The following is a 144,179-nucleotide window of genomic DNA, read 5'->3' as shown; positions in this document are numbered from 1 at the left end:
GAAGGGCATGACAACCCACTCCAGTATTCTGGCCTGGAAAATCCCATGGACAGAGGACCCTGGTGGGCCAGAGTCCAGGGGGTCGCAAAGAGTCAGACATGACTGAGTGACTAACACTTCACTTCTTCACTCTCTGATATGTATGTTTCCCATTTAGCTCACATAAAAACTGTGGACTAGAGAAAATATTACCCTCATGCAGACCTAACTCATGACATTGTTCCGGGGAGCCCTCCAGCTTGCGCATAAGTGCCCCATTCATCCATTAACAGGTCTTGGTAGGGACCTTGGTCAACTGGCTAATATACTAAGAGACCAGCAGGGGCAGCAACATCAAACATCTCTGCCAGCACCTTCCAAAAGGTGGGTCCCAATCTCTAGGCCCACCTGCCCATTTGCTTTTAGGCTGTCATTGAAAAGAAAGGTCAGAACAAAAGGCAGAGCTTATTGCTGGTGGTGGTTTAGTCACTAAGTCATGTCCGACTCTTATGACCCCATGGACTGTAGCCCACCAGGCTCCTCTGTCCATGGGATTTCATCCCTGGTGGCTCAGTCAGTAAAGAATCTGCCTGTAATGCAGGAGACTGCCTGCAATACTGGAGATGGGGGTTCAATCGCTGGGTCGGGAAGATCCATTGGAGAAGGAAATGACAACCCACTCCAGTATTCTTGCCTAGGAAATCCCATGGACAGAGTTTATTGCTGGTCATCTTTCAAATTCTACTGTATTATAGAGCATGCAGATGCTCCATTAGACAGGACATTGAGGCAACAGGCATAAATCATAGCTGAACTAGTAAAACTAGGACATTTGGACCCCACTTCCAGGTCTTGTCACCAAGTGGATGACCATCAGGTCTGAAGCTAAAACTTCTATTCTGATTCAGGTTCCATTCAGCTGCTTCCCTCAGACACAGCCTTCAGACTGTCCAGCCTAGTTATCTTTCCAGACCTGGCATGACCCTCTGTCCTCAAGGACTTCCTTACAGCTATGTCCTACCAGGGCTAGAAGCCAACATGAGCTCTCCATCCCCCCACATTGGTGGGGTCTGGGCACCCCACCTGCCCCCAGCCCTGACTGACTGAATCCACGTAGTGCTCAGCCATAAACAGAGTGGATCACGTTGCCTCTGGGGGAAAAGAAATTACAGAAAAGCAAATTATGCCACTCCTCTGATAAAGTACAGGAAATACTGGACAAGCAGCAGTTTAGATAAAGATTTGTAGAGAAAGGAAATTAAATAGAAATATGTACAAATAAAGTGAGACAGCCCTATATAATGAAGATAAAGGCAAGATCCTTCCCTATACAAGCTCATAACTTTGGGTGAGTCATGTACACATTGTCAGACCTCAGGGCTGTTCAGATTCAGAAAGAAGGAGGCCTAGAAAACAGTGACCCCCAGCAAGTGATGGATGAATAAGTGAGTAAGTGAATGAATGATTGAGTGTAGGATGGGCTGAGATTCAGAGCAAAAAGAGTTTTTAAAAATAGGTAAACTTTTATTTAATTGCTTCCCATGTGGTTTAGTGGTGGAAAAAAAAAAAAAATCCACCTGCCAATGCAGGAGATGCAGGTTTGATCTCTGGGTCAGGAAGATCCCCTGGAGAAGGAAATGGCAACCCACTACAGTATTCTTGCCTGGGAAATCCCATGGACAGAGGAGCCTGGCAGGCTAACATCTGTTACTGCTGCTGCTAAGTTACTTCAGTCGTGTCTGACTCTGTGCGACCCCATAGACGGAAGCCCACCAGGCTCCCCCGTCCCTGGGATTCTCCAGGCAAGAACACTGGAGTGGGTTGCCATTTCCTTCTCCAATGCAGGAAAGTGAAAAGTGAAAAGGAAGTTGTTCAGTCGTGTCCAACTCTTAGCGACCCCATGGACTACAGCCTACCAGGCTCCTCCATCCATGGATTTTCCAGGCAAGAGTACTGGAGTGGGGTGCCATTGCCTTCTCTGAGGCTAACATCTATGGGATCACAAAAGAGTCGGACACAGTTGAATAACTAAACATAACAAAATTTTGTTTAAATCTTTTATTGCTAACAAAAATCATGTGAAGATTGGCCACGGTCTGTAGTTGTCACTGTTTAGTAACTCAATCATGTCCGGCTCTTTGCAATCCCATGGACTGCAGCATACCAGGCTTCCCTTGTCCTTCACTGTCTCCTGGAGTTTGCTCAAACTCATGTCCATTGAGCCATTGATGCTATCCAACCATCTCAACCTCTGTCACCCCCTTATCCTCCTGCCGTCAATCTTTCCCAGCATCAGGGTCTTTTCCAATGAGTCAGTTCTTTGCATCAGGTGGCCAAAGTATGGGAGCTTCAGCTTTAGCATCAGTCCTTCCAATGAATAATCAGGGTTGATTTCCAAGTGTTAGACAAGAGCCCAGTTTCAGGCCCTGGAAGGGGTCCACCTTCCTGAAACAAATGGCGACTCTGGCGGGGACTCTTCTTCACTGAGACTGACATCCTGACCACTTGGGGTACTCAGGGGCCAGCTTGCCTGCCAATGGACCAGACCCAGCAGCCACAACTGGGACCCTTTTGTCCCTGATCTCCTCCTGACATGGACAACTGGCCAGAGTGCCCCGACCGGGTAAGGAACAAGAGACTTTATTGACCTCTCTCCCCTTCCCTCTCTCTTTCCTCTCCTTAACCCTTCCTATCCTTCCCCATTTTTCTAGTCCCCCAGTCCTGATGCAGGAATCTGGTCGAAGGGCCTCAGCCTGAGCTGAGGATTGGAGACTGATCACCTCCTCTTAGCAGAGAACTCAAATTCTGATTCTGGTTTGGTCTGATTTCTGGTAGGGCCGAGTTCCAGTCTTCCCTTCTCTGGAGGCCCAGGGTAAAGTCCCATAACGCCTGGGTATCTGCAGGTGGCAGGAGACGTCTGTCAGGCCACCCCTTTTGCCCCCCTTTCCCGCCTCCTCCCCATTCTTCTTTCAACCTGGCTTCCTTTCCTCCCTTTGAAATCTTTGAAGCTGTTAGTACTTGGATCTGAAGTTCTGTGTCTCTATAAGAGGTTTTCTGAGAGACTGTATTCTTGTATTTAAGGGAGTGTTTGATGAGGACTGCCAGGTTTATATGTGTGTGTTTTAACTCCATGTTCTGTGTTGTGGTTTTCGATGGCCATTTTGCTTTGTCTGGCCACAATTTGGTTTAGACCTGCTGCCATTTTGTTAGAACTTGATTTTCTTTCCCTGTGCCTTGAGACCAGGGCTCTCAGGAACACTTATCTAGACCATCTCTAACTCCTGAGACTGAGGGAAAAGGGGGAAAAGACTTTAAATTTTTTATTTATTTCAATTGTTTTTTTATAAACTAGTAAATTTTATATTGTAATATCTAATTCATGACTAAACTTAGAAAATGAAGCTAGATCTTACACTGTGTCTGTCTAAATATGTCCTGGTATGTCTTTGTCTCTGGATAATATTTTTGAGGTTAATTTGTAAATTAGCTCTATTTATTTGGCTTAAAAAAAGATATGCACTTACAAATCAAATAATTCTAAATTAAACAATAAATTCCACGTTCATGTGAACTGGGAAATATTCAGTATTAAATACCTGATATTAATGTTTGTTTGCTGACCTATCTAATATAGACATGTCTTAGAGTAATTAACATTAAGTAGAATATTTTTATTGTACCTAGGTTTAATATAAGTTAAATATTATATCTGTTACAAGTTTATCAACAAGGAAATTACCTCAAGTGAAGAAACTTCTTAAAAAATGTAAATGAGATATGAGCTTTTATATAAACTCTATTAAGAATAATTATTCTTTAGAAATATCTGTCTAAAATAGTCTCTCCAGATTGGTGTAACTTAAGTTTCTAAGGGTTGTGCCAAGTGTGCTAAGTGTTGAAAGTCTATTGAATAGTTAGGTCATTTCCAAATAAAATAAGATTTTGAAACATTTACTACTAAACACTAATTTCCTTTTACAGAGAAACTAAAGAGATTTGGGACTATAAATGAATAATGTTTGATGCCATCCTAAAATGTTCTAAGAAAGCAAGTGTTTTAGAAATTATCACTGTTATTTATGCTCACCAATCTATAAAATGCTAATATAATAGTTAGTTCTTGGTTGCTAAAGGAAAGTAGGAAATGTGTTTTCAGTAAAAAAAAAAAAAAAAAGAAAACAGTATGAAAAAATACTAAAAAGAGTTATGCATGATCAGGATTTTCTAAAATTGGATTACAATTAATTAGATAAATGGATTTTCTTAGAAATGACACAGCCATAAGAAAACTGGTTAGAGTCAACTAGGTCCAAGATGACGGAGCTGACTTTCACTAGACCTTGAGCCTGGGTATTTAGGCCTATTGTGACATATCAACAAGCTAAATGATACACCCATCAACATTGACTAAATCTGACCAAATGTTCTAACCCCTTTTAATTGATCTTTTCAATAAAACTTCCTAAATAGAATTCTTCTGAAGTTCTTTTGACCTCTAGCTAATGTTGGGGTGTTTCAGAGGGCCCCTAAAACATCCCAAAGACAGATATTAAACTGTGTTTATTTGGTTGGTTAAATTACATGAAAAAGATTATCAAATGAGTAATAAATCCACTCATGTTATAATGTATGGTAAAATTACTAATACAGATATCCTAGAAATTATATGGAGTTCTTGACATTATGATATGTCCTGGTATTCTAATGGAAAACCTGATGACTTCACAAAGTTAACAAAAGGACGGAATGAACCAGCGAATATGCTTATAACTTTTATGGTTTCTGTCTGAAAAATTACAGGTTTGAATCTTAGGTTTTCAGGGAGTAGGGAAAATCTTCCTCTCAAACTAATTATGACAATACTTTGGGAAAATTAAATGTTATAAACAAAACAATTATATTTTCTGACTCCTCAAAAAATTGGGAATTCTTAGGTTTCCAGTAAGTTTATCAAATGAGTTAGTAAGATTATCTCACAGGTACAAAAATCTCAAGAAATTGTTGAGACCTTAAAAAGGGAAGAATTCACCTAGATTTGTTAGGCAAAATCTGTGATAAGCCTTTGGTGTGAGTTTCCCAACCCTGTTTTATTTTAAAAGTTCAGTCTGAGACTCTACAAATGTTTCAGCAAAATAAAAAGTCTATATAAATTATGGTTATATAAATCATCAGACCAAAATTAGTGAGAACAGACCTATTTTGCAAACAAACTAGCCTTAATTTGGTTATATTTGATAAAAATGAGGGTAACTTTAGGGAGAAAAAGATATTTCAAAAAAATGTTAAATCCCAGTTTGTTAATGGGGGTCTGCATCTAGTAAGACTCATCTCTTAGATAGTTCTTTGCTGTTATGTGATATTAATGTAAAATTTAATTGAATTCATAAAGAACACCCTAAGTTTGTTTCTGAATCTTATCTCAGTAATCTGTCTTTGGATGAAGATCAGATGCCTCATGACCTGCAACCAGGACTGGAAAAAGACATAATTTAAGGGACTTTCTCCAACCTAAAAAGACATAATTTAAGGGACTTTCTCCAACCTGGATGGAAGGACTTTTTTATCAGGTACTCTTAACTAGCTCATACACAATGAAACTGAAGGGAAATTAACTCTTAGATTAATTCCCACCTCCAAAGGCCCCTACAATGGATTGGTCTATAGAGAAGACAGCTGACCTGATCTCACCTTAAAATGATGCTCAAGCAGGAGAAACCACACTACACCAGGATGAGAAGATGACAACATCAGAGGTAGACAGCTTGCCCAAGATGCTGGACCTGATTCATATGATCATTTATGTTTTCTTGACTTCTTAGACCTTTGCATATAAGTCAAATGCTTTTCTATCGTAGGCCTGATTCTATGTTAGTTTTAGAAATCAATCCAATTGTTGGGTTTGTGGCCAATTACCTGCATCTAGTTCTGGGTTACTTTGGCAAATTTCTCCACTATAAGACTCTAACTGGTTGGTCCTGAGAAAATTTACTTAAAAAAAAAATTATAGTCATATTCAGGTCACTGAGATATTACTAGATGGGATCCCCACGCTGGGCCAATTAATAATGCCTGCTCTGACTCTGGCCATAAATTTGAGCTTTTTTTCTATTACTCAAGCTCAATCAGAGCAACAAGAAAAGTTTCAGCAAAGGAGGAAAAAAATCTCCCACAATTATGGGATGGATTTATATAGCTAACACCAGGCTATGGTAATTTAGGCTTAAAGTCTCCTCAGTGTTGGAAACAATTAAATCATACTAAGGACAATCAATCAAGTAACACTAGAAAACTGGGCTATGTGCCTTATAGACGGTGCCAATATATAATTTCCCTGGAAGATAAAGATTCTACAGAGCAGACTAAGTCAGATCACCTGAGATATACTGGGCTACATCTAATGGAAGCTCTTAACTTAAGTCTTACTTGTGACTTTACTAATACTGCTGGCTATGTTATTTGTATTTCACCTATTTTACAAAATTGCTGTTTCTTATACTGTCAAATGTGTGTCTGAGGCCTCTAATAGAATAATATACAGTCCCATATGAGATCGATGATGGTAACAGTGTAACTCTAGATATAGGAAGAAGCAACAAGAGGGAATATTTTCCTGGACCAAGAGGCTAGTAAAACAGGTGGTCCAGAGAATTTTGGATACTGTTTTATGGCCTAGTCCAGTAACAGCACATTGAGTGGCCTGTCAACAAAATCTTTGCCAAACCTGAAAATGGACATTCTCATCACCATGCGGTAAAATGATCATGAAATGCCCCCCTCAAAATCATGGTCAAGTTTATGAGCAAAAAGGGGCTCTGCCAACTGAAGACTAACACTTGCCATCTACATCTACAAAGATTAAGTCATGGCTGCTGCAACTGCTGACTTTCAACGCCCCTGAAAGGAGTTCAGGGTGAAAACCAGGAATGAGGCACTCTGTGCTCTGGGAAAAACTGGCAGAACAGGCCTTCAGATAGTTAGATCTTTTCAGGAGAAGATTTTATGAGTCCCAATTCTTGCATCTTGTCATACCTAGAGAAACACTGACATCATTAATGGTGAAATCTGTTTTGGCTATTAAGGAAAAGTTTACAATTAAAAGTCAAAATAGAGTAGCTATGGTTCCGATATCCTGGGAAATAACGAGGTGATCTATGGGTGTACTTTCAGATTAGACCTTGTATTGCTAAACACTTGAGTTTTCTGAGTCGTGTCAGGCTTGGATGCCACCATTCTCAAAACAATGTCTGCTGAAAGCTAGTAACTGCAACCTTACTTTTTATAAAACTAGGCAACTGGCTACCTGGCTACAAGTCTCCCTGAAGTGCCAGGTCCAGACTGGGTTTCAGGCCTATTCTTCTAAAAAGAAATGAAATTTATTTTGTCTACTAAATTCCAGTTATCACTCCTAATTGGGTCTGTTACACCAAAATGGCAGACCAAGGGATTGAGATTTTACTCATAAAAGACTCAGATCTAGAACTTGGAACTCAGAAATACTTCCAATTCAGTGTCTATACTCCAAGCTGAGGCAATCCTATGCTCCATTTTGACAGGAAGTTATCACAGTCATAGTTGCCTAGTTCCCTAAATTAAAACTGAGTAGAACTCTGTGGGGCTCTGGAGTAGAGATCTGTTCTGTGTTCTCCATTTCTTGTCTGTAGGATATAAGATTCATTCAGCCTCCTTGACCTTCCCTGAGTTCCAAAGTGTGGATTCAAACAATTGCTAACCAGGGAAGGGAGGGGATACAGAAACAGGAGAAATAATCAAAGGTTGGTACAGCCTCCAGACAGAGTCCTGGTTCCTACTCAAAGAAATATGCATAACAATGTCTTTGAGCCCCCACCCAGGTGGAGGATGGTAACTTCAGACTGAACACAAGATTCCTGGAGCACAGCTCTGTTGCCTCACCACCAACCAATCAAAAAGGGTCACAAACCCTGCAGCCCTCACCCCAAATGTTGCCTTCTGTTTCCAGGGACCAGAGATGACCATCCTGTTAGTTCTCCTGTTTGGCCCCTGTCTATTTCATCTCTGAGAGGTGCCAACAGTTTCAAACTAAATTGCTGTTATTATAAGGGTGAATGCTGATTTCAGGCAAAAAATACCTTGACTTAGATCTGGTAGAGAGAGACTTCTGCTCTGCTAGGCAGGCCTACACCCATGCACAACAGGAAGAAGTTACAGAAGAAAGAGACCTCCGCCCCAATTCCCAAGAAGAATCTTGAGTATGAGGTCTCTCAGGGGGGAGTTGTTAGGGGAAGCACACTGATTGAAACCACCCACACTGGCCAGGCACCATAGTAACCATTGCATGAGTTGTTTTATGACAGGAGATCCTGGTAAGTGATGTGGAACTTATAAGCCACCACCAACTGGAAGAGTTCAGGAAAGGTCGAAAGGAGACACCGCATGTCCGTCCACTTCCCCGAATCCCTCTCACTAGCATCCATCTTGGCTGAGCGATGCGTGCGCCACCAGGAAAGACTCTGAATTAGAATGATTGGCCAAAGACCACCCGGAATCTAATCCCATCACTATAAAACCCGAGACTGCGAGCCATGCAGCATAGCAGTTCTCTTGGGTTCCCTTACCCTACTGCTCTCCACCTGGGTGCCCTTTCCCAATAAAATCTCTTGCTTTGTCAGCACATGTGTCTCCTCGGACAATTCATTTCCGAGTGTTAGACAAGAGCCCAGTTTCAGGCCCTGGAAGGGGTCCACCTTCCTGCATCAGATTGACTGGTTTGATCTCCTTGCAGTCCAAGGGACTCTCAAGAGTATTCTCCAGCCCCACAGTTTAAAAGCATCAATTCTTCAGTACTCAGCCTTCTTTATGGTACAACTACAATCACAGAAAATGAACCAAAATGGCCTGCAGAGTTAAACCAGAGGGAGGACATGTTTTTCTAGCAGGAAAGCAATGAAGTCTCCACATCCCTGAGAGCAAGATCAACATGGATGTGGAATGCTCCCATTATGGTGCAGTGTGCTGAGGTCTTGGTACAACTTGCATAGAAAGCTGAGTTCAGAGAGTCTCACATATTTAGTAAGAGAACTGCGTGCTTCTCTTTTTTTTCCTTCTCTTTTCTTTTCCTTCTTGACATAAAAAAAATGATATCCTGTGTTCCACCCTGACTTCTGTTGCAGAAGGTAAACACTGTTGAAAAAGCCTCATAAATTTTCAATGACTTTGTTCCTTCTGTTTCACAAGCGCCTCTACACATATTTGAACAATTGAGAACACACAGGAGCAAAACTCTTTATACCAGCCATGCATGATGCTAAGGGTACACACACAGGCTGAATGCCGCTTTACAAAGCTCTCTGCTCCTCAGGAGTTTAGAAACCCTAATGAAGGTAAAATATCCTGGCCTCTGCATCACAGTGATGTGATTAAAGTTATATTGTTGTTGTTTAGTAGCTCAGTTGTGTCTGATTCTTTGCAACGCCATAGACTGTGGCCCATTAGGCTCCTCTGTCCATGGGATTTCTGGAATACTAGAGTGGGTTGCCATTTAATTCTTCAAGGGAATCTTTCCAATCCAGGGATCAAACCTGAATCACCTGCATTGGCAGGCGGATTCTTTACCACTGAGCCACCTGGGAAGCCCCCTTTAAAATTATATCCTGTCTTAAAAAGCTGTGTGATCATGAGCATGTTACAGAAACTCGATGAGTACCTGGAAATGGGGGATAATACTCATCCCCTTATAGGTGTCCTTTTATAATGAACTCAAACAATGTAACGCAAACAGCTGGCATACAGCAGGCACTCAACAATGGTCTATGTCCTTTCTCTCAACAGGGGAGTCACCTTTAAATTCACATCCAATAATAAAATCCCAAGAGAAGAGGATCTTCTTCTGAATATTTTGTATCAAAGTAGTTATTTGATAAATTGAATTTTTTGTGTATACACTTGGAAGTTATGCTTTCCCTTTCTATTCTTTGGGTGCATGGCTGTCTGTGTGCATCCTAAGTCGCTTCAGTCATGTCCGACTCTGCAACCCTGTAGACTGTAGTCAGGCTCCTCGGTCCATGGGATTCTCCAGGCAAGAATACTAGAGTGGGTTGCCATGCCCTCCTTCAGAGGATCTTCCTGCCCCAGGAATTGAACCTACATCTCTTACATCTCCTGTATTTGGGTTCTTTACCACTTTACTACTGCTGTTGAGAAGATGATGATGTCTCATTTTTGTTATGTTTTTAGGCAACCTGGACTTTGCTCCCTGTTTCCATACAGGATCTTTGTTTTAGGTGTTTTGCAATTTTGTCCCCATGTAGCTAGCTGCTGTTTATTTATTTAGGCCTCACCGAGCTTCCTGAATATAAGAACTCTTTTTCTTCCTTGAGATTGGAAAATTCTCAGCCATTATTTCTTTGAATGTTGCCTCTATCTCTTTCAAGCTCAGTCTTGCACTTGGAAGGATCTTTTTTTATGTCATCCAGTATTCCTAGAGTTTTATTTAATAGTAGTGAATGTGGACCTCCCCATTGACAGAAATAAAAGTCCTAATCTGTGCATTTTTGAAGTTCTCTGAACTTAGCATTAAATTCAAATATAATACCAAAGAACTCTTTAGAGCCCCAAATTACTTATTTAAATCACAAAATTTGTATACGCTTCATACAATGACATTATTCTTATAACAATGTTAATCTGAGCAATGAAAGCAGTTGAATGTTTGAACTTAAATTTCCTGACTGACACTCAAAGGATGCTCTAAAACCTTACTGAGTCAACATCCTTCCTCCCAAAACTTGCCTGCCTGCAGAAACCTCTTACCATGGCCAACAAGTGCAAGTTATACCATGTGTTTCTTTTTTAAAATCACCAAACTGCCCATCATTATTCTCTTGTCTGTGGGCTAAATAAGCATCATGATTTCATTCCATTAAATGTATTAACACTGAATTTGCTGTTGTCATTTAGCTGCTAGGTCAAGTCTGACTCTTTGGGACCCCATGGACTGTAGCCCACCAGGCAGGCTCCTCTGTCCATGGGATTTCCCAGGCAAGATTACTGGAGTGGGTTGCCATTTCCTTCTCAACACTAAGTTATTTATATTTTTTCAGAATACTTGATAGCATTTTATATACTTGCCAGCTTTTTTTTTTTCTTTTTGCCTAAATTCACCCTCAAAATCAAATATCCCTTTTTCTTTTCTGTGTTCTTCAAACACAACAACTGTTTGCAGGGACCCTGCACTCTCACAGGCACATCTGCTAAGTTTTCATTTGTGTGACTGACAACAAAGGCCACCCCAGGGCAGAGACCTCTAGACCATGTCCTCAGTCAACACTATTTGAAGACAGTCCTTCATCAGGGCAGAATCCACCTCCTGGAACCTCAACCCACATTTCCTCATTTCTTTGCCATATCCAAGAACATTTCTATGAGAAACTTCATGAAGTATTTTTAATGAGATGAAAACGTTCAGGCAGTATTCCTAAGTCCACTAATTAAAAACAAGAAGAAATGAAGCTGATTAGTGATGGATTTGTTCATCAGGAACATCAGCTGGCACCCAGTGTTCATATCTCCTCTTGTACATGTTCCCACACCATCTGTTTCATGTGGCATTCCCGAGGCTGCCAGGAACTGATCTGAAGTTCATCAGTCCTGAGTCTTCATTTTTCCCCTTTTTCTGAAAGGAACTCACACAAGTCCAGTGTCTATTGCCCGTCCCCAGGACTCCTCAAAGATGCCTGGCAGGAGCTCTGAGAAATACTCTGGAATGTGACTGGTCTGGAGCTGAAGGGTCCACTTGCCAAATGCTTGACCAGTTTTCTGACTCTCCTTTCACCTCTCCTGAGTCTTCGTTGTTGTTGTTCAATCACTAAGTTGTATCCGACTCTTTGTGACCCCTTGGACTGCAGCACACCATGCTCCTCTGTCCTCCGCTATCTCCTGGAGTTTGCTCAAATTCATGTTCATCAAGCAGGTGAAGTTGAAGGAGGAAACAGAACAGGCTCCATCTTGAAAGCAGGACTCCATCTTGGGCCAGACTGTGGAGTTTGAGTTATATGCCTGGTATCTGTGTAAACAACATACCAACTGGGAAACCAGGTCCCTGGAAGGAAGAGCCCCAGGGCTTGTACCTAGATACTCCATTGCCTAAAAGAATACCCTAATTATCTGTGAAACTGAATAGAATCACAAATTCTACTATGCTTATTGGGGTATGACCACAGGCCTATTAATAGTTGTCCACTGTTAACTACCTAGGCTTAAGGCATACGATCACGGGTTAACTTTGATTGTATCTTTCTTTTCCTTTGTTCAGACTAGTTTCAGAGAATTTGGGGAGGTGGGTTTGAGCACGAACACCTAGGGTATATAAAGTTTTCACAAAAACTGGTCAGGGTCCTTGGCTAAGAGGAGACTCTGCCTTGGGCCTGCCAGTGTAATAAACTGCACTCCACTATCTGTATTGTCCTTCTGAGTGAGTTTGTTTCCTGGAACGCGTGGCTACAATAATGCCATCTAACCTTCTCATCCTTTGTTGTCCCCTTCTCCTGCATCCAATCTTTCCCAGCATCAGGGTCTTTTCCAATGAGTTGGCTCTCCACATCAGGCCCTCAGTCTATCTCTCTTTTTATATAATTTTAATCTTTCAAACCAGAAGATGCTCTTTGGAGGACCATAACGAGTCTGTTGGCTTCCTTCTATCTCAGGCACAAAAGCATGTTCCTCAGGGAAAGGTTCTTACAATTCTCAGTCACCTGATCCTCTTCTTACAGGTCACTACCAAAGAATTTTATTCTGTTTATATAGAGCCCCTCCCTCTCTGTCTTTTTACATTATTTCATAAAGCTGAGCTCAAAGACCTTTTTACGCAGCTTTCCGTCTTCTCTAGATGCCTTTTCCTTTAGTATTATTTGTGAATTTTAAGTCATCTTATTTTTTCAAATCTTCTATTCTCATGGGTAAATATCCCTTTTAAGATTCTGTATCAGATCATTGATACAAAGATCACAGCATCCAGTCCCATCACTTCACGGCAAATAGATGGAGAAACGTGGAAGCAGTGACAGATTTTTATTTTCTTGGGCTCCAAAATCACTGTAGGCAGTGAGCGCAACCATGGGATTAAAAGACGCTTGCTCCTTGGAAGGAAAGCTGTGACAAATCTAGACAGCATATTAAAAATCAAAGACATCATTTTGCCAACAAAGATCTAAATAGGCTTTTCCAGTAGTCATGTACGGATGTGAGAGTTGGATCATACAGAAGGCTGAGCACAGAAGAATTGGTGCTTTTCAATTGTGGTGCTAGCGAAGACTCTTGAGAGTCCCTTGGACAGCATGGAGATCAAACCTGTCAATCCTAAAGGAAATCAACCCTTTAGGGGTTGAATATTCATTGGAAGGACTGATGTTGAAGTTGAAGCTCCAATACTTTGGCCACCTGATACATAAAATCGACTCATCTAAAAAGACCCTGATGCTGGGAAAGATTGAAGGCAAAAGGAGAAGAGAGTGGCAGAGAATGAGATGGTTAGATAGCTAATATCACTGACTCAATGAACAGGAGTTTGAGCAAACCCGAGGAGATAGTGAAGGACAGGGAAACCTGGTGTGCTGCAGTCCATGGGGTTGCAAAAAGTTGAACACGACTTAGCCACTGAACAACAACATCAGACTGCTAAACTTTAACATCTTTTTAAAATAATAAGAATAGAAAAATTCAGGAAGTAGGGGAAGTTGTGTAGAAGCAAGAGATTAAGTACAGAAGATGCCAAGAAAATAGAGAAGTTTGTAGCCAATGAAAAGAGATTACTTTCAAAATTTCTAATACAGGAATGTCAAAAGTAGAAAGGCACCTCCATTATAGAAACATAAAGGGGATACTTGGGAATGGAAGCAAAGAAGCACATGATTTTACCCATACTTACACTACAAACGTCAAGAATACACACACTTGCCGTGGAAGAATCGAAACATTCCAGAGCTTCCCCAAGTTCGCCGAAGGCCACGACCACTGCCCAGAGACAAACCACAGTGAACAATGCTGTAGGTCTCTTCCTAAGGCGTGAGGATTTCTTTGAGACAGGCTTTATTGAATCTGAAGATTCAAATGGAGTTTCATGGCACAAAGATCAGAAGCATCAGACTTGGTCATGCTTGGCAAACAGGATGTTCTAAACCAAACTTGACAGAATCCTTTCTAAGTAAGTCATTCAGCCTTCAGGGCACCCACCCAAGGTGAACTTCTAAAGCAGCCGCTCCTAACATTGCCTTAGAACCCCCGCTCCCTGGAGGACAGAGGCTGGAGCTGAGACCCCAGCCAAATACAGCTACTGAGGGACTTGTGTATTTTACCATTTAAAAGAATGCTCCATTCCTCTTACGTTAGTAAAATGAGACTATATAAATGTTTACATGTATATGTCTGCATATCTATTGCTGTTGTTGTTTAGTCCCTTTCAGTTCAGTTCAGTTCAGCCACTCAGTCGTGTCCGACTCTTTGCAACCCCATGAATTACAGCATGCCAGGCCTCCCTGTCCATCACCAACTCCCGGAGTTCACTCAAACTCACGTCCATCGAGTCAGTGATGCCATCCAGCCATCTCATCCTCTGTCGTCCCCTTCTCCTCCTGCCCCCCAATCCCTCCCAGCATCACAGTCTTTTCCAATGAGTCCACTCTTCGCATCAGGTGGCCAAAGTATTGGAGTTTCAGCTTTAGCATCAGTCCTTCCAAAGAACACCCAGGACTGATCTCCTTTAGAATGGACTGGTTGGATCTCCTTGCAGTCCATGGGACTCTCAAGAGTCTTCTCCAACACCACAGTTCAAAAGCATCAATTTTTCGGCGCTCAGCTTTCTTCACCATCCAACTCTCACATCCATACATGACTACTGGAAAAACCATAGCTTTGACTAGATGGACCTTTGTTGGCAAAGTAATGTCTCTGCTTTTGAATATGCTATCTAGGTTGGTCATAACTTTCCTTCCAAGGAGTAAGCATCTTTTAATTTCATGGCTGCAATCACCATCTTCAGTGATTTTGGAGCCCCCAAAATAAAGTCTGACACTGTTTCCACTCTTTCCCCATCGATTAGACTCTGCCCACCAGGCTCCTTTGTCCATGGAGTTTCCCAGGCAAGAATACCAGAGTGGGCTGTCATTTCTTTCTCCAGGGGATCTTCCCAAACCAGGGATTGCACTCCTGTCTCCTGCATTGTCAGGTAGATTCTTTACGAGTGTGCCACCTCGGAAGTCCCAAGTCTATATACTTGTATCTATTATAGATATGTACATATACATATATATATATATATTATACATATAAATGGGCTTCCCAGGTGGCTCTAGTGGTAAAGAACCTGCCTGCTACTGCAGGAGCCACAGGAGATACGGGTTCAGCCCCTGGGTTGGGAAGATCCCCTGGAGGAGGGCATTACAACCCACTCCAGTATTCTTGCATGAAGAATCCATTGAACACAGGAGTACATATACATACATAAATGAAAGTATGAAAGTGTTAGTCAGGCAAGATTACTGCAGGGGGTTGCCATTCCTTTCTCCCATGGATCTTCCTGATGCAGGGATCAAACCCGGGCTTCCTGCATTTCAAGTGAATTGTTTATGTCTGAGCCAAGATACATACGTACACATCCCTATTTTTTGCCATCATACTTGTTTTGACCACGAGGTTTCCTCACTAGTCCTGAATCTGTCAGTCCCCCTATTTCAATGTTCTTGGGCTGCTGTAACAAGGTACCCCAGACTGGGTGGCTTATCCAACAGAAATGTGTTGCCACATTCCTGGAGATGTGTTTGCTGGCAAGGCTGTTTCCCTCTGAGGGCTGTGAGGAAAAGATCTGTTCCAGGGCCTCTCCTTGGCTTGTCCACAGATCTGTTCATGCTTTCATTGTCCTATCCCCATCTGCAAGTCTGTCTCCAAATTTCCCCCTTTTATAAGGACTCCAGTCATATTGGATTTCAATTCAGTTCAGTTGCTCAGTCGTGTCCAACTCTTTGCGACCCCATGAATCACAGCACACCAGGCCTCCCTGTCCATCACCAATTCCCGGAGTTCACTCAAACTCATGTCCATCAAGTCGGTGATGCCATCCAATCATCTCATCCTCTATCATCCCCTTCTCCTCCTGCCCCCAATCCCTCCCAGCATCAGAGTCTTTTCCAATGAGTCAACTCCTCACATGAGGTGGCCAAAGTACTGGAGTTTCAGCTTTAGCATCAGTCCTTACAAAGAACACCCAGGACTGATCTCCTTTAGAATAGACTGGTTGGATTTCCTTGCAGTCCAAGGGACTCTCAAGAGTCTTCTCCAACACCACAGTTCAAAAGCATCAATTCTTCAGCACTCAGATTTCTTCACAGTCTAACTCTCACAGCCATACATGACCACAGGAAAAACCATAGCCTTGACTAGATGGACCTTTGTTGACAAAGTAATGTCTCTGCTTTTGAATATGCTATCTAGGTTGGTCATAACTTTTCTTCCAAGGAGTAAGCATCTTTTAATTTCATGGATGCAATCACCATCTGCAGTGATTTTAGGGGCCACCATAATAACCCCATTTTAACTTGGTAAAAACTCATCTCCAAAAACAGCCTCTCTGAGGGATTAGGGATCAGGATATTACCATATGACTTGGGGGGTTACATAATTCACCCCATAATGCACCCCCACCTCCAGCCTCTGCCCCATAAGTCACTTTATTCTGAAAGAAGCAGCTCTTTAGCATCAAACAACAAAATCAGCTAAGAACCAAGGCTCCAACGTCTATGTACAGTTCTTGTAGAAATCTGTGTTCCAGCTGGTTGAGTATCAGTGGAAAAACAGCCTTTCCCAGGAGAGTAAGAAACACAGGAAGGGACTTCCCTGGTGGTCCAGTATTTAATAATCTGCCTTGCAATGCAGGGGACAATTCCTGGTCTGGGAACTAAGATCCCACAATCCATAACTACTGAGCCCCATGTACCACAACTAGAGAGTCCCTGCACCACAATGAAAGATCCCACATGATGCAAGGAGGATTCCCCCATATGCCACAACTAAGATTCAATGCAGCCAAATAAATAAATATTTAAAAAGAAAGAAACAAACACAGGAGTTATAAGAAGGAAAAAATAAAAAGAAAGGAAAAGCACAGCAAAGTCCCCTAAGCCAGGTGAAGGTTGCAGAGGGAGCTGTTGAGTGTCTGTTTGTTTAGCCCATCCACACAGTTCCACTCTGGAAAACAAAGTCTGTCATGCCCATGTTTGGAAGCCCAGGGCCCTGACAGCAGACAAGAGGAAGCCTGCATGTGGGCCAGTCAGATTTGTCCAGGCACCCAGGATGTTTAGGTTCCACATTTCACACCTGCAAGGTCACCGATGTAACTTAACTACTAGATGGTTGTGTAGGTCATTCACTGTCACTGAGATCGCTTCTATACTATAGGTGTGGGTGAGGGTGTCCCAGGATATAGGAATGAGGCTACATGGAACCCAAGGTTTTCCCACTGTGTGTCACTATATATTTACTGAGCTCCTACTCTGGGCAGGGCACTGTGCTAAATATTGTACTTCAATGTAGCTGAGATTGTACTTCAATGTAGTGGAGATTGAGTGCATATGGGGTGTAGGACTGTGGTTCCTTCCATTCTACTCAGGCATCCATTTTCATAAGCTTATAGGGGTGAGTGGGGAGTAGCATTGGAGTTAAAGGGGGAAACAGGAGATGGTGCTTGGGGACTGGGGAAGAGGTTTGGAGGGAACCAAGGAAATTTGTAAGAGGATATAGGGGACCCAGTCCCTCCCCAGAGTCTCCTTTGGTTGTAAGGCAAAGGCGAATGGAATGTTTTGATTAAGACTTTCTGACTTTGGGCTCAGGTACAAGTTTTTTCTGATTCCTGTGTGGACCTTGTAGCCTCATCCAGTGGCAGTTTTAGAAGGTCAGAAGATCAGCCCTGCTCTTCCCTTCAGTTCAGTTCATTTCAGCCACTCAGCCATGTCTGACTCTTTGTGACTCCATGAATCGCAGCATACCAGGCCTCCCTGTCTATCACCAACTCCTGGAGTTTACCCAAACTCATGTCCATCGAGTCGGTGATGCCATCCAGCCATCTCATCCTCTGTCGTCCCCTTCTCCTCCTGCCTCCAATCCCTCCCAGCATCAGAGTCTTTTCCAATGAGTCAACTCTTCACATGAGGTGGCCAGAGTACTGGAGTTTCAGCTTCAGCATCAGTGCTTCCAATGAACACTCAGGACTGATCTCCTTTAGAATGGACTGGTTGGATCTCCTTGCAGTCCAAGGGACTCTCAAGAGTCTTCTCCAACACCACAGTTCAAAAGCATCAATTCTTCAGTGCTCAGCTTTCTTCACAGTCCAACTCTCACATCCATACATAACCACTGGAAAAACCATAGCCTTGACTAGACAGACCTTTGTTGGCAAAGTAATGTCTCTTCTTTTGAATATGCTATCTAGGTTAGTCATAACTTTCCTCCAAGGAGTAAGTGTCTTTTAATTTCATGGCTGCAGTCACCATCTGCAGTGATTTTTAGCCCAAAAAAATAAAGTCTGACACTGTTTCCACTGTTTCCCCATCTATTTCCCATGAAGTGATGGGACCAGATGCCATGATCTTAGTTTTCTGAATGTTGAGCTTTCAGCCAACTTTTTCACTGTCCTCTTTCACTATCATCAAGAGGTTTTTTAGTTCCTCCTCACTTTCTGCCATAAGGGTGGTGTCATCTGCATATCGCTCTTCCCTTAGGATCTTATAAAATCACAAATGCTCCCACACTTGGGTCAGTGATTTATTTTGCAGTATTTTCTGAACTAGTTTTTCTTTTCTATCCCCAAAGTATTTTGTTTCTGAGAACAGAGTTCTGAGACTTGTAAATAACTGCACATGTTTTGATTTAACAACCCGTGAATTATTGAATAACATCGTTCCTAAGTTACTGAGGTAGCCATTAACAAAAGAAGCATCTCCATGCTGAGTCAGGCCACTGGGAGAGTTTTTCAGTGATGCCATTAGAAAGTGTATAACCACATCTCCTTAGAAAGAAACCGCTAAATTATAAAAGAAAGCATATTAAATGCTGTTTGGTATTAATATTCACAATAATGTTTTAGAGTTTGCCTCACCACATTTTAAAAATCCATTTCCATCCCACTTAAATAGTCATGATCGACTCTGAGCTTGCAACCTGCAAGGATATTTCAGAATTAAAAACACCCTATTGTCTTCTGTGCATTTTTCCAATAGGTTACTAATTGTTTAATTTTACTTTTTTCTCCAAGAAAAAGGCTATTTCACAAAGTATAATTTCTCAAACAGTAGTTTATGGTTCTCTTTATTCTGCCAGCATATAAAAGCTTCTGTTATGATTTGTATAAACTTGCCAAGTGAATTAAATCAATATACAAAATGCATATGTTACCATGCAAATGTAGAAACCTGTCTGGGTGTGAGGGAAACCCACCCACCCTCATGCCAACAAGAGCCAGGGAGCTGCCCAAATATAGAGAAGTTTGGCTCAGGGCACAAAACAGTCATTTTATAATTTATTTACTGGGTTCCAGAACTGTTCATAATTCAATTTCCTGTAGTTTCAACTCAGGGCTTTCTTTGTTAGTGGACTGATGCTCTGTGCAGATGGACCAGCCACTCAACCAAGGACTATTTCTATGTGCTTCAGCTAAGAACCCTGGAGAGTTCTTCTGACCTTCCATCCAGAAATTAAAGTAAACATGGCCATCAATTGGTTTTAAAACCTGTGTAGGAGGATCTCCCTGGTGGTCCAGTGGTTTAAGAATCCACCTGTCAATGCAGGGGACATTGGTTCAACCTCTAGTCCAGAAGATTCCACATGCTGTGGGGTAACTAAGCCCACATACCATAACTACTAAAGCCCAGATGCCCTAGAGCCCATGCTCCACAACATGAGAACCCCACACCACAAATAGAGAGTAACCCCACTGCTCATTGCAACTAGGGAAAGCCCACTCACAGTTAAAAAGATCCAGCAGAGTCACAAATAAATAAATGTGTGTCATTGTTGTTCAGTTGCCAAGGCATGTCCAACCCTTTGCAACTCCATGGACTGCAGCACACCAGGCTTTCCCGTCCTTCACTATCTCCAGGAATTTGCTCAAACTCATGTCCATTGAGTCAGTGATGCCATCCAACCATCTTATCCTTTGCCACCTCTTTCTCCTCTTGCCCTCAATCTTTCCCAGCATCACAGTCTCTTCCTTTTTTATATTTATAACTATATACAGGGCTTCCCTGATAGCTCAGTTGGTAAAGAATGCACCTGCAATGAAGGAGACCCCTGTTTGATTCCTGGGTCAGGAAGATCCACTGGAAAAGGGATAGGCTACCCTTTCCAGTATTCTTGGGCTTCCCTTGTGGCTCAGCTGGTAAAGAATCCGCCTGCAATGTGGTGAGACCTGAGTTTGATCCCTGGGTTGGGAAGATCCCCTGGAGAAGGGAAAAGCTAGTATTCTGAAGGGAAAAGACAGTATTCTGGCCTGGATAATTCCAAGGACTGTATAGTCCATGGGGTTGCAAAGAACCGGATGCAACTTTCACTCACTTTCACTCACTCACTCACAACTATATGAATAGTTTTTTTAAGCCTGTACATATTTTTAGGGTATATTTAGAAACAATAAATATAAGCCATACTTCAAACATTTGTAAATTTAGCCAAAGTCACCATTCCTTTATTTTTCACAATATTAAGTTTCTTCTCCCCATCTGCTTCTCTCTCACTCCACCCTGCACCTCTCCATTGTCTCCACCTGGCCTGCAGCATTTCCAGGATAGAAATAGAGAGCAAAGAAGTGGTGCTGGGAGGAGAGGTAAGGTATCTGCTTTAGCTCCTCTCCCTACAGAGTGTGCACCTATGGTACCCAGCTTTGGAGGGACTCTGAAAGAATGAAATTGCTTGAAAGGAAATTGGAGCAATGCACTCAAAGAGCATTTTCCCCACTTATCTTCGTCTTTTGTCAGATTCCGAGTGCACTGTTTTTCTCTGAATCCCTAATTAGAGCTGTGAGAAGTTCTCTGTAAGGAGAATGCATTTATTTTTTCTATGTCTTCCTTAGCATTTTTTTTTTCTCTTCCAGCTTTATGGAGGTAACTTACATACAGCACTGTATAAATTTAAGATGTGTAACATAATGATTTGACTTGCATATATCATGAAATGATGATCACAGTAAGTTTAGTGAAGATTTATCCTCTCATATGGGTGCAAAATTAAAGAAACAGAATCTTTTTTCCTTGTGTGAGAACTCTTGGGATTTACTCTCTAAACCACTTTTGTTTGTATGTGCATCAGTGTTGGTCATATTTGTCATGTTGGACATTACACCCCTAGAACTCACCTATAACTCTAGGTTTCTACCTTTTGAGCACCTTCAACCAATTCTCCCCACTCCAACCCATCCCTGCCTCTAATTGCTACAATCTGATCTCTTTTTCTATGCATTTGTTTGTTTTTAAAGTATAATTAAACTACAACACTATTTTAGTTCCTGTTATGCAACACAGTGATTTGATATTTCTATGCACATCTGGGGCTTCCCAGATGGTAAAGAACCCACCCATCAATGCACAAGACTTAAGAGATGCAGGTTTGATCCCTGGGTCAGGAAGATCACCTGGAGAAGGAAATAGCAACCCACTCCAGTTTTCTTTCCTGGAGAATTCCATGGACAGAGGAGGTTGGTGAGCTATGGCCCATAGGGTCACAAAAAATCAAACACAACTGATGTGACTTCATACACTTGCACACATACACATTTAAAAATGATTACCATAATAAGTCTAGTTATGATATATCACCATACAAAGATATTACACAATGATTGACTGCATTCTCCACACTGTACATTTCATGCTTGTGACTCATTTATTTATTTTGTACCTCTTAACCTCCAGCACCTATTTCTCTTCTCACCTCACCCCTAGCTCTGGCAAGCACCTGTTTATTCCCTGTATCTATAACTCTGTTTTGTTACATTTGTTCACTTGTTTTGCTTGTTATGTTCATGTGTTATGTTTGTTCTTTTGTTTCTAGATTCCCAGTACAAGTGAAATCACACAGTATTTGTCCATCTCTGACTTATCTCACTTAGCATAATACACTCTAAATACATCCATGTTGTTCAAAATGTCAAGAGTTCATTTTTATGGCATATATATATATATATATATATATATATATATCATATATCACATATCACATCTTTATCCATTCACTTACTGATGGGCATTTAGTTTGCTTCCATATCTTGCCAGTGTAAATTATATTGGCAATGGACATAGTGGTACATATATCTTTTTGAATGAGTGTTTTCATTTATTTTTTTGGATAAATACCCAAGAGTGGAATTGCTGGATCATATGAGAGTTTTATTTTTAATTTTTTGAAGAATTGACATACTGTTTTCCATAGTGGCTTCACCAATTTACATTACCATCAAAGTGCACAAGGATTCCCTTTTCTTTCCCTTTTTTTTAAGATTTTTTGATGTGGACCATTTTTAAAGTCTTTCTTAAATGTGTTACAATAGCACTTCTGCTTTATGTTTTGGTTTCTCAGCCCTGAGGCATGTGGGATCTTAGTTCCCTGACCAGGGGTTGAACCCACACTCCCTGCATTGGAAGGCAAAGTCCTAACCACTGGACCACCAGGGAAGTCCCAACCAATCCCTTTTCTACACATCCTTGCTAACAATTGTTATTGATAACATTGTTATTGATTTGTCTTCTTGATAATGGCCATTCTGGTCTTGATTTGCACTTCCCTGATAATTAGTGACATGGAGCATATTTTGATGTAACTATTATCAAAATCTGCAAATTATTTAGTTCCAAGGAGCAAAATCATATATACTGCTGTTGTAAAACTTGGGAGTGCTTAGGAAATTGAGTACTTAGGAAACTGAAACAGATTTAAGCAATGAAGGTCCATACAGCAAGAGGAATGAACTATCTACAACAACATGCAGAAATGTAGATGAAACCTCACAAACATAATGTTGAGAAAAGCCAGACAGCAAAGATGACCTATAGTAAGTTCTAATGACACAAAATTCAAAAACAGGCAATATTAATCTCCAGTGTTAGAGGTCAGGAGAGTGGTCATTCTGGCAGCATGGGAGTGAATGGAAGGGGTCTTAGGGGAATACCTGGGGTTCTGGTTATGTTCTGAATCTTAATCTGAGTTCTCATACATAGGTGTGCTCTATGAAATTTTGTTGAGCTGGGTACACAGAAAAGTCTCTTTTCTGAAATACGTTCAGTTCAGTTCAGTCACTCAGTCGTGTCCAAATCTTTGTAACCCCGTGGACTGCAGCATGCCAGGCCTCCCTGTCCATCACCAACTTCCGAGTTTACTCAAACTCATGTCCACTGAGTTGGTGATGCCATCCAACCATCTCATCCTCTATCGTCACCTTCTACTCCCACCTTCAATCTTTCCCAGCATCAAGGTCTTTTCAAATGAGTCAGCTTTTTGCATAGGGTGGCCAGAGTACTGGAGTTTCAGCTTCAACATCAGTCCTTCCAATGAATATTCAGGACTGGTTTCCTTTAGGATGGATTGGTTGGATTTCCTTGTAATCCAAGGGACTCTCAAGAGTCTTCTCCAACACCACAATTCAAAAGCATCAATTCTTTGGTGTTCAGCTTTCTTTATAGTCCAACTCTCACATCTGTACATGACCACTGGAAAAACCAAAGCTTTGACTAGATGGACCTTTGCTGGCAAAGTAATGTTTTTTAATATGCTGTCTAGGTTGGCCGTAGCTTTTCTTCCAAGAAGCAAGCATCTTTTAATTTCATGGCTGCAGTCACCAACTGCAGTGATTTGGGAGCCTCCAAAAATAAAGTCTCTCACTGTTTCCATTGTTCCCCCATCTATTTCCCATGAAGTGATGGGACCAGATGCCATGATCTCAGTTTTTTGAATGTTGAGTTTTAAGCCAACTTTTCCACTCTCCTCTTTCACTTTCATCGAGAGGCTCTTTAGTTCCTCTTCACTTTCTGCCATAAGGGTGGTGTCTGATATTATTGATATTTCTCCCAGCAATCTTGATTCCAGCTTGTGCTTCATCCAGCCCAGCATTTCTCATGATGTACTCTGCATATAAGTTAAATAAGCAGGGTGGTAATATACAGCCTTGATGTACTCCTTTTTCTATTTGGAACCAATCTGTTGTTCCATGTCCAGTTCTAACTGTTGCTTCTTGACCTGCATACAGATTTCTCGGGAGGGAGATAAGGTGGTTTGAGATTCCCATCTCTTGAAGAATTTTCCACAGTTTGTTGGGATCCACACAGTCAAAGGCTTTGGCATAGTCAATAAAGCAGAAATCAATGCTTTTTTGGAACTCTCTTGCTTTTTCCATGATCCAACAGATGTTGGCAGTTTGATCTCTGGTTCCTCTGCCTTTTCTAAATCCAGCTTGAACATCTGAAAGTTCTTGATTCACGTACTGTTGAAGCCTGGCTTGTAGAACTTTGAGCATTACTTTGCTAGCGTGTGAGATGAGTGAAATTATGCAGTAGTTTGAGCATTCTTTGGCATTGCCTTTCTTTGGGGTTGGAATGAAAACCAACCTATATATGCCAATAAGTTTTTTAAATGTGTGCCTAGTTGGTCCATTTCCTACTCTGGCCCTCACTACCACTTTTCCCCCTCACATTTGAACTACAGCACAGCACAGTATTCTTGCCTAGAGAATCCCATGGACAGAGGAGCTTTGTGGGCTGCAGTCCATAGGGTGGCACAGAATTGGACACACACACACATACACAGTTTTAGAGACAGAATCCTTGTATTCAGACAAGACCCACTCTACCATGAATATAGTTCAGTATTTGTGCAACTTCATTGACTGACTACTAAGTTGTATAGATGGAGAGGTGAGCCCTAGGAAGCTGGGCTTTAAAACAAAACCAAAAAAAAATTTTTTTTTAAGGAAGGTATATTCAATAACAGCTGGATACCACAGGGCAGGGGGACCAGGAGTTGATTTGCAGAGTTAGCCCAAATAAGTCATAAACAAAGAAACAAGGAAAAAAGACCAATAAAAACATTTAGGGAGAAAATCAGAATTCAGAGTTGATACAATATACAATCTCAGAAGTCAAGTTTTCAACACAAAATTACAAAAAGTAAATAAAACAGTGACCCATACTCCAGAAGAAAAATATTTAATAAAAGCTGTCACTGGGGATGGTGCTAGTCACTCAGTAGTGTCCAGCTCTTTGTGACCCAATGGACTGTAGCCCATCAGGCTCCTCTTTCCTTGGAATTCTCCAGGCAAGAATACTGGAGTGGGTAGCCATTCCCTTCTCCAGGGAATCTTCCTGACCCAGGGATAAAACCCAGGTCTCCGCATTGCAGGCAGATTCTTTACCATCTGAGCCACCAGGGATGCCCAGAGAATTAAATGTTCTATTACTCTTTTGTTTTTTGATTTCAAGGGACTTGATCTGTTGTCTTTTTTTGTCTTTCCTAGCTACTCGTTAGTGGTGGTGGTGGCTGTGTTTAGCTGACAAAGACTCAAAAGTAGCCATTATAAATAAATCAAGGAACTAAAGAAAACCAGGTGTAAAATTTTAAAGGAAATTATGACAATGAATCAACAAATGGATATTTTCAATAAGAAGTAGAAATTATAAATAAAAAACAACAAAAAATTCTGGAGGTGAAAAATCCAATAACCGAAATGAAACTTTTGCCAAGAAGACTCAATAACAGATTTTAGAGGGAAGAAAAAGTTTCTGTGGACTTGAAGATAGAGGAATAGAAATTTCCAATCTGAAGAATAGAGAGAAAAAAGATTAAGTAAAAATTAACAGATCCTCAGAGACTTGTGAGTAACCATCAAGCATAACATCTACACTCAAGGAGAATCGCAAGAAAGGGTTTAAAAAAAAAAGAGGAAAAAGAAGTAGAAAAAAATTTAAAGTAGAAAAAAATTGAAAGAACAATGACCAAAATTTTCCAGAATTTATGAGAAAAGCATTAATCTACCATCTTAATTCAGTGTGCTGAAGCAATTACTATGAACTGGGCAACTTATTATCATGAATTTATTTTTCACAGTTCTGGAACATGGCATCCGAATCAGGGTGCCAGCACCACTGGGTTCTGATGAGATAAAACTTTCTGTTGTATCCTCAGGTGGCAGAAAAAGGGAAAGCTAGTGCTCTGGCCTCTTCTAATGAAGGCACCAATCACCTAATTACCTCCCAAAAGCCCCACCTCCAAATACCATCACATAGGAAATTAGATTTCAATATATGAATTCAGTCAATATTCAACAAATATTCGATCAATAACATCTACATATCCAAGAAGTCTGATGAATACTAAGTAGGATAAATTCAAATACTGCATAGTTGAATTGTAGAAAGGCAACAAGAAAATCTTGAAAGTATCAAGAGAGGACATCTATGGTAGATGTATGATAGAAATCCACCTGCCAATGCAGGGGACACAGATTCGATCCCAGTTCTGGGAAGAATCTACATGCCACGGAGCAATTAAGTCCGTGTGCCACAACCACTGAGCCTGTATGCCACAACTACTGAAGCCCATGCACCCTAGAGCCACACAGCAAAACTACTGAGTCCCTAGGCTGCAATTTCTGAAGCCAGAGCACCTAGAAACTGTGCTCAGTAACAAGAGAAGCCCATGCACCACAACGAAGAGTAACTCCCACATGCTGCGACTAGAGAAAGCCCCAGCACAGCAAGGAAGACCCAGTGCAAGAATAATTTTTTTTAAAAAAGAAAATAATTTTAAAAAGCGAAAAATAATTCATGAACAGAAGAGCATCAACATGATTGATGGGCATCTTCATCTAACAAGAGAAAGCCAGAAAGCTGGAGAATGACATATTCAATGTGCTTAAAATCGAAAAAAAAAAAAAAAACTATCAATCAAGAATTCTAACTATTGCAGTAACCATTTTGCAATATATACACACATCAAATCAGCATGCACAACTAAAACTAATACAACTGTTAGATGTGAACTGTATCTCAGTAAAACTGGTGGGGGGTGGGGCAGAGAATTCTATATCCAACAAATCTCTTCTTCGAAAATGAAAGTAAAATAAAAATATTTCCAGATGAACAAAGAATAAAAGAATCCATTGCTAGCAGACTACATTACAGGAAATACTAAAGGAAGTTCTTCAGGCTGAAAGAAAATGGCACCAGCTGGTAAACAATCCAGGGAAAGAAATTAATAGCTCACAAAATGGTAAATATGGAGCTTAAAGTCTATAAACGTATTTTTTCTCATTTAGCCTCTTAACTTCTTCAATAGACACAGATTCTACAAAACCATCACTCTGACATTGTATTGTTGGATTTCTATCATCTATAAATTTAATATATAAGACAACAACAGTACAATTGGAAGTGAAAGTAAAGTCACTCAGTCGTGTCTGACTCTTTGTGACCCCAGGGACTGTAGCCCACCTGGCTCCTCTGTTCATGGAAATTCCCAGGCAGAAATACTGGAGTGGGTTGCCATTTCCTTCTCCAGGGAATCTTCCCAACCCAGGGATCAAACCCAGGTCTCCTGAATTGCAGGCAGACTCTTTAGCATCTGAGACAATTGGAAGAAGGATTGAAAAAAAGAAGGCAGGGACACACATGGGGCCTGGGTTCAGCCTCTGGTCAGGAAACTAGATCCTGCATGAAGGACCTAAAGATTCCTGTGTGTGTGTCTGTGTGTGTGTGTGTCTGTGTGTGTGTGTGCGTGCTCAGTCATGTCCAACTCTTTGCGACCCCATGGACCATAGCCCTCCAGGCTCCTCTGTGCATGGGATTTCCCAGGCAAGAATACTGGAGTGGGTTGCCATTTTCTTCTTCAGGGTATCTTCCCAACCAAGGAATTAAGCCCACATCTCCTGTAGCTCCTGCATTGGCAGGCAGATTCTTTACCACTGAGCCACCTAGGAAGCCTCTACGAAGATCAAAGTCCCACTTGCTACAACTAAGGCCCAGTGCAGACAAAAAAAAATTTTTTTTAAGGAGAAGGGGACAAATTTCTACATTTTACCAGAATTAAGTTAATATTAGTTTGAAGTGGCTTATGACAAATTAAGTCAATATTATGATCCCTAACTCAACCAAAGAAAAAACTCAAAAGTGATACATCTTTTTAAATCAGCAGGAATGTATGTTTAAAAATACTTACCATAAAAGAAGTCAGTTTTTAAAAGGAATAGAACATTTACATTCATTATATGATTCTAAGCATTGTAAACAGCATTTACTGTTTTCAGAGTTGGTTTTTTTTTTTTTTTTTGCTTGTATCGGGCAGGACCGGTTTGGTTGGAAGGAACATCAAATCCAGTGAAAAAATGGATTAGGAATGTGCCTGGGCGTCCCAGGAGCTAAGGAGTTGTCAGGAGCCACTCCCTTTCTGCGGCCCCAGGGATTGTGGCCTGTGCTCCTTTCCTCATTTTGCTCCCCATCCTCAGTGTTAGCTTACCACCACACACTGAGCTCCCAACAGTTACCAGCCCCGGGGCTACTCAACCTTACAGATATGGCCTCACCTCTGTCTGACCAAGTACGTTCTTTTTCTTCAGTCTCAAGAGAGGCTCTCATTGGTAGCCTGACAGTCACCTGTCATCTCTCCTGATCACCTTTCCCTTTTGGTGTTGGGAGAGGCTGAGCAGAAGAACCTCAGCAAGGGCTGGGAGAGGCAAGCAAAGTGACTCAGGTGACTGCACTACTTTCTTTACTGGAAAAGGAACATCACTTTGCTTTTTTCCCTATACACTGGCATGTCTGGTGGACACATTTAGTACTGTACATTCATTTTTAGTCAGAAATCTTGACAAGTGCCCTGAATCTAAAGAGAATTTTTTGGTCTCAGCAGTGGTCAGGGACCAGAACAGGGGCCTTCTCTGGGAGCAGTGGTTGAGCTAGGTGGGGCAGGCCCCCCAGGAACTGGGAAGAGGGGATACTCTGGCCTGAGATGCACAGCAGAAGCACCACGGGAGATGTTAGTACCAGGAGATGCTGGGGCTGCTGTCAAGAAGGACTGACTGGAAATCTCTGGGGTGGGGGTGGGGGGGTGGGGGTCCCAGGGGACAGAAATGTGGTCCTGACACTGAGAATCACTTACATAAAGGAAAATCTTGGCAAAATAGTGACATTCAGAAATTTTAAATAATCTCAGAAAAACTCAGGTGTTATGGGGAGGAGTGTGTGAAAATAGAGCCAAGGAAATAAACTCCAAAAGATTGTGTGTCAGGACTTCCCTAGTGGTCCAGTGGTTGAGAGTGTACCTTGCAATACAGCGGACAGACATGGGTTCAACCCTCAGTTAGAGAACGAAGATCTCACTTGCCAGAGTGCATCTAAGCCCATGCACCACAACTATTGAGCCCAAGCACCTCAACAAGAGAGTCTATGAGCTGCAATAAAAGATCCTGCATGACGCGAGGACCCTGCTTGCCACAACTAAGATCTGATGCAGCCAAATAAATAAATATTCAAAACAAACAAAGGGCTGTGTATGATATCCTGGACATTGTTAGCCTTGTGTTTTGGAGACTGAGTCCTCTGATGGATGTGGATGGCTGTCTGTGGAGTAGGTAATTCATGTCTTTGGACACAGACTGCACTCTGTCTCCAGCAGGTGCTGATTTCCTCAGCTGATGTCCTTTCCCTTAGCTGGGCTCTATCCCTCTCTGCCTGGTTCAGGTATCAGGCAGGATGGTGAAGCTTCTGCTGAGAACTGGGGAAGCCCTCCCTCTGGTCCCTTCCTTCCTAAGATCACCCATCACTCTCCAGTGCCTGTGGTTTCACCTGCCTCTGTTCTCTGACCATTCAGGACAGAAAGAATCAAGGTTTTTACAGGAGTTTTGTCTTTTCCGTGGGTCTTGGCATGCTGCCAGGCTCAAGGCCATGAAAACAGTTAACTCTTTCCAGGCTATTCTCATTTTTCAAGGGTCATCACTGAATCACCTGCTTTTCCTCATTCTCCTGTGTTGTTTGTATGTTTTGGGTCCAGAGTTTTACTTGTCTTCTGTAGGGTGCTCAGAATGAGAGAGACAGGAATGACTTGGGGTTCCAAGGCACCTGGCGGTGACTGACATCAATGAGCTGTAAGACACATGGAGATGAATCTCAGGGAACACAAGCAGGTATGTGCTGAGGCTGAGGGTGTTGGAGGTGAAAGAGGAACAGGATCCAAGTCCCCTCCACTTGAAACCAAGCAGGGTCCTGTGGGGCTCCCAGGCACGTAGGTCTCTTTTTTGTTCCCCATTTCCTTTGGCAAGACTCCAGCCTCCATGACCTTCCCTGAGTTCCAAAGGGCAGATTTAAACAGTTGAGGCTCCAATACTTTGGCTACCTGATGTGAAGAGCTGACTCACTGGAAAACACCCTGAGGCTGGGAAAGATTAAGGGCAGGAGGAGAAGAGGGCAACAGAAGATGAGATGGTTGGATAGCGTCACTGACTCACTGGACATAAATGTGTGCAAACTCCAGGAGGTAGTGAAGGACAGGGGAGCATGGCTTGCCATAGTCCATGGAGTTTCAGAGTCAGACATGACATAGTGACTGAACAGCAACAACAATCAAGGGAGGAGAAGCCAAGAAACCATCTGAGATGAGATTAAAGGAACCATAGAACTCATCAAGATTAGGAGACCAACCACCTGAGACCCTGTTCAAATCTTAGCGACCCCACATTTGAATCTTCATTATAAAACCCTTCATCAGATACTCCCAGGTTGGGACACACAGTTTTTTGAGGCAGAAGCCCACTGTTTCCCTCTTGGTATGCCAAAGTAATCAGTTCAGTTCAGTTCAGTTGCTCAGTCGTGTCCAAGCATTAGGGTCTTTTCTAATGAGTCATCTTTTCATATCAGATGGCCAAAGTATTGGAGCTTCAGTTTCAGCATCAGTCCTTCCAATGAATATTCAGGACTGACCTCCTTTAGGACTGATTGAGTGCAAGGCACTCTCAAGAGTCTTCTCTAATACCACAGTTCAAAAGCATTAATTCATTGGCACTCAGTTTTCTTTATGATTCAGCTCTCACATCTACACACGACCACTGGAAAAACCGTAGCTTTGACTCAGTTCAGTTCAGTTCAGTCACTCAGTTGTGTCCAACTTTTGCGACCCCATGAATCGCAGCACGCCAGGCCTCCATGTCCATCACCAACTCCCGGAATTCACTCAGACTCATGTCCATCAAGTCAGTGATGCCATCCAGCCATCTCATCCTCTGTCATCCCCTTCTCCTCCTGACCCCAATCCCTCCCAGCATCAGAGTCTTTTCCAATGAGTCAACTCTTCGCATGAGGTGGCCAAAGTACTGGAGTTTCAGCTTTAGCATCATTCCTTCCAAAGAAATCCCAGGGCTGATCTCCTTCAGAATGGACTGGTTGGATCTCCTTGCAGTCCAAGGGACTCTCAAGAGTCTTCCCCAACACCACAGTTCAAAAGCATCAATTCTTTGGTGCTCAGCTTTCTTCACAGTCCAACTCTCACAGCCATACATACTGGAAAAACCATAGCCTTGACTAGATGGACCTGTGATGGCAAAGTAATGTCTCTGCTTTTGAATATGCTATCTAGGTTGGTCATAACTTTCCTTCCAAGGAGTAAGTGTTTTTTAATTTCATGGCTGCAATCACCATCTGCAGTATTTTGCAGCCCAAAAAATAAAAAATAAAATCTGGCACTGTTTCCACTGTTTCCCCATCTATTTCCCATGCAGTGATGGGACCAGATGCCATGATCTTTGTTTTCTGAATGTGGAGCTTTAAGCCAACTTTTTCACTCTCCTCTTTCACCTCCATCAAGAGGCTTTTTAGTTCCTCCTCACTTTCTGCCATAAGGGTGGTGTCATCTGCATATCTGAGGTTATTGATATTTCTCCCAGCAATCTTGATTGCAGCTTGTGCTTCTTCCAGCCCAGCATTTCTCATGATGTAGTCTGCATATAAGTTAAATAAGCAGGGTGACAATATACAGTCTTGACGTACTCCTTTTCCTATTTGGAGCCAGTCTGTTGTTCCATGTCCAGTTCTAACTGTTATTTCCTGACCTATATACAGATTTCTCAAGAGGCAGATCAGGTGGTCTGGTATTCCTATCTCTTTCAGAATTTTTCAGTTTATTGTGATCCACACAGCCAAAGGCTTTGGCATTGTCAATAAAGCAGAAATAGATGTTTTTCTGGAACTCTCTTGCTTTTTCTATGATACAGAGGATGTTGGCAATTTGATCTCTGGTTCCTCTGCCTTTTCTAAAACCAGCTTGAACATCTGGAAGTTCACGGTTCACATATTGCTGACGCCTGGCTTGGAGAATTTTGAGCATTACTTTACTAGCGTGTGAGATGAGTGCAGTTGTGTGGTAGTTTGAGCATTCTTTGGCATTGCCTTTCTTTGGGATTGGAATGAAAACTGACCTTTTCCAGTCCTGTGATCACTGCTGAGTTTTCCAAATTTGCTGGCATATTGAGGGCAGCACTTTCACAGCATCATCTTTCAGGATTTGGAATAGCTCAACTGGAATTCCATCACCTCCACTAGCTTTGTTCATAGTGATGCTTTCTAAGGCCCACTTGACTTCACATTCCAGGATGTCTGGCTCTAGGTGAGTGATCACACCATCGTGATTATCTGGGTCGTGAAGATCTTTTTGTACAGTTCTTCTGTGTATTCTTGCCACCTCTTCTTAATATCTTCTGCTTCTGTTAGGTCCATACCATTTCTGTCCTTTATCGAGCCCATCTTTGCATGAAATGTTCCCTTGGTATCTCTAATTTTCTTGAAGAGATCTCTACTCTTTCCCATTCTGTTGTTTTCCTCTATTTCTTTGCATCGATCACTAGACAGACCTTGGTCGGCACAGTAATGTCTCTTTTTTAAAATGCTGTCTAGATTCTCCTTTTCTACTACACCCAAAAGTCTGTCTCCAAGAATTTGATTCAACACTGATATACAGAGAAGCCGAGCTTTCTGTAACATACCTCCAACCCCCACCTCCCTCAGATGGAGACAGGGATCCTGGGAGAAAACAGCATCCAAATTTCCCTTTGGGGCCTCTGGAAACCCATTCTGATGGATTATTCAGACCAAGAGAGCCATGCCCCCTTCTGGGGCAGGAATGCCCTCAGGCTTCACTCTCTACTTTATCACTGGGTGTGAAGGGGTCAAGAAGCCATGAAAGATAACTCAGATAGGAAAACACTAGAGGGGGAAAGAAGTGTCTTTCTCCTTGCCTTAACCTGTAAATGCATGCAAAGTGAATGAAAACTCCAGCCAGGTGGAATCTCAACAACCATTTGAAGATTTATATGGAGGAATAAAGGTTTGTAAATGCTAAGTCAACTATGAAAAAGTCAGTAAAATAGTGGGCTTGGCCAAGTAGATACAAAGACATACCTCAAAGTTAGAGCAATAAAAAAGTGTGCCATAGGCACCCAAGATGGACGGGTCATGGTGGAGTGTTCTGACAAAATGTGGTCGGCCCACTGGAGAAGGGAATGGCAAATCACTTCAGTATTCTTGCCTTGAGAACCCCATGAACAGTATGAAAACGCAAAAAGATAGGACACTGAAAGATGAACTCCTCTGGTCAGTAGATGCCCAATAAGCTACTGGAGATCAGTGGAGAAATAACTCCAGAAAGAATGAAGAGGTGGAGCCAAAGCAAAAACAACACCCAGTTGTGGATATGACTGGTGATAGAAGTAAAGTCCAATGCTGTAAAGAACAATATTGCATAGGAACCTGGAATGTTAGCTCCATGAATCAAGGTAAATTGGAAATGGTCAAACAGGAGAGGGCAAGAGTGAAATACACATTCTAGGAATCAGTGAACTAAAATGGAATGAAATGGGTGGATTTAACTCAGATGACCATTATATCCACTACTGTGGGCAAGAATCCTTTAGAAGAAATGGAGTAGCCATCATAGTCAATGAAAGAGTCTGAAATTCAGTACTTGGGTGCAGTCTCAAAAATGACAGAATGATCTCTGTTTGTTTCCAAGGCAAGCCATTCAATATCACAGTAATCCAAGTGTATGCCCCAACCACAAATGCCAAAGAAACTGAAGTTGAATGGTTCTATGATGACCTACAAGACCTTCTAGAACTAACACCATCATAGGGGACCAGAATGCAAAAGCAGGAAGTCAAGAGATACCTGGAGTAACAGGTAGGTTTGGTCTCAGAGTACAAAATAATTTTACCAAGAGAACACACTGGTCATAGCAAACACCCTCTCCCAACAACACAAGAGACAACTCTATGCATGGACATCACCAGATGGGCAATACCAAAAGCAGATTGATTACATTCTTTGCAGCCAAAGATGGAGAAGATCCATACAGTCAGCAAAAACAAATCCAGAAGCTGACTGTGGCTCAGATAATGAACTCCTTATTGCCAAATTCAGACTTAAATTGAAGAAATTAGGGAAAACCACTATACCATTCAGGTATGACCTAAATCAAATCCCTTACATCATAAAGAGGAAGTGACAAATAGATTCAAAGGATTAGATCTGATAGAGTGCCTGAAGAACTATGGCCCAAGGTTCATCACATTGAGGTGCAGGAGGCAGTGATCCCCAAGAAAAAGAAATGCAAAAATGCAAAATGGTTGTCTGAGGAGGCCTTACAAACAGCTGAGAAAAGGAGAGAAGTGAAAGGCAAAAGAGAAAAGGAAAGATATACCCATCTGAATGCAGAGTGCCAAAGAATAGCAAGGAGAGATTTCATGCAAAGATGGGCACAATAATAGACAGAAACAGTATGGACCTAACAGAAGCAGAAGATATTAAGAAGAGGTGACAAGAATACACAGAAGAACTATACAAAAAAGATCTTAATGACCCAGATAATCACAATGGTATGATCACTCACCTAGAGCCAGACATCCTAGAATGGGAAGTCAAGTGGGTCTTAGAAAGCATGACTAAGAACAAAGCTAGTGGAGGTGATGGAATTCCAGTTGAGATCTTTTTAAATCTTAAAAGATGATGCTTTGAAAGTGCTGCACCCAATATGCTAGCAAATTTGGAAAACTCAGTAGTGGCCACAGGACTGGAAAAGGTCAGTTTTCATTTCAATTCCAAAGAAAGACAATGCCAAAGAATGTTCAGACCACTACAAATTGCACTCATCTCACACACTAGCAAACTAATGCTCAAAATTCTCCAAGTAAGGCTTCAACAGTACCTGAACCAAGAACTTCCAGATGTTCAAGCTGGAAAGGCAGAGGAACCAGAGATCAAATAGCCAACATCTTCTGGATCATAGAAAAGGCAAGAGAGTTCCAGAAAAACATCGACTTCTGCTTTATTGACCATGCCAAAGCTGTTTGGATCACAACAAACTGTGGAAAATTCTTCCAGAGATGGGAATACCAAACACCTGACCTGCATCCTGAGAAATCTGTATGCAGGTCAAGAAGCAACAGTTAGAACTGGACATGGAACAACAGACTGGTTCCAAATTGGGAAGGGAGTATGTCAAAGCTGTATATTGTCACCCTGCTTATTTAACTCATATGCAGAGTACATCATGAGAAATGCTGGGCTGGATGAAGCCCAAGCTGGAATCAAGATTGCCGGGAAAAATACCAATAACCTCAGATATGCAGATGACACCATCCTTATGGCAGAAAGTGAAGAGGAACTAAAGAGCCTCTCAAAGTGAAAAAGGAGAGTGGAAGACTTGGCTTAAAACTCAACATTCAAAAAACTGAGATAATAGCATCTGGTCCCATCACTTCATGGCAAGTAAATGGGGAAACAATGGAAACAGTGACAGACTTTATTTTCCTGGTCTCCAAAAACACTGCAGATGGTGACTGCAGCCATGAAGTTAAAGGACACTTGTCTCTTTAAAAAAGCTATGACCAAAAAGCAAAGATATCACTTTGCTGATGTCAAAAGTAATGTTTTTCCAGTAGTCATGTATGGATGTGAGTGTTGGACCCTAAAGAAAGTTGAATGCCAAAGAACTGATGCTTTTGAACTATGGTGCTGGAGAAGACTCTTCAGAGTCCCTTGGATTGCAAGGAGATCAAATCAGTCAATCCTAAAGGAAATCAGTCCTGAATATTCATTGGAAGAACTGATGCTGAAGCTGAAGCTCCAATACTTTGGCCACCTGATGTGAAGAGCTGACATTCTTTTCTAGAAAAGACTGAGGGCAGGAGGAGAAGGGAAGAGCAGAGGATGGGATGGTTGGATGGCATCACCAACTTGATGGACATGAGTTTAAACAAGCTCCAGGAGTTGGTGATGGACAGGGAAGCATGCTACAGTCCATGGGGTTGCAAAGAGTCGGACACAACTGAGTGACTGAACTGAACTGAACTGAAGCACAAAAACAGAAAATGAATCAAGGGAGAAAAATCAAAACAATAAAATTAGAAATGAAAATGGAGAGATCACAACAGACAACACAGAAATACAAAGGATCATAAGAGACTACTATCAACAATTATATGCCAATAAAATGGACAACGTGGAAGAAATGGACAAATTCTTAGAAAAGTACAACTTTCCAAAACTGGACCAGGAAGAAATAGAAAATCTTAACAGACCCATCACAAGCATGGAAATTGAAACTGTAATCAAAAATCTTCCAGCAAACAAAAGCCCAGGTCCAGATGGCTTCACAGCTGAATTCTACCAAAAATTTAGAGAAGAGCTAACACCCATCCTACTCAAACTCTTCCAGAAAATTGCAGAGGAAAGTAAACTTCCAAACTCATTCTATGAAGCTGCCATCACCCTAATACCAAAACCTGACAAAGATCCCACAAAAAAAGAAAACTACAGGCCAATATCACTGATGAACATAGATGCAAAAATCCTTAACAAAATTCTAGCAATCAGAATCCAACAACACATTAAAAAGACCATACACCATGACCAGGTGGGCTTTATCCCAGGGATGCAAGGATTCTTCAATATCCGCAAATCAATCAATGTAATACACCACATTAACAAATTGAAAAATAAAAACCATATGATTATCTCAATAGATGCAGAGAAAGCCTTTGACAAAATTCAACATCTATTTATGATAAAAACTCTCCAGAAAGCAGGAATAGAAGGAACATACCTCAACATAATAAAAGCTATATATGACAAACCCACAGCAAACATTATCCTCAATGGTGAAAAATTGAAAGCATTTCCCCTAAAGTCAGGAACAAGACAAGGGTGCCCACTCTCACCATTACTATTCAACATAGTTTTGGAAGTTTTGGCCACAGCAATCAGAGCAGAAAAAGAAATAAAAGGAATCCAAATTGGAAAAGAAGAAGTAAAACTCTCACTATTTGCAGATGACATGATCCTCTACATAGAAAACCCTAAAGACTCCACCAGATAATTACTAGAACTAATCAATGATTATAGTAAATTTGCAAGATATAAAATCAACGCACAGAAATCCCTTGCATTCCTATACACTAATAATGAGAAAACAGAAAGAGAAATTAAGGAAACAATTCCATTCACCATTGCAACGGAAAGAATAAAATACTTAGGAATGTATCTACCTAAAGAAACTAAAGACCTATACATAGAAAACTATAAAACACTGGTGAAAGAAATCAAAGAGGACACTAATAGATGGAGAAATATACCATGTTCATGGATTGGAAGAATCAATATAGTGAAAATGAGTATATTACCCAAAGCAATTTATAGATTCAACGCAATCCCTATCAAGCTACCAACAGTATTCTTCACAGAGCTAGAACAAATAATTTCACAATTTGTATGGAAATACAAAAAACCTCGAATAGCCAAAGCTATCTTGAGAAAGAAGAATGGAACTGGAGGAATCAACCTACCTGACTTCAGGCTCTATTACAAAGCCACAGTTATCAAGACAGTATGGTACTGGCACAAAGACAGAAATATAGATCAATGGAACAAAATAGAAAGCCCAGAGATAAATCCACACACATATGGATACCTTGTCTTTGACAAAGGAGGCAAGAATATACAATGGATTAAAGACAATCTCTTTAACAAGTGGTGCTGGGAAAACTGGTCAACCACTTGTAAAAGAATGAAACTAGAACACTTTCTAACACCACACACAAAAATAAACTCAAAGTGGATTAAAGATCTAAACGTAAGACCAGAAACTATAAAACTGCTAGAGAAGAACATAGGCAAAACACTCTCTGACATACATCACAGCAGGATCCTCTATGACCCACCTCCCAGAATATTGGAAATAAAAGCAAAAATAAACAAATGGGACCTAATTAAACTTAAAAGCTTCTGCACATCAAAGGAAACTATTAGCAAGGTGAAAAGGCAGCCTTCAGAATGGGAGAAAATAATAGCAAATGAAGTAACTGACAAACAACTAATCTCAAAAATATACAAGCAACTCATACAGCTCAACTCCAGAAAAATAAATGACCCAATCAAAAAATGGGCCAAAGAACTAAATAGATATTTCTCCAAAGAAGACATACAGATGGCTAACAAACACATGAAAAGATGCTCAACATCACTCATTATCAGAGAAATGCAAATCAAAACCACAATGAGGTACCATTTCACACCAGTCAGAATGGCTGCGATCCAAAAGTCTACAAGCAATAAGTGCTGGAGAGGGTGTGGAGAAAAGGGAACCCTCTTACACTGCTGGTGGGAATGCAAACTAGTACAGCCACTATGGAGAACAGTGTGGAGATTCCTTCAAAAACTGGAAATAGAACTGCCTTATGATCCAGCAATCCCACTGCTGGGCATACACACTGAGGAAACCAGAAGGGAAAGAGACACTTGTACCCCAATGTTCATCGCAGCATTGTTTATAATAGCCAGGACATGGAAGCAACCTAGATGCCCATCAGCAGATGAATGGATAAGAAAGCTGGGGTACATATACACAATGGAGTATTACTCAGCCATTAAAAAGAATACATTTGAATCAGTTCTAATGAGGTGGATGAAACTGGATCCTATTATACAGAGTGAAGTAAGGCAGAAAGAAAAACACCAATACAGTATACTAATGCATATAAATGGAATTTAGAAAGATGGTAACAATAACCCTGTGTACGAGACAGCAAAAGAGACACTGATGTATAGAACAGTCTTATGGACTCTGTGGGAGAGGGAGAGGGTGGGAAGATTTGGGAGAATGGCATCGAAACATGTATAATATCATGTATGAAACGAGTTGCCAGTCCAGGTTCGATGCACGATACTGGATGCTTGGGGCTGGTGCACTGGGACAACCCAGAGGGATGGTATGGGGAGGGAGGAGGGAGGAGGGTTCAGGATGGGGAACAAATGTATACCTGTGGTGGATTCATTTTGATATTTGGCAAAACTAATACAATATTGTAAAGTTTAAAAATAAAATAAAATTTAAAAAAAAAACCAGAAAACTAAAAAACAAACAAACAAAAAAAAAAAAAAAGAAAATGAATCAAAAGGGACAGAATAGAGAGCCCTAAGTAAAACCTGGGTCTATATGGGAATTCTTTTTTTTTTTTTTTTTTTTCTTTCGCTGTGTGTGCTCAGTCCCATTGTTAGAGAAAACCAATTAGGAAAGAGCAGATTGTTTAGTTGATAGTACTGTGGAAATTGTAAGTGTATCAAGCAAAATAAAATCAAATTTCTATCTAATGTACAAATAATGTGAGCTCTAGATTGATTCAACACTGACATGAGAAAGGTAAAACTATGACGTTAGTAGAGAAAGATAAGAGAGTCCTTAATGATTGGCCCATAAGGTAGGACTTCTTAAGCAGAACTTCAAGTGCACAGAAAAGCTGGTAAGTTTGATGACATGAAAATGAAGGACTTTGGGGACTTCCCTGTTGGCCCAGTGGTTAGGACTTTGCATTTCCACTGCAGGGGGCATGAATTTGATCCCTGGTCAGGGAGTTAAGATCCCATAAGCCAAATATCACGGCCAAAAACAAAGAAAGAAAATGAAGGACTTTTGGTCAAGAAAGATCATCATAGACTAAGATAATAGGTAACAAAGTGAGAGAAGATTTTTGAAAGAAATAAATCAACAAGGTATTAAAAATGTGGAACAAGAAATGTCTGCAAGCAAAAGAAAAATCTTAACAACCCTGACAGAAAAGGGGTTAAAAACAACTTACAGGCAGGAAGCTGTGGAAGTCCCCTGCACTTGAAGGGGTGCTCAAAATCCTTAGTAGACAGAGAAATGCAAATTAATACCACTGAAAATCACTTTACACCTCTCAACCTGAAAATTAACTCAAAAGCTGACTGATACCAAGAACTGGCAAGGGTGTGGGGCTCACTGGACCTTGTGCTGGCTCTGCTGGTGGGAGTAATGGCAGGGGCACTTTCTGGGGCACAGGCTGTTCCTGGTTTACGCAAATTAAGCCAAATCACTCCATTGTTGTTGTTTAGCTCCTAAATTGTGTCAGACTCTTTGCCACCCCATGGACTAGTCGGCCAGTCTCCCCTTTCTGTGGGATTCTCCAGGCAAGAATACTGGAGTAGGTTGCCATTTCTTCCTCCAGAGGATCTTCCTGACCCAGGGATTGAACCCAAGTCTCCTGTGTCTTATGCATTGCAGGTGAATTCTCGAATCACCCCAATGAGCCAGCGATTCTGACCCCAGGTGTGGGAATTCTTACCCAGTCCATGGTGGAGAGGTGTTTTAAAATGTTTACTGCAATAAGCAGCTCACAAAAGGATAAATACTGCTTGACCCCAGTTCTATATGGTACCTGCTGCTGCTGCTGCTGCTAAGTCACTTCAGTCATGTCTGACTCTGTGCAACCCCATGTACTGTAGCCCACCAGACTCCTCCATCCATGGGATTTTCCAGGCAAGAGTACTGGAGTGGGGTGCCAGTGCCTTCTCCGATATGGTACCTACAGCAGTCAAATTCATCTAGACAGGAAGTAGAAGGACAGTTGCCAGGGCCTGGGGTAGGGGAAAAGGAAAGTTAGTATTTAATGGGGACAGAGTTTCACCTGGGAAAGTTCTGGAGACAGATGATGGTGATCAAGTGGGTATGGGTGTGTGCACCTGAGCAGGTATTCTTGTGATGGGGGGTTGTCACTTGAATATCCAGGCTCAAGGAGAAAGTCTGTGTTGGTCCAGAGTGGGAGATAAATCAGGGGCACAGGTTGGGACTAGATTGAGAGCTTGAACTTGATCTCTGAAGCCAGGTCAGTAAGGTTTTAGAACAATACAGTGCAGGGTTGGTAGAAGTGTGCAGAGGGGGATGGAAGGAGCAAGATGTCATCAAGGTAGATGGCCCCTAACACTGTGGACCAGATTAAGGAAGCAGGTGAACACCAGGCTCACAACCTGCGCCCCTTCCCCTCTCCTTGTAGTTCCACCTGTTTTCAGCCCCCAGGTTCTAGCATTGCAGGTGAATTTGAGGTTCTTCTTCATTGAGAAAGAATTCAGAGATGAAGCAAAGAGGTTGAGAAAGTAAAGTGAAAGCTTATTTGAGCAAAGATACACTCTCAGGGCTTCTTTAGGTGGCTCAGTGGTAAAGAACCCACCTGCCAATGCAGGAGACTCAGGAGACACAGGTTCGATCCCTGGGTTGGGAAGGTCCCCTGGAGAAGGGAGTGGGAACCCACTCCAGTATTCTTGCCTGGAGAATTCCATGGACAGAGAAGCCTGGCGGGCTACAGTCCATGGTGCTGCAAAGAATCAGACATGACTTAGAGACTGAGCATACAAATCTTACTATAATGAGATCACAGTGAGCAAAAGGTTACATTTAGACACAGAAGATTCCTGCCCTTCCCCTGCTTTTGCTGACCCTTATCACCCAAAATATGCAGCTTGCAGTCAGTCTGAAGGTTCCTGCTTTCCTCTCTCTGCCCATGGACCCTCACTGTTTACAAATTGTGTGATTTCCTTCTGCCTGGCCCCAGTCCCCTTTTCTCTGGCTCAGACCTAGCTACCTGCCTGCTGTAACACCAGCAGCCTTCCAGCCCCTAGGGTCTAAGGTGGACACACTGGAGGTGCAGTCTACCTTCAAAAGGATGGACCCATGGAACTGCCCTGGTGGTCCAGTGGTTGAGACTCCACACTTCCACTTCAGGGGGCATGGGTTCAATCCCTGGTCAGGGAACCAAGATTTGGTGTGTCCCATGGTCCAATCCCCCCACCCCTAAAAAAAGAAAGCACTGGGAAAAGAATCTAGAAAGGAGTGTGTGTGTGTGTGTTTTAGTCGCTCAGTCATGCCCAACTCTTTGCTACCCATGGACTGTAGCCCACCAGGCTCCTCTGTCCATGGGATTCTCAGGCAAGAATATTGGAGTGGGTTGCCATTCCCTTCTCCAGGGGATCTTCCTGACCTGGGGATTGAACCTGGGTCTCCTGTATTGCAGGAAGATTCTTTAGCATCTGAGTCACCCAGGAAGCCCTAGAAAGCGGTGGATATATCTATATGTGTAACTGATTCACTTTTCTGTGCAGCAGAAGCTAACACAACATTGTAAATCATCTGTACTCTAATAAAAATATTTTTTAAAAGAGGATGGATCAAGGAAGAGCTCACACTGAAACTAGAAGTGGCCTGGATCACTTCCAGGGGTTGAGGAGTGCTCAATGGTGACACCCCAAACTTCACAACTCAAGATGTTGAACTTGAATCACTCACCAGCCACCAGCTACCCTGCTTTGCAGAGAGTTCCTGCTGAGCCACCACACCTTCTGAAACACTTGAATAAAGAAATGGGTGGGAATATTGGCACTAAACTTACACAGAAAAGAATCAAGTTGTATTAAATCCAAGCCCAGATCAATCCATCTCTTTGATCTTCCCTTCGCTCAGTCGTGTCCGACTCTTTGCGACCCCATGGACAGTAGCCTACCAGGCTCCACCGTCCATGGGATTTTCCAGGCAAGAATACTGGAGTGGGCTGCCATTTCCTTCTCCAGGGGATCTTCTCAACCCAGGGCTCAAACCCGGGTCTCTTGCATTGCAGACAGATGATTTACCGTCTGAGCCACCAGGGAAGCCAGGTTAATAGGGGCTGAGCAGGGGCTGGAATGCAGGAAGCTGAGATGAACCAGTACTGCCCAGTTACCACCTAGTGAAACAGATACTTCTCAAGGAGCCAGGAACTAATTCATGAGGTCACATCCCCAGCAACAGACGATTATGATTATTCACATGGCAGTAAACCCAGAGTCGTATCTTTCTGGATGACCCAGGAGGAGGAGCTCCAATACTTTGGCCACCTGATGTAAAGAGCTGACTCACTGGGAAAGACCTTGATGCTGGGAAATATTGAAGGTAGGGGGAGAAGAAGGCAACAGGATGAGATGGTTGGATGGCATCACCAACTCAATGAACATGAGTTTGAGCAAACTCCAGGAGATGGTGAAGGACAGAAAACCTGGAGTGCTACAGTCCATGGGGTCACAAAGAGTAGGATCGGACTGAGCAACTGAACAACAACAGAAATACTTCATAAGCAAACAATCTGAATGAATCGTACACAATAATACAAGATTGGAAAACTTTGGAGATTACGGTTTGTTAGCCCATCATTTCATAACTGGCAAGAGAGAGTCTGAGTCACTAATTGGAACAATGTTTCTGGATTTGTCTCCATTGGCATCCTTTGGGTTGTCCCCAGAGCTTACAGGGGGAAAGGAAGACATTTTCAGTGTCACACCCTCTACATGTATTCTTTGCGATTTTCACCCAAGCAGCTATCTCAGCAGAAAACTCAGAAGCTGGGTCAAGCAGAGCTTGCCCTATTAATTGGGACCAAAAGCCCACATCCCATGACATTCAGTAAGTCAAGCAGAGCAAGATGTCATTCCCAAAAGAGATACCTACATGGGTGTGCTCCTGCAGTGAGCTGATAACCACAGACCCAGAAGCATTTCTCAGGGGGGGGGGGGGGATGGTGGAGATATTTTGGTTAGACTTCCTAAAATTTCCCCAGAGTGATAAGGTAAGGGAAGAAGTCATTCTTCTATAATAACTCAGCTGCTTTTCCAACCACAAGACTTTGTACACCCACCACCAAAGCACAAGGTCAACCTCAAGAAAGGGTCCTCCCTGGCTGAGCCCAGCAGCCATAAGACATGCTGGTAACTTAACTCTGTGACCCTTTCCAACTTCTGTGTGAGGAAAAAAAAAATCCTAACTAAAGTCAGATGATAAATGGCAAATGATTAAGTTATTCTCCATATGCATGCTGTATGTACCATTCTAATGGCAGGAAATGAAGAGGAACTAAAGAGCCTCTTGATGAGGGTGAAAGAGGACAGTAAAAAGGCTGGCTTAAAACTCAACATTCAAACAACTAAGATCATGGCATCCAGTCCCATCACTTAACGGCAAATAGATGGGGATAAAGTAAAAACAGTGGCAGATTTTGTTTTCCTGGGCTCCAAAATCACTGCGGATGGTGACTGCAGCCATGAAATTAAAAGACACTTGCTCCTTGGAAGAAAAGCTATGGCACACCTAGACACGATATTAAAAATCAAAGATATCACTTTGCTGATGTCAAAGCTATGATTTTCCAGTAGTCATGTATGGATGTGGGACCATAAAGAAGGCTGAGCACCAAAGAATTGATGGTTTCCAATTGTGATGCTGGAGAAGACTTTTGAGAGTTCCTTGGGCAGAAAGATCAAACTATTCAATCTTAAAGAAAATCTACCCTGAATATTCATTGGAAGGATGGATGCTGAAGATGAAGCTTGAATACTTTGGCCACCTGATGGGAAGAGCCAACTCATTGGAAAAGACTCTGATGCTGAGAAAGATTGACGGCCAAAGGAGAAAGGGGCAGCAGAGGATGAGATGGTTGGATGGCATCACCAACTCAATGGACATGAGTTTGAGCAAACTCTGGGATATGGTGAAGAACAGGGAAGCCTGGCGTGCTACAGTTCATGGGGTCACAAAGTCAGACATGACTTGGCGACTGAACAACAATGTACACAAGAGCTTATTCTTCACTATGAAAAGAGCTCTTAAAAATCAGTAAGGAGCCACCCAATAGTTGGGGGGGGGGGAAACAGGATTTAAATAGGTAGTTGACATGAAAACATAGGAAAATAGTCCCAAGCTGGCTCATAATTACAGAAACTAAGATAAAAATAATTAAAATGCTTTCTTTTCAATGTTGGCAAAAATTTAAAGTTTAGGTATGAGAAACAAGCATTCTCATACAGCGTGGGCTGCAGTGTAAGTACAATATCTGTGGGGAAATTTGGCAACATATATTTAAAATGTACAAACTAGCACAGTTTAAATTCTTAAAATATTCCTTAAGAATTTATTCTATGCAAAGAAGACATACAGATGGCCAATGGGCACATAAAAAGATGCTCAACATTACTAATCATCAGGGAATGCAAATCAAAACTGCAATGAGGTACCGTCTCACACCAGTCAGAATGGCCACCACCAAAAAGTCTACAAATAGATTGCTGGAGAGGATGTGGAGAAAAGGGAACCCTCCTACACTGTTGGTGGGAATGTAAGCAGGTACAGTCACTGTGAAAAGCAGTATGGAGGTTCCTTAAAAGGCTAAAAATAGAGGATTTCCTGGTAGTCCAGTGATTAAGACTCCTTGCTTCCAATTCAGGGAGTGCAGGTTTGATCCCTAGTTGGGAAACTAAGATCTCACACCCCAGGCAGTGCAGCCAAAAATTAAAAAAACAAAAAAGTTAAAAGTAAAGTTACCATGTGATCCAGCAGCCCCACTCCTGGGCATATATATGGAGAAAAACATGCTACATGAACTCTGATGTTCATTTCAGCACTATTTACAATAGCCAGGACATGGAAGCAATCTAAATGTCCATTGACAGATAAATGGATAAAGTATATGTGGTACATACATACAAAAGAATATTATTCAACCATAAAAGAATAAAATGATGCCATTTGCAGCAACCATGGATGGACCTAGAGACCATCACCAGTGAAGTAAGTCAGACAGAGAAAGATAAGTATCATATCACTTACATGTGGAATCTAAAAAAAAACAACAACCAAAAAAACCAGTGTAAATGAACTTATTTACAAAACAGAAATAAAGTCACAGATGTGGAAAATAAGTGTATGATTACCAGGGGGAAAGAGAAGGAAAGGAGGGATAAATTGGGAAATGGGGATTGACATATACACAGTACTATATATAAAATAGACAACTAATAAAGACCTACTGTACAGTAGGGAACTCTACTCAATATTCTCCAATGATCTACATAGAAAAATAATATTTAAACAAAAAAGAGTGGATATATGAATACATATGGACTTCCCTGGTGGCTCAGTGGTAAAGAATCTGCCTGACAATGTAGGAGACACAGGTTTGATCTCTAGGTCTGAAAGATCCTTTGGAGAAGGAAATGATAACCCACTCCAGTATTCTTGCTTGGGAAATCCTATGGACAGAGGAGCCTGGTGGGCTACAATCCATGGTGTCCCAAAAGAGTGGGACATGACTTAGTGTCTAAACAACAACAATGTGTATATATATATATATATATATATATATATATATATAACTGATTCACTTTGCTGTACACCTGAAACTAACACAACATTGTAAACCAAATACCTTCCAATCAAAATTAAAACAATATGATATAAAATACATAAAAATAAGGTCCTTCTGTATAGCACAGGGAACTATATTCAATATCCCATAATAAACCATAATAGAAAAGAATATGTGTGTATATATATATATAACTGAATCATGGTGCTGTTCACTAGAAACTAGCAGAACATTGTAAATCAACTATACATTAATCAAAATTTTTTAATTAAATTTTTTTTTTAATTTAGCATATAGATATTTGCATAAATATATAAAATGACTGCTCAAAAATGTTTATAGCAGCACTATTTGCTATAGCAAATAAGTAGGAACTGCCCCCAAGGTCTACAGTATAAACCTGGTTAAGTCAACATAGTAATGATACTATGCTGTTTTTTCCCCAAAAAATCCAAAAGATTTATATGTGCTGATATGGAAAGATTGCCTGGATATTTTAAGTAGAAAGAAAAGAAGAGTAGAAAATAAAGTCCACACTATACTATATTTACTGCACTATACATAGTCTTCTTAAACATTTTACAATTTGATTTTTCATTTATATACTATATATATATGAATTCCAGAAGAATATACAAAAACTATTTTAATAGTTTTTTTATTAATTATGAATAAATCACTAATATTAGCCATTATTAAATGATTACTTCTAAAGATGGGGGAAAGAATTGGCAAGAGAAAGTGAATTTTGACTCATCTGTTTCAATCTTTTGTTTTACCATGAACATGTATTATACTGATCATTTCTTTAGAGTGACTTTAATGTTGAAGGGCCCCCAGTGGTGGAGAGCACACGTAGTAGCTCAAGGGCACTTGATGCAAACTTACAGGCTTTGTTCATGTGAGTCCTTGTTTATTGATATTCCAACATAATTTACACCCACTCTTTACGGGGACTTTAACCCTTCAAGAAAGTTCTTGACTTTCCATGGATTGATATTATGCATGTGCACACTTAATTGGGTCTTCTGCAGAGTGGTACAATTTGCCCCTGCCCCCTGGCTTCTATTGCTGCATTATACTAAGACAGGCAGAAACAGATGGAGACAGAGACAACTAAAGGCATCTCTTTATTCCCAGGTAACATTCGTTGGGAGAAGGCAATGGCACCCCACTCCAGTACTCTTGCCTGGCAAATCCCATGGACGGAGGAGCCTGGTAGGCTGCAGTCCATGGGGTCGCAAAGAGTCGGACACGACTGAGCGACTTCTGTTTCAATTTTCGCTTTCATGCGTTGGAGAAGGAAATGGCAACCTACTCCAGTGTTCTTGCCTGGAGAATCCCAGGGATGGGGGAGCCTGTTGGGCTGCCGTCTATGGGGTCACACATCACACAGAGTCAGGCATGACTGAAGCGACGCAGCAGCAGCAGCAGCAGCAACATTCGTTGATCATGGAGAAAGCAAAGGAATTCCAGAAAAACATTTACTGCTGTTTCTTTGACTATGCTAAAGCCTTTGACTGTGTGAAACACAACAAACTGGAAAATTCTTAGTGAGATGGAAGTACCAGAGAACCTTACCTATCTGCTAAGAAACCTATGTGCAGGTCAAGAAGCAACAGTTAGAACTCAACATGGAACAATGACTGGTTCAAAATTGGGAAAGGAGTATGACAAGGCTGTATATTGTCACCCTGTTTATCTAACTTATGTGCAGAGTACATCATGAAAAATGCTGGGCTGAAGGAATCACAAGCTGGAATCAATATCAAAACCTCAGATATGCAGATGATACCACTCTAATGGCAGACACTGAAGAGGAACTAAAGAGCTGCTTGATGACGGTGTAAGAGGAGAGTGAAAAAGCTGCCTTAAAATGCAACATTCAAAATACTAAGATCATGCCATCTGGTCCCATCTCTTCATGACAAATAGATGGGGAAAAGTGGAAGCAGTGACACATTTTATTTTCTTTGGCTCCAAAATCACTGTGGACAGTGACTGCACTATGAAATTAAAGACACTTGCTCCTTGGAAGGAAAGCTATGACAAACCTAGACAGCATATTCAAAAGCAGAAATATCACTTTACCAACAAAGGTCTATATAGTCAAAACTGTGGTTGTTCCAGTAGTCATGTACAGATGTGAAAATTGGACTATAAAAAAGGCTGAGCACTGAAGAATTGATGACTTCAAACTATGGAGCTGGAAAAGACTCCTGAGAGTCCCCTGGACAGAAAGGAGATCAAACCAGTCAGTCCTAAAGGAAATCAACCCTGAATATTCATTGGAAGGACTGATGCTGAAGCTCCAATACTTAGGTCACCTGATGAAAAGAGCTGACTCATTGGAAAAGACCCTGATGCTGGGAAAGATTGAAGGCTAAAGAAGAAGGGAACAGCAGAGGATGAGATGGTTGGAAGGCATTACCAATTCCATGGACATGAATCTGAGCAAATTCCAGGAGATAGTGGAGGACAACAGAGGAGCCACACAACCACGAAGCAGAAGAGCCAGGAGGCCTCCCCTTTCTACCCCAGAGCCAGAGTCATGACCTCACACAGGGGCCCCTCACAGATCCTTATGACCTTATGACTTGAGGAACCGAAACTCAAGCCATCTACTGGAAGACAGTCAGACTTCTGTTTTCATGCTTGAATTTAAAAGCCACAGGATACTCTGCTGTCAGGGATTTGTACTTGCAACTCAAGACTCCAGAGGTGCAGATGGGCCTGGACCCTGGTCTGTGATCCCCTGTCCTTGGAATTCTTCTTCGTGTTGCAGGTAAGAGCCAATTCTGACTCCATGATGGAGCTGTTTCTTTGACTTTAACCTTTGTTTTTCATTGCTTTTGTTATTATAATCGTAAATAATGACCTGCCTCGGGGAACCCTGGCCCTCGGTTGTTGTTTAGTCACTAAGTTATGTCCCACTCTTGTGATGCGATGGACTGCAGCGCACCAGGCTCCCATGTCCTGCAATATCCCCCAAATTTTGCTTAAATTCATGTCCTTTGAGTCTCTGGTGCTATCCAACTATCTCATCCTCTGTCACTTTCTTCTCCTTTTTCCACCATCAGGGTCTTTTCCAATGAGTTGACACTATGCATCAGGTGGCCAAAATATTGGAACTTTTAACTTCAGCATCAGTCCTTCCAATGAATATTCAGGGTTTATTTCCTTGAGGATTGACTAGTTTGATCTCCTTGCTGTCCAAGGGACTCACAAGAGTCCTCCAGCACTACAATTTAAAAGCATCGATTCTTCAGCATTCAGTCTTCTTTATGGTCCAACTCTCATATCAATACATGACTACTGGAAAAACCATAGCTTTGACTATATGGACCTTTGTCAGCGAAATGATGTCTCTGCTTTTTACTATGCTGTCTAGGTTTGTCACAGCTTTTCTTCCAAAGAGCAAAAATCTTTTAATTTCATGGCTGCAGTCCCATGACTGCAGTGATTCTGGAACCCAAGAAAATAAAGTTTGTTACTGTTTCCACTTTTCCCCCTTTTATTTGCCATAAAGTGATGGGATTGGATGCCATGATCTTAGTTTTTTGAATGCTGAGTTTCAAGTCAGCTTTTTCACACTCCTCTTTCACCTTCATCAAGAGGTTCTTTAGTTCCTCTTCACTTTCTGCCATTAAAGAGGTATCATCTGCATATCTGAGATTGTTGATATTTCTCCTGGCAATCTTGATTCCACCTTGTGAGTCATCAAGCCAGGCATTTCACATGATGTACTTTTTATATAAGTTAAATAAGCAGAGTGAAAATATACAGCCTTGTTGTACTCCTTTCCCAATTCTGAACCAGTCTGTTTTTCCATGTAAGGTTCTAACTGTTGCTTCTTGACCCTGCCTCTCTACCTGAAGAGATTAATACAATCCCTCCCTTAGGTTGGCCATGCCAGGAGATATTTGTAAGGTAATGATCTTTACTGCCCCATCTCTGTCCTATAAAAGAAACTGGCATCCAGACCCTGCCAAGATGGTTATTTTGAGACATTAGTCTGCCATCTTCTCAGTCAGCTGGCTTTCCAAATAAAGTCATATTCCTTGCCTCAACACTTCATCTCTCAGTTAATTGGCCTGTTATTTGGCAAGCAGACCAAGCTTAGACTCAGTAACATTTGTGTCCTCTTTTCCTTGCTCTAGACTCCAGGTAGGCAGTTGCCCAAGGAGCACCATGTGTTGCTGATTCTCCTCTGTTGGAAAAAGAGCTTCCTTCCCATTGCCAGGGCAGGATGCTCTGTAAGGAACAGAATGGTTTTCCAATTCCATAGTGAATCCAGTGGTAAGCTGTCAAGTCCAGAAGTTGAAGCTAGCATCTTGAATAACTTCTGACCCAAACCACCATGTGTGCATGCTCAGTCACTCAGTCGTGTCCGACTCTTTGCATGTGACACCATGGACTCTATCCAGCCCCAATTCTCTGTCCATAGAATTTTCCAGGCAAGAATGCTGGAGTGGGTTGCCATTTCCTTTCTCCAGGGGATCTTCCCAACCCAGGGATCGAGCCTGCATCTCCAGCTTCTTTTGCATTGGCAGGCAGATTCTTTACCACTGCACCACCTGGGAACACAAGCCAAGAGATAGGCTAACTTTTACTCTACACTTCCACCACCACATTTTCTACTGCATAATAGTTTCAAAGAAATGTACATATGATCTGGTGAATGTAGCCACAACTGATCCATTAAGCATGTATCAATTTTATAAAGCAGTATTGAACCCTTACTGTCACAGAGCTAAACACATTACATAGACTATTTAATGTAATTTAAATTTGATCTCATTTAATGCTCACAATATGCTGAAGAGTGGCATCCCCCATTGTTTTTATCCCTATTTTAGAACTCAAGAATCTAAGGTATATAAAGAACTCATACAATTCAAAAACCATAAAACCAAACAACACAATTTAGAAATGGCCAAAGGATCTGAATAGACATTTTTCCAAAGAAGACATACAAATGGTCAATAGGCACGTGAAAAGGTATTCAACACCACTGATGATTAGACAAATGCATATCAAAATCAAAATGTAGTATCACCTCACATCAGTCACAGTAATTATCATCAAAAAGACAACAAATAACAAGTGTTGGTTGAAGATGTGGATAAAAGGGAACTCTGCACTGTTGCTTGGAATGTAAATTGGTGCAGCCACTATGGAAGCCATTAGGGAGATTACTCAAAAAATTAGGAATTGAACTGTCTGTTCCTCTTCTGGCAGTATACTCAAAGAAAACAAAAACAGTAATTTGAAAAAACATATGCACCCCAATGTTCATTGCAGCATTATTTACGGTAACCAAGATCTGGAAACAATCGAAGGGTTGACTGATGGATGAATAGGTAAAGAAGATGTGATATGTATAGCAAAAAGTTATACAGCCATAAAAAGGAATTAAATCTTGCCATCTGTCACAACGTAGATGGACCTTGAGGGTATTATATTAAGTGAAATATGTGAGCTAGAGAAAGACAGATACCATATAATTTTACTGATAAGTCCATCTTAAAAAAAAAAATGAGTCGCTAATGAAACCTGTTTAGAGAAGGACATGCACTCCCCTACTCTTGTGAGAGCACCAAAATCACAACTATCTGTTGAACAACCAGAGGACACAGGAATCCACTAAAAAAAAGATACCCCACATCCAAAGACAAAACAAAAGCAGAAACAAGATGGTAGGAGGGGCACAATCACAATAAAATCAAATCCCATACCTGCTGGTGGGCGACCCACAAACTGGAGAACAATAATGCCAAAGAAGTTCTCCCCACTGTTGTGAAGGTTCTGAGCCCCATGTCAGGCTCCCAGCCTAGGGCTCCAGCAATGGGACTGGGAATCCCCAGGGAACTTTACTTTGAAGGCCAGCAGGATTTGATTAAGGACTTCCACAGGACTAGGGGAAACAGAGACTCCACTCTTGAAGGGCACGCACAAAATCTTGTGCACACCAAGACCCAAAGGAAAGGAGAAGTGACCCCACAGAAGACAACCTCTTTCTTTAAAATCAAAAATTAAACCTCTCTTCAGGTTTAATACTTCCCATCCCAATCATTTTATTAACTTGGGGTCTACTTTCTCTTGAATTTGATTATCTGTAAGTTGACAATAAACTCCCTAAACAATGGGGCTGAAATAGAAAATTCTGGAAATCACACTTCATGAAAAAGGCGATACTTTTTGTTCCATTACATTTTTGAGTGGGGAACTGGTGGCAACACCACTGAAGCAGCATCTATTGGAAGCATAATATTCTAATAGTGGGGGTTCTTCTAAAACAAACTCTGTAGAGAAGGTGACTTTTCCAATCCCTTCTAGACACTTGAGATGGCTTTGGCTACTGTGAAATTTGGACATAAAATGAGAAATCCTTAAAGACTATGTCCAGACTCTGTGGACTATCCAATGCACTCATGTGATAACATTTTGAATGAAGCAAAGACACTTTTTAGGAGAGGAGCCCAAATCATATGAGCACCTTCATCAGGTTTGCTGGCATTTTCATTCATCTTTTCATAAAATAGTTAACAGTGAACAATTAAGACTCAGATATTTCACTTCAGGGGTCCTTGGGTTTGTGGCCACTGTTCCAGCCCACAGCTTCCCTGGTTCCACTTGAACACAGAAAAGACTTTGTTGTAGGAATTAGCCTAGCAGCCTGAGGACCATGAGCTCTGAGTGCCAGCTGTTGCCATAGTTACCAGGCCCTACTAGGGTGCTTTCCAGATTACAGATATTGTTTGAAAACAAACCAGCTCCTTGGCTTCCATTCACACTGTTTCCACTGTTTTATTCTTGAATTAAAAATCAACATGAGCCTCTGATACTGAAGAATACTTCTCAGTTCTGGTATTCAAGAGCCCTGTAAGCATGGCATGGTCTTTTCAACCATATTGCACACCACTTGGCTTGACAAATGGATTTTATACCTTTACATTAATGTCTTTATATTATGTTTAATTTCAGGTCTGGGTGGGACTTCCTGTCAGGGAATCCTGTGATGAATGGCTTCAATGCTGCTGCTGCTGCTAAGCCACTTCAGTCATGTCCAACTCTGTGCGACCCCATAGACAGCAGCTTACCAGGCTCCCCCGTCCCTGGGATTCCCCAGGCAAGAACACTGGAGTGGGTTGCCATTTCCTTCTCCAATGCATGAAAGTGGAAAGTGAAAGTGAAGTCGCTCAGTCGTGTCCGACTCTTAGCAACCTCATGGACTGCAGCCCACCAGGCTCCTCCATCCACGGGATTTTCCAGGCAACAGTACCAGAGTGGGGTGCCATTGCCCTCTCCATAAGCAAAAGTAAAAGAGAAAAACACTCCTCTTGAAATATATATTACTGATATAATAAAGTAAATATTGCAGTGACCAACTAAAAACCACAGCTGATGTCTTGCCAGTGATGAATTCTTTCCCAATGATCAGAATTACTCAAGGTAAAGCACAGATCAGTCATCAGGGCCCTAGAGGAAATCAAAGATCTCAGGGGGGTTGTCAGCATCACTTCAATAGCCCCAGCTTCAGGAGAGGTCTCTCAGAGAACCTGCCAGAAGGCAGCCCCCCACATCAACCAAGGTGAGGGTAGCACACACTTATGTGGGTACCCAACCCCGACGTCATTATGAAGTTAAGTCAATGCGAACTGTACAAGTATAAAACAACAGCAGGGGTGTCACTACTGACCAACGAATTTTACAAAACCTACAGGAAGGCCTGAGCACTGTTGAACCCATGCCAGGAGAGAAAGCTATGTGGTTTTTGAGGGAGGTATTTTGCACAATTAAGGTTTACAGATAAGTGGATATCAAGGCTCCATGCTCCATGATAGTTCAGAGAACCACCTTTGAAATCAGGTCAGTCTGAGGTCAAAGCCCAACCCCTTGCTAGCCCTGAGAACTAGGTGAGCCATGCAATGTTTCTGGGTGTCAATTTCCTCATGGCAGAATGAGAATGACGACACCAGTTGTACAAAATAACAATGAAATACTGGAGGTTTTCCCCTGTGGCTCAGACGGTAAAGAATCTGCCTGTAATGCAGGAGCCACAGGAGATGCGGGTCAGGAAGATCCCCTAGAGGAGGATATGGCAACCCACTCCAATATACTTGCCTGGAAAATCCCATGGACAGAAGAGCCTGGCAGGCTACAGTTCATGGGGCCACAAAGAATCCAACTTGACTGAAGTGACTTAGAATGCATGCACAATGCTTGACACAACACTCAAGACACAGCATAGTCAATATTTGATAAGTGGTGGCTATAATAATAATCATGAGAAGAAAGAGGAGATGTGGAGAGGGAGGGGGAGGGGACAGTGACAGGAGGAGCCCTGAGCAGGAAGAAGAGAGAAAGAGGAAGAAGATTCAGAAAAGGAGTATTTACAATGTTTACAAGATGTCATATATAATGTCAACCCACTCCAATATTCTTGCCTGGAGAATCCCACGGACAGAGGAGCCTGGCGGGCTACAGTTCATAGGGTCCCAAAGAGTCGGACACGACGGAAGCAACTTAGCACCCACGCATGCATGTATAAACTGGGATGGAAATGGTAAGGCATGGCCTTGACATACAGAGAGACCTGGGTTCAAATTTTGACTCTGACATGTCAAAATTATTGGCTTCAGAACTGGGCCTGGGAGGGAAGGAGTAAAGATTACCAAAGAAACAAGCTGCTGCTGCTAAGTCGCTTCAGTCGTGTCCGACTCTGTGCGACCCCATAGACGGAAGCCCAACAGGCTCCCCCGTCCTTGGGATTCTCCAGGCAAGAACACTGGAGTGGGTTGCCATTTCCTTATCCAATGCATGAAAGTTAAAAGTGAAAGTGAAGTCACTCAGTCGTGTCCGACTCTTCGCGACCCCATGGACTACAGCCTACCAGGCTCCTCCATCCATGGGATTTTCCAGGCAAGAGTACTGGAGTGGGGTGCCATTGCCTTCTCCGAAGAAACAAGGCTTAGGGGAAAATTGCTGACCTTATTTTCATCTTTTCCTGTGAAATTCCCCCTGCATATTTCCCCCTAATATTCTCCTGGTTCCAAGAGCAGGGTAGCTGAGCCATTTTAGGAATTTGGAGTAGCGGATACAATTGTCCGTGTGTGCATGCATGCAAAGGTATGTGCAGTGTGTATATAAAACCTAAGCATTTGAAATACAATTAGCAATTAGAAATTCTTAAAAATCAACTTTCACTTTTCACACACATCAAACACTACTTGATAAAGATACATGGCTGGCCAGAACAATAAAGAACCGTATACATTCTCAACCTCCAGCCTAATGACTTGATCAAGTCTAAAGGTATAAGGAGTAATAATGTCTGGATGTTGGCCAAAATTTGAGTGAAATTCAATTATTTCACAGTGTGCCTGGAACAGATAACATGTAAGCACCAGTGAACATTACAACCAAAGTAGGACACAGGCCCCTGGCACCTTTCAGTATCAGTTCAGCAGCTTCATAGACATAAGGTTCTTACAGGCTTGGCTTATTTCTTCTAGTTGTTACTTCCGGTTTTCAGATCCAGCTCCTCAATGCTTGGCCTTCATAGGTGGCCTCCATGCCCATTCCAGCATATGAGCTAAGTTGCTTTAGTTGTGTCCGACTCTTTGCCACACTATGGACTGTAGCCCGGCAGGCTCGTCTGTCCATGGGATTCTCTAGGCAAGAATACTGGAGTGGGTTGCCATGCCCTCCTCCAGGGGATCGTCCCAACCTAGGGATGGAACCCACCTCTCTTGCATTGAAAGCAGATTCTTTACTACTAGTGCCACCTGAGAGAAGAGAGTCTTACATCTTACAAAGGCATAAGTCTGTACTGACATTTTCAACCCAAACCTAGTAACCTAACACAACAGTGTCTGCATATTCATTCTCTTTTCCTTTTCTGAGCAACTATCTTTTTTTATCTTTTTTTTTTTGAGAGGATATCCTTGTGCCAGCTTCAGTGTATAGACAGTGGACCCTCAAATAACACAGGTTGAAATTGCTGGGTCCACTTATACTTGGGTTTCTTTTTTTTTTTTTTTTGGTTGCACCACACAATTTGTGGGATCTTAGTTCCCCAACCAGGGTTCAAACCCATGCCCTCTGCAGTGGAAGCACAGAGTCCTCACTGCTGGACCACCAGAGAAGGCCCACATGGATTTTTTTCAACAGTAAATACTATAGTACTACTTGATCTGGGGTGGTGAATCTGCAGATATGGAACCCCAGATGTAGAGGACAGCTATAAGTTACAGTCAGATTCTCAACTGCATGAAGGTCATCATCCCAACCTCCACATTGTTCAAGGGTCTACTGTACAGTCACATTTATTCAGTCAATTAGACAACACAGTTTTACTGGGCGTGTAGTATGCACTATTTGGGCTCACAGCACATAACAACAATACAGCAAAAAATCTCTAATTACATGGAGCTTATAACCTAGTGAAGTAAGACAGACTGTACACAGAATAAATGGCACATAGTAGGATGGGACTAGGGCTTCCCAGGTGCCTCAGTGGGTAAAGAATCTGTTTGCAAGGCAGGAGACATGAATTTCATTCCTGGGTTGGGAAGATCCCCTGGAGGACGGCATGGTGCAACCCACTTCAGTATTCTTGCCTGGAGAATCCCATGGACAAGAGGAGCCTGGTGAGCTACAGTCCATGGGCTCGCAGAGTCAGACACAACTGAAGCGACTGAGCATGCCCACACGCAGGTTGGAATCAGCAGGAAAATAAAGCAGGAAAGGGAGATAATGAGTACTAGGCAGACAGGGAGTTCACATTATTTTATAACAGTTTTATTGGGATATCAGTTCAGTTCAGTTCAGTCTCTCAGTCATGTCTGACTCTTTGCAACCTCATGGACAGCAGCATATCAGGTTTCCCTGTCCATCAACAAATCCCAGAGCTTGCTCAAACTCGTGTCCATTGAGTCAGTGATGCCATCCAACTGTCTCATCCCCTGTTGTCCCTTTCTACTCCTGCCCTCAATCTTTCCCAGCATCAGGGTCTTTTCCAATGAGTCAGTTCATCTCATCAGGTGACCAAACGATTGGAGTTTCAGCTTCAGCATCAGTCCTTCCAAAGCATATTTAGGACTGATTTCCGCTAGGAGTGACTGGTTTGATCTCCTTGCAGTCCAAGGGACTCTCAAGAGTTTTCTCCAACACCACAGTTCAAAAGCATCAATTCTTTGGCGCTCAGCTTTCTTTATAGTCCAACTCTCACATCCATACATGACTACCAGAAAAACCATAGCTTTGACTAGACGGACCTTTGTTGTCAGAGTAATGCCTCTGCTTTTTAATATGCTGTCTAGGTTGGTCATAACTTTTCTCCAAAGGAGCAAGTGGCTTTTAATTTCAAGGCCGCAGTCACCATGTGCAGTGATTTTGGAGCCCCTAAAAATAAAATCTTTCACAGTTTCCATTGTTTCCTATTCTATTTGTCATGAATTGATGGGACCAGATGCCATGATCTTAGTTTTTTAAATGTTAAGTTTTAAGCCAACTTTTTCACTCTCCTCTTTCACTTTCATCAAGAGGCTTTTTTGTTCTTCGTCACTTTCCAGGAGGCATAGGTGTGAAGATGAATGTGGACCTGTGCTGGTAGTTACACCAGCACGCAGTGGAGAGAGCACACAGATCCCGGTGGGGCCAGCCGGGAAAACCTAGCCAACCAGATGGGAGGCAGCAGATGTCTGCACTTGAGGCAGAAACCCTGCCAGGGTGGACTACCCAACTAACACGGTATTTCACTTGCCTGACCACAGCTCTCAATCCTACTGGAGTGAGGCAAGATTTACCCAGAAGCCCTCTGTCTCCCACTCCTTACTCAGGCACACACACACACAGCTCCCTGTTCCACACACCCCTCACCTGGTTATGACATCTAATAGTTTCCCATTCTCTCCGAACTGTCTGTCTTCATCAAGAGGTTCTTTAGTTCCTCTTCACTTTCTACTGTAAGGGTGGTGTCATCTGCATATCTGAGGTTATTGATATTTCTCCCAGCAACCTTGATTCCAGCCTGTGTTTCATCCAGCCTGGCATTTCACATGTTGTACTCTGCATATAAGTTAAATAAGCAGGGTGACAATATATAGCCTTGATGTACTCCTTTCCCAATTTGGAACCAGTCCGTTGTTCCATGTCTGGTTCTAACTGTTGCTTTTTGACCTGCATACAGATTTCTCAGGAGGCAAGTTAGGAGGTCTGGTATTTTCATCTCTTGAAGAATTTTCCACAGTTTGTTGTGATCCACACAGTCAAAGGGGTTAGCATAGTCAATGAAACAGAAGTCAATGTTTTTCTCTTGCTTTTTCTATGATCCAACATAGAAATTTGATCTCTGGTTCCTCTGCCTTTCCTAAGTCCAGCTTGAACATCTGGAAGTTCTCATTTCACGTACTGTTGAAGCCTAGCTTGTAGAATTTTGAGCTTTACTTTGCTAGCGTGTGAGATGAGTGCAATTGTGCAATTGTGTAGTTTGAACATTCTTTGGCATTGCCTTTCTTCGGGATTGGAATGAAGACTGACATTTTCTAGTCCTGTGGCCACTGCTGAGTTTTCCAAATTTGCTGGCATATTGAGTGCAGCACAGCATCATCTTTTAGGATTTGAAATAGCTCACTGGAATTCTATCACCTCCACTAGCTTTGTTCCTAGTGATGCTTCCTAAGGCCCACTTGACTTCAGGCCCACAGGACTCCAGGATGTCTGGAGCTAGGTGACAGTCACACCATCATGGTTATCTGGGTCATTAAGATCTTTGAAAGAGATGGGAATACCAGACCACCTGATCTGCCTCTTGAGAAATTTGTATGCAGGTCAGGAAGCAACAGTTAGAACTGGACATGGAACAACAGACTGGTTCCAAATAGGAAAAGGAGTTCGTCAAGGCTGTATATTGTCACCCTGTTTATTTAACTTCTATGCAGAGTACATCATGAGAAACGCTGGACTGGAAGAAACACAAGCTGGAATCAAGATTGCTGGGAGAAATATCGTAACCTCACATATGCAGATGACACCACCCTTATGGCAGAAAGTGAAGAGGAACTAAAAAGCCTCTTGATGAAGGTGAAAGTGGAGAGTGAAAAAGTTGGCTTAAAGCTCAACATTCAGAAAATGAAGATCATGGCATCTGGTCCCATCCCTTCATGGGAAATAGATGGGGGAACATTGGAAACAGTGTCATACTTTATTTTTCTGGGCTCCAGAATCACTGCAGATGGTGACTGCAGCCATGAAATTAAAAGACACTTACTCCTTGGAAGTAAAGTTCTGACCAACCTAGATAGCATATTCAAAAGCAGAGACATTACTTTGCCAACAAACGTCTGTCTAGTCAAGGCTATGGTTTTTCCTGTGGTCATGTATGGATGTGAGAGTTGGACTGTGAAGAAGGCTGAGCGCCAAAGAATTGATGCTTTTGAACTGTGGTGTTGGAGAAGACTCTTGAGAGTTCCTTGGACTGCAAGGAGATCCAACCAGTCCATCCTAAAGAGACCAGTCCTGGGTGTTCTTTGGAAGGACTGATGCTAAAGCTGAAACTCCAGTACTTTGGCCACCTCATGCGAAGAGTTGACTCATTGGAAAAGACTCTGATGCTGGGAGGGATTGGGGGCAAGAGGAGAAGGGGATGACAGAGGATGAGATGGCTGGATGGCATCACTGACTCGATGGACGTGAGTCTGAGTGAACTCCGGGAGTTGGTGATGGACAGGGAGGCCTGGCGTGCTGCAATTCATGGGGTCGCAAAGAGTCGGACACGACTGAGCGACTGATCTGATCTAATCTGTGTATTCTTGGCGCCTCTTCTTAATATCTTCTGCTTCTGTTAAGTCCATACTGTTACTGTCCTTTATTGTGCCCATCTTTGCATGAAATGTTCCCTTGGTTATTGGGATACAGGTCACCATTTAAAACTGCCCAGTTCTATGATTTCTAGTGTATTCACAGAGTTATGCAACCAAAGCCACTACCTACTTTCAGGACATTTTCATCACCCAGCACTGACCCCCTGCCAAAAAAAACATACCCAGTAGCAGCCACTCCCCATTGCTTCCTCTCTTCAGCCCATGGCGATCACAGATCTCCTTCCTGTGTACAGACTTGTCTGTTTTGGACAATTCATATAAATGGAGTCCTACAATATGTGGCCTTCTGTGTCTGACTTCTTTCAATCACATAATGTCTTTAAGATTCATCCATGTTGCTGCCTGTGTCAACATTCCATTCCTTGTTGTGGATGAGTAACATTCCTCTGTATGGAGAAACCACCATCTGCTTATTTATTCACCAGTTGATTGAACATCTGGGCTGTTCCCACTTTGTGGTTATTGTGGATAATGTTGCTATGAACATTCATGTATATGTTCTTGAGTGGACATATGTTTTCCTGTCTCTTGGGTATAGACCTATGAGTGGAATTGCTGGGTCATACTTTGAATTGTGGTGTTGAAGAAGATTCTTAAGAGTCCCTTTGACAGCAAGGAGATCAAACCAGTCAATTCTAAAGGAAATCAATCCTCAATATTCACTGGAAGGACTGATGCTGAAGCTGAAGTTCCAATACTTTGGCTACCTGATTCAAAGAATTGACTCATTAGAAAAGACCCTGATGCTGGGAAAGACTGAATGTAGGAGGAGAAGGGGATGACAGAAGATGAGATGGTTGGATGGCATCACCAATTCAGTGGACATGAGTTTGAGCAAGTTCCGGGAGATGGTGAAGGACAGGGAATCCTGGTGTGCTGCAGTCCATGGGGTTGAAAAGAGTCAGACACAACTGAGTGACTGAACAACAACAATGGTAACTCTATGTTTAATTTAGGGGGAGAGAGTTTCATTTTAAATGGAGTGGCCACAGGAGGCCTTGTTGATAAGAACACTGAGCAGACAGCTGAAGACATCAAACCTGGTACATTAAAAGAAACCTAAAAAATTAAAAGAAAAATTAGGTTCCCCAAGCTTGTTTTTTTGAATGTTGAGTTTTAAGCCAGCTTTCTCACTCTCATCTTTCACTTTCATCAAGAGACTCTTTAGTTCCTCTTTGCTTTCTGCCATAAGGATGGTGTCATCTGCATATGTGAGGTTATTGATATTTCTCCCGGCAATCTTGATTCCAGCTTGTGCTTCATCCAGCCCAGCATTTCGCATGATGTAGTCTGCATATAAGTTAAATAAGCAGGGTGACAATACACAGCCTTGACATACTCCTTTCCCAATTTGGAACCAGTCTGTTATTCCATGTCCAGTTCTAACTGTTGCTTCTTGACCTGTATACAGATTTCTCAGGAAGCAAGTAAGGTGGTCTGGTATTCCAATCTCTTAAAGAATTTTCCAGTTTGTTGTGATCCACACAGTCAAAGGCTTTATCATAGTCAATGAAGCAGAAGTAGATGTTTATGGGGAAACAATGGAAATAGTGACAGACTGTATTTTCTTGGGCTCCAAAATCACTGCAGAACAATTCTGCACTGAAAAACAATCTAACCTCAATGAGGTTAACTTTTAAAATCTACAACAAGCAAAGAGTCTTCAAACTGTACTCTGAATTGAGTCCCCATGGGGTCAAAGTCCCTGTAGCTATACTCAGAGCAGCTCTTCATCCATCTGATTTTTATATGGAGATCCATTTAAACAAAGAGTTCTATATATATATATATGTATTTGAAAACAACTGGATCCTTTGTAAAATTCCATAATGATCAACTTTATTGTCCCATACAGGTGTGTACATGTGTGCTAAGTAGATTCAGTCATGCCCGATTCTTTGTGACCCTACGGACTATAACCCACCAGGCTCCTCTGTCCATGGGATTCTCTAGGCAAGAATACTAGAGCGGGTTGCCATTCTCTCCTCTAGGGGATCTTCCTGACCCAGGGATTGAATCTGCGTCTCTTATATCTCCTGCATTGGCAGGTAGGTTCTTTACCACTACTGCCACCTGGGAAGCTCCCCTTGAGGGAGAACAAATTGGATGTTTTCCAGGGTCTAAATTCCTCCTGGCCAGCAATTTTTTTTAATTGAAGGATAATTGCTTTACAATATTGTGTTGATTTCTGCCATACAACAATATAAATCAGCCACATGTACATATGTGGCTGAACCTGCCTCCCACCCTGTCCCACCCCTGTGAATGGTCACAGAGCACTGGATTGAGCTTCCTGTGTCACGTAGTATTTCTTACACCTAGTTTCACAGCTCAATTATCTGAGGAGCTTCTAAAAATACTTTGGCTCATGAACTCCATAAAGAATTTCATAGTGAGTCAAAGGTGACATCACTGGTCTAAAACTATTCCAGAAATTCAAGCCAGGAGGAGAACCATCAACAGGTGTATTCAGGAACCATGCAAAACTCCCATTCTCTACCTAGATATTTTGCAGTCTCGACATATCAAGCAAATCCCCTGTAGTCACTCTGAAACACCATCAAGGTGCACATTTTTAAGTGAATTTGACCTACCAACATTTCCATTTAAAATCTATGAACCTAGTCAAAGGCTGGAGAAAGTGATTTATTATTGTTGTTGTTCAGTTGCTAAGTGGTGTTCAGCTCTTTGCAACCTCATGGACTGTAGCCCACCAGGCTCCTCTGTCCATGGAATTCTCCAGGCAAAAATACTGGAGTGCATAGCCATTCCCTTTTCTAGGGGAATCTTCCCGACCTAGGGATCAAACCTGCATCTCTTATGTCTCCTGGAATGGCAGGCAGGTTCTTTACTGTCTGAGCCACCAGGAAAGTCCAAAGTTATTTATAGAGAAATCTGTTAATATCTAGAGAGTGGTCTCTAGAGAAAAGCAAAGCCAGGCTGCATTCCTCTGCTTTTTTTTTGGAGACCCTGAGGAAAAATTAGTCTATGAGTGCAATGTTTTCTTGTGGGAGCTTTATTTGCATGCCTAGATAACTTCTGTTTCTTTCGAGGGATGGACAGAACAAACAAACAAACATTTTATGTAACAAACCACAGAGAAAAGTGACCTGGTACAAAACAAGCAAATTAAAATTCTTGTCCTGGGACTAAGGCATAGTTTACCTCATTAAAGTCATTCTACCAGTGTGTTTTAGAGGTTTCACAACTAATTTTTTTTCCTACTTACCTGAAAGTCTTTCCAAAACAAATGGTCAAAACACCAAGCAGCTCAGGCACCTGGGAAAAGAAGACTTCTTCGAGGATAATGAGTCTATTTCCAAACATTTGGAAACACGTCATACTAGGCTAAAAAGGCTTGAAACAAAGGCAGTCAGCCACTTGGCCCATGGGGGTTCTGTTTATACTTCCACGAGGAGCTATTTACAGGGTAAAAGAAGATTCTGTATCTTGATCAAAATTGTACTAGGCTATCAGTTGTTGACAACTTTAGACTCCTATCAACCGCGTAGACTATACAGTCCATGGAATTCTCCAGGCCAGAATACTGGAGTTGGTAGCCTTTCCCTTCTTCAGGGGATCTTCCCAGCCCAGGGACTGAACCCGTATTGCAGGCGGATTCTGTACCAGCTGAGCCACCACAGAAGCCCAAGAATATTGGAGTGGGTAGCTTATCCCTTCTCCAGCAGATCTTCCTGAAAGGAATCAAACCAGGGTCTCCTGCATTGCACATGAATTCTTTACCAGCTAAGCTACCAGGGAAACCCCCCTGTGTAACCCAGCATTTGAAATTCAGTCAACCACTGGTTTTCATGTCTTTTAAGCATGTACCACATTTTGCCCAAAATTAATTGTCCTGGATAAAAGCATTGTTACAAAATTACAGAAATCCAAGACGGTGGAGTAGAAGGATGTGCACTCATCCTCTACTCCAAAATTACAGATTTCTGCTGAGCAACCATCAATAGGAGAATGTTGGATCCCACCAAAAAAAAATACCCCACATCCAAGGGCAAAGTAGAAGCCCCAGCAAGATGGTAGGAGGGGCAAAATCACATTTAGAATCAAATACCCTACCTATCAGAGATACTCAGAGAGCTCAAACAAACGTTGTGCACACAAGGACCCAGAGACCCCCACAGAGACTGAGCCAGAACTGTGTTTCAGTGTTTCAGTGTTTCTTGTGGAGGTACAGGTTAGCAGTGGCCTGCCACAGAGTCAGGGGTTCTGGGTGCAGCAGACCTGGGTATGGCATAAGCCCTCTTGAAGGAGGTCACCATTAACCCCACCATAGAGTTACCAGAACTTACACCACTGCTGCTGCTGCTAAGTCACTTCAGTCGTGTCCAACTCTGTGCGACCCCATAGACGGCAGCCCACCAGGCTTCCCCGTCCCTGGGATTCTCCAGGCAAGAACACTGGATGGAGTGGGTTGCCATTTCCTTCTCCAATTTGTGAAAGTGAAAAGTGAAAGTGAAGTCGTTCAGTCGTGTCTGACCCTCAGCGACCCCATGGACTGCAGCCTTCCAGGCTCCTCCATCCATGGGATTTTCCAGGCAAGAGTACTGGAGTGGGGTACCATTGCCTTCTCCAAGAACTTACACAGGACTGGGGAAACAGACTCTTGGAGGGCACAAATAAAGCCTTGTGCACACCCAGGAGAAAGGAGCAGTGACCCCACAAGAGACTGACCAACTTCCCCGTGAGTGTCCAGGAGTCTCCAGCAGAGGCGTGGGTTGGCAGTGGCCTGCTGCAGCGTCGCAGGCACTGAGTGCAGCAGTGCACCACACCTTTTGAAGAGGCAGTGATTATCTTCCTTACCTCCACCATAGTTTGGACTCAGGTCAAACAACAGGGAGGAAACACAGCCCAGCCCATCAACAGAAAATTGGATTAAAGATTTACTGAGCATGACCCCACCTATCAGAACAAGACCCAGTTTTCCCCTCAGTCAGTCTCTCCATCAGGAAGTTTCCATAAGCCTCTAACCCTTATCCATCAGAGGGCAGACAGACTGAAAAACCACAATTGCAGAAAACTAACCACACTAATCACACTGACCACAGCTTTGTCTAACTCAATGAAACTATGAGCCATGACATGTAGGGCCACCCAAGATAGACAGGTCATGGTGGAGAGTTCTGACAAAATGTGGTCCCCTGGAGAAGAGAATGGCAAACCACTTCAGTATTCTTCCCTTGAGAACCCCATGAACAGTATGAAAGGGGAAAAAGATATGACACTGAAAGATGAACTCCCCAGGTCGGTAGGTGCCCAGTAAGCTACTGGAGAAAAGTAAAGAAATAGCTCCAGAAAGAATGAAGAGACAGAGCCAAAGAAAAAACAACACCCAGTTGTGGATGTGACTGGTGATAGAAGTAAAGTCTGATGCTGTAAAGAGCAATATTGCATAGGAACCTAGAATGTTAGGTCCATGAATCAAGGCAAATTGGAAGTGGTCAAACCGGAGATGGCAAGAGTGAACATTGACATTTTAGGAATCAGTGAACTAAAATGGACTGGAATGGGTGGATTTAACTCAGATGACCATTATATCCACTACTGTGGGCAAGAATCCCTTAGAAGAAATGGAGTAGCCCTCATAGTCAACAAAAGATTCTGAAATGCAGTATCTGGATGCAATCTCAAAAATGACAGAATTATCTCTGTTTATTTCCAAGGGGAACTATTCATTATCACAGTATTGCAAGTCTATGCCCGGACCAGTAATGCTGAAGAAACTGAAGTTGAATGGTTCATGAAGACCTACAAAACCTTCTAGAACTAAGACCTAAAAAAGATTTCCTTTTCATATAGGGGACTAGAATGCAAAAGTGGAAAGTCAAGAGATACTTTAAGTAACAGGCAAATTTGGCCTTGGAGTACAAAACAAAGCAGGTCAAATGCTAAGAGTTTTGCCAAGAGAACGCACTGCTCATAGCAAACACCGTCTTCCAACAACACAAGAGAAGACTCTATGCATGGACATCACCAGATGGTCAACACCAAAAGCAGATTGATTACATTCTTTGCAGCCAAAGATGGAAAAGCTCTATACAGTCAGTAAAACTAAGACTGGGAGATGACTGTGGCACAGATCATGAACTCTTTACTGCCAAATTCAGACTTAAATTGAAGAAAGTGGGGAAAACCACTAGACCATTCAGGCATACCCTAAGTCAAATCCCTTATGATTATACAGTGGAAGTGACAAATAGATTCAAGGGATTAGATCTGATAGACAGAGTGCCTGAATAACTATGGACAGAGATCATGACATTGTACAGGAAGCAGTGATCAATACCATCCCCAAGAAAAAGAAATGCAAAAAGACAAAATGGTTGTCTGAGGAGGCCTCACAAATAGCTGAGAAAAGAGAAGCTAAAGGCAAAGGAGAAAAGGAAAGCTATACTTATTTGAATGCAGAGTTCCAAAGAACAGCAAGGTGAGATAAGAATGCCTTCCTCAGTGATCAATGCAAAGAAATAGAGGAAAACAACAGAATGGGAAAGACTAGAGATCTCTTCAAGAAAATTAGAGATACCAAGGGAACATTTCATGCAAAGATAGACATAATAAAGGCCAGTAATGGTATGAACCTAACAGAAGCAGAAGATATCAAGAACAGGTGGCAAGAATACACAGAAAAACTATACAAAAAAGATCTTAATGACCCAGATAACCATGAGGGTGTGATCACTCACCTAGAGCCAGACATCCTGGAATGTAAAGTCAAGTAGGCCTTGGGAAGCATCACTACGAACAAAGCTAGTGGAGGTGATGGAATTCCAGCTGAGTTATTTCAAATCCTAAAAGGTGATGCTGTGAAAGTGCTGTACTCAATATGCCAGCAACTTTAGAAAACTCAGCAGTGGCCACAAGACTGGAAAAGGTCAGTCTTCATTCCAATCCCAAAGAAAGGCAATGCCATAGAATGTTCAAACTACACAATTGCACTCATGTCATATACTAGCAAAGTAATGCTCAAAATTCTCCAAGCCAGACTTCAGCAATACGTGAACAATGAACCTCCAGATAATTCAAGCTGGATTTAGAAAAGTCAGAAGAACCAGAGATTAAATTGCCAATGTTGGATCATAGAAAAAGCAAAAGAGTTCCACAAAAACATCTACTTCTGCTTTACTGACTACACCAAAGCCTTTGACTGTGTGGATCACAGCAAACTGGAAAATTCTTAAAGAGATGGGAATACCAGACCACCTGACCTGCCTCCTGAGAAATCTGTATGCAGGTCAAGAAGCAACAGTTAGAACTGGACATGGAACAACAGACTGGTTCTAAATTGGGAAAGGAGTGTGTCAAGCCTGTGTATTTGTCACCCTGCTTATTTAACTTATATGCAGAGTACATCATGCCATTTGCTGGGCTGGATGAAGCACAAGCTGGAATCAAGATTGCCGGAAGAAATATCAGTGTCATCTCAGATATGCAGATGGCACCCTTATGGCAGAAAGCAAAGAAGAACTAATGAGCGTCTTGATGAAAGTGAAAGAGAACAGTGAAAAAGTTGGCTTAAAACTTCACATTCAAAAAACTAAGATCATGGCATCCGGTCCCATCACTTCATGGCAAATAGATGGGGAAACAATGGAAACAGTGAGAGACTTTATTTGGAGGGCTCTAAAATCATTGCAGATGGTGACTGCAGCCATGAAATTAAAAGACGTTTCCTCCTTTGGAGAAAAGCAATGACCAACCTAGACGGCATATTAAAAAGCAGAGACATTACTTTGCCAGCAAAGGTCCATCTGTCAAAGCTTTGGTTTTTCCCAAAGTCATGTACGGATGTGAGAGTTGGACTATAAAGAAAGCTGAGCACCAAAGATTTGATGCTTTTGAACTGTAGTGTTGGAGAAGAATCTTGAGAGCCCGTTGGACTGCAAGGAGATCAAACCAGTCAATCCTAGAGGAAATCAGTCTGAATATTCATTGGAAGGACTGATGCTGAAGCTGAAACTCCAATCATTTGCCCACCTGATGAGACGAACTGACTCATTGGAAAAGACCCTGATGCTGGGAAAGATTGAAGGCGGGAGGAGAAGGGGACAACAGAGGGTGAGATGGTTGGATGGCATCACCAACTCAATGGACATGAGTTTGAGTAAGCTCGGGCGGTTGGTGATGGACAGGGAGGCTGGCGTGCTGAAATCCATGGAGTCGCAGAGAGTCAGACACCACTTAGCGAGTGAACTTAACTGAACTGAAAAGCATTATAAACAATATACTAATTAACTGACAAGTGGATGTGGAAGAGGGTTTGTTTGCTTTTCCTCTGTTTGGTGGACAAATGCTTTATGCTCACCTTCTGATCTCCACAGTACCCGCACACATAGCCAGGGGTCTCCGGGGACAGCGATGCTGTTTATCAAGAAGCTTGTGTTTTATCGCCATCTAGTGGCTCTTCTCTATTACTACACTGGCTCTCTCAATGGCCCAGCGGTAACGATTCCACCTGCAATGTAGGAGATGTTGGTTCCATCCTTGGGTAGGGAAGATCCCCCGGAGAAGGAAATGGCAACTCGCTCCAGTATCCTTGCCTGGAGAATCCCAATCCATGGGGTCTCAAAAGAGTCGGACACAACAGCAAAACGGTCACCCTACACTCACTACCTACGCACAGGTTTGACACTGTTTTTTAAAGAAGCATTTCTAAAATCCCTCAAGGAACTTTGTAGGTAATACATTCCATTCCCTTTCTATACCTCTCACATTTAATCTAGAAAACTTGATGACAAAAATAAACCCTCTTTATCTCTTATCTTGGATCCTTGCACCAGAGGAAGATTTCAAACCAAAGAAATGCAAAAAAAAAAAAAAAAAAAACCCCAAAAGTAAAAAGTGGAAGAGGAAGCACTTACTGTTCTGTGGTTAGAAAAATGTGCTTGAATTTTTGTGTACCTGCTTTTCAAGTTAAAAAATAAAAAAGGAGGACTTCCCTGGCAGTCCAGTGGTTAAGGATCTGCCTGCCAACCTGCAGGGGACACAGGTTCGATCCCTGGTCCAGGAAGATTCCGCATGCTGCAGGGTAACTAAGCCCATGCACCACAACTTCTGAGCCTGTGCTCTAGGGCCTGTGCTCCACAAGAGAACCCACTGCAGTGAGAAGCCTGCCCACCACCAGAGAGTAGCCCTTACTCCCCGCAATTCAGAAGAAGACTGCAACAACAAAGACCCAGTGTAGCCTAAAACTCAATTTAAAAAAAAATTAAAAAGGAACAGTCACTCTGAATGTTCAGGCTCTGTATAAACTAATCCAAACCAACTCTTTGAACCTCTGTTAGTTGAGATCATCATAGAATTATTCCATGTCTTTGGTCTTTTCTCTCTCTTTTTCTTTTTTTTTTTTTTGCAGAAGGATTTTGTTTATTAACCTGGATGTTTCTTTTGAGCTTTTTTTTACATATTTGTAATGCTGTTTATTTTCTAGAAACTTCATATATGGACAAAGCATGTGGATTTTTAAACCATATTTTGATATCTCATAGTCTACATTTGTCATTGTGCCCCTGGACCCACTAGCCATTGGAGGCCAGACTGATGGGTGAAGCCAAATCTGGATGAGAACTTATACTAGTTACATGGTATTATTGATCAAAATGATTTTTGCATTTTAATAATACCTTATAAAGAGTGAAATGTGAGTGAATAAATAATATATACTAGAAAATTAATTTCTTGACTACAAAAGACAACATAATAAAAAATAATTCAATTAAGTGATTTATTAATTAATTTAAATAAGTGATTTACTCTGCTTATTATTAGCACAAATATTTATTCTCATTCAAAAATACAAAAAAAAAAATAGGAAAACTGGCATCTAGATGAATAAATCTGTCTCCAGCCTGCTCTACCACAAGAGCTATAAGTCAGCCCCAGAAACAGCAAATGCTTAAGGCGTATTTGGGTGTGGAGCAGCTATAAAATTGTGATGCTTTTTACATAGGACATAATCTAATGAAAGAGAGTACAAGGTAGAAACTAAATTTTAAGCATACGGATTTCCATCCCACTGCAGTCTCTCACCTTATTTTTAACAAGGAGAGAAATTTCCTCAGAGGAGTCTACTTCAACATTTTGGAACAAAATAATGTTAATTCTCTTCAAAATGCCTCTTTTTGTTACCAGGGTAACCAGAAAAGAGCTGTCTGCCAGAGTTCCCGTGAGCCACACGACTTCTGCCACCAGAGACTACATTCCCAGTGACACCAACAGGCTTAGCCGCAAAATCAATAGGCAGACTTAGGAGGAGGAAAAGTTAAGGGCTACTCCAAGTCGACAGCCAGCATTGTCCTTAATTAAGAAAACAGCACAGAGAAGGGCCCTTCTGGTGGCACAGAAGCAATCCTGGCTGCAAGGAAAGCACACAGAGCACCACGCACGCAGAGAGGGGCGAGATGTCAGCAAAACCTTACGAGGAAGGGAAAAAATTGCTATCAGACACTGAGATGGGGCAGGTGAGCAGAGAAATGCTTCAAACCTACCTGGTGAACAAGTCAAGGGGCTGGACCAGCTCTTGGAGAACAGACACTCAGCATCAGGAGGCAAGATTACAGTCACAGGCTTTGCACGTAGCAGTCATGGCTGCGAATCAATCAGTACAGGAGAAGCAGAAGCAGCCACTCCCTCCAGCGTGGCAACGTGCAGAGGGCACTGGGGTGGCAAATTTATTTGTCTTCCTCAAGATCCCTACACACGTGGACAGCAGCGACATTTAAACAAGGCTTGGGAGACAAGGTACACAGTGGTGCAAATAATACAAAATAGGACATAACGAGACAATCAGTGTCATTGGAAAACATGGACCAATGACGTCGATGCAACAAAAGCATCCATCCCAGAGGGCACAGAAAAGTTCTGCCAAGGATCCAGGACCAGCCCCCGCCCCCCACTACAGACAGACTGAGCCAGGCTGTACATGGAGAGGCTAGAGATGAAAAATCCACTCCTTGGGACAAGATATTTGTTATTCAACTTTATTTGTATGGTTGTTCTCTGGAAAGTTCTTAATCTTCAAAGCTAATTCTGAGAAAAGTAGCGTAAGGCACATACAAAGAAGTACTTTTGTCTTATCACAAAGAGAAGTTCTATATTTTGTAATTTTTTTTTCAGGGTATTAGTGAGAAGGACTATTCATGCAAAGCAAAAAAAATTTAAGCAAAGGCCACAAATGTCAGGCCCGTGAAGGTATGTGTGGGCTGTCTTCACATTTGATTTCATGTCGATATGATTAAGTAAATACATGTGTGGAGATCTAATCGCATCATATCATACAATTCCCCGGTGAACCCTGGACATCCTGACAGAGGTGTGTTAGCTTCAGGCCAAAGCGTTTCATTGAATTCAGTTTGTGGGGAGACAGATGAAATGGTGCTTCATGGTTTGGGTTTCCTAAAAGAAAGGGAAGATATTAGGGAGATGAAAATTAAAGAGAGACAGAGAATGTTTACCACAAACTTAATTATTTATCAAGAGAAGTGAAGTGAAAGTCGATCTGCTGCTGCTGCTGCTGCTGCTAAGTCACTTCAGTCGTGTCCGACTATGCAACCCCATAGACAGCAGCCCACCAGGCTCCCCTGTCCCTGGGATTCTCCAGGCAAGAACACTGGAGTGGGTTGCCATTTCCTTCTCCAATGCATGAAAGTGAAAAGTGAAAGGGGAGTCACTCAGTCATGTCCGACTCTTAGCAGCCCCATGGACTGCAGCCTGCCAGGCTCCTCTCTGTCCATGGAATTCTCCAGGCCAGAATACTGGAATGAGTTGCCATTTCCTTCTCCAATCAAGAGTCGAACTGCCTTTTATTCTAGAAACTACTACTCATCAAGGGCAAAAAAAGGAAACTAAATTTTTCTTGTAGAAAACTAGCCGAGGTTTATATCCTTTCTCCGTACTAACCTATCAAACATCAGAGGGAAGCTGGCATCTTCCATTACAGTTTCCCCATTGCATTTTCATGAAAAATGGAGAGACTGAATTTACAGCTTAGTCCTGGGGGTGGGGGGGAAGCAAGGGAGGAGCAAACAGCTAGACTAGAGACAGCATGAAGCAGCATCCCGTTAGGAGACAGAACTCAGTCTCAGACTATAGACTGTTTCTCCTGGGGCATCAACTTAGCATCAATTTCAAATATAAGAAATGAGAAATCTTTCGTAGTTCCATTCACCGCCATATTCTCCCTAGGACCATTTCTTCAAGCAAAATGCCTGGCATACGCATGAGCTATGAGATGGTTTGCTTTTAGACACTGAATGGTTTGCCCAGTGAAATGCGCCATGCCATGCATTTCAAGTTGCATTTTCAAGGACATAGGATCTCTCTGGGGGTCAGAGATGCAATTTAGGAAAGCGATTCTTGCCTTCCCTGCCAGGCATTTTGACCTCACGACAAACTTCTATGAACTAAATTCCAAACTAGAAGGCATCGGGTTGTTGTTCAGTCACTAAGTCATGTCCAACTGTTTGCAACTCCATGGACTGCAGCATGCCAGGCTTCCCTGTCCTTCACCAACTCCCAAAGCTTGCTCAAACTCATGTCCATTGAGTCAGTGATGCCATCCAACCATCTCATCATCAGAGAAACAGGTAAAATGGCCTTGCCATAGGGTTTTTTTTTTTTTTTAATCAGTCTATAGAGCCATCTGGCTACTGAAGGATTCTCTTTCAGCTGTGTCATTTCATATTCAATATTTTTATAAGTATCACATTAAATTGCATAATTTTAAAAGACTTTACAAGCAGAGTGAATAGAAATGCATTTAACTGTATTTATGAGTCTTTTACTGTTGAGGGGAAGGTTGCTGTAAATATCAGCATATTTTCCTTTTCTATCATTCTTCAGATAGAATTCTAAAAGTTAACTTGCCAGTCTTCATTTTTTTCAAAATTGAGTCCTAATCCATTCCTAAGAAATGGGATTAGGGACACTAATCAGACTGACTTCTCAATTGTAACTTTTTTCTTCTACTTAGAAGAAAATTAAAAATAAAGAAATGAGATCGCTTCCAAATTGATCATCATTTGGCCCTAAAGTGGAGGTCTGTGTGGTCGCAAAATGAAAGAAAGCACTTGGGAAAGCATCAAATGATGGGCTAGATTTGCTTCCCTGGGGCTCAGACAGTAAAGAATCTGTCTGCAATGCAGGAAACCTGGATTCGATCCCTGGGTCAGGAAGATCCCCTAGAGAAGGGAATGGCAACCCACTCCAGTATTCTTGCCTGGATAATCCCATGGACAGAGGAGCCTGGAGGGCTACAGTCTATGGGGTTTCAAAGAGTTGGACAATACTTTGGCCACCTAATGCGAAGACCTGACTCATTGGAAAAGACCCTGATGCTTGGAAAATTGAGGGCAGGAGGAGAAGGGGACGCCAGGATGAGATGGTTGGATGGCATCACTGACTCAATGGACATGAGTTTGGGTGGATTCCGGGAGTTGGTGATGGACAGGGAGGCCTGGCGTGCTGCGGTTCATAGGGTCACAAAGATTTGGACACAACTGAGTGACTGAACTGAACTGAACTGAGTGACTAACACTTTCACTTTCAGATTTGCTTTGTAATTTGAATAAAGGAGTAATGAAACTTCCATAGTCCCAATAATACAGTGTGATGGCTGCTCCCACCAGCTCCAAGATTTCTTAAAAATACATCTTTTTTTTTAATATCAGTATTTTATGTATAAGTGTAAGTATATTAAAAGGGGAGATATATACTATTCAAATTGGTCTTTGGTGCACAGTGGAGCCTTCTGTTAGCTGATATTTATAAGCACTGGAGTTTCTTTTCCTGTCTATAGTGGTACCCTTTTGTCTGCCCTCCACTAGACAGGCTCCAAATGCGACTGCAAACCTTAACTGAAGACTTGCTGTGTGTCCAGCGCTCATTCTCTCATCCTCTATTTCTTCCTGCTCCCCTGGTATCAATAGCCACCAAATCGGTCTTACCTGCTTCAGTGGAGGCATGGTACAGACAGAAAGAAGACTAAAAAAAATTTTTTTTAATGAACAAGAACCCTTAGGGTACCAGAGCAAATTGTGAGCCTCACTGCAGTAGAGAATAAATAGTTGCCCTCAAATCTGTTGGCAAGGTCAAACCATGTCAATAGAAACATAATGTTCACATGGGTATTTGCTAAAAGTCTGTTATATTAGATACTTTTATAGCTCTTAATGACCTTATCATATTTTCTGTATAGGCCACAACATTTGAGTATTTTCTCTGTGTCCTCAATATTCACTTTCAGCATCCTACTAATATAATACATTTAGGGTTACCTGCTGAAGCCAAAGCTCCAATACTTTGACCACCTGATGCCAAGAGCCAACTCATTGGAAAAGACCCTGATGCTGGGAAAGATTGAGGGCAGGAGGAGAAGGGATGACAGAGGATGAGATGGTTGGATGGCATCACTGACACGATGGACATGAGTTTGAGCAAGCTCTGGGAGTTGGTGATGGACAGGGAGGCCTGGCATGCTGCAGTCCATGGGGTCGCAAACAGTCGGACACGACTGAGCGACTGAACAACAAAAGGGTGAACTCACCAAACTGTTAAGAACCACATAATTCTTCTTCATTGTCACTAGAAGTTTAAAATTACAAGGTAGTAAGCATATTTGTCAAAGATACCTAAAGTGAGTTCACCTTATTCCAAACTGTTTCTACATGAGTGCTCTGGCTAATATTGAATAAATGGATGTTTTAATATAAATCAATGAATAGTAATATCAAGTACTTATCATTGAATCTGGCAATTATTTTTTTTCATGGGCAGCTAGCTTTGTGGGTTTTTTAGGTTGTATTGATAATTTATCGCCATTGTTATGAACATCTATTGTAAATTCCCCCACAGATGTGTAAAGGAGTTCATGTGATAGATGCTGAGAACAGAATACTTCCTGTGTTTTCACTTAAATAAAGAGGGAGAAGCAGCAGCAGGTGCAACACAAACGTCCTCACCTGAAAGTCACACTTTTTACTAGAAATTGTATCAACCACAGCCTTCCTTGCCCTGGTGCCCAAGAAACAGGTCCAGGAAAGTTAACCAGCCCGGCGGCTCCAAGAAGGGGCAGCCCAGGGCCTTGGGAAGACAGACAAACAGGTCGAATTGGAATCCACCTCCCTCACTAAGTGAAATGTGGTCTAGACGGCAGACAGTAATAAACAAGCCTTCAACCCCAGAACAATGTGGCTACCTGGACAAGTGGAAAGGCCTAAGACTCTTCTTCCTCGTCTCCTTCTTCTTCTTCTTCTTCTCCTGGTTCCTCTTCTTCTTCTTCAGCTTCCTCTCCCTCTGCTTCCCCTTCTGCTCCTTCTGTGGTTACTTCTTTTGTCTTTAACAAAAATTACACCGTTATGGAGAAGTGTAAGGGTCAACAGATACAGTGAGGAAGAGTGTAAAATATCAGACTAGAGGTCAGGGCCTCCCACACCCCATCGAACACACACACACAACATACCCATACCACACACACAACACACACACCTGCCACACATACACACCCCACATATATACCCACCACACACACATACAAGCCCAACACATACACACACCACACACATACCCCACAAACACATCACATACATACCCCACACACACCACACACATAATCCCCTACACAATCCCTGCATGTACACCTACCACACACACATACACACCCAACACACACACAGAACACACATACCCCACACATACACACCTCACACACATACTCACCACACACATACACCCACCACACACACACCCAACATACACAAACCACCACACATTCAACAGACAACACACACATACCCTCCCAACACACCCCACACATGCACCCACCACACCCCACACATACACCCACCACATATACACACACACAGACATCACCTTCCTAAACAGAGACCCTTCACTCTGGGATGGTTCTGCTGGCAATACATTAATTCTAATGAGTTTCATGATTCCTCTTAAGCATATAGTCTTTACTTGTATTAACAGATTGTTCTAATACAATTACCTTTAAAAATTCAGAAAGCAGTTGGAAGAATAAAATACAAAAAGAATCTCAGCAAATAGAATTTTGTCAGAATTTTGATGAAGATTTAAACCTGTAAGCTGGCTATATTTTGTTATACAAAGTAATTTCTTGAATCCAAAGTTATCAGCAACCTACATAAATAATCTGAAACCACTTGCAAATTAATAATCTGTTTGTCTTATTTTCATACATAAAAATGGGATTTTTTAAAATGGAAGCTTGCCTAGCAAGAGAGGAATGAAAATTTATTATTGGAAAGATATAACATACAGGTAATGAAAATTCACTGTATAGAATAGGCTAAAAATAACTTTTAGGTCCAATAATAGGGATGCGTTTGATAAAATAATATTAAAATAATGAAACAGACCTATATTTACCATCCCTGTAAAATATATGGCTTAATTACATGAATAAAAGTAGATTACAGAAGAGTATCCATTAAGGTTTGATAAATACGTGTGTGTGTGTGTATGAGTGTGTAACTAGTGGGTCTCTCTGTGTAATGGGGTTATAAACTATTTTTAGTTTCTATTTTTCTCTGTATTATCTAAACTTTCTATAAATGTCATGAATTATTTGCAATTTTAAAAATCAGCAAAAGTTTTGGGGAGGAGTTTCTTACACAAGTTCCTCATGTAAAATAAATATTGTGTTTGAAATTAAATGGACCTTTTATTACAAGCTGAGCTAAAGAAGGCTGAGCACTGAAAAAGTGATGTTTTAAAATCGTGTTGCTGGAGGAAACTCTTGAAAGTCCCTTGGACTACAAGAAGATGAAACCAATCAACCCTAAAGGAAATAAATCCTGAATATTCATTAGAAGGACTATTGCTGAAGCTGAAGCTCCAGTACTTTGGCAACCTGATGCAAAGAGCATCAGGAAAGACCCTGATGCTGGGGAAGATTGAAGGCAGGAGGAGAAGGGGACGACAGAGGGTGAGATAGTTGGATGGCATCACCAACTCGATGGACATGAGTTTGAGTAAGCTCCAGAAGTTGGTGATGGACAGGGAGGCCTGGCGTGCTGCAGTCCCTGGGGTCGCAGAGAGTCAGACGCCACTTAGTGACTGAACTTAACTGAACTGAAAAGCATTATAAACAATATACTTTCTATAAATGTCATGAATTATTTGCAATTTTAAAAATCAGCATAAGTTTTGGGGGGGAGTTTCTTATGACACTTGGGACCTCCTTTAATGTGAATGACCTTCCACTGAAATACCTAGACAATACATGTGACTTTTGGTAAATATTCTATCCTTGAGTTTTCAATTTTAATTTAGCTCTCTGATTAGCATTTGTACTTTTTAATTAATTTTTATTGGAATATAGCTGCTATTTCTTTTCCTTTCCCGTTGCCAGTGTTTTCCTTTATGGGTACAGGAAGGACGGCAGAGAGAAAGGCTCTGCCCCAAACAGTTGGAGGCTCTGATCAGCTGTTTTTACCTCTGAGTGATCCCTCTTTCAATTCTGAATCCCCACAATGAAGATGCATCATCGACGCAATGGACATGAGTCTGAGCAAACTCTGGGAGATAATGAAGGACAGGAAAGCCTGGCTTGCTATAGTCCCTGGGGTCGAAAACAGCCGGACACAACTAAGCGACTGAACAATAGCAGCAATTACCAGAATCAAAACAGTAGGAGTTCTTGCCCTTGACCTCTACGTGGCAACCCTTGGGTCACTTAGAACCTGTGTTCTCAGCCTTGATAGAGCATCACAATCACCTGAAGAGCTTCTCAAAACAATCTTCTTGGCTCCAACTCAGGGCTTCTGACCTTATAGATCTGGGGCCAGGCCTGAAAACATGTATTTGTAGAGGTTCCCAGGTGAGGCAGCTGCTTCTGCTCTGGAAACCCACTTTGAGAACCTCCGCTGAAGCCTGGACTTCCCTGGTGGCTCAGACGGTAAAGAGTCTGCCTGCAATGCAGGAGCCTGTGTTCTCTCTCTTAAATCACACTGGTTGATGACGGCATGGTGAGGGCTTACAAGTAGTAGGTTTGGCATCACCACCCGCCAAAGTCTTCATTTACCAGGGTGGGTTATGTTTGTTCCCATGCTGGTATATCCAAGTCAGTCTTATTGTAATTACACAACTTAAATAGATATCACAGGGACTTCTCTGGTGCAGTGGTTAAGATTTTGCCTTCCAATTCTGGGGGTACAGGTTCAATTCCTAGTCAAAAAGCTAAGATCACATGTGCCTTGAGGCCAAAAAACCAAAACATAAGACAAAAGCAATATTGTAACAAATTCAATAAAGACTTCAAAAATGGTACACATCAAAAAATCTTTTAAAAAAATAAGCACCATGGAATCCAATGATATATGAACATGAAAATAACTTTTTTCCCATGTAAAGTTAATGGAATACTTTGAAAAGACCAACATATGTCTGTCATCAAATGAAGTGTCGAAAAGCTTGGGTGCTAAGGAGGACTCCTGAAACCCAAAAGGAAAGAAACCAAAACTGGAATTTCTAGACAGACTACTGATTATGTTAGGAAGACAGCAGGTAGTTCCAGTCATTGGAGTATTTTTTAAAGAAGCTATTTTTGTCCTGTACCCAAAAACTTGGCAGTAAATACACATCTGTATATTTCAAGTTAAAATAAATGTTTAAGGTCTCTACATTTCTGTGATTTAACATTTTAATTAAATTCTTCATTTGTTCAAATAACTCCCAGCTCCAAATATGAGACATGAGGTCTCCCTAGGAATGTTGGTTATTATTTGAGCATAGATCCTGTAAATAAACATGTTGGCCAGCCCAATAATAGTTTAAATTATATGTTACAGAGGATATATTTCATTCCTTTAAATTTTATCCTTAATATCACTAATATTGTTTTATAACTTTTCTTTCATTGTTTTAAATGTACTTGTATCCTCAGTACTCACTTATGTAATACTTCTTACTTTGTGCAACTCTTTTTTTATCATTATTATTATTATTTTATTTGCCTGCTCTGGATCTTAGTTGTGGTGCACCGGCTCAGTAATGATTGCATAGCACAGGGAATTCTACTCAATATTTTATAATAACATGTAAGGGAAAAGAATCACACATGAATCACTTTGTTACACATCTGAAACTAACATAACACCGTAAATCAACTATGTTCCAAAAAAAAAAAAAACACACACACACAAATAGTAATGCTCCCCCTGGATAGATCCACACTAGAAATCCTGGAACCATGTGGTTACTTACCTATGTCACATGTCTTCCAGACACTAAATGATGAGTTGCATGTTTAAACCTCCTGGTGTCTAAGGTACACACCATGGTGCAAGACTACAATTAAGACTCAGTATTATCTGCTGCCTTAACACTGGTAAAATTGGGAAGACTTACAATGGCCTGACCACTGGCTCCCCTCCCGCTCTGATCCCACAAATTAGGTCTCTCACCCAAGCAGCCCTCGGTATCAAGGGACCAGATACAGTGCCTGCTTTCACCCCAGAATTACTCAATCAGGCCAACCATGTCCCCCGTGTGGACTTGGGGACACCCCACCCTCTTGATTCTACACAACCTGCCTCCCGCAGCCCTGGTTGTTCACACTGTTCCCAAGGGACCCTACCCCGTGTGGCCCTGCCCTGTGTAGATGACCTTATCCCCCGGGAGCACATGTGAATAATAAACCCTGTCCATACCTGTGGCTAATTCATGTCAATGTATGGCAAACACCACCACAATATTGTAAAGTCATTATCCTCCAGTTAAAATTAATTAATTAATTAAGAAAATAAAATAAGCCCTGTCCATCTCACTTGTCCAGTGAGTGGTCCAGTTGTGTGTCTGCCATTCCCATAACCAGAGGGAGGGAATTCCTCACTCACCAACAAGGTAAAGAGGAGGCCATCAAGTAACACCCATGAGAACCACACAAGCAGCCTAAACGGTGCGCTATTCAATGGGGTGGGAAGGAAAAAGGGAGAAGGCATCACCACTGAAGGATTTGGTCCAGCCTGGCCTGACTTCATTGATAACACCTTCACCACAAGAGGTGAAGGCTTCAGAGCCCCTGTTTCTCCATTCACCTCCAAATGTATCTCCAACTTATTTTATTTCTCTTCTTGGCAGGCTAAAGGAGGACTTTCTGGGAATGTGGGTTGAGTCAGCTTCTCTGTATCATGAACATGGAGAAATGTTGGAAAAGCTGCAATTCTCTCACCTAAAAGATGCTTCTGTTAAGCACAACACAACTGTGAAATATGCTACTGTACCTCTTCCGCTGCTGTCTCTTCCTCTTCTTCCTTAAATCCACAAACAGAAATTAAATAAAAACATAAATTCACATAAGTTTTAAGTTGAATCTAAAAATTAAGCAAACTATATAGCCAATACTTGGTAATAACTGTAAATGGAAAGCAACTTTTAAAATGGCATAAAAATTTTAAACTAAAAAAAATTTTAGTTAAAAAAATAAATAGAAATTAAGCAAGCTATAATAAATGCATGTTTACCAAAACTAAGAATATCAATTTATTGAGAAAACATCAATAGCAAAGATATGATAACTGAGCAATGCCTACTTATTTCATGCATTTTATTTCAAGTCCTTGGAATATTATAAAATCAAAGACATATTTTCATCACTCTTACTCCTAAGAAAATACAACTAATTAGTAATACTGCTTAATTATATGTTTAATACTGTTCTATATCCAAAGCATATTGCAGACCTATAGAGCTATCAAGGAAAATTCAGATTATATATGTAAGCAACTAGAAAATTTGAACTAAATTATGTCTTTTCTGCTTTTATGACCTTATAAGTATGCCTTACTTCAGTTCTGAACCAACTAATAAAAGTAGATTAAAAACTTTTCCTCCATCAGAACAAATAACATTCTAAACCATTTAAACACTGAGTCCTGGTTAAAGAAAGAAACTTAAAGTTAAGAAATGATAAAGCCATTTTCAGGCTCAAACAGGTCTCCACTCTGCCAATGCACAGAAGTTTCTATTTCCCTGGGATCAAAGTAGGAAAACCAGGCAATACCTCCTAAAATTGCAAAGAAATAAGAACCTTCACATCCTTTCCCAGAATGGCCCTCTCATGAGCCTTTCTGGGGCCAGAGTATTACAACGGCTTTAATTGGGCAGGAAGATCCGGTTCTAAAAAGTAGTCCCTAAACATTCCTAATGCCTTTCAAAGCAGGCAGTGAGCTCATGGAATTCTGGACCAAAGGAGTTGAAAGCAACCTCATAATTACCTATATCCTCTTACTCAGTCTTTTCTTTGGACAAATGAGGACACAAAGACCACAGGGTTAAGTAATTAGACAAAAATCAGAAGCCAAGTAACACAATCAGGACTTACTCTGAGACTCTCTGTTGTTGTTGTTGTTTAGTTGCTAAGCGTGTCCAATTCTTTGTAGCCCATGGACTACAGCATGCCAGGCTTCCCTGTCCTTCACTATCTCCCAGAGTTTGCTCAAACTCATGCCTACTCAGTCAGTGATGCCTTCCAACCATCTCATCCTTTGTCGCCCCCTTATCCTGTTTCCTAACTTAGTGTTCTTCCTACTACACCACACTACCTCTCAAGATTATCACAGAAGGCAAGTCATGGAGGGCCTGCCATATAGCCACCTTCTCTGGCCCAGCCTCAAGTTCTTGGCCAGCTCCAGAACAATACTCTCAGATTTCTGATGCTGGCAAAGAAAATACAGAAAGCCTGATCCAGCCAGCTTAACCTGAGTCAACCCAAGAGGTGTCCCAGTACGGGGAATCTCTAAACTGAAGCTGGCAACACAGCAAGTCTTATAAAGTTCAGGAAAAGATAGTCCTGCACTTGTTGCAGAATCCGAGTGTTGGTTTTTCAGCAACGTGTTGAATATTAAATGTCTTTGATATTGTCTACCTCTGCCAATGCCTTGTCTTTCCTTCACCATGACTGCCATCTTCTCTCACCAAGATTACATCACCTCTAGGCTTCCTTATCTCCAAGTAACTCTCCACACTATAGCCAGAGATATCATTCTAAAAGACATCCCAGGGACTTCCCTGGTGGTCCAATGGTTGGGAATCTGCCTGCTAAAGCAGGGGACCCAGGTTCCATCCCTGGTTCAGGAATCTCCCACATGCTTCAGGGCAACTAAACCTGTGCACCACAACTGCTGAGCCTGAGCTCTAGAGCCTGTGCTGAGCAACAAGAGAAGTCCCTACAATGAGAACCCCATGCACCGCAATTAGACAGTAGCCCGTGCTAACTAAAACTAGAGAGCCCACACACAGCAAGAAGATCTAGTGCAGTCAAAAAATTATTAGTTAACTTAGAAAAGACAATCCACCTCATGTCTAAAACCTTCCATCTTTTCATGATAAATCCATAATCTTTAGGATGGTTGAGAGGCCGTCATGATTTGGCTCCTGCTCACCTTTCTAGTCACATCATGTTTTACTTCAGCTAATGATCACATGTAACTTTCTCACATCAGCCACACCTTCCAGGACACTGCATACAATGATATTTTCAAGGAAGACTTTCCTGACCCCCAGGGGCTTCCCTGGTGGCTCAGTAGTGAAGAATTTGCCTGCCAATGTGGCAGAATCAAGTTTGATCCCTAGGTGGGAAAGATCCCCTGGAGAAGGAAATGGCAGCTCATTCCAGTTTTCTTGCCTGGGAAATCCCAAGGACAGAGGAGCCTGGCAGGTTACAGTTCATGGGGCAGCAGAGTCAAACCCAGCTTAGCGACTAACCAATAGCAACAAGGGCTGAGTTAAAGAATCCCCTTATTTGCTCCCACAATCATCATTTATTGGCCTCCCTGACTGTCTGTGTGCTCTTGCGGGCACAACATGTGTCCTTGTTCATTTTGGGGTTTCCAGGACCCAGCTACTGTCTGGAATAAATACAATAAATGTATTAAGTGACTAAATAAATGAACCTGTAACTCTTTTAGATCTATTAACTCTTTAGATCTCAAAGAACATGCATTTTCTTCTTATCCACATACAATCAAATTAGAATTCACACTACACAATACAGAACTATCAGCTATGTAGAGTTTTACACTTTCTAAATCCAATTATTTTTATTAATTGTGTACAGTTGAAACAACTGAGTTAACAAAAACACACTATTAAAAATGGGGTTATCCTTAGAGCTAGGCTGGAGGCCACTAAGAGTTCTTATAGGAATAAGTGGTCATCTCAACTTCTAGAGGTTAGCTAGCAGCAATTACCACGGAACCTAGGGCTTTTATCAATACCTGAATTGACCTTGATTTCTTGAAAGAGGCATTAAATAGAAAAAGTAATTGCTCAGAGAATTTCTGGAGATACTTAGCCTCAAAAGGTCAAGTAAAGAAAAACAAATATTGTATATTAACACATATATGTGGGATGTAGGGAGAAGGCAATGGCACCCCACTCCAGTACTCTTGCCTGGAAAATCCCATGAACAGAGGAGCCTGGCAGGCTGCAGTCCATGGGGTCATGAAGAGTCGGACACAACTGAGTGACTTTCCTTTCACTTTTTACTTTCATGCATTGGAGAAGGAAATGGCAACACACTCCAGTGTTCTTGCCTGGAGAATCCCAGGGACAGGGGAGCCTGGTGGGCTGCCATCTATGGGGTCGCACAGAGTCAGACATGACTGAAGTGACTTAGCAGCAGCAGGAGTGGGATGTAGACAAATGGTACAGGTGAATCTATTTGCAAATCAGAAGTAGAGACATTGACATAGAGAACAAATGTATGGACACCAAGAGAGGAAGGAAGGGTGGGATGAATTGGGAGAAAGGAATTGACGTATATACACTCTGTGTATAAAATAGGTAACTAATAAAAACCTATTGTATAGTACAGGGAGCTCTACTCAGTGCTCTGTGGTGACCTGAATGGGAAGGAAGTCCAGAACGGAGGGGATATATGTATACATATAGCTGATTTACTTTGCTGTAACGTAGAAACTAACACATATTGTAAAGTAACTATACTCAAATTAAAAAAAAAAGTTTTAAAGGTCATGTAAACTTTGAAGAAACTTGGCTAAGACCATCATCAGCTCTACCAGAACAGAAGCTAATTTTCACGGCACCATCCCCGATCCCTGGACTGCATGGCATGAGGCAGCATTCAATCTGTCAATAAAATGTTGAATTAAGGTATTTATGTATGCCATTCCTGCCTCAAATCTTTCTTAGGAGGAGATGGGATATTAATTAAATAAAAACTTCAGTGCTCATCCTACAGTTCAGTTGCTCATTCATGTCCGACTCTTTGCAACCCCAAGGACTGCAGCATGCCAGGCTTCCCTGTTCATCACCAACTCCCAGAGCTTGCTCAAATTCATGTCCATTGTGTCAGTGATGCCATCCAACCATTTCATCCTCTGTCATCCCCTTCTCCTCTCGCCTTCAATCTTTTCCAGCATCAGGGTCTTTTCCAATGAGTCAGTTCTTTGCATCAGGTGGCCAAAGGATTGGAGTTTCAGCTTCAGCATTAGTCCTTTCAATGAGTATTCAGGACTGATTTCCTTTAGGTTTGACTGGCTTGATCTCCTTGCAGTCCAAGGAACTCTCAGGAGTCTTCTCCAACACCACAGTTCAAAAGCATCAATTCTTCGACACTCAGCTTTCTTTATGATCCAACTCTCACATCCATATATGACTACTGGAAAAACCATAGCTTTGATTAGATGGACCTTTGCTGGAAGAGTAATGTCTCTGTTTTTTAATATGCTGTCTAGGTTGGTCACAGCTTTTCTTCCAAGGAGCAAGCGTCTTTTCATTTCATGGCTGCAGCCACCATCTGCAGTGATTCTGGAGCCCCCCAAAATAAAGTCTGTCACTGTTTCCACTGTTTTCCCATCTATTTGCCTTGAAGTGATGGGACCGGATGTCATGATATTTGTTTTTCTGAATGTTAACCTTTAAGCCAACTTTTTCACTCTTCTCTTTCTCTTTCATCAAGAGGCTCTTCAGTTCCTCTTCACTTTCTGCCATAAGGATGGTGTCATCTGCATATCTGAGATGATATTGATATTTCTCCCAGCCATCTTGATTCCAGCTTGTGTTTCATCCAGCCTGGCATTTCACATGATGTACTCTGTATTTAAGTTATATAAGCAGGGTGACAGTATATAGCCTTGACATACTCCTTTTCTATTTGGAACCAGTCTGTTGTTCCATGTCCAATTCTAACTGTTGCTTCCTGACCTGCATACAGATTTCTCAGGAGGCAGGTCAGGTGGTCTTGTATTCTCATCTCTTTAAGAATTTTCCACAGTTTATTGTGATCCACACAGTTGAAGGCTTTGGTGTAGTCAATAAAGCAGAAGCCGATGTTTTTGTGGAACTCTCTTGCTTTTTCTAGATGTTGGCCATTTGATCTGTGCTTCCTCTGCCTTTTCTAAATCCAGCTTGAACATCTGGAAATTCTTGCTTCATATACTTTTGAAGCCTCACTTGGAGAATTTTGAGCATTACTTTGTTAGCATGTGAGATTAGTGCAATTGTACAGCAGTTTGAACATTCTTTGGCATTGTCCTTCTTTGGGATTGGAATGAAAACTGACCTTTTCCAGTCCTGTGGCCACTGCTGAGTTTTCCAAACTTGCTGGCACATTGAGTGCAGCACTTTCACAGCACCATCTTTTAGGACTTGAAATAGCTCAGTTGAATTCCATTACCTCCACTAGCTTTGCTCATAGTGATGCTTCCTAAGGCCCACTTGACCTCTCATTCCAGGATGTCTGGCTCTAGATCAGTAATCACACCATTGTGGTTATCTGGGTCATGAAGATCTTTTTCGTATAGTTCTTCTGTGTATTCTCGCCACCTCTTCTGAATATCTTCTGATTCTGTTAAGTCCATACCATTTCTGTCCTTTATTGTGCCCATCTTTGCATGAAATGTTCCCTTGGTATCTCTAATTTTCTTGAAGAGATCTCTAGTCTTTCCCATTCCATTGTTTTCCTCTATTTCTTTGCATCAATCACTGAGAAAGGCTTTCTAATCTCACCTTGCTATTCTTTGGAACTCTGCATTCAGATGAGTGTATCTTTCCTTTTCTCCTTTGCCTTTCGCTTCTCTTCTTTTCTCAGCTATTTGTAAAGCCTCCTCAGACAACCATCTTACCTTTGTGCATTTCTTTTTCTTGGGGATGGTCTTGATCACTGCCTCCTACACAATGTCATGAACCTCCATCCATAGTTCTTCAGGCACTCTGTCTATTAGATCTAATCCCTTGAGTCTATTTGTCACTTCTACTGTATAATTGTAAGGGATTTTATTTAGGTCATACCTGAATGGTTTAGTGGTTTTCTCTACTTTCTTCAATTTAAGTCTGAATTTTGTAATAAGGAGTTCATTATCTGAGCCACAGTCAGCGCCTGGTCTTGTTTTTGCTGACTGTATAGAGCTTCTCCATTTTCGACTGTGAAGAATATAATCAAACTGATTTCGGTATTGACCATCTGGTGATGTCCACCTGTAGAGTTTTCTCTTGTGTTGTTGGAAGAGGGTGTTTGCTATGACCAGTGTGTTCTCTTGGAAAAACTCTGTTAGCCTTTGCCCCGCTTCATTTTGTACTCCAAGGCCAAACTTGCCTGTTACTCCAGGTATCTCTTGATTTCCTACTTTTGCATTGTAGTCCCCTATAAGGAAAAGGAAATCTTTTTTGGGTCTTAGTTCTAAAAAGCCTTGTAGGTCTTCACAGAACTATTCAACTTCAGCTTCTTCAGCATTACTTGTCGGGGCATAGAGTTGGATTATTGTGATATTGAGTGTTTTGCCTTGGAAACGAACAGAGATCATTCTGTGATTTTGAGATTGCATCCAGGTATTGCATTTTGGACTCTTTTGTTGACTATGAGGGCTACTCCATTTCTTCTAAGGGATTCTTGCCCACAGTATTAGATATAATGGTCACTTAGCTCACGAAATTTTAAAGCATCAGAATTACACAGATCCTTAAATGTCCTCTGGAGGCTCAGATGGTAAAGAATCTGCCTGCAATGCAGGAAACATGGGTTCAATCCCTGAGTCGGGAATATCCGCAGGAGGAGGAAATGGCTACCACTCCAGTATTCTTGCCTGGGAAATCCCATGGATAGAAGAGCCTGGTGGGCTACAGTCCATGGTGTCACAAAGAGTCAGACATGACTGAGCGACTAAACAACAACAACAGAATAGGTTTGAATCATGCACTGGACAAAGCTACAACTTAAAATTATTTTACCTTGTTGTTCTTCTAAGAAAGCTAGTCCATCAGTGGAGACACAGACATAGAGAACACACTTAAGAAAAGATGGGTGGAAAAGAAGGAGAGGGTGGAATGCATGAAGAAGGTAACATAGAAACATACACTACCATATATAAAATAGATAGCCAGTAGGAATCTGCTGTGTGACTCAGGGTACTCAAACCAGGGCTCTGTAACAACCTAGAGGGGTGGGATGGGGAGGGAGACAGGAAGGAGGTTCAAGAGGGAGGGGATATGGGCAAACATATGGCTGATTCATGATGATGTTTAGCAGACACCAACAAAATATTGTAGAGCAATTATCCTTCAATTAAAAATAAATAAATAAACTTTTTTTAAAAAAAGAAACCTAGTTAAAGGAAGTCTCCAAAGTAAGAAGCCTTAGAATTTCATAGCAGCTGTTTCTCTTGGGAAGTTGGCCAGGGAGGCAGGCTGCTGACATGGCATGTGACCAGGACTAAGGACAGGTGTCAGCCGTGGTGAGTGTCAGGCAGTGGCTGGTTAAGACAAGTGGCCAGTGTGGAAGGAAGGCAGGGACCAGCCCAGAGGGATCTGAAGAGGGTGACCAGGCTGGAGGTCAGGAATAAGAGCAGGGTTCTTGTTGGGAGCCACATAGGGCATTACTGACAAAATGGAGGCATGGTCCCCAGCCCCCTCTCCTCATTCCGCAGGCACAGATCCTGGGATGAAGGAGTTAGGCCTTGTAATTCTGACTTGTCTTTTCCTCTCCTCTGCTGAGTTGACTGAAAAGGAATATTAGGGTGCTTATTGTCCTTGAGAGGAGCATGAAAAGGCACAAAGCCTTCTTCAGTTGTGCTCAGAAAATAATTCATAAAGTTAATCACTGACATTTGTTCAAGGACTTTTACAAAAGAGTGTTCCAGGATGAGCACATAGGCCGTAGCTTGAGGCCATGGGAGGGATTGATATCTGAAGCCTATTTGTGGGGAGAATGTTTATGGCAAAGGAATTTACTGAATTTAGGGCTTAGAAATAATTAAAATAGTTAGAAGTTAAAGATTTAAGGAATGTTGTAAAGTTAGCATATTTTACTATAGCTTATAGAAGTTAGGAATTTTTAGACACTATAGCTAGAAACGGAATGAAGCAGGGCAAAGACCAATAGAGTTTTGCCAAGAAAATGCACTGGTCATAACAAACACCCTCTTCAAACAACACAAGAGAAGACTCTATACATGGACATCACCAGATGGTCAACACTGAAATCAGATTGATTATATTCTTTGCAGCCAAAGATGGAGAAGCTCTATACAGTCAGCAAAAACAACACCAGGAGCTGACTGTGGCTCAGACCATGAACTCCTTATTGCCAAATTCAGACTTAAATTGAAGAGTAGGGAAAACCACTAGACCATTCAGGTATGACCTAAATCAAATCCCTTATGATTATACAGTGGAAGTGAGAAATAGATTTAAGGGCCTAGATCTGATAGATAGAGTGCCTGATGAACTATGGAATGAGGTTCGTGACATTGTACAGGAGACAGGGATCAAGACCATCCCCACGGGAAAAAAATGCAAAAAAGCAAAATGGCTGTCTGGGGAGGCCTTACAAATAGCTGTGAAAAGAAGAGAAGTGAAAAGCAAAGTAGCAAAGGAAAGATATGAGCATCTGAATGCAGAGTTCCAAAGAATAGCAAGAAGAGATAAGAAAGCCTTCTTCAGCAATCAATGCAAAGAAATAGAGGAAAACAACAGAATGGGAAAGACTAGAGATCTCTTCAAGAAAATCAGAGATACCAAAGGAATATTTCATGCAAAGATGGGCTCGATAAAGGACAGAAATGGTATGGACCTAACAGAAGCAGAAGATATTAAGAAGAGATGGCAAGAATACATAGAACTGTACAAAAAAGATCTTCACGACCCAGATAATCATGATGGTGTGATCACTGACCTAGAGCCAGACATCCTGGGATGTGAAGTCAAGTGGGCCTTAGAAAGCATCACTACGAACAAAGTTAGTGGAGGTGATAGAATTCCAGTTGAGCTATTCCAAATCCTGAAAGATGATGCTGTGAAAGTGCTGCACTCAATATGTCAGCAAATTTGGAAAACTCAACAGTGGCCACAGGACTGGAAAAGGTCAGTTTTCATTCCAATCCCAAAGAAAGGCAATGCCAAAGAATGCTCAAACTACCACACAATTGCACTCATCTCACACGCTAGTAAAGTAATGCTCAAAATTCTCCAAGCCAGGCTCCAGCAATATGTGAACCGTGAACTTCCTGATGTTCAAGCTGGTTTTAGAAAAGGCAGAGGAACCAGAGATCAAATTGCCAACATCTGCTGGATCATGGAAAAAACAAGAGAGTTCCAGAAAAACATCTATTTCTGCTTTATTGACTATGCCAAAGCCTTTGACTGTGTGGATCACAATAAACTGTGGAAAATTCTGAAAGAGATGGAAATACCAGACCACCTGATCTGCCTCTTGAGAAATTTGTATGCAGGTCAGGAAGCAACAGCTAGAACTGGACATGGAACAACAGACTGGTTCCAAATAGGAAAAGGAGTTCGTCAAGGCTGTATATTGTCACCGTGCTTATTTAACTTCTATGCAGAGTACATCATGAGAAATGCTGGACTGGAAGAAACACAAGCTGGAATCAAGATTGCTGGGAGAAATATCAATCACCTCAGATATGCAGATGACACCACCCTTATGGCAGAAAGTGAAGAGGAACTCAAAAGCCTCTTGATGAAAGTGAAAGTGGAGAGTGAAAAAGTTGGCTTAAAGTTCAGCATTCAGAAAACGAAGATTATGGCATCCGGTCCCATCACTTCATGGGAAATAGATGGGGAAACATTGGAAACAATGTCAGACTTTATTTTTCTGGGCTCCAGAATCACTGCAGATGGTGACTGCAGCCATAAAATTAAAAGACGCTTACTCCTTGGAAGGAAAGTTATGACCAACCTGGATAGCATATTCAAAAGAAGAGACATTACTTTGCCAACAAAGGTCCGTCTAGTCAAGGCTATGGTTTTTCCTGTGGTCATGTATGGATGTGAGAGTTGGACTGTGAAGAAGGCTGAGCACCAAAGAACTGATGCTTTTGAACTGTGGTGTTGGAGAAGACTCTTGAGAGTCCCATGGACTGCAAGGAGATCCAACCAGTCCATTCTGAAGGAGATCAGCCCTGGGATTTCTTTGGAAGGAATGATGCTAAAGCTGAAACTCCAGTACTTTGGCCACCTCATGTGAAGAGTTGACTCATTGGAAAAGACTCTGATGCTGGGAGGGATTGGGGGCAAGAGGAGAAGGGCACGCCAGAGGATGAGATGGCTGGATGGCATCACTGACTTGATGGATGTGAGTCTGAGTGAACTCTGGGAGTTGGTGATGGACAGGGAGGCCTGACGTGCTGTGATTCATGGGGTCACAAAGAGTTGGACATGACTGAGTGACTGATCTGATCTGATCTGATCTGATAGCTAGAAACCTTTTTTAAGAGATAGTGAGCTCAGGATGTTAGGGGCAAACAGGATTTAGGAAGATAAGTAGTAAACTGAGGAATGTAGCATGAGCTACAATATAATCACAAGTTAACTATAGGACATTAGAGGAGGTAGATAATAGATGATAAGGCTGATTCCAAGAGAATCACTGAAACAAGAACTCTGTTTGAAGAGCAACAGTGATTTATGGATATAATAAATCTGGGAGAGGGGGAACTGAAAATGTCAAACCTCTGGCCTAATGTTTTTGTAAAAGTATAAAAGAGAATCTTAAACTTGGAATAAACAGGCAGTCCATAGAAAACTGAGAGGCTGTCTCATTGGCCAACACTGTCCATCTCTTCAGGTTGAATCCCTGGTTGCTGGAGTTGGACTCCGGCAGGTTCTCTCCATCGTCAGACAGTATGGGAGCTCAGCCTTAGACTCACAAGTTCATGGTGGACATAAACCAACACCTGCCCCTTGATGTAGAAACTACCCTCAAGATTGATTTTGGAGGAAGCAGTGTGGGGAATATGTATAGACCATAATCATGTAGTCAGTCAAGCCAAGGCATCAGAAGGTTTTGGAGAGGATCACTGAATTGGCAAAGAACACAATGTAAAATATTTTGGCCTCAATGAAAACCAAACACAAAGATGAACAAATTGCATCTTTTACTTCCAGGGTTTCATAAAGTTCTCATGACACCCCCAGTCTGCAGTCCCCTTCTCAGAGTTCCCAGAAGCTGAGGTGACCTGCTTGCCTTCTTTCCTCCTCTGGTAGTATTCACAAACCTCCCCTCTCCTCCTTAGCCCCTCATCCCTCCCTGGTCATCAGGGAAGGGAACCATGAAGTCCCCTCTCTGTAGATCTGAAGCTATAGGTGATTACATCTTACACAGGAATGAAAGCCCTTTTCATGGTGCACCATTTTGCCTCCCAAACACTGCCCCGACCTGTCAGCAAGTAGGTAACATACACTTCGGCATCGTATGTGTAAGAACCCCCGAGGTTTGGGTTGGTGGTCAGGAAAAGTCCACATCATTAAAGGAAATAATTATGATTTTTTTTAATTTAAATTTATTTATTTTGATTGGAGGCTAATTACTTTACAATATTGTATTGGTTTTGCCATACATCAACATGAATCCACCATGAGTGTACACATGCTCCCCATCCTGAACCCCCCTCCCACCTCCCTCCCCGTACCATCCCTCTGGGTCATCCCAGTGCACCAGCCCCAAGCATCCTGTATCCTGCATCAAACCTGGACTGGTGATTCATTTCTTATATGATATTATACATGTTTCAATGCCATTCTCCCAAATCATCCCCCGCTCCCTCTCCCACAGAGTCCAAAAGACTGTTCTATACATCTGTGTCTCTTTTGCTGTCTCACATACAGGGTTATCATTACCATCTTTCTAAATTCCATATATATGCGTTAGTATACTGTATTGGTGTTTTTCTTTCTGGCTTACTTCAATCTGTATAATAGGATCCAGTTTCATCCACCTCATTAGAACTGATTCAAATGTATTCTTTTTAATGGCTGAGTAATACTCCATTGTGTATATGTACCACCGCTTTCTTATCCATTCATCTGCTGATGGACATCTAGGTTGCTTCCGTGTCCTGGCTATCATAAATAGTGCTGCGATGAACATTGGGGTACACATGTCTCTTTCAATTCTGGTTTCCTTGGTGTGTATGCCCAGCAGTGGGATTGCTGGGTCATAAGGCAGTTCTATTTCCAATTTTGTAAGGAATCTCCACACTGTTCTCCATAGTGGCTGTACTAATTTGCATTCCCACCAACAGTGTAAGAGGGTTCCCTTTTCTCCACACCCTTTCCAGCATTTATTGCTTGTAGACTTTTGGATTGCAGCCAATCTGACTGGCGTGAAATGGTACCTCATAGTGGTTTTGGTTTACATTTCTCTGATAATGAGTGATGTTGAGCATCTTTTCACGTGTTTGTTAGCCATCTGTATGTCTTCTTTGGAGAAATGTCTATTTAGTTCTTTGGCCCATTTTTTGATTGGGTCATTTATTTTTCTGGAATTGAGCTGCAGGGGTTGCTTGTATATTTTTGAGATTAGTTGTTTGTCAGTTGCTTCATTTGCTATTATTTTCTCCCATTCTGAAGGTTGTCTTTTCACCTTGCTTATAGTTTCCTTTGTTGTGCAGAAGCTTTTAATTTTAATTAGGTCCCATTTGTTTATCTTTGCTTTTACTTCCAATATTCTGGGAGGTGGGTCATAGAGGATCCTGCTGTGATGTATGTCGGAGAGTGTTTTGCCTATATTCTCCTCTAGCAGTTTTATAGTTTCTGGTCTTACGTTTAGATCGTTAATCCATTTTGAGTTTATTTTGGTGTATGGTGTTAGAAAGTGTTCTAGTTTCATTCTTTTTTTTTTTTTTACAAGTGATTGACCAGTTTTCCCAGCACCACTTGTTAAAGAGATTGTCTTTTCTCCATTGTATATGCTTGCCTCCTTTGTCAAAGATAAGGTGTCCATAGGTGCGTGGGTTTATCTCTGGGCTTTCTATTTTGTTCCATTGATCTATATTTCTGTCTTTGTGCCAGTACCATACTGTCTTGATGACTGTGGCTTTGTAGTAGAGCCTGAAGTCAAGCAGGTTGATTCCTCCAGTTCCATTCTTCTTTCTCAAGATTGCTTTGGCTATTTGAGGTTTTTTGTATTTCCATACAAATTGTGAAATTATTTGTTCTAGCTCTGTGAAAAATACCACTGGTAGCTTGATAGGGATTGCATTGAATCTATAGATTGTTTTGGGTAGTATACTCATTTTCACTATATTCAGTCTTCCGATCCATGAACATGGTATATTTCTCCATCTATTAGTGTCCTCTTTGATTTCTTTCACCAGTGTTTTATCATTTTTAAATCAATGTGATATTCTTTGATAAATATCTTCCCCATGAAACTAGCATCATCTGAGCACTTAGAAGTGTGTACTGAATAAGCATGTGCAGTAGTTGAAATCAGGTGAGCTTAGACACTCAGCTGGTCTATCACTGGTTTTAATGCTCCCAGCCACTGGAGGGAGCTATTACCACTGCCCACTTGAAAATGGTTCTGAACACACAGTTCAGTTCAGTTGCTCAGTCATGTCTGACTCTTTGTGACCCCATGGACTGCAGCACGCCAGGCCTCCCTGTCCTTCACCATCTCCTGGAGTTTGCTCAAACTCATGTCCATTGAATCAGTGATACCATCCAACCATCTCATCCCCTGTTGTCCCCTTCTCCTCCTGCCTTCAATCTTTCCCAGCATCAGGGTTTTTTCCAATGAGTCAGTTCTTCAAATCAGGTGGCCAAAGTATTGGAGTTTCAGCTTCAACATCAGCCCTTTCAATGAATATTCAGGACTGATTTCATTTAGTCCTGAATGGACTGGTTGGATATCCTTGCAGTCCAAGGGACTCTCAAGAGTCTTCTCCAACACCACAGTTCAAAAGCATCAATTTTTCTGCACTCAACTTTCTTTATAGTCCAACTCTCACATCCATACATGACTACTGGGCACACAGGAATGGTGTTTAACACACAAATGAAAGGTTTGGGGAAAATGGTCAACCCTGAATACGGTCTATAAGTCTACTTATCAGAGATGTACCAGGGTCATACTCTTGGTTTCTACCTCCTACTGTAGCCAGCTGAGATGTAACCACTAGTGGAAGCCAGGAGAAGAGCACACAGGACTCAGTACTAGATCCCTGTGAGTCTGTAATTCTTTCAGAATAAAAGGTTAAAATATGTTTGTATTCCTTGTCATGAACAGTGTGGCTGTATACATGTGTTCAGTCACTCAGTCATGTCCAACTCTTTCTAACACCATGGACTGTAGCCTGCGAGGCTGCTCTGTCCATGGAGTTTTCCATGCAAGAATACTGGAGTGGGTTGCCATTTCCTTATCCAGGGATCTTCCCCACCCCAGGCTCAATCCTCGTCTCCTGAATTACAGGTGGATTCTTTACCACTGCGCTACCTGGGAAGCAATGGTTTATACCAGGATACAAATTCTCATTTTGTTCTCCCTGCTACCCAAAATAAGAGTTACTGTCTTCCCCACACACAAACTCCAAGGAGACAGATACATACTTGTTCTTGTTCCCCACCTCCTGGGAAGAAGTTACCAACTGTGCTTTTCAAAACCCTGGGCTGAGAGAGGTGAGGAGGCTAGATGATCCCTGCAAAAAAAGTCCTTGGAGTTTAGGGCTTGGAGCTAAGAAGATGGAAGCAGCCAGATTCAAGAGAGAAGGAGGTGGATGTTCCAGGTGGTGCCAGGACTTATCTGATGCAAAAGCTGAGTCAGGGAACCTTGGGGCATCAGGGCAGCACCTGGACATGATGCTCGGGGAAGCATCAACTGTGGTCAGAGGGCTGGTCACTGTGAGAGGCATGGCCACATCCAGCCAGGGCAGAGGGCCTAACCCATGCTGAGGGACCAGCATTAACAGTTTCCAATGGGCTTCAGGAAACCCACATCACAGCAGGACCACCATAAAGAACCAGGGCCCTCTGGCCTCCAGTCACCCCTGAAGACCCCAGGATGACTCTTAAGTCCCTGGAGAGGGGTGGGTCTCTGAAATGCTTCACCTAGATTGAATTTCCTGCCTGCCAGAAGTGGAGGCATGAAGCAGATAATATGATGTCTAGAGAAATCAATGAAGCTGACGGTCCACAACCACAAGTTTTAAAAACTAAACCTAGATTTAGCAGCAACAGCCCACAAATCCAATGTTATTTAAATTCCTCATGGAGTGTTGGTTAGAAAAGGAAGTGCAGGGACCCGCTGTTTAGTTACAACAGACTTAGCGAAAGCTAAGAATCCATGAGATCTCCCTAAGATGGTTTCAACAAAGCCAGGGTTTGCACCTAAAAGCCTTGGATTTATCTGAATTGTGATATCTAGAAGAACCTACTACATGTGACTGGTACTTTAAAAATCCATGTTACAGTGCTCGCTTCGGCAGCACATATACTAAAATTGGAACGATACAGAGAAGATTAGCATGGCCCCTGCACAAGGATGACATGCAAATTCGTGAAGCATTTCATATTTTTTGAGGAAACCAGAAGAGAAAGAGACACGTGTACCCCAATGTTCATCGCAGCACTGTTTATAATAGCCAGGACATGGAAGCAACCTAGATGTCCATCAGCAGATGAATGGATAAGAAAGCTATGGTACATATACACAATGGAGTATTACTCAGCCATTAAAAAGAATACATTTGAATCAGTTCTAATGAGGTGGATGAAACTGGAGCCTATTATACAGAGTGAAGTAAGCCAGAAAGAAAAACACCAATACAGTATACTAATGCATATATATGGAATTTAGAAAGATGGTAACAATAACCCTGTGTACGAGACAGCAAAAGAGACACTGATGTATAGAGCAGTCTTATGGACTCTGTGGGAGAAGGAGAGGGTGGGAAGATTTGGGAGAATGGCATTGAAACATGTAAAATATCATGTATGAAACGAGTTGCCAGTCCAGGTTCAATGCACAATGCTGGATGCTTGGGGCTGGTGCACTGGGACGACCCAGAGGGATGGTATGGGGAGGGAGGAGGGAGGAGGGTTCAGGATGGGGAACACATGTATACCTGCGGCAGATTCATTTTGATATTTGGCAAAACTAATACAATTTTGTAAAGATTAAAAATAAAATAAAATTGTAGTTGGAAAAAAAAAATCCATGTTACAAAGGTAGAACACAGTGATCTAATTGGCCTTTCTGCTCATCACAGATAAGCCTGTGTAAGCCTGGGTGCACAGCTGGGAAAGACATGATGACAAAGAGCTGAGACAGCCATCTCAACCTTGAAAAACAACCCCAACCAGAAAAGCAGACAGAAGGTTCTTGAAGCACAAAATGCAATCATTCTAAATATCAGATCAATTTTGTCTCTGTTTAAAATTTTAATCAAGTTTTCTATGTATTCAATCCCAAAGCTAATCATGTTATTATGTCATTTTAATGTTCTCTGACAGATCATGGTTTTCTCCCTTATTTAACTGAATTACAGTAAGTCATAGGGCATGCATCGCTTGTTAAATGAAAAAAAGTCAAAATCTTTCTTTATGTAGAATGAAAAATTTTTAGTCACTCAATCTTGTCCAACTCTTTCTGACCCCATGGACTGCAGCCCACCAGGCTCCTCCATCCATGGGATTTTCCAGGCAAGAGTACTGGAGTGGGGTGCCATTGCCTTCTCCAATCTAAGCCACTAGACTAGAATAAATATTATTAAAGAATTGATAGTTAACATTGATGTTAATTAATTATTAACATTAATTCATCTAAAATAAAAATGTCTTCTAAACTTAGTCATTCCTTCACCACAGCCCACGCAAAAATACCAAAACAATGTTTTTAATTCCAATGGGGATCCACAAGATTGTAATTTATTTTGCAAAGTGCTCACAATTTTAGAAAATATTAACAAGAAAATCCCCAGGCTGAATGGCTTATCACTTCACTGAACTAACCGGCCCAGCAACTGAGAAGCTGAGAAGCTGAAGCCAGCAGGCTCTGGCCTCAAGATGCTGTCTTCCTCTTAGGTCTCATGAGAGAAAGGGTGTGGGGTGTAACGTTTCTTTCCTTTGTTTCTCTGCCTTAAAAAGAGAAAACTGAATATCAATGTATAAATCAATAATTCTGTACCAGTTTTAGGCAATCCATGCAAAGTCAGATTATAAAATGCTTTTAAAGATTTTTATAATCTCCAAGATAATTAAATGGTCACTCCATTTCATGTTAAATTGATTATTTCTGAATTATACAGGGAGCCATGAAACCCCACCTAACTTCTAAGCAAAGACTGAAGAAGATCTGGTCTTTCTTCAAAACAGAAATGTCAAAGGGTCTTAAATTATCAACACTGAAATAGCAGTGTTGAAACACAAGGGAATTTACTGCCCTGGTTCCTCCCAAATTAAATTCCTTGAGATAAAGATAAACTGATGCCATCTCACATTTTCCATAGCAAGGCATCAGTCTTGGCCCCTTTCCCAGTCACAGTCTCTCTGCTGGGAACAAGGGTCCAACGATCAACAGCTGTTCACACCTCTCCTGGAATCAATAAATAGGGACAAAAGCAAACCACTAGGCTTTGGTAAATAATCTTTTCTACAATTGGGCCAAAGCAGAAACCCACTGAAATCCTCCTGATTTCTACCCTGCCCATTCAGGCTCCCTTGGCACCAGGGTCTCTCCTTTGCCTGGCTTCCCAGCCACATTTTCAGAATTTCTTGAATAAGTAGCCCATCTGACCCCTCATTATCTTAGCTTGGCGCTTCCAGAACCACAGTCTCCACTTGGCCCTTTACTCTGCAGCCCCTGCATTGGAACCTTTTAGAAGAAGCCTTGCATCAGCTGGGTCCTGCAGTTCCTCTGATTGGCCTCAAATTGGAGGCCTCAAATCCCTCCCCCCAGCCCCTCTATCCTCAGCTCCTGTTGGCTTCCCACAAATCCTCTTGGTGGAATATGTCAACTACAAATCATATGTCATCTACCTCTACAAGGATTAACCATGAGCCACTGCAGCTGCTGACCTTCAACACTCCCAGAAAGGAGTTCAGGGTGGAGATTAGGAACAAAGCCCTCTGTGCCCTGGGAGGAACTGGCAGAACAAGTCCTCGGACAGATATTTCCAGGACTAGATTTTATGAGCCCAATTCTTGCACCTCCTCATATCTAGAAAAGCACCAAAACCCTTCATGGTGATGACTGCTCCTCAAGACTACCAGAAACCTTCTGCAAAATATATAAGCTTGATTGCATGTACTCCTCCTTCACAAAGACAATATATACTGACCTTCCCCTTACCTCTTTGAAGTGGTTTCTCAGAGCTAACTGAAATGATGTCTCTCAAGCTATAGTCCTCATTTTGCCCAAATAAAGCTTAATTCAAAACTCTCAAAATGTGCATTGTTTTTTTTGTCCATATATTTTATTCATTTTATATTTAATGATACATTCCTTAGTTAAAATTATAAAACATTGCACACTTGCTTGTTAGAGTAACAATGTGTTATTAAAAGATTAGTAGCATTTAGATAAATTGGAGAAGGAAATGGCAACCCACTCCAGTGTTCTTGCCTGGAGAATCCCAAGGACGGGGGAGCCTGGTGGGCTGCCATCTATGGGGTTGCACAGCGTTGGACACGACTGAAGTGACTTAGCAGCAGCAGCAGCAGATAAATTGAGGTTGATAAACTTGTGGCCTTAGGAAACATCACTACAAACAAAGCTAGTGGAGGTGATGGATTTCCAGTTGACCTATTTCAAATCCTAAAAGATGATGCTGTGAAAGTTATGCACTCAATATGCCAGCAAATTTGGAAATCTCAGCAGTGGCCACAGGACTGGAAAAGGACAGTTTTCATTCCAATCCCAAAGAAAGGCAATGCTGAAGAATGCACAAACTACCACACAATTGCACTCATCTCACATTCTAGTAAAGTAATGCTCAAAATTCTCCGAGCCAGGCTTCAGCAATACGTGAACTGTGAACTTCCAGATGTTCAAGACGGTTTTAGAAAAGGCAGAGGAACCAGAGATCAAATTGCCAAAATCTGCTGGATCACCAAAAAGCAAGAGAGTTCCAGAAAAACATCTATTTCTGCTTTGTTGACTATGCCAAAGCCTTTGACTGTGTGGACCACAATAAAGTGTGGAAAATTCTGAAAGAGATGGAAATACCAGACCACCTGACCTGCTTCTTTTTTTTTTTTTTTCAACAAGTATGATAGGAGTTCATCAATACTTGTGAACAAGGCATAAGGTCCCTTGTTTCTGAAAGAACATGAACCCAACCTAACCCTAACAACACAATGACAAGCCTTGTGTAGCCTGCCACTCCAGGACTGAGTTCAGGCCCTTCCTCTGGCTTCCTTTCAGCCCTCACCTACCTGACACACAGCAGTTAACACGTTAAGTGAAAATTACCTGCTGCCTTCTGGCTAATCCCTCAGTTCCTCACTTTTGAGCTCACTATTGTGTGCCTAGAAAGATTCCTAGCATCTGGTCAGAGCTCAGTAAATGGTTATTGAATAGAACTGAATCCAGTGAAACTACAGTGAGAAAAGCAAACACTCACATCCTTCTCTTGGGATCCAGCGAGGTCGCCCGCATCTTCATCACCCTCTTTCTGTGCCTCCTGTTCTCCACTTTCTTCAGCCTTCTCTGTTCCCTGGTCACAAAGGAAACCCATGGTATCACCAACCTTGGATAAGCTTCCAAGACAACCCCAGGCCATAACTGCCACGGTTTCCTTATTTAGATACAGTATATACCTGAAGCAAAGGTAGACCTCTATTTACTAGTCACTTAACTCCTAGAGTATAGGATCACCAACCCTCAACATTGCTAATTGGATCTATCAGTGTCAGTGAACAGACCCAACTCACATGCATGGTAGAGTCATAAAGACCCTGAAGTGAAGTGAAGTCGTTCAGTCATGTCCAACTCTGTGACCCCATGGACAGTAGCCTACCAGGCTCCGCTGTCCATGGGATTTTCCAGGCAAGAATACTGGAGTGGGCTGCCATTTCCTTCTCCAGGGGAATCTTCCCAACCCAGGGATCGAACCCAGGTCTCCTGCATTGCAGACAGATGCTTTACCCTCTGAGCCACAAGGGAAGCCCCATAAAGACTCTAATAGGAGTTAATTCATCCACTTATGGCTTGTGAAGAGAACTTCAAAGGATTCCATATTTAGGGAGTATTTGTTTTCTATTGCTTATGTGGAGAGAGGCATTATAATTTTAGAGATTAAAAAAGATAGATGATAGAGATGAATGATGGATGATTGATAGATACATAGAGAAATGATAGATGTGATGGACAGATGGATAGATAGTTGGATGGGTAGCTAAATAAGTGTGATGGATGGATGGATAAATAGACAGATAGATGTGATAGATGGATGGATGGATGGATGGATAGATGGATGGATGGATGGAGGAGGTAGACAGACAAACAGATACGGAAAAACTAGAATCCAGTAGACATTCTATATAAAATAGGTTTCCCGGAAGATGGTTCAAGACCCCAACTCTTACCTCTGTGGTGCTCTGAGCCTCTCCTGCCACTTCACCATCAGGAAGGGAAGATGCTTCCTCAGGCGACTTTGTCACCTGCATCACAGAAATTGAGAATGTTTGAGAGTTTTCTTGAGGATAATGGCTTGCATTTCAACACCTTTTATGTCTCCAAACTATGTTTGTCTTCACCCCTCATTTTATCTTCACTATGATGTTGTAACCTAAGTCAGTAGATAGTCACCACCACTCACACCTAAGAAACAAGAAACAACCTAAGTCAGTAGATAGTCACCACCACTCATACCTAAGAAACAAGAAAATAAGGCAAAAATTGTCACACTGCAAGTTAGGGGCAGGGCTAGGATACACCTTCTACTTTATGGTTTCCTGATCTATCCAGCGGTTTCCAGCCTTTTAAAGTACTAGTTTATTTTCCTCATCAGAAGTAAATTGTAACTATGTGAGGTAACATGTTAAATAAACTTACTGTGGTGATTATTTCACATATCTACATATATCAAATCATTGTGTTGCACTCCTTAAATTCATACAATGTTGTATTTCAATTATATCTTAGTAAAGTGGGGTGAGGATAGAATTCAGTGATTTTTTAAACTTTTTATTTTATATTGAAGTATAGCCAATTAACAATGTTGTGATAGTTTCCGGTGCACAGCAGAGTGACTCAGCCATGCATATACATGTATCCATTCTCTCCCAAATTCCCCTCCCATCCAGGCTGCCACACAACATTGAGCAGAGTTCCCTGTGCTATACAGTAGGTTCTCATTGTCCACATCTGTGAGTCTGTGTTAGTCACTCAGTCATGTCCGACTCTTTATGCTCCCATTGTAGCCTGCTGCCAGGATTCTCTGTCCATGGAACTCTCCAGGCGAGAATACTGGAGTAGGTAGCCATTCCCTTCTCCAGGGGATCTTCCCAACCTAGAGATTGAACCCAGGTCTCCTGTTTTGCAGGCAGATTCTTTACCATCTGAGCCCCCAGTGAAGCCCAGGTTCTCATTAGCTATCTATTTTACACATAGCCTGCATGTGTATGTGTCAATTCCAATCTCCCAATTCATTCCACTCCCCTTCCTCCTTTGGTGTCCATGTGTTTGTTCTCTACATCTGTCTCTAGTTCTGCTTTGCAAATAGGTTTATCTATACCATTTTCCTAGATTCCACACCCACATGCAAGATGTGGATGGACCTAGAGACCGACATACAGAGTAACATAAGTCAGAAAGAGAGAAACAAATATATAATAATGCATAAAGATTTGGTGATTTTTATTCCAAAGGCACTTCAAGTTCATGGGAACAAATTGGACCATAAACACACCCTCCAATCCCACACTCCTACAATACTCAATATTAAAATTTTATATGTATTCAACTCTATGTTAACATATACACAGGCTATTTTTGTTTCATTTTTGTGTTTTTTAAAAATAATAAATAGGTACATACTACACACAACTTGATTCTTTTGTTTAGTATATCATGGGCATTTGTCCAGATTAATTCATATGGTTGTAACTCATTCCTATTAACATTTGCTTAATGTTAAAAATATAATAACTTATTCATATATTTCCCAACTGATGGCTATTCAGAAAGTTCACGTTTGTGTGTCTACAAACAACACTATACTAAACTGAATAAATGCATGATAAATCACTTTTTAAAAAAAGAAATTTTTTGTTTTGTAGCCTTTTATATACACAAATTTATCTAACTTTTGGGCTTCCTGGGTGGCACTAGTGGTAAAGAGAGAGAGAAAGTGAAGTCACTCAGTCATGTCCAATTCTTTGCAATCCTGTGGACTGTAGCCTACTAGGCTCCTCCATCCATGGAATTTTCCAAGCAAGAGTACGGGAGTGGATTGCCATTTCCTTCTCCAGGGGAGTGGTAAAGAACCTGCCTGCAAATACAGCAGACCTAAGAGATGGGATTTGATCCCTGGGTCAGGAAGATCCCCTGGAGGAGGGCATGGCAACTAACTCCAGTATTCTTGCCTGGAGAATCCCATGGACAGAGAAGCCTGGCAAGCTATAGACCATGGGGTTGCGAAGAGTCAGACATGACTGAAGCAACTTAACATGCACACATCTAACTTTTATTTTCTGACATGTAGTTATTTTATATTAATTGTTAACATCTAGTGATTTAATCAGCGTGAAATCTAATTTTGTGTATAATATAAAGTAGGGCTCTGTTTTCTTCCAGATAGATGACAAAGTATGCCTGTAACATTTATAAACCACCATTGTCCTGACCTGTATGCAGGTCAGGAAGCAACAGCTAGAACTGGACATGGAACAACAGACTGGTTCCAAATAGGAAAAGGAGTTCGTCAAGGCTGTATATTGTCACCCTGCTTATTTAACTTCTATGCAGAGTACATCATGAGAAACTCTGGACTGGAAGAAACACAAGCTGGAATCAAGATTGCCGGGAGAAATATCAATCACCTCAGATATGCAGATGACACCACCCTTATGGCAGAAAGTGAAGAGGAACTCAAAAGCCTCTTGATGAAAGTGAAAGTGGAGAGTGAAAAAGTTGGCTTAAAGCTCAACATTCAGAAAACGAAGATCATGGCATCCGGTCCCACCACTTCATGGGAAATAGATGGGGAAACACTGGAAAATGTCAGACTTTATTTTTCTGGGCTCCAAAATCACTACAGATGGTGACTGCAGCCATGAAATTAAAAGACGCTTACTCCTTGGAAGAAAAGTTCTGACCAACCTAGATAGCATATTCAAAAGCAAAGACATTACTTTGCCAACAAAGCTCCATCTAGTCAAGGCTATGGTTTTTCCTGTGGTCATGCATGGATGTGAGAGTTGGACTGTGAAGAAGGCTGAGCGCCAAAGAATTGATGCTTTTGAACTGTGGTGTTGGAGAAGACTCTTGAGAGTCCCTTGGACTGCAAGGAGATCCAACCAGTCCATTCTGAAGGAGATCAGCCCTGGGATTTCTTTGGAAGGAATGATGCTAAAGCTGAAACTCCAGTACTTTGGCCACCTCATGTGAAGAGTTGACTCATTGGAAAAGACTCTGATGCTGGGAGGGATTGGGGGCAAGAGGAGAAGGGGATGACAGAGGATGAGATGGCTGGATGGCATCACTGACTCAATGGATGTGAGTCTGAATGAACTCCGGGAGTTGGTGATGGACAGGGAGGCCTGGCGTGCTGTGATTCATGGGGTTGCAAAGAGTCGGACACGACTGAGCGACTGATCTGATCTGATCTGATTATCCTTTCAATTAAGATGTTATTTTTGTCATTTATAAAATTGTAAGTATACATTTGGATCTGTTAACACACTAGTCTATGTATAAATATATAAATATATCCATGGATGCATTTATTTTTTCCCTTGGATGTATTTATATGTTCCCAAGCCAATATATAGCTTTTATCACTGTAGTTTTAACATGAATTTTAATATTCAGAAAGGCAAGCTGCTATGAAGTCTGCTTTTTCAAAGTTTTTTGGCTCTTCTCAGACCTGTATTATTCCAGTACATTTTAAGATCATTTTTCCCAGTGTTAACAATTCTTAAATAGGTTTTTCGTTGAAATACCACTAAATGTATTTATTAGTTTAGAAATTTTCACTTCTTATTGTTAAGTCATCTCACCTAGGGCATCATACTCTCCCCATAACTTTAGTACTTGTACTAAGAAGTACTTTAGTACTTCTTCAGATAGATTTACTCCATTGTGAATGAGATTTGTTTTTTACATTTTAACTTTTCATCCATTATAGTTGATACAAGTAAAAGCTACTAATTTTTCCATTCTTTAACCCAGAAATTCTATGTTATTAATTCTAATGAATTTTACTGGAGTCTATTGAAATTTCTAAGTATACATTTACATCATACACAAATGAAGATAGTTTTTATATATCATACATTACATATATATGAGATATTTCATTTTCTTACTTTATTGTAATAACTACAGCTTCTAAAACAATGTTTAATATTATGTCCATGGCGCCTCTGTCCATGGGATTCTCCAGGCAAGAATATTAGAGTGGGTATCTGTTCCCTTCTCCAGGGGATCTTCCCAATCAAGGGATCAAACCCAGGTCTCCCGCAGTGCAGGCGGAATCTTTAGCATCTGAGCCACCAGTGAAACCCAAGAATACTGGAGTGAGTAGCCTATCCTTTCTCCAGGGGATCTTACCAACTCAGGAATTAAAACCAGGGTCTCCTGCATTGCAAGAAGACTCTTCGCCATCTGAGCTACCAGGGAAGCCCAATAGCCACAGTTTCTAAAACAATGTTTAATAATATGGTGATGATGGGCATGCCTATTGTCTCTTGATTTTAATAGAAATTCTTCAGTATTTCATGGTTCATTATGATAGTCTCCTCTTGACAACTGGTTTTTATCACATTTAATCAGTTTCCTTCTGCTTATATTTTAATCCATGTTTATTTTTAACCAGGAATATCTGATTAATTATATCAAATATCTTCTTGGTATTTATAGACAGAATCTTACAGTTTTTCTCTATTAATAAGTTCATGTAATGAACTACATCAATAGAAAAAGTTCTGCTTTAATTAGTTACCTGTAACCCACTGCTAGATACAATTTGCTAATCATTATTTAGACTTTTCCTATCCAAATTCATAACATAAATTGATCTAGGTATAACTGAAAGTTTTCTAAGTAATGCCTCAACTGATTAGGGATTTTATCTATTTTATTTGTCTGTTCAAATTATACACAGCCAAATTACATATAAACAGGAGACCTTCCTGGTGGTCCAATGGTTAAGAATCTGCCTTGCAATGCTAGGAATGCAAGTTCGATCCCTGGTCGAAGAACTAAGATCCCACATGCTGTGGAGCAACTAAGCCTGGGTGCACTGCAACTACTGAGCCCACATACCACAGAGCCCATGCTCCACAACTAGAGAGTCCACGCACCACAACAAAAGATCCTGTATGATGAAACTAAGACCCCCAAGCAGCCAAGTAAATAATAATAAAACAAATAAATATTTTTAATTCATATAAATGTATTCAAGTTCAGTCACTCAGTTGTGTCCAACTCTTTGAGACACCATGGACTGCAGCATGCCAGGCTTCCCTATGCATCACCAACTCCCAGATCTTGCTCAAACTCTTGTCCATGGAGTTGGTGATAACATCCAACCATTGCATCCTCTGTCCTCCCTTTCTCCTCCTGACTTCAATCTTTCCCAGCATCAGGGTCTTTTCCAGATTCTCAGTTCTTCACATGAGGTGGCCAAAGGATTGGAGCTTCAGCTTCAGCATCAGTCCTTCCAATGAATATTCAGGACTAAGTTCCTTTAGGATTGACTGGTTTGATTTCCTTGCAGTCCAAGGGACTCTCAAGAGTCTTCTCCAACACCACACTTCAAAAGCATCAATTCTTTGACACTCAACTTTCTTTATGGTCCAACTCTCACATCCATACATGACTACTGGAAAAACCATAGCTTTGACTTGACAGACCTTTGTCAGCAAAGTAATGTCTTTGCTTTTTAATATGCTGTCTAGGTTGGTCTTAGCTTTTCTCTGAAGGAGCAAGCATCTTTTAATTTCATGGCTGCAGTCACCATCTGCAGTGATTTGGGAGCCCAAGAAAATAAAGTCTCTCACTGTTTCCATTGTTTCCCCATCGATTTGTATTCAAATGATATATAAATTGAATATATATATATATACACACACATAAACATACACAGATACACACTTTCTATTTTATATTAATCTTGGTTTTTCCTTTTATTCATTCACTGCATATAAATTATTCTGTTTTTCTATTTTCCTAATTTTAAAAGTTGAGTATTCATTTTACTAGGTTTTTATTTTTCTGTTATTTTTTGTTGTTTAGTAGCTAAATTGTGTCTGGCTCTTTGCAACCTCTGGACTCATAGCCCACAAGGCTCTTCTGTCCATGAGATTTCCCAGGGAAAGATGCTGGAGTGGGTTGCCATTTCCTTTTCCAGGGGATCTTCCTGGACCAGGGATCAAACCCACATCTCCTGCATTGGTACATGGATTCCCTACCACTGAGCCATGAGGGAAGCCCCAAAATATTTAAAGCTAACAATTTTCCTCTGTATAGAAATTTGGCTATATATTGTGATTTGTATATGCAATAATATCTTTTGCTTATTATTTTATGATTTGTAATATCAGTTTTGTTTTCCTTTGGATATGGAGTTATTTGAAATATATTTATTTCTTAATTTTGTATGTTATTTCCCTTTCATATGGTAATTCTACACTTGGAATAAAAATGTATCCTATAAAATCATCCCTTTTTGAAGTTTGTGAAGGTTTCCTTTGTGACCAAGACTATAATAGATTTAGAAATTGTGTAATAAGTATACAAGAAAAATACATTCTATTTCTATCCAATATATTCTTATTCTTGTATTTGCACACATAAGTCTACACATTTCTATTAAACTGTTTGCTGTCACAGAAGACCCCAAGGTACCAAAATAATCTTAAGAAAGATAAAACTGGACGTATTATGTTCCCTGATTTCAAATTATGGTACAAAGCTACAAAAGGAAAACAGTATGGTATTGGCACAAAAACAGACATACAGATTGATGGAACAGAATAGGGAGCCCGGAAATAAACCCACACATTTATGGTCATTTAATTTATGACAAAGTAGGCAAGAACATACAATAAGGAGAAGACAATCTCTTCAGTAAATGGAGTTGAGAAAACTGGACAGCTACATGCTAAAGAATCAAACTGGACTACTTTCTCATACCACATACAAAAATGAACTTAAAATAGATTAAACATTTAAATGTAAGACCTGAAACCATAAAACTTCTAGAAGAAAGCCATAAGCAGTACACTCTAACATCAGTCTTAGCAATGTATTTTTGGATGTCTCCACAGAGAAGAGAAACAAAAGCAAAAATAAATAAACTAAACTACATCAAACTAAAAGGCTTTTGCACAGTGAAAGAAAATATCAAAAAACAAGAAGACCGCCTACTGAATAGAAGAAGATATTTGTATACAATACATTTCAGGAGGGGTTAATATCCAAAATACACAAAGAACTCATATAACTTATCACACACAAAAATGTTAACGGTCAGAGGACCTAAATAGACACTTTGCCAAAGAAGATACACAGATGGCCAACAGGCACATGAAAGATGCTCAACCTCACTAATCATCAGGGAAATGAAATCAAAACACAATGAGATATCACCTCATACCTGTCAGAATGGCCATTATCAAAAAGACAGCACAGAGGGCTGTCCTAAAATGGCAAGGAATAGGATGGGGAGACCACTTTCTCCCCCACAAATTCATCAAAAGATCATTTGAACGCTGAACAAATTCCACAAAACAACTTCTGAACACTGGCAGAGGACACCAGGCACCCAGAAAGACAGCCCATTCTCTTCAAAAGGAGATAGAACAAAACATAAAAGATAAAAAGAGAGACCAAAGAGTTAGGGACAGAGACCCATCCAGGAGGGAGCCCTGAGGGAGAAGAAGTTTCCAAACACCAGGAAACCCTCTCGCTAGCAGGTCTGTGGGGAGTTTTGGAATCTCACAGGGCAACATAACTCGAAGGAAAAAAAAAACACAGATTATGCACCTAACCGCAACTCCCAGCGGAGTAGCAGCCCAGATGCTCCCATCTGCCGGCAGCGAATGGGGGCTGAACAGGGAGGCCCAGGCTGCATGCTTAGGGCAAGGACCGGGTCTGAATGCCCTGAGGTCAATCTGAGGGAGTTAACGTAAGATAGCAACCCAAACTGTGGGATAGTCAGGGAGAGAGAAAAAAGAGAGAGAACTTCCCCTTGAAAAGCTCTAAGACACAACCTGGACCACTCACAGAACAAAGGATTGAGCAAATACCAGAGGAGAACTAGCTGGCTGTGGACCGGCCCCTCCACCCACTGGAAGCAGAGAGGCAGACCGGCAACAGCCAGAGCCAGAAGGTGAGAGGCAATCTCAACCCCAGAGACGGCATCCTCCACCAAACTATGAGCAGGCTCCCAGTTGCTAACCAAGACTTCCTGGGATCCTGGACAGTTGACATCCACCAGGAGGGTCACAGTAAGAGATCAGCTCACCAAAAGAGACACACAGCACACCTGAGATAGCGCTGTTGTGATGCACCCAGAAAACTGAGCGGCTGGGACTGAGGAGGTGATATGATGCACCACCCACCTGGGGAGAGTGTGCTTGCCAAACACCTGGTCACCTGAGCTGCTCGGACCTGGGAAGGGCACAAAACACAGGCCCAGCTGAGTCTGTGCCTTTGTGGAGTACCTGAGAACCTGAACCCAAGCAGCTTAGACCTGGGAAGTGCACCCAACCCAGGGCTGGCTTTAGACAGTTCCCCTGCAGAGAAACCTGGAGCCTGAGCAGTATAGACTGGAAAAGCACACACGCCATGAACGGGGGCAAACCCAGTGTAGCCCAGACACTGCGATCACTCCCCACATATGCCAGTGATATTTGTTTGCAGTGTTCCTCCCTCCTCACAGCACAATTGAACAAGTGAGCCTAAATAAATGATCACCTTCGCCCCCTTGTGTCAGAGTGGAAATTAGACACTGAAGAAACTTGCAAACAGAGGAAGTCAAAATAAACAAAGAAGAGGGAACTGCTTTGGAAGTGACAGGTGCAATAGATTAAAACCCTGTAGTTAGCATTGGCTACATTGGAAGGGGCTTATAGACCTTGAGAAGAAGTATAAGCTGGAACAACGAACTATCTGAAACTGAACTGACCCCACACTGCCCTCAACAGCTCCAGAGAAATTTCTAGATATATTTTACTATTATCATTTTTTAATATTTTTTATTTTTAAGTTCTTTATTACTCCTTTAATTTTCATTTTAAAAACATACTATTATCTTGCAAAGAAAATACCCTATTTATAAAACAAATTTCATATTTTTTATAGTTTTTGTGATTTTTTTTAATATTGTATTTTTAAGAGTGTAACCTCTACTCTAGATTTTTAACCTGTGCTTTTTGGTATTTGTTATCAATTTTGTACCTTTAAGAATCCAATCTTCAGTACCCACTCTTAGGAGTGTGATTACTGGCTTGATTTCTCTCTCCCCTTTTGACTCTCCTTTTTCTCCCCCAGGTCACCTCTATCTCCTCCCTCCCTGTTCTCTTCTCTACTTAACTCTGTGAATCTCTTTGGGGGTTCTGGGCTGCGGAAAACACTTAGGGAACTGATTACTGGCTAGACTAGTCTCTCTCCTTTTGACTGCCCCTTCTCTCCTCCTGGTCACCTCTATCTCCCCCTCCCTCTTTTCTTCTCCATGTAACTGTGTGAACCTCTCTGGGTGTCCCTCACTGTGGAGAATCTTTTCACCATTAACCTAGATGTTTTATCATCAGTGCTGTATGGATGGAGAAGTCTTGAGGCTACTGTAAGAATAAGATTGAAAGCCAGAGGCAGAAGGCTTAAACCCAAAACTTGAGAACACCAGCAAACTCCAAAAAGGAGAGCTCATCCAAAAACCCCCATACCTCCACTGAAACCAAGCTCCACCCAAGAGCCAACAAGTTTCAGAGCAAGATATACCAAGCTAATTCTCCAACAATGCAGGAACACACCCTGAGCATTAAAATACAGGAGGCCAAAAGTCAAACCAAACTCATAGACACCTCAAAACTCTACTGGACACTTCACTGCACTCCAGAAAGAAGAAATCCAGCTCCACCCACCAGAACACCGACACAAGCTTCCCTAACCAGGAAACCTTGACAAGCCACTCGTCCAACCCCACCCACAGTGAGGAACCTCCACAATAAAGAGGAACCACAAACTTCCAGCATACAGAAAGTCCACCCCAAACACAGCAATCTAAACAAGATGAAAAGGCAGAGAAATATTCAGCAGGTAAAGGAACATGATAAATGCCCACCAAACCAAACAAAAGAGGAATAGATAGGGAGTCTACCTGAAAAAGAATTCAGAATAATGATAGTAAAAATGATCCAAAATCTTGAAAACAACCTGGAGTTACAGATAAATAGTCTGGAGACAAGGATTGAGAAGATGCAAGAAAAGTTTAACAAGGACCTAGAAGAAATAAAAAAGAGTTCATCAATAATGAACAATGCAATAAATGAGATCAAAAGCACTCTGGAGGGAACCAACAGTAGAATAACTGAGGCAGAAGATAGTATAAGTGAGGTGGAAGATAGAATGGTGGAAATAAATGAAGCAGAGAAGGAAAAAAAAGAATTAAAAAAAATGAGGACAAAACCTCAGAGAACCTCTGGGACAATGTTAAATGCCCCAACATTCAAATCATAGGAGTCCCAGAAGAAGAAGACAAAAAGAAAGGCCATGAGAAAGTACTTGAGGAGATAACAGTTGAAAACTTCCCTAAAATGGGGAAGGAGATAGCCACTCAAGTCCAAGAAACCCAGAGAGTCCCAAACAGGATAAAGTGAAAGTGAAGTTGATCAGTTGTGTCTGACTCTTTGCAACCCCCTGGACTATAGCCTACCAGGCTTCTCCATCCATGAGATTTTTCCAGGCAAGAGTACCAGACTGGGTTGCCATTTCCTTCTCCAGGGGATCTTCCCAACCCAGGGACCGAACCTGTTTCTCCTGCATTGCAGGCAGACACTTTACCCTCTGAGCCACCAGGGAAGCATTCAAACAGGATAAACCCAAGGCAAAACACCCCAAGACACATATTAATCAAATTAATGAAGATCAAACACAAAGAACAAATATTAAAAGCAGCAAGGGAAAAAAAAAACAAATAACACACAAGGGGATTCCCATAAGGATAACAGCTGATCTTTCAATAGAAACTCTTCAGGCCAGAAGGGAATGGCAGGACATACTTAAAATGATGAAAGAGAAAAACCTACAACCCAGATTACTGTACCCAGCAAGGATCTCATTCAAATATGAAGGAGAAAGCAAAAGCTTTACAGACAAGCAAAAGCTGAGAGAATTCTGCACCACCAAATCAGCTCTTCAACAAATGCTAAAGAATCTCCTCTAGACAGGAAACACAGAAAAGGTTTATAAACTCGAACCCAAAACAACAAAGTAAATGGCAAAGGGATCATACTTATCAATAATTACTTTAAATGTAAATAGGTTGAATGCCCCAACCAAAAGACAAAGACTGGCTGAATGGACACAAAAACAAGACCCTTATACATGCTGTCTACAAGAGACCCATCTCAAAACAAGGGACACATATAGACTGAAAATGAAGGGCTGGAAAACACTATTTCACCCAAATGGAGACCAAAAGAAAGCAGGAGTAGCAACACTCATATCAGATAAAATAGACTTTGAAATAAAGGCCATGAAAAGAGACAAAGAAGGACACTACATAATGATCAAAGGATCAATCCAAGAAGAAGATATAACAATTATAAATATATATGCACCTAACATATGCAATATGTAAGGCAAATGCTAACAAGTATGAAAGGGGAAATTAACAGTAACACAATAATAGTGGGAGACTTTAATACCCCCCCCACACACCTATGGATAGATCAACTAAACAGAAAACTAGCAATGAAACACTAAATGATACAATGGATCAGTTAAACCTAATTGATATCTATAGGATACTTCACCCCAAAACAATGAATTTCACCTTTTTCTCAAATGCACACAGAACCTTCTCCAAGATAGATCATATACTGGGCCATAAATCTAGCCTTGGTAAATTTTTAAAATTTGAAATCATCTCAAGTGTCTTTTCTGATCACAATGTGGTAAGATTAGATGTCAAATACCAGAAGGAAAAAAAAAACTATTACAAATACAAACATATGGAGGCTAAAAAACACGTTTATGAATAACCAACAAATCACAGAAGAAATCAAAATATGTGTAGAAATGAATGAAAATGAAAATACAACAACCCAAAACCTATGGGATTCAGTAAAAGCAGTGCTAAGGGGAAGGTTCATAGCAATACAAGCTTACCTCAAGAAACAGGAGAAAAATCAAATAAATAACCTAACTCTACACCTAAAGCAACTAGAAAAAGAAGAAATGAAGAACCCCAAGGTTAGTAGAAGGAAAGAAATCATAAAAATTGGGGCAGAAATAAATGAAAAAGAAATAAAGGAGACCATAGCAAAAATCAACAAAGCTAAAAGCTAGTTCTTTGAGAAGATAAATAGAAAAACCATTAGCTAGATTTATCAAGAAAAAAAGGGAGAAAAACCAAATCAACAAAATTAGAAGTGAAAGTGTAGAAATCACAACAGACAACACAGAAATACAAAGGATCATAAGAAACTACTATCAGCAACTATATGCCAATAAAATGGACAACTTGGACAAAATGGACAAATTCTTAGAAAAGTATAACTTTCCAAAGCTGAACCAGGAAAAAGTAGAAAATTTTAACAGACCCATCACAAGCACAGAAATTGAAACTGTAATCAGAAATCTTCCAACAAACAAAAACCCAGGACCAGATGGCTTCACAGCTGAATTCTACCAAAAATTTAGAGAAGAGCTAACACCTATCCTACTCAAACTCTTCCAGAAAACTGCAGAGGAAGGTAAACTTCCAAATTCATTCTATGAGGCCACCATCACCCTAATACCAAAACCAGACAAAGATGCCACACACACAAAAAAAGAAAAGTACAGGCTATTATCACTGATGAACATAGATGCAAAAATCCTTAACAAAATTCTAGCAAACAGAATCCAACAACATATTTAAAAAATCATACATTATGACCAGGTGGGCTTTATCCCAGGGATGCATGGATTCTTCAATATTCGCAAATCAATCAATGTGATACACCCCAGTAACAAATTGAAAAATAAAAACCATATGATTATCTCAATAGATGCAGAGAAAGCCTTTGACAAAATTCACATCCAATTATGATTTTAAAAAACCCTCCAGAAAGCAGACATAGAAGGAACATACCTCAACATAATAAAAGCCATTTATGATAAACCCACAGCAAACATTATCCTCAGTGGTGAAAAAAATGGTGAAAAATTGAAAGCATTTCCCCTAAAGTCAGGAACAAGACAAAGGTGCCCACTCTCACCACAACTATTCAACATAGTTTTGGAAGTTTTAGCCACAGCAATCAGAGAAGAAAAAGAATAAAAGGAATCCAGATTGAAAAAGAAGTAAAACTCTCATTGTTTGCAGATGACATGATCCTCTACATAGAAAACCCTAAAGACTCCAGCAGAAAATTACTAGAGCTAATCAATGAATATAGTAAAGTTGCAGGATATAAAACTAATACACAGAAATTCCTTGCATTCTTTATACACTAACAATGAGTAAACAGAAAGAGAAATTAAGGAAACAATTCCATTCACCATTGCAATGAAAAAAATAAAATACTTAGGAATAAATCTACCTAAAGAAACAAAAGACCTATATATAGAAAAATATAAAACACTGATGAAAGAAATCAAAGAGGACACAAATAGATGGAGAAATACACCATGTTCATGGATTGGAAGAATCAATATAGTGAAATTGAGTATACTATCCAAAGCAATCTACAGATTCAATGCAATCCTTATCAAGCTACCAGTGGTATTTTTCACAGAACTAGAACAAATAATTTCACAATTTGTATGGAAATACAAAAAACCTGGAATAGCCAAAGCAATCTTGAGAAAGAAGAATGGAACTGGAGGAATCAACCTGCCTGACTTCAGACTATATTACAAAGCTACAGTCATCAGGACAGTATGGTACTGGCACAAAGACAGAAATATAGATCAATGGAACAAAATAGAAAGCCCAGAAATAAATCCATGCACCTATGGACACCTTATCTTTGACAAAGAAGGCAAGCATATACAATGGAGAAAAGACAATCTCTTTAACAAGTGGTGCTAGGAAAACTGGTCAACCACTTGTAAAAGAATGAAACTAGAACACTTTCTAACACCATACACAAAAATAAACTCAAAATGGATTAAAGATCTAAATGTAAGACCAGAAACTATAAAACTCTTAGAGGAAAACAGGCAAAACACTCTGACATAAATCATAGCAGGATCCTCTATGACCCACCTCCCAGAATATTGGAAATAAAAGCAAAAATAAGCAAATAAGACCTAATTAAGCTTAAAAGTTTTTGCACAATGAAGGAAACTGTAAGGAAGGTGAAAAGACAACCTTCAGAATGGGAGAAAATAACAGTAAATGAAGCAATTGACAAAGAATTAATCTCAAAAACATACAAGCAGTTCCTGCAGCTCAATTCCAGAAAAATAAACGACCCAATCAAAAACTGGGCCAAAGAACTAAACAGACATTTTTCCAAAGAAGACATACAGATGGCTAAAAAACACATGAAAAGATGCTCAACATCACTCATTACCAGAGAAATGCAAATCAAAACCACAATGAGGTACCATCTCACACTGATCAGGATGGCTGCTATCAAAAAGTCTACAAACAATAAATGCTGGAGAGGGTGCAGAGCAAAAGGAACCCTCTAACACTGTTGTGGGAATGCAAACTAGTACAGCAACTATGGAGAACAGTGTGGAGATTCCTTCAAAAAACTGGAAATAGAACTACCATATGACCCAGCAATCCCACTGCTGGGCATACACATCGAGGAAACCAGAATTGAAAGAGACACGTGTACCCCAATGTTCATCGCAGCACTGTTTACAATAGCTAGGACATGGAAGCAACCTAGATGTCCATCAGCAGAAGAATGGATAAGAAAGCTTATACATACACATATACTTATACATATACACAATAGAATATTACTCAGCTATTAAAAAGAATGCATTTGAATCAGTTCTAATGAGGTGGATGAAACTGGAGCCTATTATACAGACTGAAGTAAGTCAGAAACAAAAACATCAATACAGTATATTAACACATATAGACGGAGAAGGCAATGGCACCCCACTCCAGTACTCTTGCCTGGAAAATCCCATGGATGGAGGAGCCTGGGAGGCTGCAACCCATGGGGTCGCGAAGAGTTGAACACGACTGAGTGACTTCACTTTCACTTTTCACTTTCATGCATTGGAGAAGGAAATGGCAGCCCACTCCAGTGTTCTTGCCTGGAGAATCCCAGGGACGGGGAGCCTGGTGGGCTGCCGTCTATGGGGTTGCACAGAGTTGGACATGACTGGAGTGACTTAGCAGCAACACATATAGATGGAATTTAGAAAGATGGTAACAATGACCATATATATGAGACAGCAAAAGAGACACAGATTTAAAGAACACTTTTGGACTCTGTGGGAGAAGGTGAGAGTGGGATGATTTGAGAGAATAGCATTGAAACATGTATATTATCATACATGCAATAGGTACCAGTCCAGGTTTGATGCATGAAACAGAGTGCTCAGGGCTGATGCACTGAGATAACCCTGAGGAATGGGATGGGGAAGGAGGTGGGAGAGAGATTCAGGATTGGGAACACATGTACACCCATGGCTGATTCACGTGAATGTATGGCAAAAAAAAACACCACAATATTCTAAAGTTTAAAAAATAAAAAAGACAACATATAACAAGTATTGGTGAAAATATGGAGAAAAGAGAACCCTCATGCACCATTGACAAAAATGCAAATTGTTACAGCTACTAGGGAAGAAAGTATGGTGAGTCCTCAAAAAATTCAAGATAGAACTGCCATACTATCCATCAGTGGTACTCCTGAATATTTATCTGAAGAACATGAAAACACTAATCTGAAAAAAATATATGCACTTCAATGTTCATTGCAGCATTATTTACAATAGCCAAAATATCAAAGCAACCTAAGTGTTCTTAAATAGGTGAGTAAATAAAGAAGATATTATATATATATATATATATTCCATATATATGTGGAATATTATACCAGCATATAAAAATAATTAGGACTTCCCTGTAGCCCATATGGTAAAGAATTTGTCTTCTATGCAGGAGACCAGGCTTGATCCCTGGGTGGGGAAGATCCTCTGGAGAAGGGAATGGTGATCCACTCCTATGTATACTTGCCTGGAGAATCCCATGGACACAGAAGCCCAGTGGGCTACAGTCCATGGGGTCGCAAAGAGCTGGACATGACTGAGCAACTAACACACAACACACACATATAAAAGAATGGAATTTGCAAGTGCATGGATGGACCTAGAGGGTATTACGCTAACTGAAATAAGTCAGACAGAAAAAGACAAGTACTGTATGATACCATTCATATGTGGAATCTAAAAAGCAAAACAAATGAACAAACATAACCGAACAGAAGCAGAGTCATAAATATGTAGTGGTTGCCAGAGTGGAGAAGGATGGAGGGAGGAAATAAACAACTGAGGGAGATTAAGACATACACACTTTAAGTCACAAAATTGATGAATCACTGTTATGAAACATACAATATAGGGAATACAGTCAATAATTATGTAATATCTTTGTATGGTAACTAGATTTATTATGGTGATCATTTTGAAACGTCCTGAAATAATGAATCACTATGTTGTACAATGGGAACTAATGTAGTGTTGTGGTTAATTATATTTCAAAAACAAATAAACAAACTCATAGGGGAAAAAAATGTGTTTACTAGAGGCAGGGGGTGGGGAGAAGTGAACCGGATGATGATGGACAAAACGTACAAATTTCCAATGACAAGATAAATAAGAACTATAGATGTATTATACAACATGATAATATAATTAACATAGCTGTATGTTATATATGAAAAATGTTAAAAGAGTAAATCCTAAGAATTCTCACACAAGGAAAACAATTTCTTTTCTAGTTCTTCAATTTGGTATCTATACAAAATAATGGATGTTCACTAAACTTACTGTGGTTCATTTCATGATGCATGTAAATGATTATGCTGTATACATTAAATTCTAGCACTATATGTCAATTATATCCCAATAAAACTGGAAGAATTTTTTTTAATTTTAAGATTTTTTAAAAATTAATTTTGCTAATTACATTTGTTTGTATGCTTAAAAGAGTACCTAATATGTAAGAAATGCAATGTATGTATTGAAAGGTATGTTTTTAACAAGTTTTCTCTAGGGGTTTCTGGTTTATGTATTTGACTGCCATGTACTATGATCCACAAAGATCCATGACTACTATATTTTCTTCATATATTTTTACCATTTTTCTTTATATAATACCTCTTTTACTTCATTATCACTTTTGGTCTTTAATTCCTCTGAGAGCCAATATTCCCGCTTTCTTTTCGTTTATGCCCTTCATTTCAAGTTTTCTTTGAGTTATTGTTTTATTGTTATAAATAACATATCTCAATCTTCACTAAAATCTAATTTCACTGACAACTGTAATTCTGTTATAGGAAAGTAATCTTCTATAGACACTCAAACAGACAATGATTATAAACTCTAGGTGAAATTTAAAAAACAAATTTTCTATAAGACATAAGTTAAAGGAAAAATAAAAAGCTAGATGATTCAAGAGGAAGTTGACACTTGAAAGATGAGAATGATTTGTACCCTTATGCTCACAGCCACATTATTAACAAAAGCTAAGAACTGGAGACAATCCAAATACCATCAGTGGGTGAATGGAATATATAATGGAATGTTATTCAGCCTTAAAAAAAAAAAGAAAATCCTGACACAAGCCTGTCACAAAAAGACAACTACCATTTGATTTCACTCATATGAGGAGTCTAAAATGGAAAAATTCACAGAAACAAAAAGAAAAATGGTGGTTACTAGGGACTGAGAATAAGGAAAAATGGGGAGTATTATGAATATAAGACTTTCAGTCTTACAAAATGAAAAGTCCCGGAGGTCTTTCGCACTGCAATGTAAATATAGTTAACACTACTGAGCAGTAATTTTTTTTTTAATATTTTTTAAGAAAGTAGGAATAGCACCGAGTAAGTTGCCATTCTCAAGGCTTGAACCTGAAAGTAAGCAAATCTTGTGAGAAACATAAAACCACAACAGCAAATTCACAGGTTTTTTTTTTTCTTGTCTGAAAAATCAAAAAACCTGAATTTGGGGCAACCACAGCCCCTGGAAAATCAAGACAGAATCTTGGACAGGAGAGAGGCAAATGGAGAGGGCCCCAAATTCTGTTTATAAACTCTGCCAAAATCCTCAACTGAGCCCAGAATAATGTGTGCATATGACTGGTTTCAGCTAAAGAAAAAGTAATTCAGATTTAAGCTGCTACTAGAAACATAGTGTTTGCAATCTGAGTACAACAACGTAAATGCCCTACTGAAGCCAAAAAAAATCAACATTTTTCAGAGGAATGTAACAAAATACAGTCTGCACAACACAATATTCACTATGTCCAAGTATCCAAAACCCTTGAAGTATAAAGAACAAGGAAAATGTGACCCATCCCCATAAAGAAAAAAGAATAGAGACTGAATCCAGAAAGAAGCCAGATGTCGGAATTAGCAGACAAGGAATTTTAAAAGCAGCTAATAAGACTATGGGCTTCCCTGGTGGCTCAGAGGTTAAAGCATCTGCCTACAATGCGGGAGACCTGGGTTTGATCCCTGGGTCAGGAAGATCCCCTGGAGAAGGAAACGGCAACCCACTCCAGTATTCATGCCTGGAGAATCCCATGGACGGAGGAGCCTGGTGGGCTACAGTCCACGGGGTCACAAAGAGTTGGACATGACTGAGCGAGCAACTTAACTTAATAAGACTATACTCAAAGATGTAAAGGAAAATATTCCTACAGTGATGAAACAATTGGAAATATCAGCAGAGAAATAAAAACTGTAAACAGCAAACAAATGGGACATTCTAGAATGTAAAAAAAAGTACAATATCTGAAATTTAAGCGTCACTAGACTAAATGCAAAATAAAGATGACAGAGGAAAAAGTAAGTAAACTTAAAGATAGACAAACAGAAATTATACAATTTGAAGACTGGAGAAAAACAAGGGTTAAAAAGAAGCTTCAGGGAAATAAAGGAAATATAGGATAATGACAAAAGACTTAAAATATATGGAGTTAGACTGTCAGAAGGGGAGATGAGAAAAAATGGGGCAGAAATAATATTTGAAACTATAATGGCTAAAATCTTCCTAAATTTGGTCAAAAAATTTATAGATTCCACATTAATTCTTCCAATCCATGAACACAGAATATCTTTCCATTTATTTATTTATTCCATTTATTATTTATTCGATTTCTTCCAACAATGTCTTACTGTTCTCAGTGCATAGGTAATGTACCCCTTTGCTCAAATGTATTCTTAGCTATTTTACTTTTTGCTGCAATTGCAATGGAATTGTTTTCTTAATTTCTTTTTCTGCTGGCTCTTTGTTAGCATATATAACAAAATTTCCTGCGAGGTGCACTATTTTTATCATAATTCTCATCAAGTCTTTCAAATTTGAAAATGAACAGTAATGAATTAACCACAGTCATTTTAAGTCTTTTGTCACACACAGATATTTTTCTTAGCTTCCCTGAAAGCCTTTGTAATCAGCTACAAACCATCGTGCTTAATCTACTATGTAGAATGACTACTCAGAGTGCCACAGAAAAGGATTTTACGTCGAGTGCTGTGGAGTAGAGGCTTCTGATAGCATCAGTTAGAGACCATATGACTGGACTGAGTCAGAATTTCCAAAATTCTAGTTGAGATGTAGATGGATTCCTGAGGCTTCTAAACTCGGATCCAGTGGAATTAAGAGCTAATTACATAGAACAGAATGAATCAATGAGGTATGACTGTAGTTTTTGCTTGGAATATTGTTGATTTTTTTTAATGTTTTATTTTCTGGATGTGTAAGGAAGCCCTGTTTTTTCTCTTAAGTATTTTATAAATTTTGACATTGTAGTAGATGTTACTTTTGTACATTGAAATCAAACATTTGTAAATAACATTCTCTCTGATTCCTCCAGAATTCAAAAATTCTAATTGAATCTTTTTACTTTTTACAATATAGTTATTTGCCTAGGTTCAGTAAGAATGTATATTCCTTGTTACGAAGGCATAATTGGAAACTGGTTATGCAACCAAAGCCTTGCTTCTGTGTTATTAAGGATGAGGCTCACTGAGCATAGGCAAAACATTCTCTGACATAAATCATATAAATGTCTTGGGTTGGCCTCCCAAGGCAATAGAAATAAAAACAAAAATAAACAAATGGAACCTAACCAAACTTATAAGCTTTTTCTCAGGAAAGGAAATTTAAAAAAAAAAAGACAACCTATAAAATAGGAGAAAATATTTGCAAATGATACAGTTGACAAGGGCTTAATCTCCAAAATATACGGACAACTTAATTGAAAAATGGGTATAAGACCTTAATAGACACTCTCAAAAGAAAATGTACAGATGACCAGTAGGCACATGAAAAAATTACTAATTATTTAGCTCAACATTACTAATTATCAGAGAGATGCAAATCAAAACTGCAAGGTACCACCTCACAGGGGTCAGAATGGCCACCACTGAAAAGTCTACAAATTACAAATGCTGGAGATGGTCTGGAGAAAAGGGAACTCTCCTACACTGTTGGTGGGAATGCAAGTTAGTGTGGCCACTACAGAAAACAGTATGGAGGTTCCTCAGAAAACAGTATGGAGGTTCCTCAGAAAACTAAAAATAGAATTATCATATGATCCCACTTCTGGGCATATACCCAGACAAAACTATAATTCAAAAAGATACATGCACCCCTATGTTTATAACAGCACTATTCACAATAGTCAAGACATGGAAACAACCTAAACCTATCAAATGTCCATTGATAGATGAATGGATAATGATGTGGTGCATATATACAGTAGAATACTACTTGGCCATAAAAAAGAATGAACCTACCTACAAAACAGGAATAGACTCACAGACCTAGAGATCAGGGTTGTGGTTGCCAAGGCAGAGAGAGAGGGGGGAAAGGGATGGACTGGGAGTTTGGGGCTGGTTGATGCAAACTATTACATTGAGAATGGAGAAACAACAAGGTCCTACTGTATAGCACAGGAAACTATATCCAATCTCTGGGGATAAACCGTAATGGAAAGGAACATTTTAAAAGAATGTAGATATGTATATACCTAGGTCACTTTGCAGCAGAGATTGGCACAACATTGTAAATCGACTATACTTCAATTAAAAATAAAATAGAAGAATGATGCTCATTGAATCAGATATGACCAGATGCCTGTGAAGAACTAAGGTTGACTTTACAGGGACAGTGCTTACTCACAAAGCTCTCTTAGGAAAACCAGCCCTGTACTTGGCCTGGAACAGCCTGCCTAAGACAAAAAACCAGTTCTGCAAGCAATAATGCTGCTTATAATGCTGAATATCATTTTATAAGTATACATTTTCTCCACAATAGTCAAGAATGTCTATTTTTAGCTTGAGTAAGATTGATTTCTTTGCTGACACTTCTCCACGATGTTGTTTACTACAAAATGATACTGTGACAAATAATATCATTTCCATAAATCATCAACTGTCTGTCTTCCCAAAGGAGACTTGAAGGACTTTGCCAGGGTGCACACACATAAACACTGAGCAATAGTGACAGCAACGAAGGTTCTAGCTCAAACTGCGCTGCAAATAGTGGGGTCCCTTTGTGGTGGCTCAAATGGTAAAGAATCTGCCTGCAATACATCTCTTTGCTGTCCAACATGCTCATTGCTGATTCAGTCCATCAGCAATTCTTACCAGCATTCTTCCTTCAGAACAGGCACTAAAGTCATCCACTTCTGTACCATTCTATCCCTACCACCCTAATCCAAGCCACCAGGACATCTGTAGTCATTCATCCCACTTCAATCCATTCATCCTGTTGTAGTCAAAAGAGTTCTAAGAAGGAAATAAGATCACTTTATTCCTCTGCTTGAAAACCCTTATGTCTTCACACACCTGAGATAGACTCCAGAGCACCCCAGTAAGCCACAGGCTGCTCACTTGCCACCCTTGTATCTCATGTATCTGTTCCCCTCACTCCAGGGACTCAGGCCTCATGGCCATCAAGCAGGTCTTCTCCAAGCTCTATGCTGCCTCAGGGCCTTTGCACTTGCCATTACCTTTCCCTGAAACACTCTTCCCTCCACCCTTCCTTTCCTTTTCAAGATCCCAGGGACCTGAGTGTCCTCACCAAGAAATATATCCTAACACTAAGGCACCATCTCTTAAACATACTAGCTAAACTAATGTGACTCCATTAACAAACTCTTTCATCAAATAAAAAAGATTGAATTGTGTGTAATAACTTTTAGCACTTTTTTTAAGCTGTTAATAAAATGTATGAAATATGTTGCATTTAAGTTGACCAAAGCCAGAAAGGTGTTTCATTATCTTAACAGGAGGCTTTATCCTCCTATAGAACCATTAGCCATCTGGGAAATCTACATTACCATTTGGAGACAGAATCTGTTAAACTTCATAAAAGAGACCTCAGGCATTATTACCTGAAGAATGCAGACACATGGAAGACAGCACACCCACATGTCTCTGAGACACACCCATCTCTGTAAGGTAAGCCTTTCGGGGGAGCTCAGAATTTACTTGTGCAAGAATTAACTTTCACAAAAATCTCTTTTGAAATGAAGCAGGGCACAAACAAATTAACTAAGAAATAAATGAATTAGATAAATGTGTGCTTGTCTTGTATCTATGTCATGTATGAGATGCTTGGTAGAGGTAAGGGCTTCAATGAAAGTAAAGAATAAAGCCAGATGATCTCCATCAAACATTCAAATTCATGGTACTTGTTTTATTAGCATAATTCTTTATTTCAATGATATTAATACATAATTAAAGATGAAACAACACCAGAGGGGGGGAAAAAAACCTTATGAAATTTATTTACGAGTCTAGATCATACTTTTTCCCTCCTTACCAGATACAAAAAGGCAAAATTCAATTTATTTTAAACAGAAATAATAGAAGAGTATATATCACTATAAAATTAACATAAGCTGTTGTGAAAAATTCACAACAAAATAATTTCATAGATATAACCTGAGAATTTATATTTTTACATATTCAATTAACACCCTTAAAATTATTGAATGCAATATTTCTTAACTTAGGTATTGTAAAACTTATTATAACTAGGTATAAACCTCAAAAATAATAAAAGTATAGTTCTGAAATATGTTTCAGTAGAACCCATGCATATCTCTGCATAAGAAAAAGAAGTATATTGCAATCATGTTAATTTAAAGATCATTATTTATTTAACAGTCTCGGATGCTGATCTTATCCTCACTTATGACCTATATCGAACCCCATGGGGGTGCTCAAGCTTACCTTTGAGCCTGGAGGGGGAGCCAAGCCAAGGAAGGAATAAATAATATTCTCTTCTTTTGCAGAAAAGAAAGAGTCAAAATCCTTGAAGCAAAGAAAAAGAATGATTAAACCCAATACACACTTGTGAGCCAGTACATTGACCTAAGTTAATCTTTCTTATTTATTAGTCATAAAGTGAGGAGCTAACACAAAAGTTTATTCGCTTTGCCAAAGATGATAAATCCCCAAATTTGGGAAATTGAACCATGAAGTTTACATTTGTTTTTACACGCCTTCATTGTGCCTGTTATAGTATAGTGAGAACACACACACGCGGAGTATCCCGGCTCAGGAATTACTGACAAGACTCAAACATACATTGGCAGTCTTGCTACTGCCTACCCTCCTCTGACATGTGTTAAGAGTTTAAAACCAAAGACAGTCCACCTATGTTAAGAAGAAAATCTTATGTAATTCCTGTGTGTTCATCTTATCCAAAGCTTTGCTTTTTTCCTACCTGTCACCCTGATTCTCTGTGATTATTTTCTTCTTTTGTACTGAATGTATTTTTGTAAGCTGCCTCATATCTTAAGGGAAATATCACATACTGTGAGTGAGTCTTTGGTATTAAAAATACTCATTGATTCCCAGAACACACACTTACTAGTTGTTGCTAAAGATTACATGATAGGATGCATTAGTAGTAGTAGTACTAGTAAGTTGTCGTTGTTCAGTCACTAAGTCATGTCTGCCTGTTTGTGACCCCATGGACTGCAGCACGCAGGCTCCTCTGTTCTACACTATTTCCTGGAATTTGCTCAAATTCATGTCCATTGAGTCAGTGATGTTACTCAACCATCTCATCCTCTGCCAACCCCCTTCTCCTTCTACCTTCAATCTTTCCCAACGTCAGGGTCTTTTCCAATCAGTCAGCTCTTCACATCAGGAGGCCAAAAGTATTGGAGCTTCAGCTTCAGCATTGGTCCTACCAATGAATATCAAGGACTGATTTCCTTTAGGATGGACTGGTTTGCTCTTCACATCAGGAGGCCAAAAGTATTGGAGCTTCAGCTTCAGCATTGGTCCTACCAATGAATATCAAGGACTGATTTCCTTTAGGATGGACTGGTTTGATCTCCTTGCAGTCCAAGGGACTTTCCAAAGTCTTCTCCAACACCACAGTTCAAAAACATGAATTCTTCAGCACTCAGCTTTCTTTATGGTCCAGCTCTCACACCTGTACATGACTACTGGAAAAACCATAGCTTTGACTAGATGGAACTTTGTTGCAAAGTAATGTCTCTGCTTTTTAATATGCTGTCTAGGTTTGTCATACCTTTTCTTCCAAGGAGCAAGCGTCTTTTAATTTCATGGCTGCAGTCACCATCCACAGTGATTTTGGAGCCCAAGAAAATAAAGTCTCTCACTAACATGCAAATTTTCCCAGATATCTCTTGCTAAATTTTGGATGGATTTCACAATTTTTTGCTCTTAGCAACATATATATATATATGTGTGTGTGTGTGCTTATACATATATATATATATATATAAGCCTGTACATAGATGTGTGTATATATGTGTGTATATATATATATATAACATGTATATATATAACTGCTAAGTCGCTTCAGTCGTGTCTGACACTGTGTGACCCCATAGACGGAAGCCCACCAGGCTCCCCCATCCCTGGGATTCTCCAGGCAAGAACACTGGAGTGGGTTGCCATTTCCTTCTCCAGTGCATGAAAGTGAAAAGTGAAAGGGAAGTCGCTCAGTCATGTCCGACTCCTAGGGACCCCATGGACTACAGCCTACCAGGCTCCTCCATCCATGGGATTTTCCAGGCAAGAGTACTGGAGTGGGGTGCCATTGCCTTCTCCGATATATATAACTAATATATACTTATATATATTAAACTAATGTATAATACTTTATCGAGCCCATCTTTGCATGAAATGTTCCCTTGGTATCTTTAATTTTCTTGAAGAGATCTCTAGTCTTTCCCATTCTGTTGTTTTCCTCTATTTCTTTGCATTGATCGCTGAGGAAGGCTTTCTTATCTCTTCTTGCTATTCTTTGGAACTCTGCATTCAGATGCTTATATCTTTCATTTTCTCCTTTGCTTTTTGCTTCTCTTCTTTTCACAGCTATTTGTAAGGCCTCCGCAGACAGCCATTTTGCTTTTTTGCATTTCTTTTCCATGGGGATGGTCTTGATCCCTGTCTCCTGTACAATATCACGAACCTCATTTCATAGTTCATCAGGCACTCTATCAGATCTAGGCCCTTAAATCTATTTCTCACTTTCAGTGTATAATCATAAGGGATTTGATTTACGTCATACCTGAATGGTCTAGTGGTTTTCCCTACTTTCTTCAATTTAAGTCTGAATTTGGTAATAAGGAGTTCATGATCTGAGCCACAGTCAGCTCCTGGTCTTGTTTTTGTTGATTGTATAGAGCTTCTCCATCTTTGGCTGCAAAGAATATAATCAATCTGATTTCCGTGTTGATCATGTGGAAAATTCTTCAAGAGATGGGAATACCAGACCATTTGACCTGCCTCTTGAGAAATCTGTATGCAGGTCAGGAAGCAACAGTTAGAACTGGACATGGAACAACAGACTGGTTCCAAATAGGAAAAGGAGTACGTCAAGGCTGTATATTGTCACCCTGCTTATTTAACTTCTATGCAGAGTACATCATGAGAAACGCTGGGCTGGAAGAAACACAAGCTGGAATCAAGATTGCCAGGAGAAATATCAATAACCTCAGATATGCAGATGACACCACCCTTAGGGCAGAAAGTGAAGAGGAACTAAAAAGCCTCTTGATGAAAGTGAAAGTGGAGAGTGAAAAAGTTGGCTTAAAGTTCAACATTCAGAAAACGAAGATCTTGGCATCTGGTCCCATCACTTCATGGGAAATAGATGGGGAAACAGGGGAAACAGTGTCAGACTTTATTTTTTTGGGCTACAAAATCACTGCAGATGGCAACTGCAGCCATGAAATTAAAAGATGCTTACTCCTTGGAAGGAAAGTTATGACCAACCTAGATAGCATATTGAAAAGCAGAGACATTACTTTGCCAACAAAGGTCCGTCTAGTCAAGGCTATGGTTTTTCCTGTGGTCATGTATGGATGTGAGAGTTGGATTGTGAAGAAGGCTGAGCACCGAAGAATTGATGCTTTTGAACTGTGGTGTTGGAGGAGACTCTTGAGAGTCCCTTGGACTGCAAGGAGATCCAACCAGTCCATTCTGAAGGAGATCAGCCCTGGGATTTCTTTGGAAGGAATGATGCTAAGGCTGAAACTCCAGTACTTTGGCCACCTCATGCAAAGAGTTGACTCACTGGAAAAGACTCTGATGCTGGGAGAGATTGGGGGCAGGAGGAGAAGGGGACGACAGAGGATGAGATGGCTGGATGGCATCACTGACTCGATGGATGTAAGTTTGAGTGAACTCCAGGAGTTGGTGATGGACAGGGAGGCCTGGCGTGCTGCGATTCATGGAGTCGCAAAGAGTCGGACACGACTGAGTGACTGAACTGAACTGAATTACTAACAAGTAGTCAAGTAGTAGTTATAGTACAGGGAACTACATTCAATATCCTGTGATAAACCATAATGGAAAGGAATATGAAAACAAATATATGTATAAATGAATCACTTTGTTATATACCAGACACTAACACAACATTGTAACTCAACTACACTTCTATAAAATTAAAAAAATAAATAAATAAAGAAGGACTTCCCTGGTTGTCCAGTATTTGAAAATCTGCCTGCCAATCAGGGAACACCAGTTGGATCCCTGTTCCTAGTTGGGAAGATCCCACATGCCGCAGAGCCCTAAGCCCATGTGCCACCAACTACTGAAGCCCACATGCCTAGAGTCTGTGCTCGGAAACAAGAGAAGCTACCTCAGTGAGAAGCCTGTGAACCACAACTGGACGGTAGCCCCTGCTTGCCGCAACTAGAGAAAGCCCATGCACAGCAACGAAGACCAAGCTTGGCCAAAAATAGACAAATTAATTAATTTAAAAAGCAAACAAAACTTGACCATAATGACAAAACAAAAGATAATTTTTATTAACATGTTGATATGTACACTATCAAAGTTATATGTAAGATATAATAAAATTGCCATCATACAAAAATATTAAAAAATAAAACAGCGTGTTCAGTAACATCAGTGTGTTGAAAACACCCTCCCCCTGCCCTAATCAGGCAGGCATCCTGTCCCCTCTTGCAGCCCTGGGTCCCCAGACATATTTGCCTCTCTGCTGCATGGTCGAAGACCCTTTTAGTTGCGCTCAGGACCAGGCAGGCACTCCAACCCTCACATTGGTGAAAATGCACAGACTCCAACTTGGCATCAGCAGACAAGTCTGCCACTTCCTGTTAGTATTTTTCTGCCAGGCGGGTGACCTGGCCTCCACTGGGCCTGGCTTCCTGGCGGTGTCCCCTTTCTGTAGCTAGAGGTTGTCTGCCATGCCCTCGAGATAACATCTTCATCTGTTCTGCCCAGAGCAGCAGGAATTCAGGCTGGCAGGGACACGATGGTACACAGAACCACCCATGACACCAGCCCTTGCACTGACCTGGTGCAGAGAAAGCCACTGCTTGTCCTTGAGGTCCCCTCCAGCTGCTGCCATCATCATTTGAGAATTCACAGAGGCCCTTGAGTCAACTTAAGTGATAGCCTTATTCTGATGCTCAACATTTCTATCATGTGGAAAGATATGCTAACCATTCAGATTTATGCCATTTTATTTTTTTAAAGCAGGTTTATTACTTTATTTTTTTAATTTTTGTTTTATATTGGAGTATAGTTGGTTCACAATGCTTTGTTAGTTTTAGGTGCATAGCAAAGGGATTCAATTATACATAGACATATATCCATTCTTTTTCAGATTCTTTTCTCATATAGACTATTACAAAATATTGAGTAGATTTATGCTGGCATCCTTGACACAATGGACATGAGTTTGAGCAAATTCCAGGAGATAGTGAAGGACAGGGAAGCTTGGCGTGCTGCAGTCCATGGGGTTGTATGCAAAGAGTCGGAGACAACTTAGCAACTGAACAACTATGCCATTTCAAACCTGACACGTCCTTCAGAACTTTGAGTCTTTTTAAAATTGGAATCTACAATACAAATAGTCATTTTACCTACTTTCTGCAGACAAAGTCCTCTGCCTCATTAATGCCCTTTTGTTGGGAATATCCACAGATTGCAGAAAAGCAAGTTTAGCAAAGCTGCTAGTAAGAAAAACTACTAATACCTCTCTGAATGCAGAAAGAATTCAAAACAGCTAAACATAAAATCATTTGTATGCTTATCTCATTAGAGCCGTATTTATAATAGGAAAACACATCTTAAAAATACAAGTCTTTTTTCTTAGTTGGGAAATCTTTTCTTCTTCCACAGTTAATACAGAAAGCATTGCTAGATGACAGTAAAATGAAATAAGAAATGCCTTTGAAGTTCTATTTCTACAGCAGAAAATAACTACAGAATTTTTATTCTGGGATAAACATAGGTTGAAAGAAAAGACTTCAGTATTGTCCCCACTGTAACTAGTCTTAATTGAAAAGGACAGTGAAAATAAGAAAAAGTAAGAGATTTAAAATTCTACTTTCACTAGAAAAGTACTAGAAGAAAACGAGATGATTCCTTTAATGATATTAGAGTGCTGAATGATTTTCTAAACAAGATATAGAGTGCAGAGACTATAAAACATATTAATAAACTGTCTACAGAAAATAAATGTTAAGCCCTGCATTCCAGAAAAAAAAAACAAAAAACTTCAAAAAGTCAAAAGACAAATAAGAAACATAGGGAAATATTTGCAACATCTATGGTAGTGAAAGGGCTACTTTCCATCATAAGCAAACATTCTCACAAGCCAATAAACATTACCTGGAACCAAACAGAAAAAGTAGAAAGTCATAGGAAAAAAACACAGAAAGCTTATAAACAGAGGAAAAGATGTTCAGCCTCTGCAATAAAGACAGAAATCCAAGTCAAAGCAGTGAGAACACATTTTTCATCTAACAAATTGATTAAGTTTGCATATAGAGTATTATCAAAGTCACAGGAAACCAGCCACACCCAAATATAAAATGGTGCAACTACAGTCCAGATTTAATATCTATTGAAATATGAGATGCATATATGCTGTAACTCAGCACATCTTCTAGGAATTTATCCTATATATACACCCAGACTGAACACAAAGTTCTGTACGTGTAAAGAGACTTCTGCAGCATCGTCTGTAGCTGAGAAGAGACGTGAAGTCGCTCAGTCGTGTCTGACTCTTTGCAACCCTAGGAACTGTAGCCTGCCAGGTTCCTCTGTCCATAGGATTTTCCAGGCAAGAATAGTGGAGTGGGTTACCATTTCCTTCTCCAGGGGATCTTCCCAACCCAGGGGTCGAATGCAGGTCTCCTGCATTGCAGGCTGAGCCAGAGGGAAACTGAAAACAACCTGAATGTTTCCCGTTAGAGAACTGTGGCAATTAATTATGGCATATCTAATGGAATGTTTTGCAACCATTGAAATAAAGAATATGTGACCCACCAATCCCACTCCTGAGCTTCCATGGTGGCTCAGTGGTTAAAAAAAAAAAAATCTGCCTGCAAAGCGGGAGACATGGGTTCGATTCCTGGGTCAGGCAGATGCCCTGGAGAAGGAAATGGCAACCCGCTCCAGTATTCTGCCTGGAGAATCCCATGGACAGAGGAGCCTGGGTGGCTACAGGCCATGAGGTCTCAAAGAGTCAGGCACAACTGAGCATACTACATACGCCAATATAAAATTTTAAAAAGCTTTTTAAAAAGAATATGAGCAGCTCTGCAATAACCTCTGAGAAACAGTTATTAAGTGAAAAGAACAAGTGTATAGAGTTTATTCCCATTTTTTTAAGTGACTAACAATGGTTAATATACGTACAAAATTCATGGAAGGCCAAACAAGAAATTACCAACATTGATGGGTCAAAGCAGGACGGCTACATAATTTGCAGGGCCCAGTGCAAATAAAGTGATAAAAACAAGGCAACCCGTTTTCAAAAATCATTATGAATTTCAAGACAGCAACAGTAGAGTGTTAAAATAAGCAGAGTGCTCTCTTGAGTGGAGCCAGGTGTAACTTCCCAGGTGGTGGGCTCATAAATCTGGCCCACCTCAGAAAAAGGAACTGCTACCGCTACTGCTAAGTCACTTCAGTCGTGTCCGACTCTGTGCGACCCCATAGACGGCAGCCCACCAGGCTCCCCCGTCCCCGGGATTCTCCAGACAAGAACACTGGAGTGGGTTGCCATTTCCTTCTCCAATGCATGAAAGTGAAAAGTGAAAGGGAAGTCGCTCAGTCGTGTCCCACTCCTAGCGACCCCATGGACTGCAGCCCACCAGGACCCTCCGTCCATGGGATTTTCCAGGCAAGAGTACTGGAGTGGGGTGCCATTGCCTTCTCTGCAGAAAAAGGAACTAGAGGGGTCTAAAATGGGAGGAAGAATCATCTCCACTGTGGGCAACTCTGGAACCATTTTAATTTTTCTGTGGGTACACAGACTCATTTTTCAATTATTAAAAAAAAAATTTATATGGAATTTTCTGCTGGCCCAGTAGTTAAGAATCCACCTTGCAATGCAGGAACTGTGGGTTGGACCCCTGGTTGGGGAATTAAGATCCCACATGCCACGAGGCAACTGAGCCCACACATTTCAACGACTGAGCCCTCACACCACAACTAGAGAGCCCGCGCACCACAACAAAAGATCCCTCATGACTCAACAAAGATCCCCCATAAGGCAACTAAGACCAAGTGCAGACAAATAAATAAATAAATTTTTAATTTCTAAAAAATAAAAATTGACCAACACCGTTGGCCCCCACCCCAAGAAGCCTTTTTCTCCCTTTCCTTATTTAATAAGAGCCACAATTCTTAGAAATTCAGGTCAGGTTGGATAGATGTCCGGAAGCCAAGCAGTCTGGAGGGTGTGGGGAGAGGAGTGTGGTGTACAGGGGAGGGACCCTCCCTTACCAAGGAAATACTTTCCTCACTCTGGGAAGCCCCAGCTTCAATCACAAGAGAGTTGGACTGGACCATTGTTCCTTGTTTAGTCACCAAATAGTGTCCAGCTCCTTGTGACCACATGAACTGCAGCACACCAGGCTCCTCTGTCTTCCACTATCTCCTGGAGTTTGCTCAAATTCATGCTCACAGAGTTAGTGATGCGATCTAAACTCTCATCCTCTGCCATCCCCTACTCCTATTGCCTTCAGTCTCTCCCAGCATCAGGGTCTTTTCCAATGAGTCAGCTCTTTGCATCAGTTGGCCAAAGTATTGGAGCTTCAGCTTCAGCATCAGTCTTTCCAATGAATATTTAGGGTTAATTTCCTTTAGGATTGACTGGTTTGATCTCCTTGCAGTCCAAGGGACTGGCCATAAGTTCCACTAAATAATTACTCAACACCTTAAACCTGTTTGAAAACACTCTCGCATCCACAGGACTTTAAGTTAAGCCTCTGAAGAAGCCTAACACAGCCATGTAAATTCACACAGCCTGTACTTCCCCCTCAAAAGCCATGTCCACCCAGAATCTCAGAAAATGACCTTATTTGGAAATTGGGATATTGGCTTCCCTGGTGGCTCAGATGGTAAAGAACCCACCTGCAATGCAGGAGACCTGGGTTCAATCCCTGAGTCAGGAAAATCCTATGGAGAAAGGAATTATTACCCACTCCGTATTCTTGCCTGGAAAATCCCATGGACAGAGGAGCCTGGTGGGCTATAATCCCTGGGGTCAAAAAGAGTCAGACATGACTGAGCACCTAACACTTTCTCTTTTTACTTTCACAGATGTAGTTACTTATGATGAGGCCATGCTGGACTAGGGTGGACGCTATTCCAATGACTTCTGTCCTTATACAAAAGCCATGTGAAGACACAGAGAGACCCCAAGAAGAAGGCCATGTAAAGATGGAGGCAGAGAAGGACCTGATGTGTCAACAAGTGGAGGAATGTCAGAGATGGCTGGCGGCCACCAGAAGCCGGGAGAGACTCATCAAACAGATTTTCGCTTAGAGCCTGCTGCACAAGCCAACCCTACTGATGCCTTGATTTAAAACTTCTGGCCTCCAGAACTGTGAAAGAATAAATTTCTGTTGTTTTAAAGCACTGTAACCATCATCTGGGGATGCCATAACAGAATACCATACGCTGGGTGGCTGACTAACAGAAATGTGTTCTGGGTGTAGCATCATTAAGTGCTGCTCTCTTCCTGGCTCATAGACAGTTGCCTCTGGCTGTGTGATCACAGGGTGAAGAGAAAGGGGTCTCTTTCTCTTCCTCCTCCCATAAGGGAACTAATCCCACCATGAAGGCCCCACCCACAGGACTTCATCTGATCCTAATCACCTCCCAAAGATCCCTTTTTCAAATACCATCACCTTGGGCCTTAGAACTTCAACATACAAATTTAGGGGGACACAAACATACAGTCCATAAGAATCACCAGGTTTGTGGTATTTTGTTATATCAGCCCTAAGAAAGTTATATAAACCCCCAACAGCAGAACAATTCATGCTTCAAATGAGAGGTCTAAAAGCTTTTCTGTAAATGTCATGTCATCTAGTCACTCAGTCATGTCTGACTCTAAGACCACATGGACTGCAGCCCACCAGGCTCCTCTGTCGATGGGATTCTCCAGGCAAGAATACTGTAGTGGGTTGCCAGTTCCTTCTCAGGGGACCTTCCTGACTCAGGGATCAAACCTGGATCTCCTAGATCCAGGCAGTTTGTTTGTTTGCAGGCAGTTTGTTTACTATCTGAACCACCAGAAAAGATAGTAAATCTCAATGTTTTTGGCTTTGTGGGTCAGATGGTCTCTGTTGCAACTGCTCAGTTCTGCCATGATGCAAAATTAGCCATAGGCACTAGGTGGTAAATTAGTGCAGGCATGTCCAATAAAATTTCACCAAAACAGATAGCTGCAGGCCTTGGCACTCAGGCTGTAGTTTGATGACACTTGCTTTAGGTGAGAAATATAATAACAAATAGAAGCTGAGCTAAAGGACCAGCAGTTTTGTATAGCAAGGAGAAAGGTGGTGACTTCCCTGGCAGTCTAATGGTTAAGACTCCATGCTTCCAAGGCAAAGGGCAAAGGTTTGATTCCTGGTCGAGGAATTACGATCCCACATGCCATGTGGTGAAGCAAAACAAAATAATAATTGCCTACAATTTTTTAATAAATAATTAATTTTTTATAAAAGAGAAGAAGTGAGTGAAAAAATCCTATGCCAGGCTCCGACCTCCAGAACCAGCACAGCTCTGGGTAATTAGTTCCCTCTGCCTTCCAGAAGCATGATGGCCAAGTCTGAAAAATGACCTGGAAGACTTAGATGACCCCCCAAAGCTAACTCCGGTTCTCATGCTGCAAAGTCCTTTGAGCTTTTAAACGTTTCTTTTCAACAATTTGATTTACCAAGCAGAATCTGTAAACCCTGAGGAAAAAATGATTTTGTGGTAAAATGAATGACTAAATGTATAAAATAAAATTGCTATTATAATTAAATGCCCAGAAGAGTTTTTGTTGGTTTTGTTTTGTTTTTGGTGGTTGACGAACAACAGACATTTATTTCTCACAGATCTGGAGGCTGGAAGTCCAAGAGGAAGGTGTCAGCAGATTCAGTGTCTGTTGAATACCCCCTCTCTGGTTCATAAACGGTCATCTTCTTGTGTCCTCACAAGGAGGAAGGGTGTCCAGAACAGTTTTTTAGCAATTTAGATGCATTTACACAAAACTTTCTGCCTGCAATTCAGGAGACCCGGGTTCGATCTTAGGTTGGGAAGACACCCTGGAGAAGGAAATGGAAAGCTACGCCAGTATTCTTGCCTGGAGAATTTCATGGACAAAGGAGCCTGGCAGGCTACAGGCCATAAGACCACAAAGAGTTGAACGTGACTGAGGGACTAACGCTTTCACTTTCACACAAAACTTTACTTCTGCAAATCATTCTTTACAAAGGTGAAAGTGTACCCAGTGGATGCAGGTATGTGTACCCTACCAGGGTGAACAGAATGTCATTTCAACTAAACACTTATTTTGCCTGAACAGGTGGCCTCCTCTCTTCAAAATAAAATAAAAAACCTAAAGGAATCCCAAGAACTTATGAATCATCATTTTATTGTTTCTATCATTTTTAAAATCTTAACTATTTATTCTCCACCATGGATCTAACCATCCAGGTATCAAATAGTAGAAATAGATCACAAGCTGAAAAATGTCAACAAATGTAAATGCTACCTCGAAGCTTATCTGCTTTAAACAATTTCTGATAAACACACACGCAGAAGAATTTTCAGAGAAACTAAATCTCACCCCACAATACTGCTCCTCGTTAAAGATCTGAGGAGGCAGCGGAATCCCATTCTGAGGTTTCTTCTCTCCGGGAACATTTTCTCTCATCCACTTCCTGTTGTCTTCATCTCCAGCAATATCGAACTCCTTAAAATCGATTTTATTAGCTTCCAAAAAGCCCACAACTTCTTGCTGTTTCTTCCTAATCTAGTCATGAGAAGAAAAGGATTACCGTTAGACTGTTTTGTAAAAACCCATTCTCCAACTATACCATACAATACCAATAACTTTGCTAAGTATTTAAACAAGAAAAATCATAAAATCACACTTCTTCATTTAATAGGATCAACAGAGCAATCATTTAAATTCTGAAAATTTAATCTCATCAATGTTTAAATCATGATATAGTCAACCGAATAGGAATAAAGATACTATCATCATAGCTTTTATTTGAGGTCTTCAAAATACTTTTAATTCTCTGCTAAGCTTTAAAGCCAAAAAATAAATAGAGATTGGTTACAAAGAACAAGATGATAGAAAGAAGGAAAAAAACACAATTTACTATGAAACTCAAATACCAAGTATACCCACACTAAAAGGCACTATTCACAGTTATGAAAATGGGAACATGAGTCACGCTGAACAAACGTAGCTTTAGAAATAACACAGGAAACCGAAAAGTCCGCATGGAGGTTATTGGAAAAGGAAGAGCAGGGAAAAAACTAGAAAAGCTGGTGGATATTTCTCCTGGCACATGAAAGAGTAAAGCAGTAAAATAACTGTTCTCTATTCACAACCAACTCTTTAAGCAAAATCAAAGTGCAGCCGCATCTAAGAGAAAACCCAGGTGCCCTTTTCTCCACACGTGGGTCACCGGTAAGGACTGTATTCTACCAATGTCATTTCTTTGTGAATGTGGCCATCTTGAAATCTTAGCCCTCCTTCCCCAATATTCTCTCTTCAGTCAGAATTTTTCTCTCTTCAGTCAAGGAATTTACTCCCAGAATGCACGATGCCTTTTTTTTTTTTTTTTTTTCACTGAGGGCATATGGGATCTTAGTTCCCTGACCAGGGATCAAACCTGCACCTGCTGCATTGGAAGCATGGAGTCTTACCCACTGGACCACCAGGCTCTTTTGTAGACAACTTACAGCAGAGTGCAGACCACATTGTAAGAACTCTGGGAGAAACTTCAGAATGATCAATAGCATAAACCAATCAATACTCATTTATTGATTCCTTACCCTGCACAAGACATGGTGCCAAGCTCTTCACATGAATAGATTCATAAGATGTTATTTGGGTTAAAAAAAAAAATGCACTCATTTGCACAGATGATAAAGAGGCACAATATGGTCCTTTCTTAAAACTGAAAGTTTACATTACTATCTTCTTTGATATAAAAATATCCAATATCTTAATTTTAAGTCCTCTGAATGGAATATTGCCTCACAATGAAAATAGTCATTAAGAATGTTTTCTAGGATATGAGCCCCCTTGTCATTTTCATGTAACTTGTTTATCAGCAGAAGGACTAGATTCTGAGGATTCCAAACACTGAAAAGGTACATGCCCATCCTAAACCCAACATCTAGATTCAAACCCTCTTTTGTTTAAACCCAATTCATTTGATATAAATCTTTATCGATTTATAAAAGTCACTGAAAGTCACTCAGTCGTGTCCAACTTTTTGAGAGCCCATGAACTATACAGTCCATGGAATTCTCCAGGCAAGAATACTGGAATAGATAGCCTTTCCCTTCTCCAGGGGATCTTCCCAACCCAGGGATCGAACCCAGGTCTCCCACATTGCAGGCGGATTCTTTACCAGCTGAACCACCAGGGAAGCCCAAGAATACTGGAATGGGTAGCATATCCCTTCTCCAGAGGATCTTCCCGATCCAGGAATTGAACCAGGGTCTCCTGCACTGCAGGTGGATTCTTTACCAACTGAGCTTTCAGAGATTTATACACCTCCCCAAAACTCTTATTTTATTCATTTTTGCCAAAATGATTGGTTATATCAATGACTTTTGTGTAGAGGTTCCTTCCTAAGGTAAGGTAAAGAAAGATACATATGGATGCTTATGCCCTAGAATCAAATCACCACCAAAAACGAACCCTATGTAATTTGGTTTGGGTGGTGACTTGATTATATATAGATATAGCATATTAATTATAAGCATAATGTTACTGTTTAATAATTTAATTAATATAAATTACTGTTTTATAATTTTAATTAATGTACAGTGAATATAAATTATGGGCTTCCCTAGTGGCTTAGATGGTAAAGAATCTGCCTGCAATGCAGGAGACCTGGTTACATCCCTGGGTCAGGAAGGTCCCCTGGAGAAGGGAATGGCAACCCACTCTAGTATTCTTGCCTGGAGAATCCCAAGGGCAGAGGAGCCTAGTGGGCTACACTCCATGGAGTAACAAAGAGCTGGACACGACTGAGTATCTAATACTTACCTAAATATAAATTATATATAAATTTTTGTATATAAATTACATATACCCATACATAAATGGTAATCATACATTTTCTTAATTAATATTTGTACCATCAACATAATAAAGATAAAACAACTAAAAGCATTAGGTCAATAAATTAAAGGCTGCTCTTAGCTACAATAAAACATTTAATCCATAAGACTCAGGCCAAGGGATCTATTTCAGTTTGGGGCAAGCGTAGACAAAAAATAAAAACATAAGTCATACAGAAAGGAATAGAACGATGGAAGGTCCCTTAAGAATCTGGCATAAGCACTTAGGCACATTCCTGAGTGTCACATCTCTCAGAACCAATGGACAGACTGCTCACCTCCCCACCAGGGTGAGCTTCCCCAAGGCTATGCTAGGGGAACCCCAGACCTCCTGGTCCTTCTAGTGGAAACTGGACTCCATATTCCCGGGCCTCACGGCGGAGTTTCTGAATATCAGAAAATCCCACCAGACACGACGACCGGTTGTTGGACTAAATTATTACTTTAATCATGTTTTCTCTACATACTCTCCAACCTGTTCATAATTACTATGTCACTTTATAAATCACTTACTCCTTTAGTTATTTTCAGAGATAACCTTGCTGTTTCAAAGAGTAGAGACATCCTCACTTCAGGTAGATTTCCTTTTAGTTAAATACTCAGAAGGCAACATTCTGTATTCTGTTCAAACCCTTCTCTTCCTTGCTCCTCAAATACCTTCAGCCTGGCTGAAGTCCACTTCCCCATGGACGGCATTCCCATCTCTATTAATCACGCCTCAGGACTTAACTGAATCACTATACAACACACTTGAAACTAACACAACATTGTAAATTAACTACATGTCAATTATAAGAGAAAAGAACTTAAAAAAATCATGCCTTAGGATTTGAGGTGGGATGGAAAAGGATTTAATTTTATTCCACAATTTCTAAATAGATGGAGAACATTTTCCCAAGTCCTGACTTATTTTTTTCTCTTCTGGAAAGTCAAAGAAAAATGGAGAAAACAGGAGGGGATGATCTGTTGACTATTATCCCTCTCAAGACAAGCAATTACATCTACAGAAAGTTGACTGACTGTTGGGAGCATGATATTGCATTAAAGTTTATCTCTCAGCACCTCATTCAAAAAAAAGAGAAGAAAAATAAAATCTGCCATCCTGGACTTCCCAAACACCAGTCACTTAAAATAGGTCAAAAGCATTGCTCTCCTAGCTGTCTGGAGCACTTGACTTCTGCTGGGGGCTGGAGAAGGGTCTTAGGATGAGCCCAGAGGGAGGGGTGAGCACGTGACTCAACCTGGCTGGCACGTGGCCTTTGCCCACACTCTAATACCCATTTGAGTGTGGGTGCACTCTCCTAAAACACCCCCTCGGTGGACCCTTGCTCAAGGAACCCCGCTACACACTCCCCACTCCTTGCAGTCGATGTACAGCTTTTCTCCACATGGCCTCCCAAGCTGACCCCAGGGACACAACATCAGCCCCCAGAGGGGAGCTCCCCTTCAAGGCTTCAAGGGGAGGGGTGGTGCAGAGCCCCGCAACAGTCCTCACCACAGACCCACTTCTCCTTGCATGCTTCACCCCTTCTCCCCTCTCCAGGGTGCCATGGCCAAGGCTGCCTCATCCTTCTGAGCAGTCCCTCCAGAGGGTCTGGGGTCCTCAGGGTCTTTGTCACTTGGAGCCTTCGGGACCTCAGTGGAAGCTCAGAAAGCTCTGTTTTCTTATCCTGTTACATTGACTCATAAGAAAGTGTCATTCTCAAAGAGAACAGTTTTGTGGTTGCCAAAGGGGAGGAGGGTGTGGGAGAGATGGAGTGGGAATTTGGGATTAGCAGATGCAAACGATTGTATATAGAATGGATAAACAAGGCCCGACTACATAGCACAGAGAACCATAGTTAATATCCTGTGATAAATCATAATGGAAACGAATCTGAGAAAGAACGTATATGAATATATAACTGAATCACTTTGTTATACAGCAAAAATTAACATAACATAGTAAATCAACTATACTGCAATAAAATGAATCAAAAAATAAAAAGAAAGTGTCATTCGGGGTCCTGAAGTCACCGGCCACTGTTGGTGACTGTGATGCATCAGAGGGATCTTCAGGTCACTCGCTTGGCCCCTCCCACTTACTGTCTTGTACAGCTAGAAACATCTCCAAAAGAGGTGACTGCACTGTAACATAAAGCATGCTACATCTAAGTGACAGGTGACCTGCGAGTCCATCCTGGCCAGGAAGGTTGCTATCTGAGCAGAAGCTCTGCTTGTCCATTACCTCATCTGCAAAATGGATAGAACACTGCCTTTCTCCCAGGGCTGGTGAGAACTAAGGATGCATGGAAAAGCATTTTGCACCACAATTCAAGTAGCTGCACAATCAGGCACCCAGTACACTGTTACCTCATTGTCTCGTCCTGACTGCCACACCAGGCAAGAATTCTGATCAGCATCTTAAGATAACAAAACTGAGGTGCAGTGAATTAAAGAATTTCCCAAGGGTCACACCCAGAGTCATCAGTTCAAGAGCTATGTTTTTCCCTCTATGAAGTGATAAGGTTAGTCACTCAACTGTGTCTGACTCTTTTGCGACCCCATGGACTGTAGCCCACTGGGCTCCTCTGTCCATGAAATTCTCCAGGCAAGAATACTGGAATGGATAGCCATTCCCTTCTCCAGGGGATCTTCCAACCCAGGGAGAGAATCTGGATCTCCTGCATTGTGGGCAGATTCTTTACTATCTGAGCCACCAGGAAAGCCCAAGACTAGAAAAAGGACTAAGAAATCCAGGAGCCAGCATTAGTCTGTCCTTAATGATGGTGGCTCAGGGGCTGTGCATCTTGAAAACAGGGAGGACTGATCTCTCTCCCTTTGTCTTCAGCCCCTTGCAACAATGGCCTTCAAGATGAGGGGATGATTAGACACGAAGACACAACCTTTTCCTGCTCCCAGGGTCTCTTCACCCACATCTATCTCAAAAGTAGTAAAACATGGAACCACAGTTTGGCATCAACTGTTAAAACAGAGATGTAATACACAACTGCATGTGTAATCTTCATCAAGAGATTACAATCAGTATTTTCCTTTTTCATTTATTTCATTCATCCAACAGAAGTCATAATGCTCTCTCTGATGATGTCACAGGCAAGAACCTATTTTTAAAGCATATAGACTGAAGAAATAAGGAGTAAAAGTTTTGTAGACCAACCACCATCCACACAGCATAAGTGCTGACAGCTGCTCTGGGTTGTCCTGCAGAGAAACTTCCGGGTGAAATTCCCTCAACCAGGAAAAATCTTTAGCACAGACACCGTAGGAATAATCTGTTCTTATTCGTTATGATAAGACAGAAATTCTTCAGTTTATGTGGCTTGAGATAATTATTCTGAACATCATCATAAATGAAGACCTTCTAATATTAACTAATAATTATAACAATGACAATAATATTAACAATTACTAATAATATTATTAACATTTAACATTAACTAATAATTATAATATCCAATAGCTATAACAATATTAATAGCTGATAATTATAGCACTAACTAATAATGATAATATTTATTAAGCACTTGAGACCATGCTGGGCACTCTTGGTTTACTGACCCTTACTTACTGACCCTTGCTTACTGACCCTTACTGACTCTCACTCTTAACTTACTTCCTAAGTAAGTTGAGTTGAGTTCTATTCTTATCTTCATTTTACAGACAAGGAAATTGAGGCTTAGCAAGGTGAAATAACTTTCTCAAAGTCACATCGTCCCACGTGGCACCAAAACATTTGCTTACAGCAGCAAAATGAACTTGGATTTTTCAAGATCCTGGAATAAACAGTACCCCTCCAGGTCCTCCCAGGCTAATTAAATCATGTTCCTAAATTTCAAGAACGTAGGAAATCAGAAAATCCGAAGAAAGGACCTGTTTGTTCATTGTCTTTGTTAAGGATGCCTAGGGTCACTCAGACCTGATCTATGGAATATGTACAAGATTGACAGGTTAGCAGTAAAAGTTTCCAGCAATGAGTGTGTCAACAGCTTATGTGAAGCCCACGATGAAAGCCATTTTCCATGATGAAAGCCATTTTCTTTAAAAAAAAAAAAAAAAATTTTTTTTTAATCTAAGCAATCCAAAAATGTGCTTTTTGTAGATCAAATTTCTGAGGTCATCAACAGCCGTAAAAGACTTTACCGTTTTACATTTGGAATTTTTTCAAAAAATTGGAACATCATGAAAGATGCTCGGCAGATCATTAAACAGTTGTGTCAGAAGGAAGGACCAGGCTCTTTTCTCAGGTTTTCCTCTTGTCCTCTCTCGAAACGGTGTGAACTTTCAGGGCTGGAGGTGGGTGGTAGGGGAGAGGGGAAGCCATTCAGTAGCTGCCGTTAGGATTGTTCCCTGGGCCAGTCACTCGCCTAGGGTGTCATCCTGGCTGAGGGACCGCTGAAATCCAAGCTGCAACCCGAGAAGTTCCAGGAATCAGATATAAAAGGAAACAGCCCTTGTGCTGGTCTTCACCTCTCAGGACTAATAAAACTGTTTTCTCTCCACAGCCTTGCAGATGCTAAAATGCTGGTCCAAATATCAGTCCCAGACAGACACTACAGGTTCAAGTCTAATATCAAAGCCTGAAGCATTTCCAAGGATAAAAGGAGTCCCTCCCTTACCCCTATTTCTTAAGGCACAAAACGAAGGCTGGACTTAGAGAGATGGCACCTATTTTTGGTCTGTTTGGATTCCTAGAGCATTTAAATCTGTAACCTCAGAGATATTTGGTTTTTTTCACTGTGACATCATTACCCTCAAATAATAGTATTACACATGCTAACTTTACACTTTCCTTAGGATTACACCACATACACAAGTCATTATAGCCAGGGGTCATTTTAGTAATCTGGCCCATCATAAGCTAAAAATGTTGTTACATAAAGTGTCATTTGCTTGCAATATTAGATTTGTCTAAGTCTCACAGGATGAATGAAAGAAACATTCCACCAAAAAAAAAAAAAAAGCCTCTGATTCTACCAAAGATGCGAATAACACAAATCACACATTAAGTCTTAGCATCCAACACACCCCCCCTTCCTCGAATCCCCTTCCACACGCAGCTGCCCCAGATCACACGTTTTACACACTTCTACACCATTCAGATCAAGGCAGAGAGCAAAGGGCTCACAGGCTTACTTACACACGCCTCAAAAAGAAATGTAAGCCCAGCGCTGGGCCATACCCGCTGCTTCTACTTCCAAGTCTGAGTTTTTCAGAAAAGAGGACGAGAAGAAAGCCCCCGAATTCCATCAGACACCTACCGCTATGGACCCAGATGATGTGGCAACAAACACTTTGATAACCATTTTGAGAGTCGGAATGAGGACTCCCCCCAACACACCCCTGCGAGGGAACGCGGAGCTAGACAGATTCTGACAGCGACACAGACAAGTGCCAGATGGGGGCTGGCGGGGCCCCAAGGCTGTCTGAGCGCCTGCCTCTCGGCTCAACTTAAGCCCGGCCTCTCCCGGGCATCCTGGGCTCTCCCCTCCATTGGCCCGGGAATATTTGGGGATCTGGCAAGAAAACAGTTGATTGGTTGATAAAAGCAGCCACTGCACCCTTTCCCCTACCACTTTAAAAGCCCGACAACTGTCCCTAAAAGGCAAGGCTGCGCTCTGCACCAATCAGAGGCCTGCGCGGAGATGCCCGGGGCGGAGAAAGGCGGGGCCCGGGGCGGAGGGAGGCGGGGCCCGGGGCGGAGGGTGGCGGAGAGAAGGGAAGGAGCTGGAGAAGCCCAGATAATCACCTCTGTCCCTGAGGAGGCTTTGTTTACAGGGCTTTTGGCAAACGCATAAGGAAGG

At 41.1% G+C, this 144,179-nt stretch overlaps 1 protein-coding gene and 1 non-coding gene across 3 annotated transcripts; one reads left to right on the top strand and one right to left on the bottom strand.

Moving 5' to 3' along the window:
• Positions 1 to 71,395: 71,395 nt before the first annotated feature.
• Positions 71,396 to 143,970, bottom strand: SH3BGR (SH3 domain binding glutamate rich protein). 2 transcript variants are annotated; one of them, XM_061421924.1, is made up of 8 exons: positions 143,637 to 143,970; positions 135,854 to 136,039; positions 124,486 to 124,566; positions 101,245 to 101,319; positions 100,281 to 100,373; positions 80,685 to 80,714; positions 75,626 to 75,763; positions 71,396 to 71,826 (listed from the first exon to the last, which is right to left on the bottom strand). In XM_061421924.1, exons 1-7 carry the CDS (start codon positions 143,679 to 143,681, stop codon positions 75,644 to 75,646), a joined length of 630 nt encoding a protein of 209 aa, XP_061277908.1. In that variant the 5' UTR covers positions 143,682 to 143,970; the 3' UTR covers positions 71,396 to 71,826; positions 75,626 to 75,643. The 2 variants fall into 2 exon arrangements, with proteins under 2 accessions (XP_061277908.1, XP_061277918.1); XM_061421934.1 differs by lacking the exon at positions 124,486 to 124,566 and having other exon boundaries at positions 143,637 to 143,842.
• On the top strand, positions 96,128 to 96,234 carry LOC133255506 (U6 spliceosomal RNA). The gene has a single exon (XR_009738951.1). It is a non-coding gene; the product is annotated as a U6 spliceosomal RNA (small nuclear RNA).
• Positions 143,971 to 144,179: the final 209 nt, after the last annotated feature.

The sequence above is a fragment of the Bos javanicus genome, chromosome 1, assembly GCF_032452875.1.
Source record: "Bos javanicus breed banteng chromosome 1, ARS-OSU_banteng_1.0, whole genome shotgun sequence".
Lineage (NCBI taxonomy): Eukaryota > Metazoa > Chordata > Mammalia > Artiodactyla > Bovidae > Bos > Bos javanicus.
Note: the sequence above shows the minus strand (reverse complement) of the source record. Positions and strands in the feature narration are given on the sequence as shown.

Bases quoted from the DNA above. Each gene is read 5' to 3' on its own strand.
- SH3BGR (XM_061421924.1), bottom strand. From the start codon at position 143,681: ATGGTTATCAAAGTGTTTGTTGCCACATCATCTGGGTCCATAGCG. The intron at 124,567-135,853 runs GTGAGATTTAGT...CTTTGCTTCAAG, and splicing joins ACGAGGAGCAGTATTGTGGG to GATTTTGACTCTTTCTTTTC. The intron at 100,374-101,244 runs GTAAGAGTTGGG...CTTTGTGACCAG, and splicing joins AGGCTCAGAGCACCACAGAG to GGAACAGAGAAGGCTGAAGA.